This window comes from Paramisgurnus dabryanus, chromosome 5, assembly GCF_030506205.2.
Source record: "Paramisgurnus dabryanus chromosome 5, PD_genome_1.1, whole genome shotgun sequence".
NCBI lineage: Eukaryota > Metazoa > Chordata > Actinopteri > Cypriniformes > Cobitidae > Paramisgurnus > Paramisgurnus dabryanus.
The window spans coordinates 15,772,387-15,916,565 of record NC_133341.1 but is presented as its reverse complement, the minus strand read 5'-3'; the positions used below and the strand labels follow the sequence as shown (position 1 = coordinate 15,916,565).

At 38.1% G+C, this 144,179-nt stretch overlaps 4 protein-coding genes and 1 long non-coding RNA gene across 8 annotated transcripts in view; 3 read left to right on the top strand and 2 right to left on the bottom strand.

The window, feature by feature from the left end:
- The window catches only part of ar (androgen receptor), a 107,666-nt gene extending 103,832 nt beyond the window's left edge, over positions 1-3,834 (top strand). Inside the window, exon 8 of the mRNA XM_065266920.2 lies at positions 1-3,834. This exon is cut by the window's left edge and continues 387 nt beyond it. The gene's annotated coding sequence lies outside the window, so the exon portion shown is untranslated.
- A 2,731-nt stretch (positions 3,835-6,565) lies between these two features.
- On the bottom strand, positions 6,566-43,863 carry ophn1 (oligophrenin 1). Of its 2 annotated transcripts, XM_065267218.2 has the most exons (24): positions 43,288-43,863; positions 37,543-37,638; positions 37,222-37,283; positions 35,318-35,389; positions 33,782-33,883; positions 31,071-31,181; positions 29,729-29,833; positions 29,157-29,289; positions 28,279-28,379; positions 28,115-28,206; positions 27,687-27,765; positions 27,553-27,586; positions 24,710-24,772; positions 23,549-23,623; positions 22,928-23,012; positions 21,449-21,507; positions 17,237-17,342; positions 16,522-16,681; positions 16,262-16,400; positions 13,060-13,359; positions 12,718-12,844; positions 10,476-10,526; positions 8,053-8,104; positions 6,566-7,891 (listed from the first exon to the last, which is right to left on the bottom strand). In XM_065267218.2, the coding sequence occupies exons 1-24, from the start codon at positions 43,439-43,441 to the stop codon at positions 7,880-7,882; spliced, it is 2,370 nt and encodes a 789-aa protein (XP_065123290.1). In that variant the 5' UTR covers positions 43,442-43,863; the 3' UTR covers positions 6,566-7,879. The 2 variants fall into 2 exon arrangements, 1 of the variants encoding a protein (XP_065123290.1); XR_012336704.1 differs by lacking the exons at positions 6,566-7,891; positions 8,053-8,104; positions 10,476-10,526; positions 12,718-12,844; positions 13,060-13,359 and adding an exon at positions 14,557-14,844 and having other exon boundaries at positions 14,907-16,400; positions 43,288-43,834.
- Positions 43,864-44,831: 968 nt separating this feature from the next.
- yipf6 (Yip1 domain family, member 6) lies at positions 44,832-48,827 on the top strand. Its single transcript, XM_065267219.2, has 7 exons — positions 44,832-44,922; positions 45,732-45,860; positions 46,065-46,143; positions 46,309-46,351; positions 46,434-46,559; positions 47,447-47,604; positions 48,027-48,827. The coding sequence occupies exons 1-7, from the start codon at positions 44,890-44,892 to the stop codon at positions 48,146-48,148; spliced, it is 690 nt and encodes a 229-aa protein (XP_065123291.1). The 5' UTR covers positions 44,832-44,889; the 3' UTR covers positions 48,149-48,827.
- A 17,981-nt stretch (positions 48,828-66,808) lies between these two features.
- On the top strand, positions 66,809-139,426 carry stard8 (StAR related lipid transfer domain containing 8). 3 transcript variants are annotated; one of them, XM_065267250.2, is made up of 15 exons: positions 66,809-66,975; positions 69,262-69,295; positions 101,684-101,755; positions 110,215-110,296; positions 120,099-120,162; positions 120,376-121,697; positions 123,805-123,978; positions 127,764-127,923; positions 128,002-128,200; positions 128,340-128,550; positions 132,350-132,461; positions 132,556-132,777; positions 138,154-138,371; positions 138,726-138,902; positions 139,035-139,426. In XM_065267250.2, exons 1-15 carry the CDS (start codon positions 66,931-66,933, stop codon positions 139,150-139,152), a joined length of 3,210 nt encoding a protein of 1,069 aa, XP_065123322.1. In that variant the 5' UTR covers positions 66,809-66,930; the 3' UTR covers positions 139,153-139,426. The 3 variants fall into 3 exon arrangements, with proteins under 3 accessions (XP_065123322.1, XP_065123321.1, XP_065123323.1); XM_065267249.2 differs by lacking the exons at positions 66,809-66,975; positions 69,262-69,295 and adding an exon at positions 70,860-71,186; XM_065267251.2 differs by lacking the exons at positions 66,809-66,975; positions 69,262-69,295 and adding an exon at positions 82,404-82,721.
- LOC135748931 (uncharacterized) lies at positions 116,461-119,417 on the bottom strand. Its single transcript, XR_010532261.2, has 6 exons — positions 119,164-119,417; positions 118,330-118,475; positions 117,900-117,997; positions 117,674-117,759; positions 117,478-117,593; positions 116,461-117,338 (listed from the first exon to the last, which is right to left on the bottom strand). It is a non-coding gene; the product is annotated as an uncharacterized lncRNA (long non-coding RNA).
- Positions 139,427-144,179: the final 4,753 nt, after the last annotated feature.

The following is a 144,179-nucleotide window of genomic DNA, read 5'->3' as shown; positions in this document are numbered from 1 at the left end:
ACCCTCGTTTTTGAAAAATGGCCCTGAAAAGTAGCGGGACCATTACATCATTACAGTTGTCTATCTTCTTCTCAGAGATCATTTGAGCTCATTTTCTCAAACTGACAGCATGGTGTGAAGCAGGTTTTGTTCTTTCTTTCGACCAGCAGTTATCCTTCAAGAGTTACAGCGTGTTGCCTAGTGGACAAGTTGGAAAAAAATATCACACTGCAGATTCATCTGAGCCCTTAATCACAAAAAAAAAAAAGGGAAAAAGGACATTACGCAGATCCCCATCAGGTACAGGAGCCTGTGACCTGCCTCGACTCTCTATGCATCATATCTGCTGGGGATAAAAAAAGGTTTCGTTCATTGTCTGTGATTCGAGCAGACAAAGCAAAACAGCATGCGTACAGAAATGCATCCGAACGTCACGAAAACTGAGACGCACGTGATTTCGTGCCTGTGACACGTTACTTAATACAGTCCTGTACTATAAAAACAGTACAGTGTACGGACAGCAGCGGACTGACAAACCATCTCCTCTTTGTTTTATTCGTTTATTGATCGCAAAGCAAGTGCTTCATTTATTTCTTATGAAATATGGAGGCTCATCGATTTGGGATATATTTTGAAGATTTGTGTTAAAGTGACTTTTGTGTTCGAATCTATCAAAGTGGTGTTAGAAATTTGCATTTGTTACCGTTTTGCTGAGAAGACACAGCAAGTCGAAACGCAGGGATTTGCCTCCTTTAGACAGGGCCCAGTTTTTTTCCCCTTTTATCTCTCCAATGCCCTTTTTTTTTAAACCTGGATATTTAAGTGCGAGGTATAATATTGACAGTTTACCAAACTGTATATACACAACATAAACACAGCAAAGCTTGGATCAGCATAGAACCTGCTGAAATCTAGGCCTATCTATATCTATATATGCATGCCGTCTTCATATCCATTACAACAAAACAACAAACAAATAATTGCATGCTAAAGCCCTAGATATTATAACAAACCAAACTGCATTTCCAGTAAGCTAAGTGGATATTGTTAGGAAACGGGGCTGTTTCCCATAAGGCTCTTATGAAGTTACTCGCTCTCTTTGTCCTTAATGGAAGATTTGGCAAGGTAATGTTCTTGTGTGTGTATATATATATATGTAAAAGTTAAGCGTGGTTCTTTTCAACCTTTCTATGTGCTAATGTATGGATGTAGTCAATAGTTTTACAGTACAGTTTCCTCTCTTTCCTTCATAGTAAGTGCCACCGAGGGATTTGTATTTCTCTGCGCTAGCAATAAGTAATCACATGCTTAACAAACACACACAAGCTGTTCTTAGGATACCAAAGCATGCTTAAATGGTGCACAGCTTTAAACAATAACACAGTTATATTAAAACGCAAAAAAAAAAACACCATTCTTATCTGCTAACACGGGATAGTACTGTTATTTTATCACACTAATAATCGCTTTTACCAAACATAATCACCATCGACTGTCGCAAAACCGCGCCAAGTGGTGCTAAAACTGGGTTTATTCGAAAAAGGCGAAAAATCAAAATGAGACGTCACGTGTATTTTTACTCGCTTTCGCTTCAATTAAAGCGTATTTATCTGTCAGAACAGAACATCTTTACCCGCTTTCCACATACCTGCCGCACGCTCATATTTCGTAGTCGTCGTGTCACCTTCTTTCTCCACGCGCTCGGTTTCTAAATGATTGAATAATGCCTGCAGCGTTATGTATGTAGATTACTCTTTAAAGAGCCCTGAAGTCTCGGCGACGTGTTGTCTTTGTCAGGCCTGGTGTGACCCCGGGTGTACTTTTGGCAGCGCGGCAGCGAGTTTCGCGCCGAGTTAAAACGCAGAGATGCCGTTAGCTCTCGCCGCAGCCGAGCACGTTGACGGTTTAAATGTGCCAGCTAGAGAATAGGCTGTCAGAAACGGCTCCTCTGCTCTGACAGCACCAAGCACCGCGCAATTACACGCAGGTGTTTACCCATTTAGACGGCCCGAAAGCACTCATTAGAATTTGCAGAACTCCAAACTGCACTTTTACCCTGCCAAAAAAGAGCTCATGACTTTCCCAGCAAATATGTAGCGCTTTAGGATAAATACGTTTCATCATAAAGACATTAATTAGACGTCGGACTATAAGAGGGCTCGATCGTAATTAATACAACGCCGCTGTCCAGCTTCAGAGTTGAGATTTGGCTTTGAGAGGGATACGCTCTCGCTGTCTTACAGTCGTCTGTTTACAGTGGAAAGTTACTCAGATGTAACACCTCATTTGGCTCGAGCTGCGCTCATGAACTGACTTGTGCTTGGATGGTCCGTAAGCTGATTTACATTGTGACTTTCTTAACACATCTCTTATGAGCTATGATGTAGAACTATTGTGTGTGTGTGTGCGTGTGTGTGCGTGTGTTGGTTTTCAATTAAAGTCTTAAATGGTTTCAGATCTCCGCTTTAAGATTTACTCTTACTGTGTGCAATGTGGTCAGCCAATAACAAAAGCATATGTGTATGTTTATATGCTCTCTTGTAAATCCGCTCACAGGCTCTGCATCGCCACCCTTGTAGGTACACCCACATCACTTTTTTTGTCTGATTAAAGAAAGCAATAAGGACATTTTTGGAGTCGTTTTACAAAACGTTTTTATATTGAATTTGGCCTGCGCTGGATCTTGTTCGCATCACGTCCTACCAACGTTTCTGCTTTCATATATATGTATATAGAGGAAACAACATAAACAAATGGCTTTTGTGGCCCAAACTTAACTTCCGCAAAGAATCGATAACATCCCTGAGAGTAGTTTATTTCTGATAACAAAAGCAAAGTAAATTACCTTGATTTAAGCTTAACTACTACACTGAGCTAACGTTACTATGTAAAATGAATGTATACGTTAGCTACAGATTTCCCCTCATCCTTCAATTTTTTTCAACAAGGCATTTGTTTCAGAGGTCAGCGTGCGTCCGTCCATCCGACGAAGCCGGATCGCAAAACGTTCTGCATGTCACCAGGATGTTTCTTGCAGTTATAAATTGGTCTTTTATTACACTAGGGACTTTTTAACCAAATGATTTCACCCTGACGTGTGTATTTTTTTCCTGGCAACGAAGAAAGTCATTTGGCTTTTTAAATGCGGATACTTTTGCAAGGAATCTGCTGAGATCTTCTTGACATAAGTTCAACAAGCTGTATATTAATAATCGCCTTACAGAAATGAGAGCACCACACCGGTTCGCTAATAAAAACTCATTCATGTTAACATGGCAGGCAGAGCTGTATCTATTTCCTGTTTTAGCTTTGTAAACCATATAAAAACTCCCATAATAAATGTAACAGCTACGTAAAAACATTTTGCTGGCTGATACTAATTAATCATTAGCGAATGCTTTTTTACAGCTTTTTCTCTGGTGTGAATAATTCCTGTTTTTCCCTGGTATTATGGGATATTTTTCGCCTTTCCATATACAGACGGAAGAGCTGGATGGTTGGGCTTTATATGATTAGAGGAGAAAATTCTGGCTTCTTAAACGATGTTTGTTACTTCAATCTTTGTAACTTTATAGTCTTTTTTTACAGCAGTTGTGTGTGAGGGTGTGAGCGGGTGTGTGTGTGCATGCACGCTTTTTGCAGAATATTTAGTATTGCTATGTAGTGTTGTATTGACACTGTTAACTGACTTTTTTTGAGCAGTTTGCGAACTGATTTCCACTCATGGATAATCGCTTATCAGTCGCTTTCGTGCTCTGACTCTTGTTGTTTAGAGCTTGTGTAAATCGGGTTTGTTTGTGTTTTACCGCTTTCAATTAAATAAAAAAACATTTCAAAATCAAATACTTTTCTGTAGCATTTTTTTGTTACTTTTCATGTGCACTTGATATTTGAGAACGTAAACAGTTTAAATGGTTACTTGAACACTGTCAGGAAAATCTGGGGTGTTACCTTCTTGTACCTTTATGGCAGGGGTAGGGAATCCTGGTCCTGGAGAGCCACTGTCCTGCAGAGTTTAGTTATTAAACACCTTACAAATCTAATCAAAGTCTTCAGAATTACTTAGAAATGAAATGCAGGTGTGTTTTATTAGGGTTGAGACTAAACTCTGCAGGACAGTGGCCTTCAGGACTTGGTTTACACATTAAAATGTTGTATCTTTGGGGGTACAATATTACTCCCTAAGGGCCTAGTGTGTACAATTTTGTACCAGTAAATTTTAGGGGTACAAAACAGTTAACAGTACCTTTAAAGGAAATCACGTTTTTCAATATTTTACTATGTTCTTACCTCAACTTAGAAGAATTAATACATAGCTATCTTTTTCAACGTGTGCACTTAATCTTTGTTCAGCGCATCGTGAATGTATTAGCATTTAGCCTAGCTCCATTCATTCCTTAGCACTTAGTTTGCAGCACTTCGACCTTGGTGCGCAGTAACATCCTTGCTCCTGACTTATCCCCGTCTCTTTTAATCTTCCGTCACTATTACTGCACCGAGTTCTAAGGGCTGAAACTAAGTGCTCTTCAGCCATACAATATAGTTCTCATTTTTATCCCCTTAAAAAATTGCCTCTTTTTATTTTGTGCCACCCTACTTACTCGTGTAACTACTCATGTCTTTAAATAGGAAAAATGTGAAAGTATTTGGTTGCTTCTTAATTAGGGCTGCAACAAACGATTATTTTGATAATCGAATAATCTATCCATTATTAGAACAATTAATCGACTAATCGACAATCATTTCGGCGACTAATCAGTATGTTCTGAAAGATTATTCAGCTTTTTTAATTAGTTTAAACATTAAGCTATACATATTGTAAATAATAATTTATAAAAGAAAGTCACTTCAGCATTTGAAATAGTTGTTTTAATGAACTTTGATGAGGTCGTTCTCTTAAGCTTTTGGGGGGAAAAAAAATCTTAAGCTTTTGGATTTCTGTCCAACTCAAATTACACACAAATGCTTTCTAAGCATTGTTTAAATATCCTGTTCTCTTTTAATAGAAAAAATAATAAACAAAAACTAAGCATTATTAAAGGCAAAAATGTTTTAACACAAACACTCTTGTCAGCAGTAATAAGAGCTTATTTTCTAAAACACACTATAAGACCTAAAGGTGTTACTAAAATAACACTATTTATTATCACTATCCTAAACTCCATCAGGCTTTATTCTATGAAAAATAAATCATCACATTACTGTTATTATATTAGTAAGACTTTATAATAAGGGTCCATGAACCATAATGAACTGATTTAAATGAATTCTTACTTACATATGAAGTAATGCTGAGTTAAGGCATGTACTAATAATAAACTCTAACATGACTCAACACAGGAATTAGTTGTTTATTAACACATTAACTAACAACTAAAAACATGTCATGTTGTACTTAATAATGACTCTTCATTAGTTTATAATTAGTACATGTATTAGCTTTATTATAAAGTGTAACCATTATATTATTACTGTTAGTAGTACTGCATTAATTTATCTAATAGAGATTTACCGCTAACCCCGAATTTCCACCGGCTGCGGATCCGCTGCGGAATGGCGGCGGAGTCAATCGGTTTCGATTCAAGTTAATGTGTGTATTTCCACTGACTGCATTTCGAATCCGTCACAGCTCCGCCCATCCGCAGCCCTCCAGAAACAAATACGCAGAGCTTCAGGGCGGAGCCATGACTATATCGCATGATCATACCTGAATTTGCGAGATCTCATGGGTTCTTGTCACTTCAGCAGGCAGCCGCTCTGCAACAAATACGGAACTAGTGGGTATTGGCGGAGTGCGGAGCCGTAACGCAGCGGAGCCGATCTGCAGCCGCTCCGCAGTTGGTGGAAATCCGGGGTAAGATGGTTAACGTAGCTCCAGCTTGAGAACACTCTCACCGGCTCCTGTTTCGCTGTGATATTTCCTCTAAGTGCTCCAACATGCACAATGTGCTCCCTTGAAAGGCAAGTTATGTCTTTTATGTATTAAACACAACAGCATTCTCGGTTTGATGTTTTGTGAAACTTTCGTCCTGACTCGTTTGCACTTCACCATTCGCGCTGTGTTTTCATCTATCTTCTTCTATTGCAAATTTGTAAGGGCTGCATTACACTCTAACACTACAGTGTCGTAGCAGTCAAATCACGACATTGCAGACCCTTACATTAGGGTAAAATGAAACGTCTACTCGGCAATGTCTACTAATCATTTTAGCCCTATTCTAAATTCATCCGTGTTTGGATCCTAAGCAATGAATGGGGCTAGGCTAAATGCTAACACATTCAAAACGTGCTGTACAAAGATTAAGTGCACGCATTGAATAAAGATAGGTATGTATTAATTTGTCTAAAATGAGGTAAGAACATACTAAAATATTGAAAAACGGTGGTGTTTTCCTTTAAAGGTACATAATAGATCTTTATGGTACAGTAAAATTTTATGTATATCTGTATATACAAAACAGTACCTTTTAAACTTTTTTTTGACAGTGAATATGAGAAGTGGTTCTATAGAGGTCATCTAAGGATCGTTGAATTTTTGCTCTGTCAAGTTTTGCACAGCTGTTTTAATTTACTCGGATTCCAGACGTCTGTTTTGCTGCCAATCATGTACTGATTGTTATCTGTTGGCAATTTTATTCTGTACAGTAAGGCCTTACTACTGTCATAGTTCACATTCACAAGAAATCAAACAAAACAACTTTTTTTTGTTTACAGGTAGTTGCATTTTCTTGCAGTTGCAGTACATTCAAACACAAATACAACACAGGGTTTAGTGACTGTTACGAAAGTTTGAAACAACAAAATATTTACAATAACATTTAATGACAACGTAAACATAACACATTGGTGCTTTACATGCATTACACAGGAATGCACCCCAATCTGCTTCAAATGCGAGCTCCTGCCAAACCTCGGTACAATTCTCTAAAATTTCAACTTTATCGACATATAGAGATATTTAGTCTCTTATTTAAGCCTTCACATTTAAAAATCAAATTGACCAAAGTAAACATCCGGATAAAGGCCCAGAGTGGTTTTAAGGTCAAACACTTTTCGGTCAAAGATAGAGACTTTCATTCTAAAAGGTCCAGTTCAGCTAAATAAAGAAGGAGTTTTCTTATCAGTAAGGTTGACTGATAATTTAAAAAAGGTGAAATAGAGGTATGGCAATGCCTATTGAAAAGAATAAGCACATTTAGCTCTGTGAACTAGTCAGGTAATGAAAGTTCCTCTCTTTCAATTCCTTTCGGTTTGCCTTATAGGAACACCACAGGCGTGTCCCACCAGATGAAAGGAGAAACATTTTGCAATTACTGTAACTACTTTTCTTGTCAAAAATATTTCTGAACCCAGATCCTTCATCTTCTTCCAGTTACTAATAACTACGATAATAATGGATAATTCATAGATCCGTGTTCAGCTTCAGAGTAATTAAACACAGATTAGTGTTGATTCGGAATATTATATAATACATTCGGGTGTAGCCTGCTTCAATCTTTCTTCAAGCGACTTCTGTAGTGCCAACATACGTGTGCGAGACTCTTGTAAACTAGGTCAGAGAAACGGGGAAAACAATAGGGTGGAAGCAATAGGGAGGAAGTTATCGCTACCGTTCACAAGAAGGTCAAAACGTTTTCAATACAACAAGATACAATGCTTTGTTTCTGTCCTTTCATCCGAATCAGAATCAAAGACTTAGTAAGCAAGTGTGGAAGACAAAAACAGTACCCTTTCAGACTCATTCACAAAAACAAAACTGGCACTGATGTCCGTGTCTGCTTGTAACATTAATAATTGATCTCCCAATACCAGGTCTAGACTCGGGCCCGTGCTGCACGCACTCACTCGAACGCAGCTGTGCGCTAATTGGCCCGCAAGTCGATTGACTGGAAGTTATTTCTTATTTAGTGTTCTGCAAACAAAACCAAGTGACAGAAATTAGCATTCAGTACACACGTGCACCTAATTATATGTGACATCTCTTACGATACCGATACTTAAAAGAACAACACTATCAGTTGCGCTAATAATAATGATGATAATAATAATAATAACAAACAGGACTGGTTGTACCTCATCTCTAGAGGTTGCAGGTGAGGCATTACAAGAAGAAATTGGACTGGAGCTGTGGGACACAAAACAATAAGTTGTCATTATCACTCTCTTCTAAAACATAGCGAGATACCTACTGAGGCACCATTTTAAGGTATGTAAACTGTTCCAAAAGGTTGGTCATTTAATTATGCTTTTTATTATTAGATTTTTAGATTTTTTTTTACTGTAAATCAGCATTACATTTTGACACCTGTTTAGCTGCTCTAAGCTTGGTGAAATCAATGGGGCGTGGTGTTTCATTACCGACTTTCATTTTGGTTAACTTTGATGCTTTGCATTGGTCGAACCTTTTATCTCGGTATCCTCTGAGAGTTCCCTCGGGGATCTGTTCTAGCATTGTGCAAGGCCTTGAACTTCAACTGCACAGTGTGTTTGGGGGGGTGGAGGGTGGCTTGGAGAAAAGCCACGAGCAGTGAAGAGAATCATCCTCAAGCTGCCAAACTGCTATCTCAACTATTTTAGAATTTTGTAAAAGTATCAACTCATACTAATGTGAATATATACACACAAACAGGATAGATCATTTACTAGTTTAATTTCTCTGCACTTTCTTATGGAAAGTTTGTCGTGTTGTATTAAAAAGCTAAAAATCATTTTAAAATAGATATTATGTGAATTAGTAGCTCGTCTGGTGACATACAGCACAGTAATGTGCAAAAAAGTATTATAGGCCACCACCACCACCAGACTTAGGGTTAGGGTTAGAAGTTTTAATGTCCATCCATATTTATTTTTCAATCTATTTTATTAAGATACAAACAGAAAAAAAATCAGGACTAAATGTCTTCTTCAGGCATCATCTGTGTTTAGTGTGACCTCTTTTGGCACTAAACACATCTTGAGCATTTTTGAGCAGAATGAAGTAAAAAAAAAGACTTTTTTTTAAATTAGAAATTATGATTTAATTTCCTGCAGTTTCCTGTTATTGCTCAAGTGGAAGGGGAGTTTACCCTAAAAACATTTTTACACAGTTTTTAATACTATATACACATTTTCTGTATTTTCTGGATGTATTCTATTAAAGAAACTGAGAAACAATTATATATGATCAATATAACATTGCAAAAACAACAAATCCAATCCTGGCATGTTGGCTTAAGACTTTTGCACATTACTGTATCTTAAATGACATTATTTTAAGTTTAATCTTATTATATTGGCAATAATATTTTGACATAAATACTTTGCTTTTTTAGCACTTAACTTGGGACATTTACAGAAATGTTCCAGGTTCTGTATAAGGTAAGATCTATCTTTAGCATTTATCACATAAAAATGTATTTTGTTTATATGGATAATAATTATTATTTTTTTATATTTTATTGGATTAATTTATTTTTAACCAATGTTTAGGTTATAATAAAAAGAGAGGACATCTATGATTTTATGGTGGCTAACTGGAATACAATTAAAATTTATAATTAATAAAAGTTTATTGTCTTTGTATTGAACAAATACATTTATTTAGATGTTCTGATTAGTTCATAATTCTCCATATAGATTTAATTCTGACTACATTGACAACAAATTCTACTAGCATTCTGTCCAAAAGTCAAAATAAATGAAAAGTACTGTGGAAAAATAATACATCACAATGCTTTCGTTTCTATCCGGACGGGATTATATTTCTCAGTGGACCCCTGAGTTTGCCAAAGAGCAGTCAGTAATTTGCTCCATAAATTTTTACCAACGAAGAAAAGGAACCACTGACACAATTAAATATGACAGGATTAAAATCACAAAGTGCATAAATTTTCATAACCGCCACTGGAAAAACTATTCCCATTAGACAACTTTACAGTTAGAATCATAAACAGGATTTATTTAATAAATAACGTAAGTCCTTTAAGAAAAATTAAAGTTTAATATTTCTTCACTGAGATCTCGTGTCATTTCATTGTTACGGTAGGCTCATCTTAATTTTAAAACTATTAAATGATCAACATCACACAAATGTTTTAAAAGGGGCACTTGTTTTATAACTCACTTTGTATGAACAAATTTAAGCAAATGAGTTGAAATAATTCTCCCTTAGATGCAAACGTGTGCATGTTAGCATTTCTGGCTCCGTTTACCTGCGCTAAAGTGCCAGTTTAGTTTTAACGGTTTAAACTGAACCCCCACGCAGGACCAAACAACCGATCGGATGTATGTCTAGTCCGGTTTTTATTTGCTCTCGTAAGGACTTTCAGCATGTGGTCCTGTATTAAACACGACTTTATTTGAAAGCACCACATGAAAAGCGCATTGGGTTTTACTGGAGCCGTTGTAATTGAGGTCAGGCAGCTGCTGGAAACAATGAAAGGTTCACGCACACACGCTGACGCGCTCCTGAGCCAGGACATGCGCGCGCGAACACACACACACGCACACTCACGTACCTTCCCGTCTGCCTGGAAGCGTTCTCAAAAAATTTGGTCTTGGTGGCGACACTATGGGAAAAGAGAAAAAAAGACATCAAACCATTTGAATGTCCAATAGAAGCATTGTTTCCAGTTTTTTAACATTCTCTTCATATTTTCACATTTTGTTCATTTCGCTGTTTACATGCTTTGAAGAAAACTACAAGCTTGATCAGATTACACTGACCAGAAAATGCTGCAGATTCTTCTTGGGGTTCCAGTTTGAATCTTAAATTCCAATTTTGGAAATGTTGCTTTTTTGGGACTGACTCATTCTTTGCACTTATTTAATCTTGTGTACATGTACCAACATCTTCATGGAATCTCTGAGTGTAAGCAATGCGTTTTTGCATTCAACACAAACATGCATTTGTTTAAATTAGCTTTCTTTTAATAAAAAAAAAAAACAAATAATATAAGAAGTTCATCCAAAATACAAACACCTGCACATAGGCCTACTGTACGCTTGTGACCTCAACTAAAAATCATTAATCAATTACTGAATTTTACTTAAATTATATGAATAAGTTTATTATCAATTTTATTAAATTAGACGTCGGCCTCTTGCACATGAAGCACACAATTGTGCGCGTGAGTTTATGTGAGTTTCTGAGATCAATTTGATGGAGGAAGGTCTAAGATAAGACACACAAGACCACATGACACCACAGCCAACATACCCACATGTTTTCTCAGACCCATAGTTGGTCTAAGATTACCGCTCCCTGCTCCTGCCCCTAGAATGGTAATTATAAGTATCTGACAAGCAGAAACCTATCCTGGATTCTAGATTAGCAATCTTTAACCGATACATATGTGGTAAATTTACAGTTATCCACCGTTATATTACAGTTTTTCCAAAGTATTCAGACCGTGAACTGTCTCGGATTACTTTGAAAATCGAATGCTGAAATTCAGCCTCTGTGATATTTGTAGTTTTAAAGCAATGAAACTCAATATTATTATAATGTGACTTTATAAAACTTTAATGCATTTCTTTGGTCACTAACATCAGAAATCTTTCGTTGCAAACTTTTAAAGACATGGAAAACAAATGGTGTTAACGAGGACACAAATGCTGTCGAATTGACCTCTACCTGTGAATCATTAAAATAACCCCACAGTTAAGAGATCATTATTCTAGCTGCGAAACTTAAGTACTGCTGTGCAAATGACGATTTAAGAGCATTCCTGAGTGAAACGAATTTCGGAAAAAAGATATAAAACTATGTCAAGTGTTGATGGAGCGACCGAGCCACCCAGACATCATCGTCTAGAGAAGGTGTCGCTGTGTGAGCGAGGAAACCCGCAAGGGATCTGCAGAGAGAGAAAGGCCCGGCGATGGTTTTCAGGAGCCAATGAGCTCAGTCATTGACAACGGAGTAAACACCAAGCAGCCAACAATTTCAAGAGTTATGCATATCGTTGGCCTGTATAAGACGATGACAGCAGGAGCCATGGCTCGGTAGAAAGCTCAATAGAAAGCTTGTGATAAAAAGCGTGGAGTTTGCCAGAAAGTAAGCGATCCTCTCCAGTGTGGGAAAAGATCTTGGTCAAATGAGATCGAGATAGGGCTTTTAAGCCTAAAGCAATATGTGGCGCCAAACTAGCTCGGCCCACACGTCGAAAACCCCATCCCTATGTTGAAGCATCATGTAGTAAGGCTCTCTTTAATCGGCATGGACTCGTGGAATAGAGGGCATAATGGATGTTAAAAAACGCAGGAAAGTACAGAGCATCTGATGTAGTGTGCCAAAAAACTGTGCTCTGGAGAAAGTTCATCCTTCAGCAGGTCAGTGATCCCAGAAACAGGGTGAAATTAGCATCGTAGTGGGACAAGAACAAAAAGGAATATCTCACGATCGCCCAATAAATGTTCTGAATCTGGGACACTACAGTAGTTGAAAATTGCAGTACAGGTGTCGAGCAAATAACCGGAACAATTTGGAGCAAATCTGACTAGATGAATGTGCCAAAATGTGCACACCTGATAGCCATGAAAAGCTGATATTCCCCCAAAATATTTAATACTGTCATTGCTGCACTATAAAATTGTGGAGATGGATTGCTCGCTATACGCCAAGCAACTTATTTCTGATTTATCAGTGTTGTTTGTTTTGAGTACTGGAACACAATTCAAATTGCAATAACGAAAGCCTCATTTCAAACACAAGCATTATAAATCTGATCAAAGTGAGCTGAGGATGAATGTTTTACTCACTATGATATCGTCTCTTCATTTTGAGGTTTAGTGGGGAAACGGGAGGGCGGATCCGGCGGTCGAGTGGGTGGCCGGCAGATGGAACTCTTCTCTGTGAAAGATCGTCCTTTTAGACCCTGAGCCTCTCCTGTTACACACACACACCTGTTAGTACCATTTTAACTGACCCACTCCCACATCGTGACTATTGTGTGTGGCCCACTTCATATGCTGATTATCCATACTTTAAATGCCAAGCAGCGCTATTACATCACAGGAATCAGTCATTTAAATTCAGATTTTGACCTTCACTTATGTCACTCTGAGTGATGGAAAGTTTGACCGTGCCTGTTGCTAGGTTACCGGTTGTCCCTTGAAGCGGTTGCCTCCTTCCCTGGAAAGACTGAGCTCGGTTCACCTTCACTCCCGACTCCCCGCCGGTCGTCACCGTGCCGTCCGACCTCTGGCCGTCTTGTATCCTAATGTCCAACTTGGAAATATCACAATCCAACGGGCGGAGGCCAGGTCTGGGCTTCGGAGAGGAGAGAGGGATCGATGGAGGAGAGACGGAAGGAGGTGCCAGTTTTGTTCTCTGATGAGGAACCGGACCGGTATCTCCATCGGGTTCCCCACCATTATGGGTGGCACCGTTTTGTTCTCGTCCTGTTAAGTACAGAGTCAGTGAATGCCTGCAGTTGAGATAAAACACTACTAAACTACATAACGTCTGGCGGGTCAGAAACACAATTGCAACAGTTCACCCTTGAACATTTCCCCCTGAGGGAAGAAGATTTTATCAAGGGTGTCGTTAAAGTTTTAAATTTCCTGTTCCTGTAGTTTTGGCTTAAAAAGGAAAGCTGTGATAAATAAATAAAGAGAACAGCTCGACGGGCTCGCTGTCCTCTTGTGTTTCCACAAGACGAGAAATACAAGCCAATAAAGATTTTACAAAAATCTGAACTAGTCAAAATCAAATTACAAATTATCCAAAGTGACTCATTTTGTTCTAACAGCTTAAACACAGCCAGAACGCATAATGGGAGCTGTAAACTGAAATAAAAAGTGTCTGTGGTAGCGATGAACTACTTAAGCCAAACACGTTCACTGTTGTTAACTCCACATGGTCGAAGCTCACTTTTGTCAGACTGGATTTTTTCGTGTTATTCCTGTCATATCTATTATCTGTTTATCAAGGCATTTCCTGTAATGAGAATTATTCATTTGAAAACCGTTTTATTTAAAGAAAAACAAACTTTTTAGACAAATTAATACATCCCTATCTTTATTCAATGCGTGCACTTTGTACAGCACGTCGTGAATGTGTTAGCATTTAGCCTAGCCCCATTAATTCCTTAGGATCCAAACAGGAATTAATTTAGAAGACACCAAACACTTCCATGTTTTCCCTATTTAAAGACTGTTACATGAGTAGTTACACGAGAAAGTATGGTGGCACAAAATAAAACGTGGTGTTTTTTTAACTGAATAAAAAATTAGAATTATATCGTATGGCGGAAGAGCACTTAGCTCGCAGTTACATCATCACTCCTGAATACTCCCCCTCTCGCTCAATCTTCCATCAATATTACTGCGCCCCAGGTCGAAGTGCTGCAAACTAAGTGCACTTCCGCCATACAACATAGTGCTCAATTTTGTTCTGATAAATACTCATGTAACAGTCTTTAAATAAGGAAAACATGGAAGTATTTAGTGTCTTCTAAATTCATCCCTGTTTGGATCCTAAGGAATGAATGGGGCTAGGCTAAATGCTAACACATTCATGACGCACTGTACAAAAATTTAGTGTACGCGTTGAAAAAAGATACGTATGTATTAATTTGTCTAAGTTGAGGTAAGAACAGTAAAATATTGAAAAACTGTGGTGTATTCCTTTAAAGATGGGTTGAGTCTGGTTTAGTGTGTGAATGGAAGAAACTGGTCTCATATCAAAAAAATGGTTCTATGGCCATGTGAAAACCAAGGACATGAGTGCAGAACACAGCTGTGTGTGTATGTGTGTGCGCGCATCTACACACAAACAGCATCAGTCAAAACAACCAGCTGTGTGTGAGTGAGCCAAACTGGACAGGGATACATTTGCATGAACACATTTTAACAAAGACATTCACATTTTGGCAGAGAGCTCACCTACACACACACACACACACACACACACACACACACACACACACACACACACACACACACACACACACACAGTTGCATCCAATATTTCACAACTGTTTGTATTTTCTACAAGAATACAGAAATATGCATGCGCACACTCACTTATAATCCGAAATCTATTTAAACTCAACAGGTGACTTACTGCTCTCTCACTCGCACGCACACACATCCCTCCACCATCCAAATCACCAAACAGTAAAAGAGCAGATATGATCTTTCAACATTCATGCTTTGACTAAAAAAACACAACAGAAGGAAAATTGTAGTCCACAAGCAAAATGAGGATCGAGCATGCTTTAATGAGCCAAGTTTCATTAATACTCAATAAACAAGAGAGACAAATGAATGAATTCATGCACACATTCGTTTTTGATCAGGAAAGGAAAAAATAGCTCAGATGTTAATAATGAAAATAGCTTATTACAGGAAAGAAGTCCAAAAGGTGATTGAAAACAGACCGAGAGAGACTCGTAAACACATGCAAGCATTAGCTCTCAAACACATTGGGTAGAAGACACAGGACACACACGATGGCATACCAACACTCATACACACGCATGAAAAATACGAGTATGCGCACACATACGCAAGCGCGCCGGCGCAGACCCATAGGCGCTGATGCGCACACACACTCGGTGCAGAAGGGCAGGTAGTCGTTTAGTTTTCATGCTCTAGTGAGTGTACTATTAGCTTGACTGTTGTTAAACACTACATAACACGACTTACAATGAGGGGAGGACAACATGTCAGAGAACAAACGTTTATCGGGGCAGACACACACACACGTAGACGCATGCACACACTATGATCCTGCAGATTTAATCACACAATACACAATGTGTATAAAGAGCTCCTAAACTGGCATGACTTTGGAATGTGTGCGAGTGTGTGACAGGGAAGTCGGGGAGTGCATTTTCCTCATTTAGAGAAAAAGCACTTAAAGAGAAACAGATCCAGACCGAGGTCCTTTCCAAAACATATGAAACCTGATCAGCTGTTATGTGTGTGCGTACGCGCTTGTGCTAAGAACTCGGTTATTAGGTGTGTGTGTACTGTATTATAGCCTTTGGCACAAAAATAAGCTTTGCATAAAAGCATGTAAAAGCAAAAAATTTAAAAGACTGAAGGAAGAAAATACTGATCAAGATTAAAAAAAAGGAACCAAATATAAATCAGTATACAGTATAGCAGTCTGATTTGGCCTTTACAGATCTTTAAAAAAAATGAAAAATCACAACTGATCACAGTTCAAGCACATAAATGACAAATATAATTAACTTTCACAAAAGATAATACTGATGATTGATATGGCAAAAAAAAGATGATGCTAAAAGCGATGATGATGATAATGATGGCTACGATGATGAAGACTATTTACTCTCAAAATTTGGAGGCTGAAGGGCAGGGAAATTACGAGGTGGGCGTTTCGAAATTGTAATTGGCTGCCGTTTTCGTGGTGTCACCCTTGGAGGCGGGACAGGAGGCGGTGTGGTTTCTTCTGGAGGACCTTTGAAGATCTAAAAACATCACATAGGGCATTATTTCTATTTTAAAATAATAAATTGTAATAATAATAATGCTTTTATCATAAATGCAGATAAACCGTTCCCCGATCAGTTAATGAGAGTAATGTCTGACCTTGCTGTAGTCCTCGATAAGGATCTCCATGATGATGTTGTGAAACTTTATATCCAGCATGGCAGCCACCGTCTCCTCCTCAGCTCTCATGAGCGTGGGGCCAAATATTACACCCATATTCGACACCGTCATCAGATTTTCACTGCTGTGGCTACATGCACTATAAAAACACAAATAGCATACCGGCTAAATCTCATGGCGTCTCTGGTGGGGTCGCTGATTTATACCACAAACTCACGACAAAAAGGTCCCGCTTAGAAATGTACTGTAAGCCACCTTTTATATAAATGTTTGCTAAACAGCCACTCGCGTATTGTTTACCACTGCAATGTGCTGAACTATTCTTACAGCCACACAAACACATCTGAGACTTATTTCACTTAATGCTATTTAATCCTAAAAAAAATTTCATTTTAGTACATGTCTATCAAACTAAGTGACTTTTAAGCTAGTGCACGTGTATGCATCCCTGACTCACACACACAGACACAAATGACACATTGGGCTATACAGTAAAGCAGGTGATTTATTGTCAGGTTTGGCAGAACACAAAACTTTCACAATCGCACTCAACCAGTTATCATTAACCAAAACACAGCTCAAATATATAATTATAGAGGTACGCTCAAGCAAGCTGGGTAACGGTTAGAAAAACAGTCTGAGCGCATTTGTGTGTGTGTGTGTGTGTGTGTACATGCATGCCTACGTGTGTTACCTGACCAGGTGTTTGATTAGCAGTTCCAGCATCTCTCTATTCCGCTCTGGAAGTTTGTAAACAAGAGAGTGGACCGCTCCTAACCGATAGTCCAGATTCTCAGACTCTGAAAAATGAACATGCATACACACACTTTACAAATCACATCATTAGTATATATACCATCATGTTTTAGCATCCAAGTTGAGTTTCGCTCACGTATAGACCAGTTCACCTGCTTGTAAAAGCATGAAGGCAGACAGTACATGTCGGTACACCGCATCCATCTATCCTCAGACTAATAGAGCTGTTACAGCTAATAGATCCATTTGCTTGTGTTAGCAAACTAGCGGTTTCTAGAAGTGTGAATGTGTTTGTTTTTGCGCGGCTGACATATTACGTCTATTATGTGTGCGGACAACGTCTTTCAACTTGTCCAAAGATACCTTGTAAAATCCTAAAAGGATCAGTAGAGACACATTTATTGTGAGATCTGGGATAAACACAGCTTTATCTCAGCATACAGCCCTGGGCTAAGCATAACAGCCTACTTTATACAAGTTCAGTGAAGTGGAAACTGAGCGTGTACTTGGGAACTACCGGTGTGCCAGTGTAGCTTCTTTAAGTTTGAAAGGGGTCAAATGGAGCCACTCGACATCTTTTAGAAATCAAAAAAAAAAGAAACCGAGACCAGCTGCGACTAAACAAGTTCAACAGTGTGATAGACCGAGGTCACTTGTGCCATACGAGTAAAGCACATTAAAGCGAGCCGTTAATCCTTCGGCAGGTGTAGCTCATTCCTCCGTCCGCGCTGCGCTCGTTCGGTTGCGTGTAATCTGAGCGTAGCTGCGCAGACGAGCTATAATAATCAAAGCTGCTTTAATGGCTTCTAATCTTATTATAGGAAGGATTAGAACACGGCACGATTCAAGGGAAACGCTCAAAGCTGGACGCGCACTCACGCACCACCACACCGCAACCACATCACACACAGACTGAGCACACATAGACAAAACAGAAGCATGAGATCAGCCCAGAATGGTTATAACTATTTAAATCAGATAACTCATATCTGATTGGGTTAGGCGGCCTGTTTAAAGTAAAATGGCAATAAAACGCACATGAATTAAAATTTTATATTAACATGCCAACATGCTCTCGTGCTTCCAGAAACAGGCTTTAGACACAATAATAAACTAAGATATGTGACTATTTTAGCTTCTATCGACAAGAATGTACTGATATGAAATCTGCATTACTGTACATTTTTGTAGCTCCAGATGTCCCTGTCTTCCTGAAACGCACTGATTTTGTACAAAACTTATTGATTTGAAAAGCTCAGTGTCCCTGATTGGCCGGCTAATCTGTACGTTGTGATTGGCATGAATAACTCTGACATCAGATGGAAATGTGACGCTCTTTACCATGTTTGAAAGATTTGCTCACAATGCAATGCTAACTTACAGGCCAAAGCGGAGGAATTATGATAATGACTGTCGTGTCCACGTCAACAAGCCCAGGAAGTAAACTGTTGCCTACAATCCGTGTGTTTATTGTAGTAAAAAAAAAGATTTACGTTGAAGATGATAACTCGTGTTTACTTTGGGGTTTGTACATTTTGCATATCGTTAACATGTACTTATACACACTTACACACCAAAGGAAATTGTAAAATTGTAAATCGGACAATAGGTGCTCTTTAAATGTTTGAAATAAATTTTGTTGTTGACAAATATAAAGTTGGATTATTTTAATTTCATTGAAAATGAAAATTTCAGATATTCTCCTGATAATTTACTCACCCGGCTCTAAATGAGGCATTAGGGTCTTATCAAGCAAAACAATCATAATTTTTTAAATGGTCCGTGTGTGTGTGGGTTTCGCAATGTGATTACATAATTTGCGCACGCGCATCCCAGGGCTATTGCAGGACTATAAATTGAGGTTAAAAAAGTACACTTTTTGGTGAAAAGGATAAATAAGACCCTTATGCCCCAGTTGGGATCAGTTAGGGCCCTTTAAAGCTGCATTGAAACTGCAAGTAGGTCTTGTAATTTCCTCAAATTTCCTTAAAAAAGAAAAAACGTAATTTCTTTTTGACGGAAGAAAAAAATATAAACCTCTTGGATGACATGTGGGTGAGTAAATTATTAGGATTTATTTTATGACAGTAGAGAAAGAATTGTCTGCACACTGAAAAATTCAATCAGACCAAAAGAGGTCTATCAAAAATATTTTCTATCATATGCAAAAAGTAAAGAAGTGACAACACTTTTTCAATTTTTGCATTTGATATAAATAATATATATTTTTTGATAGACCTGTTTTTTGGTCTATTCTGTCTGTTTTGAGTGCATTCTACATCTACATGACAGTGGAGTAATCCTTTACCTTTTTTATTGTTTCTGAAACGGATGACTTGAACAAAATAATAAGGATAATCATGCAAAAGTGCCAACACTTTTTAAATTCTGTTTAAAAAATATCCCAGAGTTAGTATATGAAAAAAGCTGGTTCATAAAATACCAAGAGTCCAATTCTGAGTAGTTCTAAGCAAAATGTGACTACTTTTAACCCATCCAGACCTGATTTTTTTCAGTGTTAATCAGTGTGCCTTATTTTGATTGGTTGATCAACATTTTATTAGTTTGAACCACAAAACATGTGTTGTCCATTCCAGTAGACGCAGGGTCTGAAGGGGTTAAGATGCTGAAATATAACAAAGTTCGGTTGCACTTTATTTTACAGTATATGCACTTACAGTGTACTTCCCTGTGTACTTGGTAACTATGTGTACTTTATATGGGTTAGGGTTGGTACCTAGTAATTATACAGTTACAGAGTAAGTACATATTACATAGATGTAAAACAGCACTATAAAATAAAGTGTTTGTTTTGATTTATTTGTATGATATATTGCTTAGTTTTAGTCAGCAACATAATTCCAATAGTAACATTTCCATAGTTTTGACGCATTTACTATTAATCTAATGTGAACTCCATATGTGTGCATGTGCGATCCTCAACTGTTCAGCAGTTCTGTTTCTTATCTTGTTGCAACACACTAATCGTTTTATTCTCTAAAAAACATTTTACACATTCATTTATCAAACTCCAGGTGCTTCATAAGCCAATTTCTGAAATATGGGAAATTAAGTGCTATTACTTTACGCTATTATTTAATATAACAGATTTAAATCAATAAACTACTACAGTTAAATCCAGCAAGTCTCCTTAGAATCAAATTGGCCGAAAAAACGAAAACACTTAAACAAAAAAGCACCATATATTAGGGCTGCACAATATTAAGATTATAGCATCGATTCAGCAGGGTTTTACGTTTCACATCTGCTCAAGGTAGCACATGGAAGTGAGTGCTAAAAACACTATCCGACACCCAAAAAGAAGCTTTAGACCCAAAGCGGAAAGCACAGACGGTAATTAGGAATAATGTTTGATTCGATACATGTTGTGCAATGTAGACGTCTTAACATCCAATATACACCTCAAGACTAGAATCCTCTCATTATAATCAACGAGGCATACAGTAGATAATCTAAATAAGACTTACAGTGATTGTAAAAGAAGGCCCACCGCTCGAGCTTGAGAGATCAAAGAGTCATGTGAAACTATGTAAACCTGCAGTGAGTGACAGCTTCGGTGATTATAATGTGAGTGTTTAATGTTGTCGCATTGCTCGTTTTCCTCCATGTGATTTTGTTGCATTTGAATAACAGTTTTGTTTCATTTTGTAAATTGCAACTCAACTATCATTTTCCTCTATTTTAGGGAGACATTTTCAAAGGAGACATTTTCAACCGTGAGACACCCCCTTTTTGATTGACAAGGTAGACTGTAACTGGCTGTTTTTAAATAACCGCTTGAAATTTTATAGGGCAGATAACTTGCGATTGAGAGCTACGTTAGTGCATCTCTTGTTTTAATGCTTGGTTCAAAAGGACAGATCCTACAATGATACAAAAGTCTGTGTGGGGTAGAGGATTGTGTTTTATGTACAACACCGAAAGAGTAAACAGTGCACTTGTAGTCGTGTTTTTCCTCTTTTACAGCTGCATTTCAGTCTGCTGAACTGAGTGACCCACAACAGATGGAAAACACATATAAACACATAAAATTGTGTGTGTATGTGTGTGTGTGTGTGAGATCGCAATCGCATAAAGATGGGTATGTGGGTGTGAGTGCATCGCTGTGTATATGAGAGTGCTGTCATACTTGCTGCTAAAATCAGTTTGCCGTGCAGACTGTAGGTCATGAGCGGTTCGCTGAGACTCCTGCAAAAAGGTATACAAATATACAACAGTTATTTCCAGTCCTACAATCTGATTGGACAAGCAGCGTTTTAAGAGTGCTGATTTATCTTATAATAGAACTGTATTGTTTGTCCGTATTGAGTCTCTGACTGTATTTACTGGACACATTGCATTTAAATGAAGTCACTCATTATTATTTTTTTATAGAACCATAAAAAGAAATATCACACTCACGACCATGCTGTTTAAATGAGTATCAGCACAGCTCTGGTTATTTTCTGGTTATGGCTTCATTAGAACAGGACTTTTCAACATTGCTCACATAATATTGCTTAGGCGTACAAACATACCTAACAAGCAAAAGCCGTCATTTCATTTGGCTAGGATAACTAGAGACTCTTATCAAAATAAGCCAAAATAAAAACTTAAAGGGACACTCCACTTTTTTTGAAAATATGCTCATTTTCCAGCTGCCCTTGATTTTTACTGTTTTGGAATCCATTCAGTTGATCTCTCTGGGTCTGGCAGGACCACTTTTAGCATAGCTTAGCACAATCCATTGAATCTGATTAGACCATTAGCATCGCGCTAAAAAATTGCCAAAGAGTTTTGATATTTTTCCTATTTAAAACTTAACTCTTCTGTACTTACATCGTGTACTAAGACCGACTGAAAATTAAAAGTTGCGATTTTCTAGGCAGATATGGCTAGGAACTATACTCTCATTACGGCGTAATAATCAAGGACTTTGGTGCCGTAACATGGCTGCAGGAGGCGCAATGATATTACGCAGCAGCCGGAAATAGTCCTCTGCTATTGAAAGATACTAAGGGGACTATTTTTGGCTGCTGCGTAATATCATTGCGCCTCCTGCAGCCATGTTACGGCAGCAAAGTCCTTGATTATTACGCCAGAATGAGAGTATAGTTCCTAGCCATATCAGTCTAGAAAATTGCAACTTTTAATTTTACATCCGTCTTAGTACACGATGCAACTACATAAGTGTCAAGTTTTAAATAGGAAAAATATCGAACCTCTTTGTTTATTTTTGAGGACGATGCTAATGGTCTAATCAGATTCAATGGATTATGCTAAGCTATGCTAAAAGTGGAAGCGCCAGACCCGGAGATCAGCTGAATGGATTTTTCAAAACAGTAAAAATCAAATGTTTAACTCTAGGGGAGCTGTAAAAAAGCACATTTTCCAAAAAAGGGGAGTGTCCGTTTAAATTTGATAGTTTTTGCAAACATACCTTGTGAGATGTATGATATTCCAGTATGTAAGCAAAGTCAACAGTGATTACAAGGTGTTTGAGTTCATTTATTTTTTCATTGTATTACATTTATTTTCCGGCTATGGTTAGACGTCTGTCAGCTCAAAATTCATATATCAGCTCAAATTTTATATATAGTGTATAAAAAAGCATGAATGCTTAACTCACCGTAAATAGAATTTCAAGGCACTAGTGATGGTCTTAATGTCAAAGTCATTCGAATTGAAATCTACATCACCTGGGCACTTTGGATCTACAGCGAGAGAAGGACAGATGAAGACAAAGAGAAAAAGAGAGAAAGAGTGAGAAAGAGAGATAAATGACCTTCCTCAGATGGTTGTTTTTGTTCAGTATGGGGGCTGTGTGTCAGGGAGTTTGTAACAGCTCAAGGTCGGTCTCATGGACGTATATCTCTGCTTTGGTTTCCTTACTGTCCCATTGCTACACTTGTTAAAAAAAAGACATCTAGCTCGCTCTGGATGTTCAACATTCCACAATAAGTTAAGACTAGAAAACTCTAAGCGAATCGCGATTTAAATTTAATGCCCACATAAAATGTGAACTTGCAAACTTGATGGCAGATCAAAAAACGTTTATAAATTTGCTTATAATTGTGTGTATAAATCAGGTTTAATGGCTTTTAACAGTTTTGGGGTTCTGTTTTCTGCGTACCACAACGAATGTATAAAACGTAATGTGTGAATCTGTGCGTAAAAGAGATTGACAAGTGTGTGGGTTGCATGTATTCCAACACACACACAGCAGATGTTCATCGGGCCATTTTCTCACCAAAGAAGGCATTCAGAAGTTTCTGTACTTGAATGTTGCTGCCCACAGTCCTGTAGACCCCTTCCTGAGTCAGCCCTACCAGAAAGAAAGAGAAGAAAGCAAACGAAATGAGAGTGGAAAAGAAACAGAAACAATGATTTATGGACTGAGAAAATGGGAGAACCTGGCATGAGCGAGAAGAAACGGGGGAGTGTCCTGCAGTGGAAAAGTACAGCTCTACCGAAAAACGACAGAGCAGCGGTGGACCTGGCCGGTGTTCAGTTCGAGTCCGGCCGTCATTAGCCGTACAATAACCCTCGAACCGCAGTTTGCCAGAGATTACTGATCGTTAACGTGCACCATGTTGTTCTTGACGACAGCGTTTGTCTTAAACGTCTGGGGGAAATTATTCTGAGTAACGGCATAATCAGAGAACGCCGAACACATACATCAGCACGTCAAACAGAGCTGTTAGCGCTCCCCTTTTGCAGTCAACACCACGGTTTACACACACTTATTAGTGAGAATAAACCAGCTCTTTATTTCACTTAACGGTTTCACGGTGTCAATGTAACGAAATCCAACATCTAACTGCGTTGGAGACCAAACACGGCTGGTGCTTTTGACCTATGGTCTTCACAAAAGAGAAAAAAGCTGTCTGTATACATCTGCTATCAATTCATAGCAGTGCAGAAGTTTTCTCTTTCAATTTGTATGATATATTATTGATAAAAATCTATATGTTGGCATGTTTCAATGTTTGTGTGTGCATTTCAGGTTACTTTGGCCACATCAGCAGCGGTTCTGCAGAACAAACTAATTCTGGAAATGAATGTTTTCTATTTACAGTTGGCTCAAAATGCTCTCGGCCCGAAATGTGACACTTATGAACAGATGGCATACTGCTGACCTCTGCTGGTCGCATTTGGAAGGCAAAACAAAAAAAACTGTGACATTCTGCTCGTCTTTCACACTAAATTAAATTAAATCGTGCAGGTTCAGCATATGGTGGCCATGAAGTGTATAAACAGCACAGAGCTCATATTAAACAGCCCGCAATGGGCTCTGAAGCTTCACGAGGCACCCAAAGTAACTTGTTAGGTGATTGATAACTTCAACAAAAACTACAAAAAGTGAGTGATGTTCCTGATTTTCTGAGGTGTGGAGTAAATGTAATTTCACCTTTTGTTTCAACAAAGTTGATGCATTTTCTGACAAACTTGAAGCCCAGGTCATTCAGCTCCACTGAGGAAACGAAAAAAGAAAAACAAAGAATATTACACTGTTTATCATGGCTGTATAAATTTCTCAGTAGGTTACTGAACGCTATTTATGGTCTAATTACACCTTATATTGTACAAGCTTGCAAGTATTTCACTTAATCTATTAAGCAGTATTTTCTCGCTTCTCTACACGGTTCTTCTATTTTTAGATAGTCTCTCAACAGTTTCCTATTTCTAAATATATAGACTATCTTTCTGTTTTTTTTTTGTGTGTATACATACTAAAATCATCCAAAAATGTATTATATATTGTAGAAATTTTATTAAGATGGTATTTATGTTAAAGTCAAATAAAAGTTTGAATTGCTGTTTATGACTATGTGGTGTCTTTATGAAGTTTATTTAAAGGTGGGATCCATGATCTCTGAAAGCCAATGTTGACTTTTGAAACCACCTAAACAAACACGCCCCTACCCCAATAGACTCTGGACCTTCATTTGATAGACCCGCCCAACACATACGCAACCCAGGCAACGATGTCGGTAAATAGACACGCCCCTTACTGCTCACTGGCTACAAGTGCGTTTTGGTAGTCGGCCCGACTCCCTTTTCCAAAGTGTTTTTCAAATCACGCACCCCGCCTTTAACTAAGTTCGGGAGGAGCATGGTCATGTAATCCAACTAGTCAAGGAGAGGTCTCTATATATGGCCGTCCCTCACCTCCGTCCCGTGACCGTTTTTGCAGCTTCCCTCTTCCACCCCATCACCTAACTCTCTGCTTGTACATCTATCCCAGTTAAAGAGGGGAAGTACTCTGGGTTTGGGCTAATATTTTGCCCTAATATTGTGCTCCCGTTGGACAGCACCCCAAATATGCTTTATCTCATTACCCTATTGATTACATGTTAACTCATTCCCCGCAAGCATTTTTTGTGATTTTCACAAAAGTTTCACAAAATGCCTTTCAGAAATGTTTTCTTCTATAAATATATAAACATACAAATATATCTCTTTTTATAACCTCTTAAAGGAATAGTCTACTCATTTTCAATATTAAAATATGTTATTACCTTAACTAAGAACTGTTGAATCATCCCTCTATCATCTGTGTGTGTGCACGTAAGCGCATAAAACTATATTTTATGGCGTAATAGCACTTTGGGAGTACTTCGACTTGGCGCAGTAACACCCTCCCTCTCCCATTATGAGAGTGAGAAGGGGAGCGGACTTTTCAGGTGAGTCGAAGTACTCCCAAAAGTGCTATTACGCCATAAAATATAGTTCCTCTTTTAAATCCGCTTAGAAAAGCGCTACGTTTTATTTTGTACCACCAAACTTGCTCGTATAACTACTCGTCTTAAATAGGAAAAACGTTGATGTGTTTGGTCACTTCTAACTTTATCTCTAAATGGTACCATTGAATGAATGGGGCTAAGCTAAATGCTATCGTAGCATCGCAGCGCGCTCCAGCGCTTACGTGCACACACACAGATGATAAAGGGATGATTCAACAGTTCTTAGTTAAGGTAATAACATATTTTAATATTGAAAATGAGTAGACTATTCCTTTAACCTTGGAGAACCCATGGGGTCAAATTTGACCGCTGTTAATTGTTGCTACCCAAAATCTTTTTGGGTTCTCTAGGGTTAAATATGGGTAGATTTCTTCAAAAATACAAAATTTTAAGCAAAAAGCTAAGATAATTGCATTTTTGTAAAGGAATTTTTGTAAAGATCAGATTCAGAATTATTATCAAATATACACAGAGTTTAAAATGATGTTAAATTAGTTTTTACTTCAGTTTTTTATAAATTCGGTAATTTATTGGCCATCTAGTGGATAATATCAGAATTACAGATTACCATAAAAACTCGCCAGGAAAGCGTCATTGGCAAGGAATGTTTTCTGTTAATTGACCAGATAACTCGTCAATGGCGGGAAAAGAGTTAATGCAAACTCGTGAAATGTGCTTCAAGACAAACGATGTATACGTCATTGCTGAATAATTCTCAATAAAATTGCCGTCATCTCAATCCCAAAATTTGAAATTGCCTCGGTTCCCTACATCACAAACATGCAACCTATCACGTCAACACAGTTGAACGAGTGGATCATTCGGTCCCACCCATAGAAATTTATGCCGCATGGGCGTGGAAACGATTTCAACACTGCAGCTTCAGCTTTATTTCTGTGACACGAGCACGTGTTGCTCACATGTGCAGTGTGAATGCTCAAACCTGTTAACGTCAGCGCCGATAAAATATGCGCTGTAAAAGCGCAACTCACGAATGCACTGTGAAATCAGCAGCTACGTGTCTAGAACTGGCGAATGCGGCGTCTATATACATATATATATCTATGGTCTGGGGGGGCAAGTAAGTGGAGGCAGGGAATAATTCACATTTTCATAGAGCCGCGTATACTAAATGAGACAAGAACTTGGACTTATAATAAAGCTATTTTAAGACATAAAAAAATTATTATCACAGGAATAACTTTTAATCAGGTATTACCATCCAATACCATCACTCCACATTACTTAAATCTTGAAAATTGTGGATTAAAAAAAGATATTGTCAATTTTTTGCACACTGGGGTTGGCTGACATATGTAGGGTCTTGCACAGAGATTGCCTAAAATGGTTTATTGCACCTTTACATAGCAATGAAATGAGCACAACTAAGCTGTAAATACATAATAAATAATAAAGTATAATTGCTGTTTATTTTATGAAAATAAATACCAGTAGTTTCTAATATGAAACATATTGTCATCAATATCCAAAGGGAAGCTGTACTCACTTTCTGCCTGCTTTTGAATTGGAGAATGATAAATCTGAAACAAACAGAAACATCTCAGTACACGATAAAGCATCAGTATTCTGACAGAAACCAGTAAACAGTATCTTGAATCCTGAGATGTCTGTTAAACTCACTGGTTCCTTTCCATCCATGGCCTCCATCCACTGCTTCCTACTGACCTCAGAAATAGCTTGGATCAGGACGGGGGAGCACCTGTAGAAATGCAGAAATATGAAAATGAACTGCAACTTTGAATAACCAATACCTGCTGTTAGCATACAGACCTGAATATGAGCTAACAAAATTGGCTAGGCTAACAGGCACATCATTTTATATCATATGTAATATTATGGGTTTCCTTTATTCTGTAATTTTGTTAACTACTACATACTGTATACTTTTTTCTGCTATTCTGATCACTCACACCATCTTTTACGCTGCTTTTATTTACTTTAACAATAATAATTGTATTATAATTCATTTTATAATAATATAACATGAACAAATTCAAATTAATAATGAAAAATAATTATGGACAGAAAGGCCTAATGTTGATTTTCACCTTTCGATTGTCTCAATGTCAAAACAGAAGCGTTTATCGATAGAATCTGCTTTGCGGCGTATGCATGACTTCAGTGTTAGCTGACATGTGGTCTGAAAGAGAGGAAATGTAAGTAAAAAGGGGAATTAATAGGTGTCATTTTATACACTTTAATAATGTTGCACCTGTTTCGCTCCTGGTTTTTGCTCCATCGGCACCATTACGAATGTTTTGTTGTCCTTGAAGTATTTACAATAATACTTCACCCAGGTAACACCCAAAGCCCCTATAGAGAAAGAGAGAAATGCCATTTTCACTTTATTCAGTAGATATAACAAGCTTTGATGATTTTAGTCTTTTATTCACTATCATGACACATGATTTGTCTTGTTTGTAGATAAGGTAAAAACACTAACCAATCTTACTTTCTAAGAAGTTATATCTAATATTAAAGGGCCAATATTATGCCAATTATTACAAGATTTCTTTATACAAGTCTCAGGTGTGTCTAGAATATGTCTGTGAAGTTTTACCTCAAAATACCCCACAGATTTGTTATAGCATGTCAAAAAGCCACTATTTGGGTGGGTGCATGTGTACCTTTAAATGCTTTTGGTTAAAAGTAGATCTGATTGCTGTGAATACAATCTGGGACAATAGTATCTTTAGCTAAAATGTGCTATCAAACACATTTAGAAAAGCTTTTGGGTAAAGTTAACCAGTCAGTCAATGGCCATGGGTGGAGCGTTGATTGTGTGACGTCACATTAACAAGAGAATCAAAACAGCATGTCTAATGACACTGCTTTGGTATAACAAAAGAGTGGGGGGATTTTTTTTCATTGCAGGGTGGTTGTGTTCAGACACTGCCAGTGCCAACACACATTTATGTCCATTATGTTTTGCGTAATATGGGTCGTTTAACTCTATAATTTTAACTACAAAAGTTAAACCATTCACTTGGATGTGTTCCTGTTATTTAACACATGAGTCAAATGGGACGAGTCAAAATGATGTCTTTGGAATCAACAAGCATTGGGTTGGAGAAGTGAGAAAGCACTCACATTTCTCATGAACATAGAGGTATCCTTCTATAGTGGACTGCTGGCCGTGTCTAATACACATCTGCGATGATTGTTTCATCCTCTTCATAAGCTCTTCCATTTCCTCTCTGGTGCTCTCAAAGTGGTTACGAGTCTACAACAACAAAACTGATCAATCAAAAAGTACAAATACAAGGGGAACCATCCTGGGGTCATAAAATTGTGGGCAGGGCTTAAATCCTGGCTCAAATCACTTTTCCTATCTAATTTCCATTTGTCCTCTCATCACTTTTCGTCTGTACTACATCGTCCTTCCTAATAATCGCTAAATGGGAAATAACTTTAAAAAGGAAGAATAAAGTAGGAGCCATTACAATAAACCTTTGTTGCATAAAATCATTATGACAGAATTAATTGCTATTGATTTATAGTAACAGAATGTTGTCCATTTTTTGATATTGACGTAATTTAAGTGAATAAAGTTTTAAACTAAAGAGTGCATAACAAAGTAAAAGAGCAAAACCTTGACAGGGTCAGGTTCATGCTGCCTGTGACAGAACTGATGGGTGAATATTGATTGGTTAAGTTCTCACGTTCTGTAGGCTGAGCTGAAGCTCCTGTTTATAAGGTAGGAAGTCCTGTGTCATCTCCACCGTCAGATTGTTCAGAGTTAGGATGCTCTGCAGAAATGCCAATACCTGTCAATCACACAGATGGACACACACCTCTTTAATCAAAACTTGTGCATTTTTCGGTCAACGTTAAAGGGGCTGAATGTAAGTTATTACTTAAAAAAATCTTTAAGATAGAGTTTTCATTTGTATATTTATGAGGCAATCATAATGTAATAGAAAGAATGACACCTTGAGTGTCCTCCACGGTTGTCTCTATCAGCCTGTAGGCTCTTTTCTGTGTGGAGAAGTCGGGTCCGAATTGGCGCGAAATAGAAAATGTGACGTCATGCGCGTGCTCGTCTACCTGGGCGTTCCATATAGACGGGTACGGCCGTCATTAGTAAACAGCGGCAATCACTAGCATGTTTCAAATGGACTCTGTAGACGGAAAGAAGCTACCAACTTCCAGCACAATCCAGACACTCACGGAAACTCCTCGTAAGTTTAAAAAAAATCCTTATCTAGTGCGGCCAAAATAGTGCGTGACCGGCGTCGGGGAAAAGACAAGAGTAAACATCGGATTGGCATTTTATTCTTGGAGGGAGCTCCGGTCAGCGCTGGGTATGAAAACAGACCTTGAGCAGGTTTCCTTTTTACTGCAAACGTAAGACATAGTTACAGGACATCTGTAATATATTATGTTATTGTTTTTGTGGTGTAATGCTAACGACAGCATTTATTTTGTGGTGTAATGCTAACGATAGCATGTAGCACAGGACCATTTCAAAAGTTACTTTCTTATATGAATTATCTTTATTCAGAGAACGAGTGCATTAAGATTGTGAGTGTCGGGAGTGTGTTTTATAGTGTCGTGTTACAAAACTTTTAGAAGTAGACTTCTGTTGAAAATATAAAGTAGCACTGCAACATTTAGCTAAAATATGGTTTGTCAAACAATAACCTTACAGTACTGTAACTTTTCTTACATTTGTAAACATGCTGGTGAATCTCAATGAGCTGTCTGTGGTTGCTACGGCAACTCTGGTTGTTGTGGTCGTGCTCGTACGAGTGTGCCCACCGAGAACGAGCATGAGACTGGCTGCAGTTTCTATAACGGCCACTGGTGTCAGTAACGGTTAGAAATTTCTCAACTTACGGAGAGCACCTTTAATATATGTATGTTTGCTACTGTCGTGGTTTCATCTGTGCACCTTTTCGTGCCTCCTTATATACACACAATAAACCATCTGTTACTACAACACACATACAATATACTGAAACAGAACTGTGCAGAGTGAGGAAAAAGAAAGTTCATACGCACAGGCTCCACAACATCAAACTTCTTCCTGTCTTCAACCTGTTGGATCTGGTAGACATATTCAACAGATGACTCATAAAATGCTTGACGCTCCTTATCCAGCTGTTCATCTGCCTACAAGCACACAAACAAACAAACATACATAAGGATGCATACACATACAGGACTGTGCAAAAGTCTTAGGCCACCATCGCCAGCTTTGTTGTTTTATCAAAGTTTTAATGTCCATCCATATTTATTTTTCACTCTTTTTTTAAGATGCAGAAACTACAGGAAATATGTACACAAAATTTAAAAAAAAAAACTATTTTCAGAACTAAATGATGATTTTACATCATTGAAAGAAGGAAGTCTGTATGTCTCCTGTCTCAGCAGCAACTGAGGAAATGATGCACGACCATTCAAAAACATGACTGGGGTTCTAACGATACAAACCTTAATGCAAATGGGTGAAGTGTCCCTTTAACTAACTTTTTGTAACGCATAAGGTGCACTGTGGGACTTTTAGAAGAATCTCTTGACAGAAATGCAATATAATATACATAACTATATTATCAGTGGTGTATAAGTGGTTACATAATGAACTGTATTATTTTATTACCTTAAAATGAGCTGTTTTTATCTATGTACACCGGGAGGTCTCCTAACATGGAAGTCGCCATCATGTTTTTACAGTAGGTCTAAGTGAACAAACTGTTCTACAGAGCGTGTGTCGTCCCTACGTTGTCTCAGACCATGATACATTTGTCCTGTCGCAGCTACCGTAGCTTTTCTTTGCGTTTCGAAATTGAAGTTGGTTGCAATTCACAATTTCACCCCTAGATGCCGCTAAAAACCCACATCACACATTTAAATGAGTTCCTATGTTTGCTGGCTGGACACTTTTTTCTTCCCAATCCTACAAATTAAATGTAAGTATTGAACTATAAGCTAAGCTAAGCTAAGCTAAGCTAAGATTAAAATTAAATCTTAAAAGTTTTAAAGGAAATAATTTCGCTCAAGTGTGACCCAGACTGACTGTTTCTGTAATGAATTACAGTGCTCGGGTGATTCTCTGAATTGGGTGCCCTTTAAGTCCCCCAAACTTACTTCAAAGATTTTTAATTAAAGGAAATCACAAAATGCATTTTAACGCAATCAATTAATAGAACCAGGTGCCTTTGCATTATAATGCAACAAAAAATGCTTTTATTTTATTTTAATTTATAGATATGGGTTGCCGAAGTAGTAGACAACAAGCATACTTGCATGTCCCCACTAACCATCATTACATTTTCATTGAATATCAAACAAATAAAAACTGCAATTAATGCAAAATAGTTACTGCTAATTTAATCATACGTGGGTTTACTTTAACTAAACTATACATATGTATATAAAAATGCATTAATTATATATGAAATTGCAATATTTATACACGTCCTCCAGTTTGTTTTCAACCCCGTCACGCCATACTATTTACCCCCCTATAAAAATAACGGATCAATCCCTGTGGCATCACACCCAGAAAGTGATATCACACAAGTCTCTTGAAGAACATGCTGCAAAGAAAGGCAAGTGTCAGAATCTTTTCTTACATTTATTTCATGTTTTTCACTGTCAGATTAAGATTGTCAGGCTCAACATTTCAACTCTGTTGTATTACTAAATGATAGTAAAAAACGGTTTAAGAAAAATTAAATAATAGTTTTGCAAAACATTAAACTTGTATGATTTCCTAAATGCCATGTGATGCTACTGTCTTAGTTAAGTACGGAGTTACAGCTACTGTAAGGCAAAAACTTCAACCCCGTCACATTCAACCCCGTCACATTTTTATTATAACAGGGTTGAATCGTTGTGACGGGGTTGAAAATTTGACACTTTTTAGTAGAGTACTCAATTGTAGACTTGTTATATTGTTATGTGACCTGTTAGAAATAATCGATTATTGTATTTTATGTTCAATAAAACCAAATTGAAAGATCGATTGATGTTTTTGATCAATTAATCCTTAATTCTTTTGATTTAATGTTAAATACTTATTAAAATGTTTGTTTGTTTTTGCCAACTTTAATCAAATACAATTTTATTGAATGTGATATCATTAATTTTACAGGTAAGAAATCCATGCTATATTAAATGATGATCATCACTTCAACCCTGTTATCATTTTCAACCCCGTTATGCTGAGTTCAACCCTGTTATTTGATAGTTTTTATTAATATTTTGGTGATAAAACGACAAATTAGGTCAAAGTTTGTTTTGCTGTGTGCAGAATGTACAGGACAGTCTGAAAAAATATGAAAGCCTGATTAAATTCTAATGTTAACGCATATTTTGTGATAAGATATGAAGACCAATGTTAGATACAGTTTTCATGACCTGATTTGGTATTCAAATGGTGAGCATTAAAAAAAATTATACATGCAATAAATGATATCAAACAAGGGACATCTCATTGAAAAGCTTCTACAAGAATTTACTTGAAAATCTTTTTAAATCATATTTAAACAGGGTCCAAGTCCAAGTGGAAAAAAACACTCAGTATTGATTAGAATTTCATGCCTGAGGTGGGAAAATGTATTTTCTTAAAGGTTTGACTAATCCACTATCACATGAAATGATCAAAAATATAACTATTTAAGGTATATATTTTAAAAAAAGTATGACCCAAAAGGCACCCAATTCAGAGAATCACCCGCTCTTGATAATCTGTTTGGCTTTATCTTTACCTCCTGTAGCTGCGTCTCTTTTTTCTTGGAGGACATATTCACATGTTTGTCCAGCTGAGAGTAATACCTCTCACTCTCCTTCTCAAACTTCTTCCTTTTGTCCTGAAACACACACATACAACATTAACTGATTTAAAAGAGCTGTCAGCAATCTGAATAGGGTGAGGTGAACCTAAAAACTTTCTTGTTGGCTGAAAACAATTCTTAATAAAAACAGGCCATATAAATGTTTTTAGAAGTGTAACTGATTCCTTACAACCAACAATCTTTGGCCAAAATAAAAAGCTGCTGAAATGGAACTAAAAGGCCAGTAATGTTAGCTGAAGCATGTTGGCGTGGAGAGAGTCCAACAATATAAAAGTATTTGGAATTTTGAAACTTTCCATGTGTCATTATTTCCTTCAATAACCATGATAACCCTGTACTTCTTCCTTATTCTCTGATAAATTAATAGTTTTTCCAATAATGTAAAATTTAAATCTTAAATTAATGCACATTCACATGACACCACAAATAAAACTATTTGCAATTGCTCACTTTTATAACACTATTATTTCAGTGGGCATGTATTTGTGCTTGTGTGAAAATCCTAAAGTAAGGGCACACTCATAGACTTGTTTTGAATAGAAAAACAATGCTTGCTGACGTGTCTAGAGACAATTAACAATGCCATAAGCAAGATTTTTTTTCTTTACAGCAGGTACTATGGTGTGTTGTCAACTTTGCTCTGAGTCAGACAGGAAGTAGTTAAGGAAATGAGAGTGTTCGCACATGCCACCAAAAAGCAGATCTCTTATATATCTTTACTTCTCAACTGTTTCTAGACTGCAAATAGGTTATGTAAAACAATGGAGAGTGTTGCTAAAGTCTTCTGATAAAAAAACTGTAGTTATTTTACATATTTCATCCAGAGTTTTATATTCGATCTTTACAACATCTCAGACACTTCTCACATTTACTCAGGCAACCGAGTTAGCAATCCAAATCCAGAGATAATTTATGATTTTCAAACATTTCACTTTTTTCCAATACCAAAAATCTGGGCCACATCTGTTATCCACATAAAACTTATAGCTCTATGCTATTGCTCTATGAAAAAGGAATTTTATTAAAAATTGTGATCAGGTCAATAGTGTTTTGAAACATAAGGGAGAAGTTTTTATCTTGTGCCCTCCAGATGTACTCATGTGATGTGTGTGTACTTTACACGTACTAAAACATTGGCTGGTCATACTGTTATAACTCACTTTATTGTGTGTGTGGCATATGTGGTTTATGAGGACATGAATAGTGTATAATGACATGTTTACTATGCTATAAACATGGTTTACGGGGAAACTACACGGCTTTAAAAACATAATTAATGGTAATTTTTCATAGATTAAAGACCTGCCAACAGGTTTTTCTGACATTAGGATTAGGGACTGGGGTAGGTTAGGGGAATAAAATATACAGTTTGTACAGTAGAAAATCCATTGCGTTTATGGATTTGCCCCCTGTAAATCACTTGTAAACGTAGGTGTTTGTGTAACCTACTTTTGTGACTCCAATCTGATCTTTCCGAAACTTTTCCAGAGGTTTGATAAGCAAGTCACATGCATTTTGGACCTGCAAGTAAAACAGAAAAGTGAGACAGAAATTGAGATGCGTGTATCTGCAATAGAAAATATTGCTCCTGCTTTTATTCAACACATGGGGGTAAGAGGTCATGAGCTGTCACGATGAAGCATACGGCAATTTGGCATCCTGCTGGGTGACATAACAGAAGGGGCCAGAATACAAGACTGAGTCAGACACTTTATTAACCGTGTAAATATATGGATTGTGAAGATAGAGATTAATTTGATTGGTTTAAAGCAAATTGCATTATGATAAAGAACTTTACCTATTTTGCACTAATTCTGGTCATGCACTTCACTTGATTAAAATATAGATAGACAGATAGATGATAGTCTAAAATATGTCTTTGGCATCTAACAAAGAAAAACACATACAATTTAACACATACAGTATAACACACAAAACTACACAGGATTAGGTGAATAAACCATTATGGGTAGGTGGTACTTTATTGTATGGATGCACTTACTTTGTCCTCACCCAACAAAAATACTGACAACTAACTACATGCACCTCATGGGTTAGGTTTAGGTTAAGGACTGGTAAGTAGTAAATACATTTGCATCTATGCATTTGGCACACACATTTATCCAAAGCGACTTTCATTAAATCTATCCAAACACAGTATGTGTGTTCCCTGGGAACTCAGTGGTGACCAACCCTGTTCCTGGAGATCTACTGCAGAGTTCAGCTAAACCCCAATCAAACACACCTGAACCTGGCAATCAAGCATTTCAGGGCTACCTAAAAAATTGAGTCAGGTGTGTTTAAGCTGGGTTGGTACTAAAATATGCAGGAGGGTAGATCTCCAGGAACAGGGTTGGTCACCCCTGAGCTACAGGAACACATTTACACAATTACAGTTACAAAGTACATAGTACCTACATGAATATGGGAGTGTACTGTAAAATAAAGTAAGTGCGTAAGTCCTATATAAAACAATATACAAGAAAACCATTGAGTGTGCATGACTATTCATTTCAAAATATCATTACTTTAACATAGTTTGCAATCTAAAGGAAGAAGAATGAATTATTTTCTGAATCTGGAGTTTCCAGTTGTACAGGAATGCTTTGTACATTAGATGATACTACTTAGAAACAATTTCAAGGTAATTTAAGGGTGTTTATCAGGTCTGTGCTTTAAGAATTCTATATTACAAGCTCACACTCAAATTTGTGAGTTAATAAATCCAATAACTGGGTTTTACGACATAAACATCTCAATAAAGTGAACTAAAACATGTTTTACTTGTCCACAGCCTGGGGAGTTTAGACTTGCGGACTGTTAATGATTGATATATTTGAGAAGTTAAAAGGAAATCACCACCATTTTTCAATATTTTACTATGTTCTTACCTCAACTTCGATGAATTTATACATACCTATCTTTTTTCAATGCATGCACTTTTCAATCTTGTACAGCGCTTCGTGAATGTGTTAGCATTTAGCCTAGCCCCATTCATTCCTATAGCTCCAAACAAAAGCTGTATTTTGTGCCACCATACTTACTCGTGTAACTACTCATGTAAGAGTCTTTAAATAGGGAAAATATGGAAGTGTTTGGTGGCTTCTAAATTCATACCTGTTTGGATCCTAAAGGAATGAATGGGGCTAGGCTAAATGATGACACAGTCACCATGCACTGTACAAAGATTAAAAGTGCACACATTGAAAAAAGATAGGGATGAATTAATTTGTCTAAATTGAGGTAATAAAATAGTAAAATACTGAAAAACACTGGTGGTTTTCCGAGTTATCTGCATATTAGATTACGATTGACAGTTGTTTTTTGATAAGGAAGAACTGGATTTCACCAACCAGCATCATTCGTCCCTCTTCCACGTCCTGCAGCAAACCAGCAAACTCACGAAAAGATTCAGCTGTGAAGAGAAAAAAATGGTCACATGAACCACAAATACTAGCCACGAAAAATGCAAATGCATGGACAAATATGCAAAGCTGCAGCCAAAAGACAAAGATTCAAACACTCAAGCACATTCAAACACCAACGCAAGCCTGCACACAGTGAAATAAAGATGGCAATAAAGCAGCAATCGTGTCTTAAACTGTCAAACGTGCAAAACTCCAATCGGGTTAAGACCTGATGATGATGTTTAGATCAATAAGATTCAGACTTACCAATGTTCATCTCATCATCTGTCAGAGTGTCACCGATGAAATCAAACTGGAATGACTGAAGGGTAAAAGAGAACTTCTGCAGAGCTAGTGAGTATTCTGAAAACAACACCAAAAACAAAAATAACAATCAGATGTTAGGCTTTACAACAAGGAAACCAGTAACTCATCCAAGACAAAGGATCTTTAACTGGACCCCATAAAACCCTCTATAGACTCACGGTTTGCAGAAAGGCAACCATAGCCAGGAAATTCAAGCACAAACAAGCTTTGAATCCAACCATTAATTACTGAACCTCAAATACTGAGTTATATCAAATATTTGGAGATCGGTGGGGATGGATTTATGTCTCAGGCCAGGCCACAGCATCTGGCTAATTTAACACACAATTTTCATCCAAAACATTGTACTGCCAGTGTGCTCTCTCTCAGCAGGGCTGGGCAATAATATGGCAAAAAAAAATTATCACGAAAAATGTTTTCCATATCAGTCGATATCGATAATTATCATGACACATGACAAATCTTTATTTTGGTCAAATTTAAAGGCAGATTTTTGCTCCTGAATGAAAGTTAAAGTAAAAACCAGACAGTTAATTATGGTTTTAAACTACTTTTTATTCAGAACATGACAAATACAAATTTTAAAATCTTGTTTTGCTTTTCAGGCATCTTTATTAAATGTAAATATATTTGTTATGAAATGAACACTTCTGACACAGAAAGCAGCAGGCTACTGTCACTTTAAGACCCAAGACAGACTGTTTTAAGTTCTAATATACTGATAAGAAAGAAAACGTAGTGTGTTTTACATATACAAGCTATAGATGGTTTCATCGGACGCACGCGATACACGTCTGGATCCGAACCTTACTTCCGGTTTCGTTTTTTAATGGTCTGACAAGTTGCTAAACTGATCTCTTGAACAAATGCCTCGTCGAAAATTAAAAAAATTTTGGTTTCCTAGGTAATCTATGTGTTGTTTTGTTTGCTTGTTATATAAATAAACTATGTTTAAAGAATTTGTTGTTATTTATTATTAGCGGAGTTTACCGGAAGTTAGGTGCGGACCGCGACAGCGGCTTGTTTATGTTGTTACTGCTGAAACGGTCTATAGACGCTGATTAAATAGATGTCAAGAGTGTTGCGTTGCTGTGGGAACAGACTGTCGCACACTCGTACAGTATATTCACTGCAGTTGTGGATCTGCTATTTTTCCACAGCTTTCCTGAATTTGTGAATGTCCTGTAAATATAATTTTAAAGCTGTGCAGACGTGTGGGCGGAAGGCGGACGTTGAAATAAAAACAGTACTGTCTATTTGGTCTGCTGGTGGTTACATCATTACACAAAAGGAAAATGTTTTCGCGCATTTGTTTCCGCATCGCAGAAATCATAGTGCCCTACTAATAAATTAATAACTTACTTCATCTTATTTCATTCCTTCAAGTCTAACTGACACTGTGATTGTAAACCAAGACCATTGCTGCGTTCGAAACCGCCTACTTCATACTATATAGTACGCAAAAAGCAGTAGGCGAGGCGAGTAGTATGTCAGAATACATAGTATTCGAAAAACAGTATGTGAAAAGTACCCGGATGACCTACTACTTCCGGTTAGATTTTGCAGTGTGCATATGATGGTCACTTCACTATCCCATGATGCCCCGGGAGAGGAGTTATCCAACGAAGGAGAAGAGGCATGCGAGTTGAGTTACCATGTGTACTTGCAATGGCAGTTCCCCAATCTACCAGACAGGCTTGTCATTCATTGTACATAATACTGAACATGTTTTCACATGTTTTGTGTGAATTTTAGGTAAGTTTGTGTAAAACAGGTGTTCATTTAAAGGTGGCAAAGCATGCATTTAAACACTAAGTTAAATTGTTCTTTGACATCTACATAGCAGGGCTCCAGACTGCCTCCAAATGGTGGCATTTTGCCCCTAAAATTTGAGAGTGTGCCACTAAATTTTACATCCAGTCGCACATGTGCAACCAGTAAATTTGACCTTATTTCTAAAAGTGCACAATAAAATGTGACACTGAATTTGAAACAGCACATTGTAATTTCTGCATCTATCACCAAGTATTTATTAGTAATACAGTGGAAATTAGGGCTGGGTATCGATTCAGATGTTCCAGATTGATTCAATTTCGATTCACAAGCTATCAAATCGATTAGATTCGATTCCGATTCTCGATTCAATTTTCGATTCCGGTTCTCGGGATGCTTCCATACCTCTTACTTTTTATGTTAAGGGGGCATCAATGTCGATGAAGCACCTAAAACCACCATTTTAAGCACTGAATGAAAGAATGACAGGCTCCTTGGTAACATCGTGCAAGGCAAAAAAGAGGGTGACATCTAGTGAAGAAGACTAGTAATTTGATTAACGTTAATCTTACGTTCATTGTTTGCAGGAAAAAATATGGGGGGAAAAAAATCGATTCTGCTCTTTGAGAATCGATTCTGAATCGACCACGTATAATAAAACGATTAATCGAAAAATCGATTTTTTTGCCCAGCCCTAGTGGAAATTAGTAGAAATGTGAATATTTGGTTAGCATGTTGATTTACAGTGTGTGCCCCTAATTTTCTGGTTGCGCCCCTAAAATTTTCATTGGGGGCCACTGTGCTCCTAGTGAAAAAAGTTAGTCTGGAGCCCTGCATAGAATTTACTTGATTAAGTGCAAAAATTATCACAAGGTTTACATAAGAACGAGGAAACAATTGTGTTTGAGGCTCACGATATGTGATTACCATACCGAACTCTTATTATTAATTTATGCCTAAGGTGAATACAGTTTTTTACTCTATGGCACCTTTAATGTCTGTAATTTCATTCCTCTTGTTTAAAGGTTCACTCAAAAACTAATACTCCATCATTTACTCACCCTCACGTTGTTGCAAACCTGTAACATTTCTTTGTTCTGCTGAACACTAAGGAAGATATTTTGAGCAATGTTTGTAACCAAACCGTTTTTGCACCATTGACTAGTATTTTGTTTTCCTACTATGAAAGCCAATGGTGCTCCTGTTACCTGCTTGAATACAAATTTCTTTCTATGTGTTTAGTTGAACAAAGAAATTTATACAGGTTTGGAACAACTTAAGGGTGAGTTTTTATTTTTTGGTTAAAATTTGGTTTCAGTCATTTTTGACATGGCCATCTCAATGTTATATTTTTAGAGAATATTAATTACGTTATGTAAAATAATTTTATGTAGAAAGAAATCTATAGGCTTTAAGGTTTTTTACACACTGGGTTACATAAGATAATATAAAAAATTAATAATTTTTATCACTGCATGATTTTAAGAATAAACTGCACAATTAAAAAATAAAGAAAGAAAGAAAAATTGTGGGAAAAAATAAACAAAAGCTTTAAAAATGTACAAGATTAGGTTCATAAAAATACTTTTCATACAAAAAACCTTTCTTTGACACATTATACCCCCAATGATCAATGGCTACTTAATGAAGGTCATTTATCGCTGTACCTCTCTCTGACAGAGATCTGTGCCATAGGCCTGTCTGCTCTCTAAGCGAGTGGTGCTGCTAACAGAAGCAGACATGGCTTAAATAATTCTGCCCCTCTGATGCAAAGGGCACAAAGAGTTGGTTTGTCTAAAGCATGAGGAGCTGGCATGACCGACTACACTCTAAACCAGACACAAAACTCGCCCTGTTCAACCCACTCGCAAACACACACATACACAACTACAATAAGTGGCAACTGAGCAATTTTATTCTGCCGAACATAGGAAGTAACAGGTGTACACAAATGCAAGGTGGTATCCATGATGCTATGTTTGAGTATGAGTCACAGCATTCAGGTTATAACTACTAAACCAAAACTACCACATCCTGGTAGAAAAGAACTGGCCTGAAGAACCAGTTGGTGCACATTAGCAGATTTTCTTTATTAAAATGTGACAGGAGGTGCCAGAAAAACGTGTTGAGATTAGTGGATCTTACACACATGTTTGGAAACTTGATTTATTTATATAATTAACATTTTATATATGTACAACAGCTTTATGTTACTTTAAAAACGTAATATTTCAGCAACAAAATAACGGAATAAAAAGACTTTTATGACCCTGAGAGTCTTATTGAAATCCACTGTTTAGTCACAACAGTAGCAATACATTTTTAAAGAGGTTCCTCATCGTTACAGAAAAGGAAATTCTCAACTTCCTGCGTAAGGTTTCATATCCACACGCACCAACGATATTCCTCACGTGCAAAACAACATAACCACAGGAAGCTGGCATATGAAAACTACTGAGTCAGGTCATGTGACTTTAAACCAGTTCAAATACAGCAGCTTACTGGAGAGAATACATAGGATGAGATCAGACATTGCAGCCTGTCTTCCAGTGACTCCTTAAGGTGACTTTGCCAGACATCCCTGCGTGCATTCCCGGACTGAAGTGTGGCACTAATGGAAGTATCTTATTGCAGACTGCAGTCATCAAATTACAGCCCGTCTCAACACATGCGCCACACCAATCCGTAAGAAAATCTGTCCTAATGGCACTGCATTCTGCTTTTGGGAATGCACTCTGAGGTATGGAGCGTGGCCTGTGGTCTGTGAAATTAGAAGCGGTTATCTTTCCAGTGTTTCTTAGAAAAATTGTCTTGTTATGACTTCCTCTGAAATTAGGGAAGGAAGCACGATGAGCCTTAAAGTAAGAGATAGAATTGAGCTAAATCATCAAATTATTGCTGACTGAGGACCAGCCGTGCCATGCCATATGTTAATGAAAAAACTGACTGACAGTCAGCGGAAACTCTTATTAGCAGTCAGGAAATCATCTGTCAATGATAGTGAGGACAAACCGAGCGCTCTGGGAGATATCCTACTAAAATTACTACCTTTTTTCTAGAATTACTATAATATTGTTCCCTTGAGTTCACCTTCTCAGCATCAAGAAGATGCTTTGGTTCAAAGGTATTTAAAGTACATTGTCCGCAATGACAATGCAGTGCTCTGTGGTTAAGTGGTTAAGATTTGCACGGGGGAGCAATGATGCTCGAGCAGAACTGTCATCTTGGCAACCCTCTATTTCTATTGTGTTTCTTCATAACACTCAAGAGTAAAGCCAAATAGCAAAAGGACGACAAACATAGTCATTATACCTCTGTTTGTTGCTTTATATATATGTGTGACTCATGATTTACTGTGAGCTACCCCCTCTTTCTCTGGCTCCATCTTAAATTGGTTTTATGGGTGTTATAGTGTCTTCACTTCTATAAAATCAATACAACAGTGACAGCCAGACAGCGGAACGTGCATCTCAGCAGACTATAGTGTCTGAAGTGCCGGCCCTCTCTTCACCTTTATCCATCTGCTTGATGCAATCAAGCTATTTTAAACTGTCCAGTTCAATTCCATACTACTAATTTGGAAAATAAAAGATGTATGCTATAAATAAATCAAGGTTTGACAAGTCCGCCCCTGCATTATACAAGAGCTTGCCAGCTTCTCAGAGAGGGGGGTCATACAACAGATACGCACCATCTGTCAGATCTCTCCCGCCCCTTTCAAGCGTATAATCCACTTAAAAGTGAAAGCTTAAGCAAAAATGCTTTAGCAATAGAGTAAGTATCAAGTACTTTATTGGTCAAAACACAGTCATCTACTGAATGTCGTTTCTTTGCTCGTCTTTGCAAAGGCGGGGACCTCCATCCACTTCCCCCAGCGAAGATCTTCACTGGGCTATAAAAGATCAGTTTTACCTTTAATCGTGTTGATGACATTGTTCCCGTCCTTGATGACATCTTTTAGGAACTTGCTGGTTCTTTCCATCTCGATTTCGTAGCATTTTAATCTCTCTCTGAAATCCGGACTATCGGAGTAACAGTCGCTGAACTCCAGCGGAGGATGCCCCATTCTGACCCCCTCGGATCAATGAAGATGACCGGCCTTTTGTTATCGGCGAATTACACAAACCACGGCAGGCTTGTCTTTTGATCCGTCAGTTATATGTATCAAGTCGAATGCGATCAAACAGTTTCGATAAAGTTCCCCATATTTCACACATTGGACGATGTGCAGTTGCAAAAAATAATCCAGCGCCCTAGTGGTGAATGTTTCCGTGTGCGCGCGGCGTTGCTATAGCTACTATTTCAGCAGATTGTGAAAAGTGACAGAGTAAAAGATTTTGAATAGAAGCGATTAAGAAAGAAAAAGTATTTGTGTTTCTATACTTTTCCTTGTTGTGGAAGCGGAGCGATTGGCAAACGTGGGCAGGGTCACATTTTGAGTACTCCCACATTATTGGGCGGCAAACGTTACTAGGTATTGTTGTTATGTATGGGCCACAAGGCTTTCTTCCTCAAGGGGGCGCATTGCGGCTCGAAAAGACAAATCTTCTATTGAGCTGCATTAAAATCTAAGGTTGTTTTCTTCTTATTGCAGTCATTTGTAACCTTAAGAGGGTAATCATTTAAATGTATTAATTGTAAAAATATATTAACCTGACATGCAAATGCAGATATGCCTCACCAACATTTACAAATGATAAATAAAAAGGGCTTATCAAACAATCTCAAGTGACTGTGATTAGACCAATTTGAGCAGCGCGGAGAAAAGTAACAGGTACCACGTGGCAAAGAAATTCATTTGTAATCACGCTTTTTGTTACTTTTTGTTAAAGCCATGTTATGATTGTAAAGCATTTGATAAGAAATCAAATGTAATATATACTGTTAATATTTATAACATGAGCGATAGTATGTAGACCAATAAACTGTCTGACCAAAAGACATCCGGGCCACTAAACCTCGCCTTTGTTTAAACTGTTCAGAGTACTTGCCATTCTATCCACTTTTTCTATTTCTATGATTCACACTTTTTATGTCTTAAACTGACAGTGTTCAAAATTATCTTTACAATCACTGCTAACTTCCTCTTTTAAGATCAGTTTTAAAATGTGTCATTCAAAATTATTATAATTTCGAAGTGCAGTTAAAAATAGTACATAACAGGGTATACATTCATTAACTGTTTAACCTTTAAATCTTTACACTTAGTTAACTTACTGGCTATGAATATGCAAACTTAACAAATTTTAAATTTAAGATCTGATGCTCTCTTAATTTGTAATCTTTTTTGTAATTTTATTTAAATATTTTTATAATAAAACATGTTGCTTATTATTATTTTTACTTTTATTAGTATTCTTATTATTATTATTATTATGCTCTGTTCTTTTAAAATTACGTTAATATTATCTTTTTTTTTTTTTTTTTTTTTTTTTACGTTAATATTATCTGCTTAGTGGCATGTTGGCGTTTTTGACGTCGAACGTCTGATGACGTATCTGTATCCGTGTAAAGATGGCGGAAGTAGACGATTCCAACAAGCCTTTGGTAAGAGCCAAAACACGCTTATAAAACATTTAAACATCTTTTAATCACGCTGTCAGCTTTCTCGTCGTGTTTGTGTTTTTGTCTATATGTGTACAAATCTTGAGTGGTTGGTTAAAGGCTTAAGAATAAACACATATGTCAGTAAACTTTGCTGGTGTAGCTGAAATACATGTAAAGACAGATGGTTGTTCTCACCTCGGCCGAACATTTTCTCAAACATTTAACTTAAAACCTTAAACAAGGTTTTCACCCGAGGTGTTCACATCGCAAGATTGGCATTTTTTAAAACGGGAAACACGTAAGTGTTCCTGACAGTGCAGTGACACTATGTAAACACTGAACATTGGCAATGTTAAAGTTAGCGACGCTCTGTCTCCCTCTGTCTCTCTCGACCTGTCTCGCTCTCATAAAGTTTAGTAAATGCTGTGATTTGCGTTAGTTTTTAAAGTGTATTTTATAGAAGCTATATACGATAGCCCTTCACAATGGATTCTTCTGTAACATATGATGGTTAACTTACTAGAATGAGTAGAAAACTGTTCTCATCTGACCATTTACTGTGTGGTAATATATTTACTTGGATATCAGAATCTTCCTGGATATCAAAAATATAATTTTAGCCCTTAAAGTCTCATGCACATAATCGAAACGAACAGCAGGTCAGTCAGGGAGAACCTCTGGTCAGAAACACGTTCCTGTCATCTGTTGTGTAGGACTCCTATTGATTTAGATGAATGTGAACTTCATCTAATATGTTTAGGGGGCAGATTGGCCATACCTGCTTTAAATAGCCATTTATTATGTCACAGTTTGCAGGTTTGTCTGATATTTCAATCTCAGAGGACATCCCAGTAGAGGGGGACATATCTGTGCCAGTGGGTTCACAGAACTCTAACAATGACTCCTCAACGCTGGATGAGCCTGTCAAAGACACAATTGTAAGTATAAGTGAAAACAGTGCGGATTAATCAGCCAATATTTACACTATAAGATAACTGCCACTGGCCTATAACCATACCTTTGCCTAAACTGAGTAATCACTGTCATTGTGAATGCCCTCAAAGTGTGACCAGCATGAAGAATAAAAGTTTCAAAGTTTGATTAGTTTTTTTTTTACTTTGTCTTTGCTTTGTGGGTTTTAGCTGAGGGATTTGAGAGCCGTTGGACAGAAGTTTGTCCATGTGATGTACCCCAAGAAAAGTTCTGCGCTGCTCAGGGACTGTAAGTTCATCCACAGCTCATCAATCATAAAACACATTACTAATAATCACAATTTACATATAAACTATGACCTATTTATGATTGCATATCAGTTATAAATGCTAATGAATTCACATGTTATGTTTATGCTAATTTAATGAGAGGTATGTGTTTTCTGCTTTTTAGGGGATTTGTGGGGACCTCTCTTACTCTGTGTCACTCTGGCCTTGTGAGTATCAGTGTTTAATTTAATACTGACAGTACTAATGGTAATGATTGTTGTTAATAATGAGATATTGTGTTATTTCTAGAATGCTCCAGGGTGGGTCAGTTGACAGCAAGGAAGATGGCAGGCCGCAGTTTGCAGAAGTCTTTGTCATCATTTGGTTTGGTTCTGTAATAATCACCCTCAATTCTAAACTCCTGGGAGGAACTATGTGAGTAAACGGTCAAATTCAATTCAAATGGTCGTGTGATAAATAAATTATGTTGCAGGCTTTTACATTTTGTTCAACAACATAATTTGCACGCAGTCATACCTCAAACTTGAATTGTAAAACTGTTCAGTTAAAAATAAATGTGCAATATAAGACTAAACTACTTATTCAGTTTATTAAGCACCTAGTCATAAGAGATTTGTTAAATAAATAATTATAATGTTGTAAAATAAGTTGAACTTTTTTTATGTAATCTTTAGTCACAAAACTATATTAATCATAAATTGAAAACGTCTTCTTTAAAGGGGACATATCATGAAAATCAAACTTTTTTCATGTTTAAGTGCTATTATAATTGGGTCCCCAGTGCTTCTATCAACCTAGAAAATGTGTAAAAGATCAACCCATTCTCTGAAAGCATGTGGAAAAAAATAGGTCATTGACATTTGGCTCCCCTTGTGATGTCAGAAGGGGATAATTCTGCCCCTTAATCTGCACTATCCAACCACTGCACTGCCATTTAGTGCAGCGATCAGCTCATTTGCATTTTAAAGGACACACCCAAAATCGCACATTTTTGCTCACACCTACAAAGTGGCAATTTTAACATGCAGTGATAAATTATATGATATTTTGAGCTAAAACTTAACATACATACTCTGGGGACATCAAAGATTTATTTGACATCTTAAAAATTGATTGTGAAATGTCCCATTTAAAAATCCATTAGAAAATTTCAAAGGGAACAGATGACTAAACAAAGTAAATTCTTTTTATTGCTTTAAGGATTACAAACTACACGGCTCTATATCAAATTAATGAATGTTGTCCTGCACTATTAAAACCATACCGTCTTATTATGTCTTATTTATATTTTGGTTGTATAGATCATTTTTCCAGAGTCTGTGTGTGTTGGGGTACTGCATTTTACCTCTCACCGTGGCCATGATTGTTTGCCGCATTGTTCTGCTGGGTGGCTCAGGTGTCGTCAGTTTTGCTGTCCGTCTCATAGTTGTCACTGCTTCATTTGGCTGGTCAACTTTTGGTAAGGACTAATGAAACTCATTCTTATATTTGCAATTAACAATTTAACAAAGGCCATTTTTCCTGGAATGGTAAGTTATTTGGGCAGATGTATATAAAACCTACATTTATTTTTAAATAAATTGTATTTCTCAACCAGCAAGCTCCTTGTGGCACTACATTTGGTCACCATTAGGTGGCAATACAGGCTCTCTCTCTCTCTCTCTCTCTCTCTCTCTCTCTCTCTATCTGCTGTCTCTCTCTCTTTCTCTCACTCTCGCTGTCTTTTAGTTTGTTATCTGTCATCAGTAAATTTTAGACAATTATCAGACAATTTTAATAAGGTTTGACCCCACTCTCTTTATATGCAAACAATAGTATTCTATAGTATATTTCCATTTCTGAAACTAAGTAAACATTTTTGTTTGTATGTTTCATCCACAGCCTCCACAGCATTTCTTGTTGACAGTCAACCGCCCAATAGGAAAGCTCTGGTCGTGTATCCTGTTTTCCTATTTTACTTCGTGATTGGCTGGATGATCTTGACATTTTCACCGTCCAATTAGCATACGTATACCCTACACGGCACAACAGACTTAAACTCATTCCCATTCTTAAAGACAACCAGTGTACTAGACCGCCTGGGAGCTGGCCAAAGATTGGCCTAAACCAAAAAGAGGCGGAGCACTTTGGTGGAGGCTCGCAAAGGGACAAACAGAGGAGAATTTGGGTTTTGACTGTAACTCCACCCATCTCTCATTCAGATGAGTGAGAGATAAGAAGAGAAGTGAAGGACTCTAATTATTCAGCGCTACTAATTTAACAGCAGCCTATGTCAGTCTCATCAGACTACAGAAGCTAACCCCTTGTGTTATTGTATATGTGTGTAAATATTTGAGTCTGGATGTGTGCATCTGTCTACATTATGTGTTTGGATGTGTGAGGATGGACATCAGCGCATCAGTCTGAATGAACAGTGTCTCTGTTGGTTGGGTTGAGAGCTGTAAAATCTTTCTGGGGAATTATTAAGCTCTTGTCTGACTGCACGTTCACGTTTACTAACAGATGATTCCCCACACAGCACTGCACAAATCTGCAGACCTCGAGATGGTTAAAGTTTATTTTTCTTAGGTCTTCTTTCTTCTCATGTTTGGGCTTTATTAATCTTATTTCGGTGTTCTGACTGCTGGTGGATGTTTAAACATTCCAAAATGAAATAAAGCAACTTTCTAAGTGCTACAGAAAGGGGCGTACTGTTGTTTTTACATGGAAAATACATTAAAATGTAGTCTTGGGTTGAACTGGGTTTGCAGAGTAGTTGTCTCTCTCCATATAAATAAAGGCAAATGTCATTTTAAACCATTTTAAATAGAATCCTCTAACATGTCATACATTCAGTGAAACACGGACACTCTCTCTATAGTTTCCATAATTGGTCTAAAAAAGCATTTTAGCACCTGAACCACAAGATGTAATTTAGTTGTGTGTGTGTGTGACAATGATTAAATCATGTGTGTGTGTGTGTGTGTGTGTGTGTGTGTGTGTGTGTGTGTGTGCATGCATGCAAGAGTCCCCGATTTTTTCTTTTGACCTTTGTGTGTAGTTCAGCAGTATTTTGGCTCAGTAATACCTGGAAACACATTTTATTCATTTCCTTCTGTCAGTTCTGTTGACTTGCTTATTGTCACTCCTAGTCAGGTGGTTTCATATACAGAACACAAGTTCAACCCATAAAACATAGGAAATAACGGTTAGATCATAACTAATGATTGTGGGACAATTAAGGGGTGAGCTGATATGGAAAACAACTACACTCTTAGAACGAATGTGTTAAAAACAACACATTAGTGTTGCTTCTGGGACAACACACTAAATGCTCTGTCCCAAAATCCACCCATCACTGTGTTATTATTGAAACAACACATTTTGTGCTACTTTTAACACAACTTTTGTTATATTTTAACACAAAATCAACACAAAAGACACATAATGTGTTAAAAGCTTAACGCACAAAGATGTGTAAAAAATTAACACATCCTTTCTGAGAGTGTATAAACTGTGTGCTATATGTGGGTTAATGATTAAAAACTCATTTTTTTTAAATCAATGCTATAGTCAGTTATTCTGTTTTTGAAATCCACCTTTTCTGTCGGAAAAGTCCCATTAGTCTTTATTTAGGTTAATATTTCAACAGCTTGTTTGCCAGTAACCACAGTTGCTTAAAGTAGTATTAGTATATGAGATTTTTTTTAAGATGTAAAATAAGTATTTGGTGTCCCCAGAGTGCGTATGTGAAGTTTTAGCTCAAAATACTCCACAGATAATTATTTATAGCATGTTTAAATTGCCACTTTGTAGGCCTGAGTAAAACAAGTATAGTATAAGTACGAAAGCCATATAAGACATCATTATTTTTAACACCTATTTTAGCTTGAAGACGCCCCAAAATTGGGAAACGGCTCTTTTAGTTTTGCAAAGAAGTCCTTCTCGAGCAAAATGGCAGTGCTGTGGTTGGATAGTGCAGATTAGGGGCGGTACTGTAATTGGCCTTGCTACCTACTTCACAAAACAGGTGAAATCTGAATGACCTAATTTATCGCATGCTTGCAAAGAATGGCTTACCTAAACAAAGTTACTGGGTTGATCTTTTTCAAGTTTTCTAGGTTGATAGAAGCACTGGGGACCCAATTATAGCACTTAAACATGAAAAAGTCACACTATGACACCTTTAAATGAGACCGCAATGGCCCATAAATGCAACCTCCAGTGGATGCAACCTCCGAAATGAGCCACAGATTGAATTATATAAATCTACAATGGGTTTGTAAATTCCAGACAACAAAAACATTGCAAGCGTAAAAATGAGCAGATGTCATGGCAACTCGAGAAGGGGGCAGGGATAAAAACGTTGCTCATATTTTACATTTAGGCTGCAGTACCAAGTTCAACAGCTAGAAGTCAATGTTACATACAGCTCCTTTAAGTTTCCTTTCAGTCGGTCACTACGACGTCACGTCGTGACCGACGAATTGGGAACTCGCTTAGAGAGACCAATCTGCTTTGAATACTACTAAAACGCCAATGAACTTGGCATTGAGATATTTGCATAATGCTGGCGCCGCCCCGCCAGGTGCGTATATAAGCAGCAGGTGCAAATAGGGAAATTAGCTTTTTATTGCTTCGAAAGCCGGCAGTATCTGCTACTGAGAAGCTACTTTACTCTGTTGGGATTCGATTGCTGAAGTTGGTTGGACTAGCAGTACCACAGCGGACGCTTCGCTTAATTCCACGGCTCTACATCTGTTTATTGTTTTGAGTTTAGTGTGTGCGTTGCCTTCCTGTGCGCTCATCAACTAAGCATCTGAGTGAATTTCCCTAAAAGAGTGATACGAGAGAGCTTTGTGCCTTGTTAAAGGCAGCCACTCTCTCGTATATCCGGACATCAGCGTCCTTTTCAGGATGGCTTTTCGTCCGTGCGATCTTGGGTGCGGCAAATATATGGGTCCGAAGGACGGTCACGAACGTTGTCTTTCGTGTTTGGGCATCGAGCACGCAGAGGCAGCGTTCGCTGGGGGTAAGTGTTTTCACTGCGAGAACATGTCCCTTGTGGATTTGCGGAGACGGTTGTCTTTCCTCCGGGAAAAGCGCAACCCTCGTCATGCGAGTGCTGAACGCCGCCACGGTGCGGCTGTGAAGCTCTCTAGGGACGACCTCCGCATCACTGTGCTGAGCCGGTCGGGGGTTCGTCCTCCAGCTCTCAGCCTCCTCATCCACAGCCGGTTGATGTGCCGATGGAGACTTCAGCATCGTGATCTACGATGACTCTAGAATCCATCGTGCCACCCTCCGGGTCCACCGACACCGCAGCATCCGAGGGTGGGCCTCCTCCCCCTGACGTGGACCCCGACGCCCTTCCTCCCTCTGGTCGGGTTGGGACGCCGGAGTTCGATCCAGAGATGGTGGCCGTGCTCGCTCGAGCGGCGGAGACCGTAGGGTTAGAGTGGGTTCCCCCCCTCAGCCCGAGCCGTCCCGCCTGGATGATTGGTTCTTTGGAGCTGCCCGGGTTTCACAACCCTCTCCACCGGTGCCTTTCTTCCCCGAGGTGCACGAGGAGCTGACTAGAACCTGGAAGTCGCCGTTTTCTACGAGATTACGGCCGTTTCAGCCCTCCCCCCTCACCTCCCTCACCAGCGGAGCCGCTAAGGGTTATACGGGGATCCCTCCTGTGGAGCGCGCGGTCGCGATGCAGCTGTGTCCGGCTAACGCTCCCTCTTGGAAGGACCGCCCAACCCTCCCCTCTCGTGCCTGCAGACAGTCCTCCGGTTTAACGGGCGCTGCCCACCAGGCATGTGGAGAGGCGGCTTCAGCCCTGCACGCTATGGCGTTGCTGCAGGTTCACCAAGCGAAGGCCTTGAGGGATCTGCACGAGGGAGGACACGACTCGCCTGTCCTTTCGGAGCTCTGGGCTGCCACTGATCTGGCTCTTCGCGCTACGAAGGTGACAGCGCAGGCAATTGGTCGTGCCATGTCCACGATGGTGGTCCAGGAACGCCACTTATGGCTATGTCTTGCGGACATGTCGGATGCGGAGAAGAACAAGTTCTTGGACGCTCCAGTGTCCCAGGCTGGCCTCTTCGGTGAGTCGGTGGAGTCCTTCGCCCAGCAGTTCTCCGCCGCCCAGAAGCAGACGGAGGCGATCGCTCAGATCATGCCCCGGCGCAAGCGACCTGCATCTCGCCCTCCAGCGCCGGCGGGCCCGTCTGCTCCTCGCCCGGGGGCGCCCTGCGGCGGCTGCCTCCACCCCCCCCACTAGAACATCTTCCAGGCCACGGAGGGGGAACAGCCATCGACAGCCCGCCCCGCCCGCCCCACCCGCTTCCCGTGGTAAACGGAAATCGAAGCGGCCCTGAGACGGGCGACCTGGACTTGGATGGGATCACTCTACGGGAGACGGTGATGGCATCGCTCCCTCCACCGGTAGAGGGCCGGGTGGAGAATCTTTGGTTTCGTTTTGTTTCTGTTCCGCCGGCTTCTCAGCCGGCACCCACAAAACCACAAAAAGAGTGCATTCCTATTCCTTCTCCAGGTCTCCAGAGGATCGAGAGAGATGTGAGCGGGCATTTACATGCTCTTCCTCCCTCTCCTCTATCGCCAGCGGGTGTTCTGAGGAGTTCCAGCTCTCCGCTGAGGAGACGGGACCACCAGCACCCTCCTCGGAGTCTGTGCTCTCCGCTGAGGAGACCAGACGACCGTCACCCTCAGCGGGCTCAGGTCAGTGTCACACACACACATACTGTAGATACTTATGCTGTCCCAGCAGACGTACCGGCAGTATCACCTGTCCCGCTCAGCCGCCCCACCGCGGGTACCCCGGCAGTGCCGTTAATTCCCCTCGTACGGTCCCTGGGGGCTTGGCTTCAGCTTCCCAGCCCGTCTCGTTGGGTTTTACGCACTGTTCGCCTCGGTTACGAAATTCAATTCATCCGGCACACACCCAAATTCTCGGGCATTCGTTTCACCACGGTGAAAGCGCCCGATGTACACGTACTGCGTGCAGAGGTCGAAGTCCTGCTGGCGAAGGACGCGATCGAGCCGGTCCCTCCAACCGAGATGAGGTCGGGTTTCTACAGCCCGTATTTTATAGTACCCAAAAAAGGCGGTGGGTTGCGACCGATCTTGGATTTGCGCGTTCTGAACAAATCTCTGCAGAGGAGGTCTTTCAGGATGATAACACCGAAGCAAATATTCAATTCAATTCGCCCCCAAGATTGGTTTGCGGCAATAGACCTGAAAGACGCGTACTTTCATGTGTCCATTATCCCTCGTCACAGACCGTTTCTCCGGTTTGCATTCGAGGGACGGGCATACCAGTACAAAGTTTTACCGTTCGGGCTATCCCTCTCTCCCCGTGTGTTCACGAAAGTAGTGGAGGCGGCGTTAAAACCCCTCAGAGAGAGCGGCGTTCGCATATTGGCTTACCTCGACGATTGGCTTATAATAGCGCATTCTCGACGGACGCTTTGCGAGCACAGAGATTTAACGCTTCGGCATCTCGCCCGTTTGGGTCTTCGGGTCAACTGGGAAAAGAGCAAACTCTGCCCCACGCAGAGGATCTCTTTTCTCGGTATGGAACTGGACTCGATCGATTTATCGGCGCGTTTAACAGAAGAGCGCGTCCAGTCAATTCTGACTTGCCTCGGTTCATTCCGAGGGAAGAATGCGGTCCCGCTGAAACAATTTCAGAAGCTCCTGGGGCATATGGCAGCAGCAGCGGCCGTGACACCGCTCGGACTGCTCCATATGAGACCGCTTCAGCATTGGCTTCACGATCGAGTCCCGAGGAGAGCGTGGCGCGCCGGCATCCATCGTGTAGCTATTACACCTGCGTGTCGCCTAACATTCCCCCCGTGGTCGGACCCCGCGTTTCTCAGGTCCGGTGTGTCCATGAGACAAATCGCTCAGCATGCTGTTGTACACACAGATGCGTCCGACACGGGCTGGGGTGCCACGTACGACGAGCTTACAGCTTCAGGGGTGTGGACAGCACCCCAGTTGCACTGGCACATCAATTGCCGAGAGTTGTGGGCAGTATATCTGGGACTTGTACGCTTCGCTACGGAGCTGCGAGGGAAGGATGTACTAGTACGCACCGACAACACTGCGACCGTTGCGTATATCAACCGTCAAGGCGGTTTGCGCTCCCGTCACCTGTCGCATCTCGCTCGTCATCTCCTCCTTTGGAGTCAGAAGCATCTGAGGTCCCTTCGTGCCATTCACATTCCGGGCTCGCTCAATACAGCGGCGGACGCGCTTTCTCGAGCTGCGCGCCCCGGCGAATGGTGACTCCACCCCCAGACGGTCCAGCTAATTTGGAAGAAGTTCGGTCGTGCGCAGATAGACCTGTTTGCGTCGCCGGACGATACCCACTGTCGCCTATTTTATTCACTAACCGAGGGCAGCCTCGGCGTGGACGCTTTGGCACACAGCTGGCCTCGGGGGATGCGCAAATACGCATTCCCCCCAGTGAGCTTAATCGCACAGACATTGTGCAAAGTCAGGCAGGACGAGGAGAGCCTTTTACTGATCGCCCCATATTGGACGAGCAAGAATTGGTTTCCAGAGTTAATGCTCCTCGCGACAGCCCCTCCCTGGCGGATTCCCCTGAGGAAGGACCTTCTTTCTCAAGGAGGGGGCACATTATGGCACCCGCGCCCCGACCTGTGGGATCTCCATGTGTGGTCGTTGAGCGCGCGCAAGGTTTAGGTGATTTACCACAAGCGGTATCTAACACAATCGACGCGGCTCGAGCTCCGTCCACGAGACGGGCTTACGCGTTTAAATGGAACCTTTTCGTCACCTGGTGCTCTTCGCAACGCGAAGACCCCAGAGAATGCCCTATTAACATTGTGCTTTTATAACTTCAACATAGGTTAGACGGTAGGCTGTCACCCTCCACCATTAAAGTTGATATCGCTGCTATTTCTGCTTATCACTCACTTATCAACGGCAGATCAGTTGGCCAGCATGATTTGGTTATTAGATTTTTAAGAGGCGCTCGTAGGCTAAACCCCTCGCGCCCTCCTTCTATTCCTCCCTGGGACCTGTCCATGGTGCTGAAAGCCCTTCAGGCCCCCCCGTTCGAGCCTTTGCAGTCTGCGAGTCTGAAGCTTTTATCAATGAAAGCTCTGACCCTGCTAGCATTGGCTTCAGTGAAGAGAGTAGGGGATTTACATGCATTCTCTGTTGACGATTCGTGCCTTCAGTTTGGTCCTGCTGCCTCGAGCGTAACATTGAGGCCCAGACCAGGCTACGTGCCCAAAGTTCCCACCACTCCTTTCAGAGATCAAGTGGTGAGCTTGCAAGCGCTGCCTCCGGAGGACGCAGACCCAACCATGGCTTTGTTGTGCCCCGTACGCGCACTGCGACTCTACGTGGATCGCACGCAAAGCCTCAGGACCTCAGACCAGCTCTTTGTTTGTTATGGTTGCCAGCAGAAAGGGAAAGCTGTCACTAAGCAGAGGATGTCTCATTGGGTAGTTGATACTATCGCCCTGGCTTATAATCTTCAGGGTATTCCTTGCCCCTTTAATTCGAGAGCGCACTCCACACGGAGTGTTGCCTCATCTTGGGCTTTAGCTCGTGGTTCCTCGCTAACAGACATCTGTAGAGCTGCTGGTTGGGGGACACCTAATACGTTCATTAGATTTTACAGTGTTCGTATCGAGCCTGTATCCTCTCGTGTTCTTTCCTCACCAGGGAGGGCACGGAGAGCAGACTCGCAGGTCGGCTTGCAGCCTCCAACTGATGCTTCATAACTGTGTCAGTATGGAAGGCCTTCAGAACAAAAATGCGTAATGGTTTGAATTGTTCTTCCTCCGCTGCCTTGGCAGCCTTTGTTGCGGAGCATTGGCTGTCAGCCTTCACTAGCTGTATCCTCGCGGACCTACGTGTTGGCTCGGGCTCCACATTGTGTCCCACCGGGTTCCTTTGTGAGTATTTTTCCGTGGGGTTAATCCTACCAGCCCACGTTTCCCTTAGCAGAGCACTGCTTTGCTTACACAGCCACGGCTGTCTTTATTCTTATCGTCCACCATTAGCCCTTAAGAGGGGCGGTGGCTTCCGCAGCGTTCCTATCCCGCTCAGGTAGGGCGCTTCCCAGTCGCTGGCACTTCTGTGGGTTAAAGGAACATCTAGTGCCCGGCCTTTCTGCCCTATCCTATTTCTCCATTTCCCCGAGGGGATTTTGGAGGATTTTCTGCAGACACTGGAAGAGGTCAGCCCCTAGTGGCGTTTTGGTAGGGATTCCCAATTCGTCGGTCACGACGTGACGTCGTAGTGACCGACTGAAAGGGAACGTCTCGGTTACGGATGTAACCCTCGTTCCCTGAAGGAGGGAACGGAGACGTCACGTCCCGTCGCCACAGGTGCTGCCACCTGCTGTTACGGCCGGTCACACTTTCCGGCTTTCTCAGCGAAAAAGAAGCTAATTTCCCTATTTGCACCTGCTGCTTATATACGCACCTGGTGGGGCGGCGCCAGCATTATGCAAATATCTCAATGCCAAGTTCATTGGCGTTTTAGTAGTATTCGAAGCAGATTGGTCTCTCTAAGCGAGTTCCCAATTCGTCGGTCACGACGTGACGTCTCCGTTCCCTCCTTCAGGGAACGAGGGTTACATCCGTAACCGAGACGATCACCTGTATAGCTCAGTAATGGAGCAGTACATTAGCAGCACAAAAGTGGCACATTGGTATGAGCCCAGGGAACACACATACTGATAAAAAAAATATGCATGTAATGTAGAGGAATGCCGAATGTGCAAATGTAAAATCCTATTCCAACTATGGTAGCTATTAAAAAGATGTCCAAAATTTTTGTTCCCTGAAAGGAGTTGCCTATTGCTCTTTCCTTTGGTCAGTACACCTGCAATCTCTAGCTTGGATTATGCTATAGTAAGTGTACATTAAAGACTATAGAAGTAAATTGAAATTGTGATGACATATAGTTATAGGTCTGGACCAGTAAGTTATATATATGTACTGTATAAATTCAAGTAGTGGTGTTACCACTGTGGCACTGAGCCGAAACACTTAACCTAATAGTAGGTCTTATGAAAACGTCTAGCTGTAAGGTTTCTAACTGGACCTGAAGTTTGTATTAACCTTAAGAAAATTAACCATGGTTTTACTACAGTTAAAACAAAAAAAAACATGTTTACTGTAGTAAAACCATGGTTACCACAAAATAACCATGGTTTTGACAACCATGGTTTTGCTAATAGTAATCAATACACCAAAAAACCATGGTTACTACACTTTTACCACAAAAAAAAACATGGTTAATTTTTGTAAGGGCACACCAGACCCTAAAATGTATTTTGTTTTTATAACTCAAATCACCAGCTACTCAACTTTGTAAAATAAATAAATAAATAAAAACATACGCATTGTAGCTTTGATTTAAAGCTTCAGCATAAGGGATGATCGTAAATGTAAAGAATTATATTTGCCACAGGATGTCATAGTTTCACGAAAATGAAAGGCACTTTGCTCAGGGCTGAAGTCAAACTTTTTTTTGGTTGCTCTTTTGGAAGACATTGTTCATTAATTGGCATTCTGTTGAGCCTAAACCATTCACCTTTTAAATAATACACAGCACATATTTCTAGACACTGTAGATATGCTGCAGGCATGCTGAGCTCTGCTGGGACCAGGTTGGCCCTCTTTATAAGCTCGGGAGAATAATTATCAGAGCAGTTGCTGCAGTCTGTCATAATGTATGATTCTTGTCCATAAAGACTCTCTTTTTTAAAGCACTTTGGCCTCTGGGCATCTGAAGCTCATGGCACATCAAAAAGCACACCTTCTTACAGGCCATATCAGGGCATGATGGGATACTGCAGTGCAGGTGCTTTCAATCGAACAAAACTTGATTGCTTTGTTTTTATTTGATATCTAATGTTTGACATATTCATATATTTTTATGTTTATCTAATTAAGTGGGAGATTTCTTACATCACTTATTCACATTTGGTGTTCTGGCAGTGGAATGTGCGTGTGTGCATGTGTACGAGAGAGAGAGAGAGAGAGAGAGAGAGAGAGAGAGAGACTTTTAAGTTAATAACAGTAATAAGAGGGTTCACACAGGGGCAGAGGAGAGAGGTCACCTTAAACTATGAAAGATACCTCAGAGCAGCTGCTCCAGATCTCAAATGTGATCATTGCATTGTTGGACAGTCCTTTCCTTTTTCTTGCCTTTCTTTATTTCTAAAATATCAATAGTTTATATCAGGAGGTCATTGCACTGTGGCCCAAGAGGTGTAATGAGTGTCTATCTTTTGTATTTTCTTATTACTGCTCTGTCACATCAGTCAATCAGCATCCTCTGCTATTTCAGTTTTTTTTTGTTGCTTATTTCTGTGCGTATTCCTCTTATCAACAAGGAGTAAACGTCTTTTATAAGCAATGCTAATTTAGGATTTCATTCAAAGCCGAGGGCTTATTTAAAAAAAATCACATTGTTTTTTAGGATGACATAATTTGAATAGACATTGGCCAAATAATGTCCTTAATTTTCAATCTCTTTCATCATGGGGCATAGGCTACCATCAAGGGTCCTCCAATCTCTATCCCGTGCCAGTCTCTCCAACTGCCCCCAGATGTAGCCTGCCTTCATGCAGTCTGCGTCCAGGTCCTGGCGCCAGGTGTTTCTTTGCTTTGCCTTGCCTTCTTTTCTTTTACCTTGGGGGTTACGTGAGGGCTTGTCTAGTGGTGCTGGAGGGGAGCTTTTCGCAAATTAAATTAGAAATTATGCAAAACCACATTTGTTAAACGTTTTAAGGCAGGTAAAATTTGTTGTTGTTGTGGATGCAGTAATTTATTTAAAAACTCACCGTTTTTGGGGATAACACAGGATAACAAGATAACACCTCTTGAAATTATTTCATTAAATGAGCATCAGGATCTTTAATTGTTTTTTATTTTAGCTGGGTATGAAGATGATTTCTCCCCTTACTGGACCAATATACAGTATAAAGATTTATATTCTAGACTATGGATATATTCATAAGTATTGCAATACATTATACCTTAAATATTCATATAGAATTCAGCTGCTACTGGAAGTTAAACAGACAAACTACTAAGCAGAATAATTAAATTGTTGGATAATTTTTCAGTGAATACGCATCATGTTTTCATGATTTGAAACCTAAAATTAAGTGTAGAGGACTTACAAGATATACACACAGTTTACTTTACTTTAGTAATGCTAATTTTGTTTGCTGTTTAACTTTAAATACAATTTTTATATAACTTGATTATTTTGGTAGTCAGCTCCCCTCGGGATGCTATTATGCACACGCATTCAAAGTGTCTAAACAGAGTCAACAGCGCTCAAATTTGATCTGTCCTGAAACGTTCTTTAGTTTAATTTTACAATGCATTACAATCATTTTAAAATACCTGCATCATGTGCTGCGCTGTCTTTGCATGCCTGTTTTGCTAGGCAGGAAACAAAGACGTGAAAGCCGCTTTCCATCCGCCTGCGGTTCTTGTGGGGCAGTCGAACTCACCTTAAAACTTTATCAATTGCTGTCAGTAGTGATTGTCGGATTAGCGCACATGAATTTAGCAGTTATGGAGGCCCCCCTCTCCAAGCTTGAGGCCCTAGGCATTTGCCTACTCTGCCTATAGGTATGGCCGGCCCTGCTGTGGTCCTCCAGGTTTCAGCTCCGTACAGCAGAAATGACTTCACTTTGGAGTTGAAAAGGCGGATTTTGATTTTGATCTTGATAGATATGTTTCCAGACTTCCAGATGTTCCTTAGCTTGTTAAAGGCTGCTCTTGCTTTGCCAATTCTGACTTCAACATCTGTGCCTCCTTGTTTGTCAATGATACTGCCAAGGTAGATGAAGTTATCCACTTCCTTAGAACTTCTTCTTCAAGGTTAAAGGGTGCTCCGTTCTTGATGTTTACTCGTAAGGTCTTGGTTTCCTCTGTTGATGTTCAAGCCTATCGGTGCAACTGCTGTGGTCATATCTTGCATTTGATGATGTGTGTGGGAAAGTAGCGACAGGTCATCTGCAAAATCCAGGTCCAGCTGTTTCCACAGTTTTCACTGTATCCCGTTCTGCCGCTTTGATGTTGAGGTCTTCATCGGCCATTCAATTGCCAGCAGGAACAGGATTGGGGACAGCAAGCATTCATGTCTCACTCTTTTTCTCCCTTGAAAGACGTTCGTGAGGTGTTGAAAACTTTGCAAGTCATTCCTTTATATGAGTTTCTAATGATGTTGGTGATCTTCTCCGAAACTCTATAGTGTCTCAGCAGCTTCCTCAGTGTTCCTCTGTCAACACTGTCAAACACCGTCTTATAGTTGATAAAGTTGGCGTAGAGGAACGAGTTCCATTCCAAGGACTGCTCCAGGATGATTTTCCGTGTCTCGATTCTGCTGGTGGTCCTGGTGGAAGGGATGGCAATCGACAAAGTAGCTTCCAGGCTCTGCTGGATTTTACCACTCTACGTTATACGTCCTCCTGTTGGAAGCCCTGTTGGAAAACCATCTGTTTTTTACAGGGAGGCATTGCTAGCCCCTCGCCCAACCCTCCTCCTTTTCTACTGGGCTTGGGACTGGCTATGGGAGAGTTTCTTTATATCATTAAGTATGGATAATGTACAGTCAGCTTGGTATTATCTCAAAATGTGTCTTGTGTTTTTTTTTTTGAAGGGGTTTGTTTTTTAGTATTGACTGTCTGGTTGTATATAATCACATTTATTACATGGGTACTGTGCCTATAAATTAATGAAGAAATATGAAATTGATTTGAGTTCATATAACTTTATTATGTGAGAAGAAAGAACTTTTGGGGTGATATGAGAAAGAGTAGGAGTTGCCAAGGACAACCTTCTGTAGAGTGAAGATTTGACAAAAAACTGGACCACAGAATAACTATTGCAGATAGCAGTGCAAAAAAAACTGTTCAATGAAAATATTAAATGAAATGCATCCATCATTTTAATTCATTCTGGAACTGAAACAAGTATTGTTAGTTATACATTTATGGACAATTAGATCATTTTCTTTCAGTGATTTTTAAAATTGAAATTTTCCACTTTACATGTATGCACACATAGACTAACCTGATTTAAAGCCTAATTTAGATTTTTAATACAGAACTAGGACCTGTAAATAAAAGTATCAATGCCAGTGCATGATAAAACATAATTCAGGCAGTATTCAAAATCAAAAATGAGATAATAATATTAAAGGGACACTAGGTAGGATTTTAATGGTGAAATTGTATTTTGCATTCAACATACAGTGCTCAACATACAGGCTATTGTGTTTCGGTTCAGTAATTTCACTTGGCAAAGATAGATTATAGAAATGCCTTATTTTCTATTTAGATTTCCTATTAAGAAAGCTACAAAACACTGTATTTATTCACTTTAATTAACACTTTGGCTGCGTCCAAAAACCAAGGCAGACTTTTTGTCTCATAAAGCGGCAATGTTTTCAGCGGCATGAAGGCAGCTCTGGGAAACGCATTTGGACTGCCTTCATAGGCAGCTTAACGGAATTCTGTTTGAAATACAGTATAAACAGAGAGTGCCTATTTGAAAAACATCAATACCAATTTTTCGCAAGAAATGCAATCAAAAGGTATAAAAAGTGAAATTATAATCTAATTACACCAAATTTGTGCTCCAACAGTTTTCTTGGCCGCCATTTTAATTTTTCAAACTTAATCAGGTTCAACCAGGTATCTCAGGAAATAAACCAAACATTGGATTCGGATGTGCCTTGATAACTTTATGCCTTCAAGATTTCGGACGCAACACTGGTATCAACAAACTATGATATTTTGGGAGCAGAGCAAGAAGGTGGAATTAATATTTGTGCAAAGTCACCAAATTTGGACAATTTAAGATATATATATATATTTTTTTTTTTACTTTTTTCAGGCTTTTAAGAAAATAATTTTAGACATTAAAGTATCTAGAAAGTTTGCATGCAGCTATCAGTACAAATTCAACTTTATGTGTGAGATTTCTCAATTCTTTTCTTTCTTGCTTCCACCTTTTCCAACATTTTGTATTTAAATATCACTTTAAAATCGTCAATAGCATTGATAACATGGCTTGCAAGTTCTGTTATAGGTTTTCACATACATAGACTTCTCATCCAAGATAAGTACATCCCCGCACTTCACATTTGAAACCAAAGCATTCAAAGCAGTAAAAATGCAGGGCAAAGGAATATTGTTACAAAAATCCATCTATATGCAGCTTGATAAAAGAAGCCAATTCTGAACTTTCAGAAAAGTGAGCAGACAAAGCAAAGACATTTTTCAGTTTAAAATCTTTCATCTTGTGAGATAACATCTGGGAACTTCAAGACAGACCCTATACCGTTCCTCTCTGAAGAAAATGGCAATTGTGACCTGACAATAAAAGGAACATTTGATGTCTGCATTCTTGCATTTGATGTAGATATCAATGCCTGGAATCCTTTTCTAACTCTGGCCACGCTTAAGTCATGGAGTTTAAACTGGTCACAGAGTTTAAATGACATTCTGGAGGGATGAGTGAACAGGAAAGCTCTGCCCGTCTGTTTTAAATCTCAAATGTTGCTATTAAAGATCTAAAGCATGACAAATATAGGTCCTGTAAAAGCACCTTTCTAAAATACCTTTGCAACAGCATCTGATTGCAAACAGAAACAGGAAAAAGGTCAGTGCAACTGAGATGGTTTGTGGCTTTAATGTTATTTAAGTTTCCTTCCAGAGAAAAGCTGGTATAGACGTTATGGGAACTGCATCATGGGTAGTGGTTTGTTGTGCGCATAAATAGTTTCATACATGTGCTATTCATGTACAAATGTTTACTATTACACTCATCTCAGTTCATGTTCAAAACATTGGTTATTTGTCTGTGTTATTCCATTGGATGCTTTGAATCTTTGTTTTATCGATTTCCTGGGAGCTTTAAAGGTGCAGTATGGGTTTTTAGTAGCATCTAGATTGTGAATTGCAACCAACCTTAATTTCAAAACAAAATGAGAAGCTACTACAACATAGTAATGAAAGCGCTCTGTAAAGCAATTTGTCCGTTTAGGGCTACTGTAGAAACATGACGGCTATTTCCATGTAAGAAGACCCATGGACTAGATAAAAAAACGTCTCATTCTAAGGTAATAAAAACAATACAGTTAATTATATAAGGTCTTTATACACCACCAAGAATGTAGTTATGTATATTATATTGCATTACTGTTTTAAGATCCTTCTAAAAGTTACACGTTGCACCTTTAATTCTTAGTACAGGGTTTTTATTGTCCAAATGTGTGTCGGTTAGCGGGCAGGTATACCAAGACATTTTGGACCAAGGTTTGGAAATGTAATGATTTTGAGTTTTGTAAATAATAAAGAACCCTATTATATTCTGTTGGCTGAGAATTTGACTTGTCATTTCCCTTCATTGAGCTAGCAAAATCTAATATATTAAAGAAAGTTAAATAATGCTGATTGACAGGTAATTTTCAACATCTTTTCTCTGTTCAGATGTGTATGGAACAGTGTGAACCTTGATGATGCTGATGATATGGTCAGGGTCACATCACAAATGCAATCAATTAAAAATCAAGTATTTGGCTGAGAATGTGGCTGTTGTCACTCGGTTCTTAATCAGCATAAACAGTGCTTTAGTCAGAAAGTGAAGAGCTGAATAAGGACATTCATCATTCTTATTACTGTCAATAGTTCTGAAAATAATAGTATAATCTACTGTGCACACAAATGGAAAATTTATGGGCTGGCGTGCAGTGGTTTAGGCTTTGGACTGCTAATAGGATACTTTCAATCCTCACAAGCAGCAAGCCATGAGCCAATACCATTATACCTTTGAGAAAGGCACTTAACCCCATGTTGCTTCAGAAGGGTTGTCTGTAATACCTGATTAGAAGATTAGTAATGAATTCCTCTAGTCTTGGTTGTGTGGTGAAAAAATGTGGAAAAATAGTCCAAACTTTTTCAAATAAAATGATACAATGAGACTCGGTTTAATGTGGGATATAAAATGAATGAATTTAGGTATACAGCTCTTGTCACGTGACTGTATCTATACAGTCATTGAGCTGTAGGAAAGTCTGCTGACGAAGAAGGTGCTAATGGGATTCAGGGACACATTCCTCAACAGAAATATGTGTATGTGTAGGCATGTGTGAACATTTCCAAAAACAATGAGTGTTTGTGCTTTTGTGATTTGTGGCTTTCAAAAGTGGGAAGTTGAAAACAGTGTTAGTTTTTGTCTTCTGTCTTTGATACATAACCAGAGTGGGTGCGAGTTCTTCAGAGAGCTTCTACAAACAGATGTGCATATGTCTTTTTAGGGATGCATGGTAGGGGTCTGATTTGACAAAAACAGTGAGAAGCAAGTTTATCTCTTTGGGATTTATTAAAACACTGTTTTAGGGTTTTGTGGGAGTTTTTGGTTTACATTTTTCACATCTCAGGTGTTTTGAGTCTTTGCTCAATTTTATTTCTATACTCAACAAATTATGGAACTACATCAATTTAAATAAACATCCTATTTAAATGTAATAAAATTTATTAAAAATTAAATAAATGTAAATGTATTGATCGGTAGCCACACTTCTGTATAAAACAAAACAAAGGCACACAAAGAAATAAAGGCACAAAAGCTGTCACTGAAAGGAACATTTGAAAATTTTTACCTAAACAGTGCATATTAGTACATCAAAGGTACATATTAGTACAGAATGCATATCGATACATGTGGTACATACTGTCTAACTGACAGCTTTTGTACCTTTTTTATGTGTATGACTGTGTATATAAATTTTTAAATAATATGTAAAAAATATTTTTGCAAATTAAAACCCAGCAAGCTTTAAATTGTAAATTGAGGTATGTGAAGTTGTAGGGTAACAACAAGACAACAGACATTTAATACTCAGAAAGTAAGATTACTTTGTTTAAAGGCGGGGGGCATGATCTCTGAAAGCCAATGTTGACATTTGAAATCACCTAAACAAACACGCCCCTACCCCAATAGAATTTGGTCCTTCTTTTGATAGACCCGCCCCACACATATGTAACCCAGTCAACGATGTCGGATAGTCGCGCACCCCGCCTTTAAATGTGTGTGCTTTTACAAAACATATTGTAATATTCATGCTCTCTAAAAAATGCTGAGATATCTTCAGCCCAGTGGTGGGTCAAAATGTTGAAAAAAACCTATTGTTTTTTACTGTGGGTTCACACCAGATGCAAGTTCAATGATTTCCGTGAGAGGATTACATACAAAGTCAATGCAATGACGCAATCAGACGCGTCCTCGCTTAGGGCGATGCAAATGACAATATATGGGTGGCGCATTTGCCACGAAAACACGCGCTATTCGCCTCAAAGCATCCTCGCCTAAGTTGAAAATATTCAACTCGAGCGAAAAATTAGCATGACATGAAGTTAAATCCCGCGAGTAATCTAGAGCGAGTAACGCGATGCCCCGCGTTTGGAGTGTACTTAGCATTAGAGTATGATATGAAATTTATATATAATATTCATACTGTAATATTAATGAAACATTTGTGTTATGAAATTATTTACTTTTTCACTTTTATTACAATAATATTACTTTTTTCTAGATATTTTTAAATTAGATGTATGCTTTTTTTAAATGTGAATAATTTCAATATTTAAAATGATTTTTTAAATATATTTTTATGACAATTCTTGTTATGTTTTGCTTAAAAGGAATCTCATTGCACAGTTGACTACACTGAAAAAAAATATTCATTCAATTTACTCTAATTTTTTAAGGATAAGTGGTTGCAATCAATTAATTTAAGCTACATTTAAACAAAACAAAAAATAAAATAAAAAACTTTTGTTTAAATTAGAGCTGGGCATAGATTAATCTAGATTAATCTCATACAAAATGAAAGTAATTTTTTTGCATAACATATGAGTTTGTGCTGTGTGTAATTATTATGTATATATATTTATTTATATTTTTATATATTCTAAATCATATGTAAATAAAAAACGATATTTAAATAAAAAATTTCTTAAATGTATATATATGAATGTGTGTGTGTTTAAATATACATAATATTTTCACACATCACAAACTCATATGTTATGCAAAAAAATACTTTTATTTTGTATGAGATTAATCTAGATTAATCTATGCACAGCTCTAGTTTAAATGTAGCTTAAATAAATTGATTGCAACCACTTACCTTAAAAAATGAGTAAACTGATTGAAACATTTTTTTCAGTGATAGCCACATCTTGCTCAGTCCAGCAACATAAGAACCAATGGCATTTGAAGTTGATAAAAAAAAAACATTTTTATATAACTACCACATTTTGCCTTAATAGGATAGCACATGGCTTAAAATAGATCTCACAATTCGTATAGACTACTTTTGTTCCACTCTGGTATTTTCCAATAACCTGTGTGTTATGTAAGATATTAGAATGTTGGAATAACGTGGATGAATATTAAAAACTATTTTAGATTGGCTGCCATTGTGCTCTTCTCCCTGTGTCACCTCTTTGGTCTGTTTGCAGATACTGCTGGGCTTCTACGCCTGCTGTGTGTTAGGATTTGGCGCTAGCTAGAGTGGTATGCAGAGAATCTCTGTCCTCTTGGCCAGCTGAAATATGGCCTTGTGGCCCCTCCCTTTCTGCTTCTCAAAGCCACTGACACTCTGGACCGTTACACCGAGAGACATTGATCTGAAAGGCTCACACAGCAACCTTCATGACTTTCCTAACTCGACCTTTTGAACCTGACCCTCAGCTTGGGTACCTGCGAGCATGGCTTTTTTCAACTGTCTAACAGCACTCATCAGCCAAGCTAAGGTAAGAAAGAGAGAGAGAGAGAGAGAGAGAGATGTCAACACAAAAAGCATTGATTTAAAAGCATTATGCGATACAACAAAGCTGTGAGGTGTGTTTTGACTGACAGCTGGGTTCTGTTTATTAGAGAGATGAAACTTATAAACTTTGTGGTTAGAGGATCTGAAATTCTGACATGTTATCCTTCATACAATGTGGGAATATTACGTAAACACTATGAATGTGATAATTCTTAAGTATCCCAATCTTTAAGAAACCATTTAATTCATCACTGTACATTTTTAGAAGAAATACCTGCATATTTTTAACATTTCTGACTGTCAGTTGATAAAAATAGTGAGTAAAAGTTTTCTTTATAGAATTGTACAATCTACTGAATAGTTGTAAAAGGCACACTGTGTGCATTGAATGTTTGAACGTTTGGGTGGTGAAGTGGGAAGAAGTAAGCATTTGAGTACCATGACTGGCTACTCATAGTGGGATGAGCGTCAGCCAAAAGTTTGTTACCAGGGCAACGTATTTTTAAAAGCTCCCTTTCACCAAAGTACCGCATGGCTCAGCCAATAGGCTACAGTGCAGCTCCCATGACATCATAACGTTCCTGAGTGAGAGAGATCCTGATATATTTAGGTTTTTTCCGTTGCAGACTTAGAATACAGAGGAATGTCTGTTCAGCTGAAATGGGTGGAATCAGATTTTGAGTCAAAAAACACACCACGTGTTCTGCCTTTTCAAACATGACCTAAACACAGAAAATGAAAATTGGCATCTTACTTAATTTCTTAGGAAATAAAGAGGTCACCATTTACTCACTATTCTTATCTTATTCCAGCCCTGCAAAATTGTCCTTTCTCTGTGAAACGTGATTTTAAGCAGAATTTCTGTAGTTATACCATAACCTTGTATGAAGAACAGACTGAAGTATATGCCATTATGAATTTAAAAGCAACACCTCTAGAGCACCACTAATCACTAATATGATTTTGGTCTGTTCCGCACACAAAGCTGCTTTATGACTTAGGAAAATATATGAAAGATTTTACATTTGAATGGTTTTGTTATTGCGCTTTTTGTCCTTTTTGAAGCTTGGAGCCCTATCATTTTCATTCCACTTCTTTTTTATTGTACAAAGGAAGAAATAACGCAGGATTGGAATGACGGGGTGTGTAAATGATGGGAAAATGTTCACTATTGGCTGGACTCAAACATACAGTTAAATCATTTGCATATGCTTTGTAGCTGCTAGTTATTTTAATGAAAACCTTATACTTTAGTCTGTAAATACTTCAATGCAAATAAAGAGACATAAAGAGACTTTAAAAAGTAAAGAGGTTTTACAGTCCTTAGAAATAAAATTATTTTTATTACGATTTTAATTACGAGATAATACTCAGATTTATACAGTGAGACTGTCTAAAGAAACCCTTATTACACATATACACTCTCAGAAATAAAGGTACAAAACTGTACCTTTTCTGTCACTGGGACTGTACCTTTCAAAAAGTACAGCTTTGCACCTAAGGATTTTATTTTAGTACCTCAGAAGTGCATACTAGGACCAAAGAGAGCTTATTAGGACCTCAAAAATACATATTAGCATCTCTAAGGTACATATTGGTACTAAATGTTTACATATATGTACCTAATGGTCAATACAATTACCTTTTTAAAGGGTGCTGCCCCACTGACAGCTAGGGTACATATTTTGGCTTTTTTCTAACAATGTAGGTCCTAAAGGCACGGTAATCTACCCAAAATTGTATTCTGTTTTTTATTCATGTAAAGGTACCAAACGGAAACTTAGGGTACAGCCCCAGTGACAGAAAAGGTACAGTTTTGTACCTTTATTTCTGACAGTGTACTGTATGTGACCCTGGACCACAAAACCAGTCATAATGGTCGTCTAGCTAAATAAATAAGCTTTCCATTAATGTAAGGTTTGTCAGGATAGGACAATATATGGCCGAGATACAACTATTTGAAAATCTGGAATCTGAGGGTGCAAAAAAATCTAAATATATTTTTTCTTTAAAGATCAAATAAAGTCCTTGGCACTGCATCCACTTACAAAGATAAAAAGTAAAAGTTTTAATATATTTATAGGAAATTTATAAAATGTCTTTTAGGAACATGATGTTAAAGAAAAAATTAAATTTTGATTCATACAATGCATTTTTGGCTATTTCTACAAATATACCCGTGCTGCTTATGACTGGTTTTGTGGTCCAAGGTCACATATTGTTCTTTTATTACATCAAATATGATTTAAGCTTTTTCCTGATGTTTCAGAAGCTGACCAACTGCTGTCGTGTGCGGAGCACAGGTAAGGATGTATTCTATTAGAGACTAATGGCTTTACTACTAACCATATTTCTAGGACAGCATCAGGAGCACCTTGAAATTGACTGTGATGAAGTGGATACAAATAAAAATCACCTTCAAAAGCTACTTAGGGACCAACCCAAGGACTTTCATTAACTTTTCATCGTAAAAGTTTTTTGTAAAGCTGCTTTGCACTGGATATTGTGAAACTTGTATGCAAATTATTTAGATTTCCACTAAAAATATATATTTTATTATCTTTTCATCTATCTATATATCTGTAGCTTGATCAGTGCTCAGACTCCTTGACCTACTCTCTCTATATGTCGTGGTGTAGATGTCACCCTGTTTTAGGAAAGTGATGGTGTGTCTACTTTTGGATCACGTGACACTGAAAGTAGATCATACTATTTATAACACTTCTCAAATGGCTTGGTAAATCTTATGGGTTATAATTCATCAGAGGTTTTATAGTTCCTGTGATGTGCCCTGTTTAGAGACTATACGTGTGCATGTGTATATAAATTAAAGTTATTACTATGCTTTACAGTATGTGACTATTTCAATTCACCCAACAGAAAGAAGATATGACTTTCCTGCATGTTCTAGTTTTTAAACAATAAAAAATCTGATTCATAAACATGACTCAGTTCCTTGGGGATGATTATTTTTAAGCACAGTGTTACTGTACAGTATGTAAATGCTGAAACCTAAGAGTTTTAATTCTGTATTTTTAACATAGGTTATTATAGTTTGCAACAACAAAAATTCTCTACAAAACCACAAAGTCAGCAAAAACTTAATTTAGGTTTGGTTATTGTAAAGCACACACACACATAAATACAAGCACACGATAGCAACTTTTATACCACATACGCTCAGTTGTTTATGTCGGTTACTGTATGTCATTGTCTTTCCCTCCTAAAGGTCATTTGATTGCTTCATTCTCCTGCTCTTTGTCATGTGAATAACCTTTAGAAATGTGCTTCCCACCAGGCATCACAAGTCTTTATTTGCACATAGTCTGGCAAAGCATTGTCCCATGAATGTGAGATATTTACTTTGTATATTTACACCTTAATTCAGATCAAAGTCAGAGAGATATCAGGCTATCAGTCCAGAGCAGCATCATGTCATCTTGCTTGGATGAGTGATTGGATTCACGCTTTATGATAAGGGTTGCAAAGTTGGGTCAGACTGAATAAAAAAGACAACAATGCAATTTACATTAGCCTATGTTCCTTACGGTAATCTAATTTTAAAGGAATCATTTTATTTAAAAAAAAAAGAAAAAACAGGAACCTCTCTATGTGTGCCCCAAATATTCCTTTAGTAAAAACATAACATTTTTTCTATATTGTGTGTTATGCTTTCCTATACTATTTTAGCATCTAAAATATTTTCACTTTGCCGTGTAGGTCAAAATATACCAGCTATATTAAACTGGCTGGTAATTCGTTAAAACCTTCCTGAGACTGGAAAAATCCTCTAGCCGACAGGAGGGAAACTACAGTCAAAAGACGCACAACCGCATAGACTTCATATCCCGTGATGCTTAGGGTTAGAATGGTTGCAGGGCAGCGTCTACGGAAAGTCTTTTAATTAGAACTTAAAAAGAAATTAAACAGTAGCGCTACCGACTAGTAAGAAGAATGAAAAACGACTGCTATATCTCGAAGCCAGACTTTCCAACATAAAAAGAGTATCAAGGAGTAAAAATCCGGGGTTAAAAGTCGAGTCCAGAAGTCAGAGAGCGCTGGCCAAGACGAGTTTGGGAATGGATAAAAGCGGTAATGGCAAACAGGCGAGATGTTTAACCTCACAATTCAGAGAATCTACATACAAAGCTTTAACTTTACTTCGGAGGAAGACGAAACAGCGTCAGATAGCGGGTAAGTTAAGTCGTATTATTAAACGTCGGTTTGTGCGAAGGTTGTATTTTCTTAGGGCATCTGGTCGGGCAGCAAAGAACAACTGTTAAAACTTTCCAACCAGGGCTGAAAAAGTCGCCCAGTTATGCTTTCTAACGGTATGCTAAATACTAAAATAGACGTGGTTGTTACAATGCTAAATAAATGTAACAAAATATGTGAGGGTTGCTTAAAATAAAAAAGTAATAGAAGAAATAAACAAGTATTAAAAAAATGCTGACCTTACATTTATTATTGCTAAACCCTTAAACTGTACCATGGTTTCGGCATTAATAGCGTATAGTTTAGTTATTGTTTCCTAAAAAACTCAAAACGTATGTGAAATCTCATTCAAACAGTGAATGAAAGCTTTGGCAGTTGGCACTAACGTAAGTGTTGACAAGTTGTAGTTTTAATAAAGGAAAAATTGCAAACTATATTCAGACGGACAAAATAGAGGTCTTATAAGAGTAGAGTATTTTGGCGGAAACATTGGTTACCATGGTAAAATGTTCCGGGGTCAGTTACACACACTCGCGCACACGAGTGTACACGCGCTGCCACGTTTTTACATGCAGTTGAAATAAGAGATCTATTCATCCGTGAGAGACCCTAACCTGTCACCCACACAGACTTACGCGAAAGCTGCTTGTGTGTTTACAGAGCTTTACAATGTTTTCTATTAGTCTGCTGCTCTACTTTTCCCTCACAGTGGGTTAAAATATTGTTAGCTACTAGGCAGCAGCATTGAGCATACTGTACGTAACAGTGACATAGCCACTGTCTTTCTATAATGTGCACTAGTAATGAAGGACTGCTAGTAATCATTTATGCTGTCCTAAAAGCTTTTATAAGAAGAGAGAATCCCAAATTGTTCTCGATTATCGTAACTGGCACATGTCCCCGTCTCTGGTCTTATAACAATCCCTAAAATGTTTGATTTATGAGTCAACTTTCTGCTGATCTCATTATAAACATGATGACAGTGCCAGTATTCCATTTCCACAGACTATGATTATCTTAATTAGTTTGCCAGTTGCTATAATGAAGCCTTTCTGGAAGTGCAATTCATGTCTTTAATTTTTCTTTTTTATTATCTTTAATTGTTTTTCCCAGGGGAGAGACTTGTGTTTGCAATTTTGGACATTTTTACATTACACCGAGGAACAGAGCATAGTTTCAGATTTGGTCTGACACAGTAAATGTTTCCTCTTTCATGTGATTTACTACACATGTGATGAGCATATTACCATCATGTGTTTGATCCTTCACCAGAGGGCACTTTAAATTACAAAATGATTTATTTCTTAGAAAAGTGAAGTGTTGTGTCTTTGTGGGACGAGGCTGTGGCTGCTCTATCTGTCTCTAGGTTTCGGTCAGCATCATTGATTATATGTCACAAGCAAATATGAATATGAAGCCCTTTGAAGATAATACATTTTTGATGGAATGTTGTTGTCAGTTATTGATTAACGGACAGTAACAACCTCTACAGAATACTGGTTCCAAAGAAGCAAGTTATTAACTCTTTCTCCGCCATTGTTTTTATCAAAAGTTTTACCCCTTCCAGAAAAATTTCTTCTTTAAAATGATAAACATATAATATATCAAATGAAAGGACAGGCACTCTGCTTAAAAAAAGTTAACATAATTGCATTTTTGTAAAGGACTTTTGTTAGTGATCACAACCATAATCAACTTGTGTGTGACCCGATGCCTTTTAGTCTGAGGCCGTTTCACCTGACATCTTTTAGTCTGAGGCCATTTTGCCCAATGTCAGATGTGCGAGACTTTAGTCTTGACCATGTTTTTCTGAGAACTGATGCCTTTATGTATGAGGCCCGATGCCATTTTATCTGATGCCTGATACTGACGCTGAGGTCTGAGGATGTGCTAAGATGTACTACAGTTAGTTTCAGCCACGTTTAAGCGCTTTGGTGTGCATGCCCCCTTAGTGTTTTATAAGTTGTGTAAGAGCGCCACCCAGTGGATAATAGCGCCAATGGATTGAAAGTAAAACTTGTCATTGGCAGGGAAGCGTTTTCTCTTAAAGGCAGAGTGCACGATTTCTTAAAAACGCTCTGGAACAAGGAGTCGGGCCGACTACCAAAACACACTTGTAGCCAATCAGCAGTAAGGTGCGTGTCTAAATGACATCGTTTCCTGGGTTGGGTATGTGTGGGGCGGGTCTATCAAAAAAAGGTCTAGATTCTATTGGGGTAGGGGCGTGTTTTAGGGGATTTCAAATATCGACATTGGCTTTAGAGATTATGGACCCTGCCTTTAATTGACGAGATAAATCGTCAATGGCGGGGAAAGAATTAACATTTAAAGGAATAGTTCACCTAAACATGAGCATTCTCTCATGCAGTGCTTTGCCTCCTTCGGGCCGAACCGGTAAGAATGGAAAGGATATGTTACCGTTATGCTTTCACTTGAGCCTGGTTCGGCATGGTACGATTACAAACTGCTTTCGGCCCAGAATTCTCAGCACGGTTGTCTAACTGTCCCCACAGATTGCATGTAGTGACATTATGAGCTTTAATTTTACACAGTATTGTTAGCTCAGTGAAATAGCTGATATGTAGATATAATATATATATACATATATATAAGCAAGTATGCTGTCCAGCATTTTTTAGCAACACTACAAATCATAAAATCTATTTAATAACATCTAACCACCCACAAGCATTTCACATCAGAAGAAAATTGCCTCATTTTGTCCAACTGCAGAAATAAAGAGAGAAGAAGCGAGCAATAAACAGGCTGGGTTTATTGTCCATCTTTAGAGACATTTTTTTGGTTGTTTTTAAGTAGCAAGAGTAAGGTAATATCACTCAAAAAATCTTGATGGGTTAGGATTCCTTTCAGTTTCTTAAAGCTATTAGATGAGATTGATGAGATTGAGACCTCAAGATTGTTATAGGAACTGTAGAAAATAAATCTGTCTGTAGTTTTATTAGACTGATTTTGAGTAATTGTAAACTTTTAAAATAAGAATGCTTTGATATCAAAGTTTTTTATTGTAGTCTTTGCAGTCGTTTGATTCTTGTTCTTTACATGTTATACTAGATTAATGTCTAGTTCATGTCCAGAGAGACAAAAGAGTTGCATCATGATGTTGTCAATGGTTTAGTTCAGATCTGGGGTAAAACGGGTCAAGCGCCGACGTGTGAGATTGTGTGGATCAGATCTTGAACTTTTTGATAGGTGTGTGTTCACACTGGCCTGGTCTCAGTGGTCTGTGTAACCTTAATTTTAAATGTCACTTTCATCTTCTGCGTACCTCGGAGAATAGCAACGTTTAGGATGAAGTCGTTTTTTGCTTCCACAGCTGGTCGCCTTTATCATCATCTGTATCAGAAAGCTGTAAAATGCAACAGATAAAACCTCTTTGTTTACAAAAACATTTGTGAAAGCAGCACAACACAACAGACACTGAGGTACTGACAAAAGGTCCTAAAGGTACAAACCAAACAAACAAGCTGAAGTGTATCACAAGCTCTCATTTTCTGTTTTATTATCTTTCTCTTCTCTGTTTCTGTCTGTCATTACGGTGTGTGTGTGTGTGTGTGTGTGTGTGTGTGTGTGTGTGTGTGTGTTTGTGTGTTTGATTTCTGGAAGGGTCACATCAGAAAGTAAAGCTATTATTAATAGCATTGCAGAAACATTTGTGGTTTTATGTGTGCTTGTGTGTTTTTGTAAAGAGTGCCTGTGTAAGAGAGATATTTAAGTAACAGCTGTTTTTAAAACTCTAGACCAAATAGGCTGCTGTTCGTACAGCCCACATGCTGTGTGATGTTACTTTGTGTTACAGTTTACCAGTTCACAGTATTTGAGAATTTCATTGACAATGTCAGACATTACACACAGCAAAAACTCATTTCTGGAAGTAGCTCACAGTCAGACCCCTCAAGAACTATCATTTTATTATTAAATATGCACCAATATAATTTTTTTCTACCGATAGCTGATTATTCAGTGAGATATCTACAGATGCCGATACCTATAGTTTTGTGGGTATATGAACTTGCATTAACTCAATTCTGAAGATTAAATTTTCTGAATGTTATTCATTCACATAAATTAATATTAATTATTAAACTAGTGATGTTTCTGTATAACTAGTGACATTTTCTTTGAACAAAGTTCAGATTCATTTCCTTTTCTTTTTTGATTGAGAGGATATATCGGCCATGACTATTGACTGATAGTATAAAAACAGCTGAAAGTCATGGCCAATATTAGCCTGGGTGCAAGCCGATCTTAGCCCCGCCCACAACATTTTAAAAGACGGGAAGATCGGTCTGGGGTTTCTCCGTTGAGGAGCTACTATGCGAGACCCAAAGCTGGTCGAACAATCAAATTGTCAGGGCGGGCTTTATACGATGATGGACAGATGATCAACAGTAACGTAATCAACCAGGTCACCAAAGAGCGCGTTTGTTGAATCTATTTACAATGAAATGGCTGCCGCTGTAAAATTCAGATGTGTGGATTCTGACATTGAGTCTGTTCTAAAAGCTATCGACAGAGCATTGTTAATCGGAAAGATGTTTTTACTGTCCTTTCTACGGGATTCGGCAAAAGTTGGTCCAAAGGAGGACCAAGTTAAAGAAGCAACTGAAATGGGTATCATGGCGATGCTGGATATTATTAGTGGTTGTTGCCAGCTTCTTTTCAGAACCCCGGAATCGTGGCTGCTGAAGTGGATGGACATTAAATAAAGTTAATTGGTATCGTCGTGGATGAAGTTCAACTAATGTACAAATGGTAAGAGATAGTCTTACTGTATGACTTAGTAAATACTTAATGTTGTGATATAAATGAAATGTTGTAAACATAGTAGGTGTTAATGTACGTTCGCTAACTCAGACTTAGTATAATCACAATGTTAGTGTCATTGTAGCGAAATAACTAGCAGTTTGGTCAGGCTGCAAAAGACGTCATTTCAACATACGTCACACACTCCATTGCTCTGATTGGTCATAGGTCTATCCAATTGAGTGCAGAGGCATTTTTCGGTTGAGACACGCCTCATAATCATAGCCCAATGGAGCGGTATCAGACTCAAATTCTGACTAGAATTGAGTATGACAACGTCAGGCCCAGTGTTGCCAGATTGGGCGGGTTCCCGCCCTATTGGGCGGTTTTGAATTTGATTGTGCTGGTAAAAATTGGCTTGGGCGGGTGTGCAAAAATTGGGCTGGTTTGGGATCAGTTGGGAGGGTTTGAAACATGCATTTTATAGGCTAATTATTTAACAAAAAACCCCAAGTGTGCATGTATTTCATCTGACGTTACTAGACACACACCCACTGCATGTGTTTGTATGGACGCCACGCCGATGATGAGTCCGCGTTTAGCCAATCACAAGTGATAGCAGCCAGCCAGCTCTCTCAGCGGGAAATCAAGATGTTACAGATAGGAGTGGGAGAGTGACCCGGGCCTGAAGCAAATGGATAATGCCTTTTAAATCGGAATATAGCACTGCAAATTCTGCAACACGGACTCCGGATAGCAACCTATACGTTGCTTGTCACACATCGGCCGTGTCGCAATGCGAATGCTGCAGCCTCCGGAGGTCGCATATCTAGGCTCCATACGTCATCAAGACTGTCTTGTTTCAAAATATTAACAGTTATAAAGTTGACTTTTATTCTTAGTTAATGGTAAATTATTGTAATATGCTTATAACTTGCAAATGTATTTGTCAGTTAACTAAAATAAACCAGACTTGATGACGTATGCACCCTGCATATGCGACCTCCGCAGGCTGCAGCCGGTATGAGAAACGGACATCAATTACACGCGTTTGAGCCGTGGATGAATTATCGGAGCATTTCAGGTGAACAGAACCAAATGTTCGGCTGTCATTAAGTCAATTCTGGAACCATGAACTTCAGCCAGACTGTACATAGTTCTGAAAAGTTCAGATGTTCATAGTGGTCTTCAGCATCCTTGCAAGTTAACGTACAACCAACAACCTATTATTGTTCTGCATTTACTGCTTAAGGTAAGCCTATTTATGATCCCTCTCTCACACACCTATTTATAAAGAGTAAAAATAAATTATTAATAATAATATAAATAGATAAAAAACGTTAACGAATTGGGTATTTGAATAATCATAAAACCAAATCTTAAATATACGCTGTAAAAGTGCATTGTGCGTGTGGGCGAGGGAGCATAATGTAGCCGTTGTGAACAAGTTAAGTCATTTTGCTAGTGTGGTTCTGTTCTGGTGTCGCTAGCTATAGTATGTTGCATTAATTGTGTAAGTTAAAGGGCCCATGTCACAGGACTTTTTTAAGATGTCAAATACATCTTTGGTGTCCCCAGAGCACATGTGTAAAGTTTTAGCTCAAAATACCATATAAATAATTTATTATAGCATGTTAAAATTGCCACTTTGTAGGTGTGTGCAAAAATGTGCCGTTTTGGGTGTGTCCTCTAAAATGCACATGTTTAGATCAAGTGCAAACACTGATCACAATGATGGTGGTTTGTTGAAATTGAAACTCAATTGTTCTGTGAATTATTTTCTCTCTGCACTAAATGGCAGTGCTGTGGTTGGATTAAGGGGTTGGATTATTATAATAAGAGCTCCTTATGACATCATAAGGAGAGCCAAATTTCAACGACCTATTTTTTCATGTGCTTGTAGAGAATGGTTTACCAAAACTAAGTTACTGGGTTGATCTTTTTCAAATTTTCTAGGTTGATAGCATCACTAGGGACCCAATCATAGCACTTAAACATGGAAAAAGTCAGATTTTCATGTCATGGCCCCTTTAAAATAACTAAATGCTATTCAAATAAAACCAAAATGTTGATTTAAATATTTTGGGCGTTTTTTTTGTGCGTTTGGGCGGGTTTTGGAACACTTTTGGGCTGGAAACCATCAACTCTATCTGGCAACACTGGTCAGGCCAGGCCAATATACCAATCAAAAGAGAAAAGTAAATGCAATGAATTTGATTGTTATGTAATATTATGACTAGTCAGCTTGCAATTGAAACAACTGACCACAAATGAATTATTGACACACAAAACTCTTTATTTTTGACCCTTGTAAAAAAAATGCAGCATGAAGTTTAAACAACTTGGTTTTGCAAGTCAGTTCAACCTATTATTTTAAAAAAAGTTGACAGTCTTATAAAATCAAGTTAAAATTCTTTAACTTAATCTTTTAAGTTAAAGTAACATAAAAATATGTGTTGATTTGACAAAAATGCTGCATATTTCTTTACAGTGCAGGGGTACAAGTTTATGTAATTACAATGCAATTACAGGTCACGTTCTTCCTGATCCCATTTTTCAAACTTTAGTTTCAAAACTGGCTGCAAACGGCCGGTTTGGACTATATCCATCTACTTCCCGGGTTGAATGACGTCAAAGTAAGAGTGTTTGACTAAACTTCGCCCACAGGAATACATCAGTCAGCTCAAACGGCTCAGTCTAAGCTAAGCTGCTGTCGAATCAAGTTCAAGTTCAAGTATGCTTTATTGTCAATTTTCCACATATACAGTACATACATGCAGAGAATCGAAATTGCGTTACTCTCAGACCCCGGTGCTTACAGATAACATTTAAATTAAAGCCTAAAAATCTAGAACAATATAAATTGTAGAAACAACTATACAATAAGGGAATATGAAAAAAAAGAAGAAAACAAAGGCATATAATAAAATAAAATAAAAAATATAGTTAAATAAAGCAGTGCACGGCAAATGACAAATATAGTGCAAATCAGTGAAGTGAACAACTGTGCAGGTAAGATAAATTAGTGCAAAACAGATCCGTTAAAAAATATCTTAAGTCTGATTGAAAGTGACAAGGGCTCAGAGCAGTTATTTTATTTAACTGACTGATGAGGTAGTGGAATGACATCTGTTCGATGCTGAAATGATCACAACAAAATCACAACACACTAAACAAACTACACAATCAGAACTCGTTACATATTTCTGAAGGCTTTTATTCTGCAAACAATTAGTCGCAACTAAACGTGCAGTCCTAGAGCGGGACACAAACTAACGGAGGGTTAATTGGAATTGTAACACAGCTACTTTACATATACAGGGCTGGGTAATCTGTGCTTTGGGTCTGTTTCTTTTCTTTTACTGTCAGATGATGATCTCAGTTTTTATGTGTGATCTCAGTTTTTATGTGTTTTCGTTAAGATATTGAACAAACTTGTTTTGCAGGCATGAAAATATATTTCTTCATCTTATTTTTTTTTCTGAGGTGGGTGTGTAAGTCACCAAATCCAATCTTATATGCAGCCCTTTCAAAAAAATCTATTTATTTGCAAGGATGGTTAGATGAAGGATCATGGATGGATGATTGTGGATATCTATCTATTATAGGCAGATATATAAACAATATCCACCTTTATATAGACAGAATTTTATTAAAATAAACAAAATATTCTAGAAGGTGTTATACAAACCCTCTGTTTGTTACAATTAACCCCACCTATGGGATAAGTTGTAACAATTGCACTCCTGTCACTTTTGGTGTAATGGTACAATAAAAGTACAACAGTGTGTTAATTGTGTAAAAAAATAATCTTAACTTTTATTGTATTGAATGAAATTATTTTTTTATGAAACTCACCCTGATATTTTTATTTACATTTAATGTCAACTTAACACTAATATTTCGAATGGTTTAGGAACTAACCATTATAAGCGTGGATATAAATAAATAAATTATGCAATGGGCTGCAGTTTCCTTCCAAACTGCTTTTTAATCTCAACATTTTGAACATCTAGTGTTATGATGTGTTTGCATGTGGAAATGACTATTTTATTGGAAAAATAGATGGTGTGTCTTTTGCAAATTGACTGGATCTAGAAAATTGGGTCAATTTTAATTTCAGGTAGACTTCAAAAGAAACTTTTGATTAATACATACATTACAGATTAAAGGGAATGCCTGTATGTGGAAGATTTGATAGAATGCTATGTTTACTTGGCCGTATTTTTCAAAGTATAATAAATAATCATGACAGCCAGACACACATTTTGCCACAGTGCATATTTTGGGTTTGTAACAGTTTAAACGTACTGCCTTAAAATGCACATGCAATGCTACAGATGGTTTGAAGCTTTTGATTTTGATGTGAATTTCCATCCGTTTGCTAGTTTGTGTGTGTGTTTGTCTGTTAGGTAGTCATGCTGTGTTTGTGTGTTTGAAGTGGAAATGCTGTGTGGAGGTATGTTTGTGCATGAGGTGGTAATGTTTGTGTATTTATAGATGTGCATATGTTTTAAATGTGATAGTGTATGTGTGTGAAGGAGAGAGAGAGAGATGTGAAGGCTGTGTTCTGCTCAGTTTGTCACAGTTAGTAAGCTGATGTTGCCTTTAGCGTTTTTTGATTGGCTTCTGAGTATTTTAGAGGCCATAAGTCTTTGACAACATGAGGTCACTGTCGTTCATTTCCTTTTTTTGATTAGATCATCTGTCTGTCTTGCTCTCTTTATCTGTTTCACTCTCTGCCGTTGTCTTATTGTGTTTATGTGCATTTGCTTGCATTTTGTTTGTTTCACATCTGGTGTCTGATAGACATCAAAGTGACCCGTCAAAAAAGGAAGTGATGCGTATATGACAAAGCCACACCCTTTTCGTGCAGTGACATTTTCCTTTGTGATTTCCTGTCTGATCCCATGTTTCCTGAACCGTCTGTTCTTCACCACTCCTTTCCTCTCACCTCACTCTCATAGGACCCAAGGAATTACAGCGAATCCAGAGGAAGGGGAAATGACTACAGTTTATACATGTAGATTCTCTGAGTTTTGATCCAATCAGACTTGAGCGAGTATTATCCAGCAGGACACACTGCATTTGGGCAAAAAAGACTGACCATCTGTCTGTCTGTCTGTCTGTCTGTCTGTCTGTCAACATGGATGGATGTATAGAAATAGATATAGATAAGATATAGATAAGATACAGATATACAAAGATATACATAGATATTAATTTACATATAGATATAAGTAGATATACATAGCTATACAAAGAACTTAAAGGGGACATATCATAAGACTTTTTTTAAGATGTCAAAAAAATCTTAGGTGTCCTCAGAGCACATATGTGAAGTTTAAGCTTAAAATACCAAATAAATAATTTGTTATAGCTTGTAAAAATTGGCCACTTTGTAGGTGTGTGCAAAAATGTGCCGTCTTGGGCGTGTCCTTTAAAATGCAAATGAGCTAATGAAATTCAAACACTGATCGCAATGATGGTGGTTTGTTGCAATTGAAACTCAATTGTGCTGTGAATTATTTTTTCTCTCTTTCTCTTTCTCTCTGCACTAAATGGCAGTGCTGTGGTTGGATAGTGCAGATTAAGGGGTGATATTATTAAAATAAGACCTCCTTATGACATCATAAGGAGAGCCAAATTTCAACAACCTATTTTTTTCATGTGTTTGTAGAGAATGGTTTACCAAAACCTAAGTTACTCGGTTGATCTTTTTCACATTTTCTAGGTTGATAGAAGCACCTGGACCCAATCATAGCGCTCAAACATGGAAAAAGTCAGATTTTCATGACATGGCCCCTTTAAAAAGAAATAATAATTTATTGTAAATAATGTAATGAAAAAATTAAAACGCAATATTTAAATCACACATTTAAACACATTTATAAGTCCGATATGTTAAAGTAGTTTATACAACTATATTTTCAAAATCTTATAAATCCATGTGAAACAGACCAAAATCTGATTCCTGGCTTCAAAACAGTTAATAAAAATAATAACAATAGAGCTTTCGATTCCTTTAATGTAACCCTTTCTTTTTTTTTGCAAAGAAGTTTGCAGAATTGTTATTTTCAGCATCATGTCAAAACCAATCCATAGTTGAATTGTTCAGCACAATAACACACATACACACCTTGTTTTAGTGGTGCAGGTGGGTTTTTGGCTGGTTGGTATGTTCTTCCTCACCAACTTTAATAACTTTATGATGCACCCAACACTTCCCCAGGGTGTAATCGCACACAACTCTAATAATTCTAATGACAGGCCTTTGTTGATTACTGCGCTGGAGCATGTTTAACATGTCGGGGCACACAAACACGCACAGACTCTGCAGTGTGGTACGTGAAGGAGGGGTTTAGAAGGGTAGAACATTTGGTCTCAGAAAACCAGATGGTGTAGCGGGTGTGTGTGTGTGGGGGGGTGGCAGGAAGGGCCAAACCCCCCACGCCCTCCCCCTCAGGATAACGCCACCGGAGTACATTAGATCCTACTTCACTATTCAGGAATGATTTGGCCAAACATGATTGTTTAGAAAGGCCCTGTTTGGATAAAAAAATGCTTTTCTGGTTGAATCTTTTGGGAACGTATCAACCTGTTTTGGTCTCTTAACAGACTTTAGGTGTGTTAATGGCTCTTGGAGTGATTTTGAGCGTTTCCTGAATGTTGAAACGACGTAATGTTGGAATTCTGGAGTTTAAGTGATTAGAATGGAGAGGTCGTCTCCGAAGCATCGAAAGGGTCGGGGTAAGTTTGAACTTGGCTTTATCCATCATGCGCATGACTGTGATCTACATACTAAATGTCCTGTAGTTGGCAACAGGCTAGAGTTATGTCGCTGGCTGGGTGATAGACGATGTTGACCATAGAGGGTTGACTAGAGAGATGAAGTATGTCAGGTTCTAAGGAGTATTTCTGACTGCACTGCAATCCTCACATATACTAATTCAGCTATATTAGACTGAAGTGTGCGTGTGTGTGTATGGATTAGGGTTGATGTACCAAACTGGTACGGGAAAAACCACACTGTGTATAATGCACAAGTTTAGTGAGAATTTGACCTTTGAACCCTGAAACTGATGGCAGTCAGTGAGGAATGTTAATCATCATACATTTTGTTTGTTTGTTTGTTTGTTTGTTGGGGAGAAGGAGACAAGATGCATAAGACATGGGAAGCAAAAAGAAAGATTGGTAAACGAAGTAAAGGAGAAATGTAATTGAGGTAGAAGGAGGTGGATTGTGGGATTGTGGGAAGAAGCCAAAGAATCACTAAGAACAATGAGTTGTATTCAGCCAAACACACACACACACACACACACACACACACAGAGCACAGAAAACATTTCCTTCCACATACACTACAGTACACTTCTCAGATGCTATTTATTCTTACAGCAGATGCTTCTATCTAAAGTGTTTTCCTTAGTATGACTTCCATCACCCTAATTTCTACATCCAAACACACCCTAAACTTCATGTGAGATGAATGGGGAACGTGTTTACTTCATATCTGTAAATAATTCATGTTTTTGGCTCGCACACAATGTGATGTTTGATCAGAAACATAAGACTCTTGGTATGTTTCTGTTGAGAATAAGCAGACATGTTCTGTGGGTATCTTTAGAGATTCATCCAGTCAACAGCCTGTTCACAAATACACTTTGTTTCTTATGAAACAGTGAAATACTCTGTGAAAGTCTTGAGAAACAGAGAGACCCTTCAGAAAATTTTCTGAAAAATATTGAGGCTCTACTGAAGAACACAGAAACCTTAGAAATGGACAAAGAGAGAGAGACTCTTCGAAAATGCAAAATCGTTAGAAACATAGAGACTTTTGAAATCTTGCACACAGAGTTCTTAGTAATGTGCAGAAACATGCCGTGACCATGACCGAGAAATGTACCATGACCTTTTAGTCTCATCAGAAATACAAAGGCGTTATAGAATTATCAGAAATCTGCTCAAACGCAGAGGCGGAGCAACCATACTAACTAAGGAGCACATAATCCACCTACGTATATAAATTTCTAAGTTCGTGCCTCCCATAATTTGTAAAATTTAGTCAGAAATAGCCCCTCATTCCCTACATTAGTTTGTTAAAATAGTCCTCTTGAATAAGTGAATGAAAAAAAATGAGTGAATTAGAACACTAAGCGGAGAAAGTGTCAAGCCATCTTGTGTCAAGACAAAGGAGTTCATTTGGCACGTCCCACCATGTAGGGGTAGCGGCTAGCCATGGTGTGTACATCGATTGTACGCTCATTATTGCAGTGTATTATGGGATTAAATGAATGCACCCAATAATGTCCACAACAAATGGGTGTTCCCTCAAATAGTGCACTATTTAAGGGTATAGGGAGTTATTTCGGACACAGCATTTTAGGGTGCACTCACATTATCCAAACCAAACCATGCCCCAGCGAGATTGTCACCCCTCCCTACTCCCCCAGGTGCACGCACTCACACTGTACTTTTTATCGATCCGAGTCCGGGCGCGCTTTCGTCATTAAGATGCGATTGTTTTGAAAAAAGCAGGAAGTAAAACGCTCTCTTAACACTGGAACCCACCGTAATTCCAGTGACAACAACACCGCGCGGATTACCCTCAGAAGACCTTTGTTTATCAACCTGGAGCCGTTTGGATTTAATTTGTGAAGGATGGATGCACTTTTTTGTACTTGAAGGTCGTGGACTATGGGTGGACCCTGTAACATTAAATTTAATCATCTGAAAGATCTAAAACTTTTTATAAAATATCCGAAAATGTGTTTGTCTGAAAAACGATGGACATATGCAACCCGGACAGCTTGGGGGTGAGTAAATCATGGGTTTAATATCCTTTTTGGCCGAACTATCCCTTTAATGCGCACGTCTTGGACTGGCATCTGACATAAAACCAGCGGGTCATAAGCAGCTGCGCTTCTCTCTGTCTCACGTGCACGCGCTCTCGCATCCGTCCGAAGTCTAAACATAAACTAAAGTAGTAATCCTTACGTATTTGTTCAGTTTTATGCGTTTCATGGGAGCTGAGGCAAACTATCCCTTTTGTTTAAAATATAATCCGCTGCAGAGAGCTGCGCTCTGTCTAAAGGCAGAGCACTAGGTAGTAATCCTGTTTATTACACGGCTCTCTGGAATGCTTGATTCTGATTGGTCAGTTGAGACATTTGCAGGTTCGTTCTTTTCAAATAATAACCGCTCCAAAATAATAACGCATAGCCGGACTACTTGCACGAGTAACACACGGTAAGCGGCAAAATCGCCGCGCGGCTTAAGCTTTTCTCTTGAATTGGAAACGTTTTGTGCAGCCTTTAGTGCAAATATGTTTATCTTCAACAGCGCCTGTCATGAAGTCCCATGTCCGGAGAAGGAATAGGATTTTGGGTGCACGAGCAAGGCGTGCGGACCAACTCCGCTTCCCCTCTGTAACCGCCCCCGTTTTGCCGCTTTCCGCACGTCTCCTATTGAAAAGAACTAAACACTCGCGGTTGCCGCGTACCATGTGAAACGGCCTTAAAATCGCTCCGCGCCAATAAAGATCAATAAAGATTACTGTCTGTTTGGCGCCATCTTGTGACAAACACTCGACTACCACGACAAGACACAGAGACCTTACTGAGACTGAACTTGACAAAATAGAGCATGACAGCTACGAAGCCAACACACAAAAAAATACAGAATGGGCATTAAAACTTCCCAAAGACTGGCTAAAAGAGAAAAAATAGAGACAAGTATGAAGCAGAGGATCTTAATAAGGTATTACGATCATTTTATGCATCTGTGCAAAGTTTCGCGGAAGGATAAAAATGTTAATTTAAAACAAATATGCCAATAAAATGTTTCAAATTCATATTCATGTCCAGTTTTTTTTCTAATGTGGCAAGTAGCCGTGTAATAAGCGGGATAATGTAGAGGCAGCCGGTAGTTATTGGGAAATAAGCCCCTTCAGTGTGATACAAGACCCTCCGCTTCGCGTGGGGTCCTGATCACACTGTCGGGGCTTATTTCCCAATAACTACCGGCTGCCTCTACATTATCCCTTACTTTTGATATGCATTTCAAGGATTTGTAGCAATACATCCCTCATGTTTAAAATATAAATATCTGAGAGGTTTTTCCCCGCTTGGCAAGCCGACCGGACGTGACATGGCGGCGTATCAGATCGACGATCCCATTTTTTAATTCGAAGTTCGAGGCTGTGACTTAATTTCGATCGATTTCGATTTAAAATCGAAATCGTGACACCCTTATTTGAAGTTGTTGATTTTTGTATTTGGTTTAAATATTTCTCATTCTCACTTAGATCGCTATTCAATGCTCTGTTGTCTGTCTTCTCAGTTTTTTTCTGACACACACACACACACACACACACACACACACACACACACACACACACACACACATTCTGGTTTCCATGTTTTGTGGGGACATTCCATAGACGTAATGCATTTTATACCATACAAACTGTATATTCTATTCCCCTTACCTGCCCCATTCCCTAACCCCAACCATCACAAAAACCTTTCTTGTACCTTAGATTTTCAATAAACATCATCTTGTTAGATTTATAAGCTTGTTTCCTCATGGGGACATCAAAATGTCCCCACAAGGTCACAAAAACACTGGTATTCCTATCTTTGTGGGGACAATTGGTCCCCACAACGTGATAATTACCAGGTACACACACACACACACACACACACACACAAACTCAAATTCGATCATTTAAAACCATCTGCTGCTCATGGGGTAAGAAGTTCAAGCAGCAAGTGGTCACCTTCGAGCAAGAGGCACACACACATACTCACACATATGCAGAGTATGAAGTAAGACTCCTACCAGCAAACAGCAGGTTCACACTAAATTTAATTTACCAAAGGTCACCCCCGAACACAGCTACACACACATGTACTGTACTGTACTGTACTGTACAGATAACACATATTCGTGATGCCCATTTAAGTGAAACTGCACTTGTTAACATTCCATGTTTTTAAAGCGCAATTAAATTGAGCTTTAATACGTTTCCACTGCTCATCAGACATTCTGGTAGACTTTAGGTTTAGGTTTTGAATGCCTTCCCGTCTAATTCTGGTTTGTTTTGTTCATGCGGCACGGATTATCCAGGCTTACTACAAATCGTTCTCACCCGCTCAGCGACGCTCTGTGTTCGGTTTGGGGCTGAGATTGTGTGAGTGGGTGGGTTTCTTATTAATCATGTAGCCTTTATTTCAAATGTTAGTTATTAAAGTTATTTATTTGCACTAATCCAGGTTGTGTACCCATCAGAAGGTTCTTAAATGACTGTATAATTCTGTTATAAGTCTGCAAATGTATAAACATTAAGTTGTTATCTACTAGCCTGTGGCAATAACACTACAACTAATGCCTGCAGAAGGCATGGCGTGCTGGTGCTATGCTATATATAGGCAGGGGGGGATTTAGGGAAAGTGAAAGACATTTGAATGACAACTTTCATAAGGTTATTGTAGGTGTTTAAATATGGATGTTTATTTAATATTTTGTGTATGTGCTCTAAATGCGATCCATTTGCATTCATGCATTTTGGAGATACTTTTTAAGTGACTTAAAATGAGTTCAAGCTACAGTGTACAATAGATTTCTTCAATATGTGTTGTTTACTATACCCTGACCTGAACTTCTAAATTTTTGCATGTACACTAACGTATGAGCACAATTGAATCCACACCCCTGCAAAATATAGTTTATCTGACTCGTACACAGATGTTTAACGCATGTGCATTGCGACAAAATGTAATGCATCTCCTAGGCTACATATTTCATTCTCCTGTAGGCACATACGCAACCTATGCAAACAATGTACGCAGGGTTGGAAAAATCTGGTGGTAAGCATACACTACGTGCGCACTATTTTAATGATGAGAATTGCATGCAAGTGAAAAGTCACTTGCACATTAAGAATACAAATTTTAGTACATATTGGGTACAGGGCTGTTGTCCACGGTGACTGATTTTTTTTAAGCCCAAAGCTGAATGCATAATAAAGCAGAAGCACGTCTCGGGAAGTCTGAACAGTGGGTTTGTTGAATGTAAATCTTTTTGTTTCTAATGCTGACAAACATCTGACAACACTCATGATCATAAGCTTTTTACAGCAATCCCTAAAGAAAAAAATACAAGTCACACACATTTACGAGATGACGCATCCTAATTAAGTTTATTACAGTTGCATACCTTCCCTCCCTATTCATGTTATTATTTTGGCAAGCATTATGTTGATTTGCTTTCAGACTTAATTAATTTTAAAAGCAGAGCATGACAGGGAAGCGGTGAGAGATGACAGATGGACTTGTTTAATTGATTCCTAAAAGCAGAGTCACAAGTAAGAGCTGGTGAGATTTTAGCTGCAGCAATTGACAGGTGTGACATCACCTACCGTTGTCATGCGTTTGCATATTGAAATGCCGTGTTGACACAATCCATAGAATTGGAGTTTATAAACCCATACATATGCAGTGCTTTCTAAGAATTTGCTTGTATAAACAGTAGGACCAAAAAAAGAGAGCAAACAGACAGACCCTCGATATACAGTACAATTTAAGGAAAAAAAATAAAGAGGTTCTATAAATATTTTTTTCTGGTTTCTTTGAAGGTTTTTTATGTACAACACAATGAAAACTTACTAAGTTGTAGCACGTTTCAGTGGTTGTCCAAATTGTCACAAAAGGAATTATTTCAGGGCATTTCATAACAATAACAGTAAAACACACAAAAAATGAAGATTAAACAATATAATTTCAAAAAGTTATTTTCAGGTGAAACCTTAAAAATTGCACGCTTTTCTTTGTAAGTACTAAATGTTCTTCGATTGCTGCTGTATTGACAGATATAGATTTGAAGATCATTGATGTCTCTGTAGTCCAAATTGTGACATGCGTGAAATCAATTGTGACTACTTTTATAAAACCACATGAGTCTGTAAAACATCAATACTAGTAAAAGACTACACGCACAGGGTTGAATGTTTGTGCGTTTGTTTTTATAGATCCCAGTGTGTGCATAGGACATAGCATACATGCTGTCTGAATCCAATTTGAGTATGTGTACTCAATGTTTATACATGAAGGTCACTGACTGCTTTTAGTTTAGAAAACAGAAGATTCTTTCAAGCTTAAATATGTTGTTTTTTGGGGCTTATACTATTTTCTGGATTTTTTTATAAAGCCTATGTCTATAGGGACACTTTACAGAGCTGTATGATCATACATCAACACTCAGAGACGTTTAAAAGTATTTCATCACCCTTATGAGTGCTGTAACACCTCAAAGGGGGCTGTTGAAACAGCTGTGAGAGGAATGTTGATGCAAATTAAATGATACGGTCCCTCTATCAATGTTCCTGGAAGAGCTTTATTTAGCTCATCTGTGGCAAACGTGTCTTTTGGTTGTCAAGATGTTATAAGTGTAGGCTGTGGGTCTGTGTCTTTATTTAAGCCGTGTGTCTCTGGCAAAAGGTTGAACTTCGTGCTCATAAGGCGGAGTCTTTGAGCAATTATGGTTGGGGCGTAATCAATGTGACATCACATTGATAGGGGATCCCCAACAGCCTGTTTTGTGTGACAGTTGCGGTTTAAAGGAGATTACACAAAGAAGAATAGATGGATTTGTATAATAACAGGATGTTTCTGCACACACACAGGCGACTCATTTTCTAATAGAAACACAATTATAAGTGATTTTTTTTAGGATAGGGGAGCTTTAAGTTAGGTTGTTTTATAAAACTTTAGGTAAGCAGCATGAATTCGTTATTAATGTATAGTGGACCGTTAAGGGTGCTCTGATCACAGATCACTGCAAGCAGTACCGATCGATGCCGATCGCAGAGTGTATTTAAAGTGATATATATTTATTATTTGGCATAATGCTTGGTTACTCACGGCTCCAGACTAACTTTTTTCACTAGGAGCAAAGTGGCCCCCAACTGAAAATTTTAGGGGCGCAACCAAAAAATTTAAGAGCACACACCGTAAATCAACATGCTAACCAAATAATCACATTTCTACACATTTCCACTGTATTTCTAATACATACTTTGATGATAGATGCAGAAAGTACAATGTGCTGTTTCAAATTCAATGTCACATCAGAAAAAAGGTCAAATTTACTGGTCGCACATGTGCGACTGGATGTAAAATTCAGTGGCAAACTCTCAAATTTTGGTGGCAAAATGCCACAAACCAAACCCACTGCAAATTCACATCTCCTGGTATGTAAAGAAATGCAGCTGGCACTGCCATAAAAATCTGCACAACAACTGCATAATTCTAGAAGGTCATTTTAATTTATTTAAAATTAAAATACAAATTAATAACATTAATGTCATTACTTAATGCATAACGTATACAAATGATGAAGCAAAGAAAGAAGCATTAGAAGTGTCTTTAAACTGACATGGCTCAGAAGAGAATATGATGTTATAAATATAAGACCAGCACTTAATACCGTAAAATTAAAAGAAATCATTGTGGATTATTGCCCTTTATATTTTAATCATGATTATTTATGTCAAATAACAGAATAATAAAATACATTTACAGGCCATATACTTGAACACAGACAAAACAAGCTAATACGTGTTTATGGATTCTATTTTAAGCATTAACAAGTTAAGTCTAGTAGCATGATATCAAAAGGGGGAACTTAAAATGGGAATAAATTGTATACAGAAAGCGATCAAAGAATGATCACCGAAACTGTCCACGTCAAGTTTAATGTCGCAAAGTGTTTAGCGAACTGCCCCAGCGATTCATTAAAACGCATCTAAAGGGCAAGGCACAGCTTGTGCGTATACAATGGCATTTGGTCAGTAGGAAGTCCTTATCAACCTAAAATCATTATGAGTCGGAGTTGTTTATAACGATGTTAAACAAAATCATTCCAAATATGTTTTATTATCATGAAAATGCCTGAAACAATCTGAAGAACAGCGATATAAATATCCCTTTAGACATTTCCTGGAATAGCGTTTGTAATGCTACTTCTTCTGTGGCACAAAGGAAGTTTCTGCAAGAGAGCGCCCCCTGGTTTTGGGATGTCCTGGGATTTCACAGTAATTCATTCAAATTCATTTATTGAGAAAATGCACATTTGCACGATTAATCGTTACAGCCCTAGTGGCCACTACATTCCTAAGCAAACAACAGACACATCTGTGATTGGTTCATATGCTCAACGCTGCAAAAATGCGTATTAAGAAATGTTTGATGCAGTGTGAGCAAATCAAAATGTGTGATGCTGTAATCGACATGTTTCATTCATTTTCACAATTCATTAAAATCATGACAGTAATAAAAGGTCTGGTTTGGAACTTGGATGGCAATTTTGTTGATCTTTCCGACCCTACTTGCCACTAACTTTGAAAACTGCTCGTATTTTGTTACTATTCCTTGACTAACGTTCAAATACTGTATCTGATGAGGTTGTGAAATGTTTGGGGTCCTTTTCACACCATGGATTCCCTGGCACATTTTTCATTGCAGAACTGTCCTGCAGACCGGTGAATGTTGTCAACTAAGTCAGTAGACATGTTCGACTTCATGCAGAGCTGTGCTGAGGCAGTTTAAGAAGTGTTGGACATCGATCATGAATCCAGAGTAACATGAATGTATTTACTCAGTATGGTTAAAAATCAAGCATTGACTACATGCAATAAGTTAGCTATATATACTAGAAGTATTAAGTACTAGAAGTCAAGTGTCAGGGTAGGTGGTAATGTGGAAATGTATTGGAAATGATTTATTGAATTTAGAGATTGTTGGAATAAAAACCGTTAAGAGTTACAACTGTGGCAGAAAATGATGACAACAATATTTTTGCTGTTCTGGCAAGGAATCCTTCTGACAATCTCTGTGCCCATGCATGAATGAACATCATAAACACTGATCTCTTATCATCCTTTTGGCAAATTTCTTTATAGCGGAAATAATTATAAAAGGTTTAAACTAAAGCTGGGTGGCATGACGGTAAATGCTCTGAGCATACTCGCACTATCCAAACCAAACCCCATAGAGTGCATTTGACCCTCAAAGCTGGTTCTTTGGACTAGTGTGATTGCTCCTTACCGCGCCTGGGTGCAGTTTGGTTAATGGTCCGCTTGCAGAGATGGGCTCGAGCGTGGTTCAAAAGGCGAGACGTCAGTTGCGTGAAACTCATTTATCTTCATCTGCTTTCATAAAAACGTTCTGATGCGCACAGCATTTTTATGCAATATGATAGGCATAGTAAGAGGGCTGTGTGTCATTGTGTGCCAAACGACTTAAAATAGAACCCCAAATTTAACATTATGGTGCGCCCCAGTGTTTAGAGAGCACTCCCTTTGCTCCCCGTTGTCTTTCAAACAATTGCATCCTAATGATGAAGCGTGCTTGAGTTTGGATCAAGAAAGTACGGTGTGAGTGCAAGCTTGTGGGGGAGTGGAGTGGGGGCCACTAAAGTTTAACTACACTTTCTAAGCAGTAGATCTGTAGCCTCAAATACATTTCGATTTTATTTCGACTGAAAAAGAGAAATTCTGAGGTGCTATGAAATCTGATTAAAATCTTTTTTTTGTAAATGTGTCTCAGTCAGAACAGTCGGATCAGATTTAATGGGATTTTTCATATCATTAGCTGGGCAATGGGATGTTGAAAATTGTGACAAGAAAATCTAACTATCCTGCTCTTTTCACGGCTTCATATTCTTATCTAATCGTGGAATATGCAGTTATTGTGCCATCCTTTCCCATGTGTAGGCTGTTGTCTTATGCGTTGAAATTAAAATTTTTCCAGCAGGTTCCAGCAAAAATAATTATATTGTAAATGTTACTGTGTTAGAAAAGGACTTATACTTTCATATTGTTCATACATCCCACCGCTAGATCCAACATAACTGGCAATCGTTATGGTGTCTAAATCCATGCCCCACATCAGGACCGTCTCCCGCAGCATCACCTCATATTTCCATTTTAATACCAGAACCCTTTAAACTTCCTGTTTATTGACCAAAGAAGAAGTAGAGGTTGGGAAAAGGAAAAGAGGGGGAGGGGTATTGAAGAAAGAGAGGAAAAAAGAAACATTTTAAGTTGGGGGATTTCCACCTTTTCTGAGATGAGAAACAGCTACAGGAAACTCTTCATGTTCTATCCCGGTTTGAACCCTCTTTTTTAAACGATAATGTTAAGTTCCCTCTGTTAACTAGTGCTAATAATAGTAGCAGAAGCATTGATTACAAATGTGAGACAGTGATGGTGTAAAATTCATACTCTCACTTTGTAATCTAGTTGTTGACAGTAAGCAGTATTTCAATCTTTTTGATGGTTTGAAGTGTGTGATATAGGCTGTAGAAATGTGGGCGTCTGGGCGGGAAATCCCGCAGCACTGCTGGGAGTTCTGGAATGTTGAAGGGGCCGAGCATGGAGACAGGAAGCCGAGGAAGCTGATCTGATCATAAGAAAGAAAAGTGTGTGTACGTGACCATTTATGTTCATATCTGCATGAATATGTGCCTGATGTACAGATCTATGGATTTTAAATCTCAGATTTGAGGTTTTTGAGTTCTTCTGGACATTCATTAAAGACTTCTGTCTGTAATGAAAAGTATGGGCTTGTCCTGATCCTTTTAAAATGAAAACGTTCATCTGATATTCAGCACTATACATATACAAATTCATTTTTAATAGATTTTTTCATAATTTGATTGCCAAATATTTACTTCTACCTTTATCGTTATGCCGTGATTGTAAAAAGCACACCCACATCTTTACAGTGCTTATGAAGTCATAATATATTTTTATTTTCTTTAAGGAAATAAACAATTTTTTAATCATATTTAGACAGAAAAGTGAGAGTGGTCTGAAAACTTGCTGAATGCATTTTACAATTCTTGAATCAGTCACATTTGTCAGTTTTGTTCTTTACACATTGTTCAGATAACTTACATTTGGCACCTTAGTTGAAGAATAAGGTTGTTTACACCAGTGCTTATTGGTTTTAACACTGTTTTAAAATTAAAGTTATCCTGGTCTGTACTGGCATTTCAGAAAAGATGAGTATTGAAAGATGAATAACTCATGTTATTGTTTACACTGTCATTGTGGCTGGTCATTGTCATCTGCCGGTAGCATAATGGTCATATGAAAGGGGCTTGACAAATCGGAAGATACACAGTTGTCTGCAGCATTTCCAAAAGTCTCAATTTTCAAGGGTTGAAAATTCTTATAGTGTGGACACAAGGCATACCCGTAGCAGTAGTTATCTGTTTTAAGATGAAGAGTCAGTGTGCTGTGTCTTTAAAATTCTAACAACATCTATAAATAGTTAACCCTGGGTTATTCTAAACCCCAGGTTAACGAAATCCTGGGTTATCTGTTTCACGTTTCACACTGTTCATACTTAAAGGAACAGTATGTAGGATTGTGGCCAAAACTGGTATTGCAATAACAAAACTTGTGGCTAAAACTGGTACTGCAATCACCCAATTAGTGGCCAATACACAAAATGACAACATAAACATCAGTTGAGGGCTGCAACTCCACTTTTTAAATGACAATATCCTGGCCAGACCACTGTTGTCAGTGATATAAATATTTGAAATGAAAATGATTTCTTAATGTCTAGTGACATATCAGGGCCATTTTATGATTAATTAATATACATTTCTTACATACTGCTCCTTTAACCAGGTTTAAGACATAACCCTGGGTATTTATATATGAATTAAAATCGTGCATTGCTTTAAATAACCGCTTGTCTCGCGATCTCTCTTTGCTGATTTAAGTCTTCTGGGTTGTTTTTTTCCTCATATTCAGATGTTTTCAGTACACAGATTGTGAAATGAGGTATATGCTCTTCAGCTTATGATTGGCTGTCTGTTGCTAAGCATCGAGTCATAACATTATAACCTCGCTTTGTTAATTTCAGAGATAACCCCACCACTTCTACATTACAAGTTTGAAACGCTCCTTAATGTTTAAAAGCGGGTTTAGAATGAAAATAACCCGGGGTTTGACGTAGTGTGTGTGCAGGGTGACCCGCTGAGACTCTTGAAACTGCTCAAAATCCTACTGTCATGCTTGCATAGGTTAACAATAAATTGCATGATATATTTGTCCAAATCAATGTTTATGTATAACCAATGTTGTCTGAAACTGAAAACGCGGTCCAGGCTCCTGACACTTTATTGAGATCTTATGAAGTTAAACGGTCAATTTGTGCAAGAAACTAAACATTTTACCACCTATAACCTATGATCCATAGCCTCAGGCAAATAATCATTTTCTTATACCACGGGCTTGTTGAAAGCCGTATTTTGATTGGCCGAGAAATGTTCCATGGGTGTTGATTATTTTTCTTTAAGCCGCCAACCTAACCTGTCAAATGTCTTAAAAATAGGCCCCAGATCAATGTTTGTGGAAACCGTGGTATGAGAGGAATAATTGACTCCGATCCTTTGAATTATTTGAAAATAATGCACACCCAAGGTGTAACAACACTCGTGCCGCATTACCACCTTGGGTGTGCATTCTTTTTTTTTATTCAACGACCCACCCCGTCATTAACTATTACCTTACTATTACCTAACTATTCCTTACACTTTTATAGGTGAATCATCCCTTTAAATAAATCAGCCCTGAAGTCTGTTGTTCCAACATGAGATGTGTGAGAATGACATTTGTGTATTTGAGGTGCATCCTGTGCATTTGAAAACACTCCTTTGATTCAGCGTGTCGTGTCAAGAGTTTGTCTTGAAATGCTTTCAGCTTACAGTGCATGGCTGTCAAATAGGGCAGAGAATCACAGTCCAGCTGACTTTGACAGCCATACAAATTCAGTCTACTTATAAATACAACGACTTGATGTTCCTAACAAAGCTTGCAAGCTGTCTGAGTGTTTTTTGATTTGGCTCCAAGACATACAGACATCTAAATTTAAGTCATTGTTTTTTTTTTTCAAATTTGTGATCCTGCCTTCAAAACCCATTCTAAAGTTGTGTAATCTACTTTTGAGATTTAGAGCGTCAAAGTAGTCAAAATAATAAAAATATATCATTTTTATATTTAAGATAATTGCTGTAAATAACTGATTTAAAACTAAACCTTTAATATACATTTCTGAAACTTTTATTTAGAACATGAAAAATACTGAAGTTAATGGTTTTTTGACACGGCACTTTATTTTTCGCTGCAAAAATAGACTTTGACCATCTCTGTGTTCACTTTAGGCACAGAAACACCTAACAATTCTTATTTCATTCGTTTCAGGAACCTCTTTTCTATGAAATCAGACCATAATAATAAATCGCAACATCAATCAGGTCAGTGCCAGGAAAGGCATAAATATTGCAACTTTAGCCCAATTGTTTTTTCGGTGCAGATATTTTTTGTGTCATCTCCAAAATTTCTGAAACTGCTTATCTGTTTTGTAGCTCAGCTTTTGACAAGATAACAAAAATAATTTCCTAATGTTTCATATATCAGTGAAATGGGAGAATTGTTGGTATATGACACATAGACAGGCAAATTATAGTTCAATTGTGCTGCAGCGTGAAATATAAGCTTGCTTTTAAATTAGAGTTTCTCAAAAACATGATATCCTGAGCAGGGTTTTTTAGCCTGCTTACAGATCTAATTGTCTAGTTCAGGGGTCTTTAACTACTCCTCTTCGAGGGCCAGATTTGTTACCCTTTTTTTACCTCTTATACATTTTTTCCATATACCTATATGTGTGTGTGTGTGTGTGTGTGTGTGTGTGTGTGTGTGTGTGTGTGTGTGTGTGTGTGTGTGTGTGTGTGTGTGTGCTATATATATAATTTAATATAATATAATATAATATAATATAATATATAAATATTATATTTAAAAAAGAATCACACTTTTTGTATCCAGTATTTTGCCTTTTAATTACTGAAAACTCCTATTTTTTATACTTTTTTAATATTTTATATTTGCAGTTTCACATTGCAAGAACCAAATTTTAATAGTTCAACTATGAACATTGCACAAAAAGTGCAAGTGTAAATAATTAACACATGTATTTTTGTATAGCACTAACTGTAATTTAGAGCTCTTAAACTCTTTCACTTTTATAAATTGTTACATTTCAACATATAGTCAGTCTTCTTCTAATGGCTAAAATTGCACTTCATGTTTTCTTTATTAATATTTTTTAGACTAAACGGCCTTTCCATTGTACACTATATCGGGACACGAATGTTGGAGTTCGCCCTCTAGTGGCAGTCGTAAGGAAATTTCAGTTTAATTGTAAATCCAACGTCAAGGCAAAAGCCTTTAATCTACATATTTATACTTTTCAGTAATCATAATTTTTAAAGGATTGAAGTGTTACTGATAAAGTTAAACAAAAAATCATTAATAATTTTCATTTTGCACACAGTGTTTTGATTGGAACACACTGAAATACATCACATCTGGTCAGTGAGTCACGCGGTTTAATCGCACAAGTAAATTTTTTATGCTTCCAATTCAAATTGGATCCGATAATTAAGCTCCCGCAGTTGGCATCTACGCATTACGCCCATTTCGGACTCTCTTTCCAGTTTTTCAGCAGTCGTTTGTCATGTACAGTGGAAAGGTTGAAGTAACCATGCTGATTTTATATCAGACAAAGATGACCGGCGGGCCAGATAAAGATGATTGGTGGGCCGCCAGTTGACTAGCCCTGGTCTAGTTGTTCAGATGGTCGATGATCATGTTCAGAATGTTTATGCTAATGTAACCTGCTTGTGTTATTTTCATATTGTCATTCATACTTTACAAAGATGGTTTTGCCATTCAAAGCACCCCTTCACAGTTTAAATCATTGTAGTCTCATCAAATAAATATTTAAATCTTCTATTTGCATATTTTAAATTTCAATGAGATTTTTTTTCCAAAATGGCTCCAGCTTAATTTTATGCCATCCAATTCTAAATCCTATTTAATTCTAACAGTGTTGCACTCTTTCATCAAATGAGAATTACTGATCATTGCAGTTCCTTAAACTTGTTAGTAAAAACCTGTGACTGAATACTTCCTCACTAATTGTTGACATAAAAAGAATATTTAATTTGTTTACTGTTGCTGTCTAGATATTAATCAACAATTCGTTCAGATAATCTGATATCAACAATATAAAAGAGGTGGCAGTGCCTTCTATTAAATATGATGTGTGGTGTTTCTTTTGTGTTCCCAGAGATCTAATGTTAGAGATCTCTATTGGAATAATAATGAAGTGGATGAATGAAGTACAAAGTGATGAGAATCTCTCTCAGTATATATCTCATCTATTTCAATTCCAACACACAAGGCATCATCTGACAGCTTTAAATAGTATTTATAATAAGATGGCCTGTAAGATAATGGAATCTGTTGTATTACTCCTCAGATTGGTTGAAATGAAGGATGCCAATGAGATGCTATGACAAGATGCATTTTCTTAGGACTGATGATTTTTAGTTTGTTTTTGAGTATCTTGCATGTTAACAGTCAACATTAAAATGGTCGCACACAGGGTGAGAAATTGAACAGATTATTTTCGCACCCTAGACGAAACGTGATGTGACACAATGCTACGCTTCTCATCCGGTGTGTGACAGCCTAACACTCATGTTCAGATCATGTCCCGCACTACAGTATTCTGATGAAAATGTTTTGATGTAATTTGTAATTGTTAGTCATCACAAGACATCTATTTGAATTGCAGTATCTCATATAAACATTACACCAAGGGATCTAAAACTCAAATTACCTGGATACCCCAGTGTTCCCTGTTAGAGACCAATTGTTTTCATCGCCATGGTTTTTACTTACAAGTTGTTAATGCAGTTACATGGTAATTATAAGCATAATGAGACCTGAGATTGTGCTGTAGTCAACTACACTTTTCCCGTGGTTGAAAGCAACTACGAACATTTAATATGCAAAATATAACCTTGTAGGCTGAGTGTGGCTCAATCCTTAAGACACCTGTTGTACTATCCAACCCTGTATCCTGAATCACATGATCAAAGTGCTGGAAAGGTTGTGTTTATTTTGCTGCTCGCATCTGTAAATCTTTAATCTCAGGCTCAGGTAGAATTTAGCTTATTTTGTGCTGTTTCTGTTTAAAAAATGGTGCTAAATAGCACAAAAAGTGGTTTACTGGCTCGTAATCATAGGGGAACTATTTTTAGTGCTAAACTTCACCTGTGTAGAACCTGTGAAGAACCATATTCTGCTATGTTAAATAGGGGTGGAAACTAGGGATGCACCGAATCCAGATTTTTTGGCCGAATCCGAATACCGAAATCTACTCCCATCCTTATTCCATTACAGGGCTTGCAAAATTTCAAAATCCAATACAAAGCCAATAGGACCTCTAAACACAATTTTTAATCTGCTATTCTTGTTGTTGTTTTGATGCTGTTGGTTTTTTAACAAACAAAAAACTGTATTTCCATGTAAACCAACTGTTCCTGCTCATCCCCGCACCAGATATACCCACCATTTAAAATTGGTTCAGTGGGTCACAAAACTCACAGTTTGGATCATCCAGTTAGAGATTGGATCATTTTTTCGATCAGAAAAACAGGGGCTACCGTCGCTTTAAGAGCAATTCTGCGCAGAGTCACTCTCTTCACTGCCCATACAATCTATATCACTTTAAAGCTTGCTGCGAGAGATTTAATTTTCTAACGTGAGGATAGTAATGACTGACAGGACGAAGTTGGAGGATTTGCACAAAAATCCATGACAAATCAGTACGGATTGCTTCCTGTACTGCGGCTTCGCCCGATCGCGAAGTGAAAGTAAAACTCGAGCGCGCGCTCAAACGCAATTTAAATACCCAATGCCTGAATTTCATGCACCACAATTACCCATCCACAAATCTGTGAGTGGATACATAAGCATTTAAATATATTTTTCCTCCCAATAAGTCAAGATAGCCCGACGGGCAGGGCGGGGATGCATTTTGATAGCCCGACTGCAAAGCACAATGAAGCGATGCGTTAGTTTTTCCAGGTGCATCCACGAAATGTGAAACGCCCCTAAGGCTCACCGAAAAAAAAACACTTATCTCCACGTCAGCACCTGATGTGTGTAATCAACGGCCGCGTGACGTCGACCAGTGTAGCGCAAGCTTAGGGTTCCATTCGGTGGGAAAAAAAATCTAAGATTCGGCCGAACCCGAACCCAGTCAAAAAGCCCAGTATTCGGCCGAATCGGAATTCTGGATTCGGTGCATCCCTAGTGGAAACTATCATGGTTTTCATGGTTTTACGGTATATGGGACTAAATCATCATTATAATCATCAGCTAAAATGACCCTTAAATGAATGCAAACAGATATGGTTTTTGGTTGACATTTGGTTTATTTTATAAAACTTTTTGTGAAAAAAAGAAACTTTTGAAAAAAAATAGACAAAATTAAGCTGCATCTCCCATTTGAACAAAATAAAGAATAAGTTACTTCTCTTTAGATATGGCCTACGTATAATCAACTTAAAATTGACTTGTTATATAAATCACTTAAATAGGCTTTAGTGTTTTTTGAGAGAACGAGAGCGCGTGCGCGAGAGAGAAAAGATTACCAGCAATTCCATGTAAACAAAGCTGACATGTGCGCATTGTACTGAGATTAGACGGAAAGAAAATGCCATAAAGACTTTTCTCAAAAAGTTCTCTTTAGAGGCGCATTTATATAACAGCTTTGTGTCCGAAAACAGATCGGCCGAAAATTAAACACAAATCCGGTTCCGATTTATGTCCAATTTTCCATTTCAAAGAAATGTATACATGTTTGTAACAACATAAGGGTGAGTAAATGATGACACAATTTTCATGTTTGGGTGAACTATCCCTTTAAGGTATCACAGGCATGCTCCTGAGCTAAAAGGCTATTCTAAAAGCTATGCATCTTAATTATGCTGCCTATTTGCAGGCCGTGCATTGGCCCGAGAAAGTGATCCAATCCCAGATTGCACTGTCATGTTAGAAGCATCTATTCAATTTGATTGTGAAATGTGAATCTCCCGTGTACTACACATGCGATGTGCTATTGGTATTTCTATGTGGAACATTGCAAATGGGTCATTGGGCTCAATGATACCACATTTAAAGGCAGCTGCGTACACTTTCTTCTTTTTTGGTGATTTAGATTTCTTTAAATCACCAAAGTGGTTTTACTGTGGAAGAACCTTTTTCGGTTTAAGGATGGGGTGAAACTTTTCAAGCAACCAGTGTAGAACTTACTGTACAGCCTCTGCAATATTGTAACACATTTCTGTTTTAGCATTAGTTCATATAAATAGGTGTATCTTTTACAAAGTGTTAGCCGTAATCTAGTATTTCTGTCTTGCGTAGTGCAAAAGACAAGCTAAATATTCCACTTCCGACATTTTGTAATAAGCAGTGACCACAGACAAGCTGATTATGTAACCAGAGATTGCAGCCTATCTAAATAACTTTGAGCAGTGCTTATTCATGGCGATATGAATAATTGAGTTTAATTGATTTATTCTTAATTTTTCTTTTTTTAATCAACTGATATAAATCTTTAGTAATCATTAGCTATATAGTTAATTTCTTTGTAGAAAAAAAGAGCTTAACACTCATTGGGTAATCAAAATGTGCCTTTTTTTTTTAAATTAAAAGAAATGAAAGAGTTGAATGTATTTTCATATGAATTTCATTGAATCCCTCTCTCTTTTCACAGAGCTGGAGGCCAAAGAGGCTTGTGATTGGCTCAGAGCAGCGGGGTTTCCTCAGTATGCTCAGTTCTATGAAGGTAATCATACTCCTACACAAAAGTCAGATCCCTCCATTTCTTCACTTTTTTCTTTCTTTTTTTCACTGAAGATTTTGTGCCTGTTTTTGTTGTCTTTTGGGGGGTCCATCACATCTTTTTTTTAAGTATTGGGATGTTACATCTCCCTTTCTATCTCTGTTGCTGTTCAGGACTGAATGGATGAAAGCACTCCACTGCAGACAGCTTAAATGTTATTGTTATGTTTCAGGCTTAGTGATGGGGGAAATAGACTTGAAACCAGATGGATTTTGGTTCAAATCCCTTTTGGTTTTTGAGTGTAAAGCCATGCTGCACCAGTGAGTTTTCCACAGCACAGGTGTTGAAGATAATATTTGAAGCTTGTTTTCGTCCTGCTGGTTTTCATTTTCGCACAATTTTACACACACTAAAAATAAACATATCTGGAGAGCTTATGCAGACTCAAGGGGGTCGCACACTGAACAAGAAGCGCTGCGTTGCGTCTTGTCTAGGACAACTCGGGGGTATTGTACACCAGAAGTGCACATTAAATAGCGCAAGCTTAGACAGAAAGCATCTACTTCAAAATGCAAAATATACGTTAGCAACCAATGTTAATCACTAATGATTTGGGACAAATAGGATGTCATTTAATGTTAAACTATGTGAGTGGCGCTCTGTGGCATGACAGGGATTTGATCAGCGTACTGAGTCACAGTGGACAGCCGTTGCCAGGCACCGCCAGTGTGCGTACATTCATAGAAAATAATATTTTTTATTTGTGGCGCGCCTGCTGCGATTTTTGTCCGGTGTGCGACCCCCTTTAGTTTATAGGTTGCAGGAACTGGCATTTTTCTAATATCTTGCATGAAATTGGTCTGATAATATTGACAGTCTGTTTTGGGACTAGAAATAAGTGGCTTTGGATAAAAGTGTTTGCCAAATCATGACTTTCTTTTGTGAGACAAAAGAGGTGAATTATTTTTCCATGTAATTAATGTGAATGGGGGTGGCTGATGCCATATTGGAAAGTGGCATAACTTATCATTAAAAGGACTGCTTTTTGTGCTTTATTTCATATAGTCTGAAGCTATACAGTAGCTGCTTATTTTCTGGTAATAACTGAAGTACCAAACTGAAGATTTGACATCAGTGACATCAAGTTTCTATTAGGCTTGCATGTCCCACAGCCAACTGCTATTAACATTACACCTAATAGAGCGTAGCCATTTTGTCCCTTTCGAGCTTGACAGCAACTGTCTTCATTCATTTTCATTGTAGAGAGCCAACAAGACGAGACGAGACATTAAAGGGGACATTTCATAAAAAAAATTCTGTCTTTTTCCATGTTTAAGTGCTATAATTTGATCCCCGATTCTTCTATCATCCTAGCAACTGTGAAAAAGAATAACCCAGTAAGTTAGTTTTGTTAAACCATTCTCTGCAAGCATGTAGAAAAATAGGTCATTGAAATTTGCCTCCCGTTGTGATGTCAGAAGGGGATAATACCCCCCTTTAATCTGCCCTATCCAACCACAGCCCTGCAATTTAGTTCTTGTAAAAGAACACCCAAAAATGGCAGATTTTGCTCATACCTACAAAGTGGCAATTTTATCATGCTATAATAAATTTTCCATCAGTTCCTCCAGAAAAACATGATTATGCGATCTGATGATTTAATGCATAATCAGCCAAATTCTGCATATTTATACGGGGGGCCGCATTTTTTAATATGCTGCACTTTCGCCACATAAATTGCCGATTTCTGCTTGCAAAATATGTGGGGCTTGCATGATTTCATAATCCTTGCATTTTCGTAGCAAAAAGTCATATATATTTTTGCAAACATTTTGCATTTACTTCACACATGCGCAGCCATGTCCCCTGTTGTCATGGAAATGTTAGGAAGTGACATAATTATGTGATGTGAACATCAATGAAAATCTGCTAAAGCTGCAAACAGTTTTTGCAAATTCCTGCAGTTTTTGCAAGTTTCTGCAATTTTGGCAAGTTCCCACAATTTCATCGCATAAAATTACATAAATATCCCAGATATTCCATTGCATTTTTTAAGAAAAAGTGCTGCAAGATCAATGATTTTTGCCCGCAACAATCACAAAAAACTGTGTGTTTTTCTGGAAGGACTGATCTGTGGGGTATTTTTAAGCTAAAACTTCACATATGTAATCTGGTGACACCAAAGATTTATTTTACATCTTACAAAAGTCTTGTGAAATGTCCCCTTTAAAAGTGTGAAATGACACACGGGTGGAAATTTCATTTTGGGATGAAATATTCCTTTTATCAGGAAACAGTATCTTCAGAAACTACATCCGGGTACTTTTAAATCTGGCTTTAGGAAAGAAGCCTTTCTTTGCTGATGCATGGTCCTAAAAAGTTTTATTTTTATGAAATGCACAGGGGGCTTATATAGTTTCAGGAGCTTCAGGGTTCTGTCACTGAAGCCGTTTTTTATTAAGCAGATGTACCTACATCCCAGATGATAACAAATCCAATGACATGTTTTAATATTAGCCTGCTCAAATTTCACAGGCTAAACTAAACTGGCACCTGAATGCATATGGAGCTGTTTATCTTTTTAAATGAGGCTTCACGATAGGGCTGTGTATTGTCACAGATCTTGCTATACGATATGTACATGGGTTGCGATGCAATATGTCGCGATACATTTTCAATACCATAAACGAGGTTTATTTTAGGAATATAATAAGATATAATTTTAGATAAGCTGTCTTTCAGAACAAACCTCCCCATACGCAGACCCTAGCAAAAAAAATAAAAAATGGTGGCGTCCTCTATGCTAGTAATTCCTGTCACCTTTTAAGTGAATGATATCTCGGTATATAAACTCCAACCAGAACAGCTGCCATGGATCTTGTAGGATTTTTATTTAAAAAATATCAATATTGCATTTTTTGAGAATCAATGCAGTATTGGCAAACTAAATATCACGATACTCACATGAAAGAAATAATCTACTGTCTATGTTTTGTTGCTTTTCAAATCCTGCCAACTGATGAAAATCGCAAAGCTGAGTGCAACAGCACTTCTGTTCACTCATTCAAGCAACCTGACAAACACCTGCCATCTGCTCGGCTTTCTCTGACAGAGCTGTGTGTTTTTCTACTAAACAGACAGTGCCCTCTTTTCATTGGTTCTTGACCTGGGTCAGCTGTGACAGAAACATGGACATGATGAATAAATAATTCTGGAACATCGTTATGCTAGTGAGGTTGTAGGGCACTTTGTTGGAGATATACTGGTATATATTAAAGCAAATATGAATTCATTCATCCCTGTTGCGTTCGCATAAAAAGAACTATAAAGGAACAGTAGACAGGATACAATGTTAAAAAAGACTTTGATCTAATGACTGATAACTAAATGACTGCTTTGAATCAGCATAGGCCATTACTGAGAAATTCTCTGATCTCTCTTTTATCTATTGATGTCCAGCTTCAGTGCAACTGCCACAGGTTTCCCACTTTATTCTCAGCGTCATCCCTGATGCTCTATTATAAACCCGGTTCTTGGGGTTGATAAACAGCAGGGTTCCTGGGGTGTATGGCTGAAACGTTTGCAGCTGCTCTGTGTCAAGTATCTTTTATGAAACCTGAAACCGTGTCCCAATTCGAAGGATGCAACCTCAGAAGGCGAGCACTCGGTCTTTGAAGGTTCCAGCATCTGAAGTCCACAAAGACAACTGAAATGAGACGGTCTAGCTTACGGAGGACCCATAAGTTGCGTCACCTAATGCACGTGCGCACCGCGACTCTCAGCGGGACACAGCGGAGATGTTTCTGACTTATTAGAATAAATATGGAATCAAAAAATATACATTTTATTTGAGAAAATATGACACATTGATGTAAATTAAACTCACCAAGAGTAGCCTATATCAAATTAATCAACCATAGAAACATATGCAGCATACACAGAATATTATTAATACAAAACATAACTTATAATACTAAAACAGTGACAAGAAACTTTACACAAAAATACACACTTTTATTTAATAAAGTTTTTATTGTTTATTTTTAAAGGGGCCATGGCACAAGACTTTAAGATGTCAAATAAATCTTTGTTGTCCCCAGAGTACATATGTGAAGTTTTAGCTCAGAATACCATATAAATAATTTATTATAACATGTTAAAATTGCCACTACTTTGTACTTGTGCAAAAATGTGCCGTTTTGGGTGTGTCCTTTAAAATGCAAATGAGCGGATGAATTGCAAACACTGATCACAATGATGGTGGTTTGTTGCAATTGAAACTCAATTGTGCTGTGAATTATTTTTTATCTCTCTCTTTTTCTCTGCACTTAATGGCAGTGCTGTGATTGGATAGAGCAGATTAAGGGGTGGTATACTTATAATTAGAGCTCCTTATGACATCATAAGGAGAGCAAAATTTCAATGACCTATTTTTTCATGTGCTTGTAGAGAATGGTTTACCAAAACTAAGTAACTGGGTTGATCTTTATCACAAGTTGATAGAAGCACTGGGGACCCAATCACAGTACTTAAACATGGAAAAAGTCAGATTTTCATGCCATGGCCCCTTTAAATATCCAGCCATAAATGATCATTCTGAGAATTGATTCAAAAGTACTTGACAAATACGTACACACATACTTTGTACTGCAGATGTTTTTTTTTTCTTTATAAAAGAGATGTACTTTTTATTTGCAGTGAAGTGGTCTATAAGTGCAGCATTTGAGGTAAATATTTGTTCTTGCATGACTCAAACTATATAGCAGTGAGTAGGACATTAAATGTTTCTTTCATGCGTAGATTAAAATAGTAAGTGTTAGGGTGTCTCTTCAAACACACGGATAAAGGCACTTCATGTATAAAGGCACTTACATCATAACTTCAACATTTTGAAAGGAAGATATTGGATCAGGAACTGCGCGGTTCAATTTGAACTTATCATTCTCTACTAAAGAAATGTGCAGTTCTCTATTAGATTCTGTAAAAATGGTTGGCTGGACTTAATGTTGACTTTGTTTGGCATCAGGTTGACTTAGTTTTACTTTGTTCTTGCTGTGGTGTGTTAGCTGTTGAACCCGAATGCTCCTGGGGAGTGTTCTTACACTGCTGTCATTTGTTGGACGTGTGTTTTCTCAGAAGGGAAGGAGGTTAAAACAAAACCTGGAAATGGGACACCTCAGCAGCTCTGAAGTGCACTCACACACACACACACACACACACACACATGCACGCACACAAACAATACACAGGTATACACACTATGCTCTCTTCCCAGTCTTTGTTCTGTCTAAAACACTGCTGTCCAGGGTTTAATGTTATTTGACGCTACTTTTTTAATAGAACGTCATCTACAGTATATTAAAATAGAAGACATGACTGTCATTACAGTTTCTTTTATACGTAGCTTCTGTTTTTTGCTTTATTTATTGTTTTATTTCTATGAATCACTTACAACTGTCCATTTCAATGAATCATAATATAGCAATTCTTTTGTGTCATCATCACTTAAAAAAATTCTCAGACACCCCACTTGGGATGTTTTAAATTTAGATTATTTGTAAATACACTAGTCGACATTGGGGGTGGATCAAAAAAGTTAATCAAAGTTGTCCTAAGACAAGAACGGTTATTGTTCAAAATTTTAAGACTTTTAAATCTTTTAAACTTTTTTGAAAGGTTTTGATCCACTTCAAATGTTGACTAGTGTATATAAGCTATATTGTGCTGTTTATAAGTGTATTGGTGCATGTAAATGAAGAAGATAATATAATTCTATAATTAAAGTTTCTGGTTATTCTTTACTATTATTTATTATATTTTACATCTTTTATTTTAAAAGTCCATTTTGCCTTTCCAGAGCAAATACATGAATGTCAGTATATGTAAGTTTAATACTTCCAAAGACTTCACAGGTCCATTTAAATCCAAAAACCCGAGGTCTGTCCCTAGACCCGAGCAGGTTTAGGGCTAAAAGTTTCATGTGTACCTCGGACACGGGTCAGGTATAATATTAGCGGCCTCGGGTCATTTAAAATAAATGTGTTTTTGCTGAACAGACCTGAGAAAACCCAAACTATCTCACCTGTGTACATCAAGTCCTTTTGCAAGCCCTCATCCATTTGGCAAGAGCGCTTGCAACATTCGCTATGTTTACATGCACAAAATTTTATCAATCCGACTGAATTTAATCCGATTGAAGGTTAAGATAATACAGTTTACGTGCACCCTAAATGTTGCAATCTGACTAAAATGTTTGTTTACATGTACATTCTATATAAACCGAACCGAATGTCTGTGCAAACGCCCAGCTAGGGTTACCAGCTTCATGTATCAAAACCATACCATTGGACATTCAATAATTAATGAACAGTGGAGAAAGTTTAAACAGTAGCCAAATCTGAACTGGAAAAAGCAGAGTTCTTGGCAACGCCACCCAGGGCACAGCATCTAGTCAAGTTCACGCTTTATCTCTTGATAAATGTACAAAGCGAAGTTGGAGAAAGTTGTTCTTAAGAGGTTTTTAGATATAGGCAAAGAAAACACAATTTTCCAAAGACACAACACTATTTTATTGCTTTATGTAGCCTAATGTTATAAAAAAGTACACATGAACGCTATAGAATGTACAGCACGTGATTCCATTACCTTAAAGGAAAATTCTATTTTTTTAAGAGAAAAATCCAGATAATTTACTCACCACCATGTCATCCAAAATGTTGATGTCTTTCTTTGTTCAGTCCAGAAGAAGTTTTTTGAGGAAAACATTGCAGGATTTTTCTCATTTTAATGGACTTTAATAGAGCCCAACATTTAATACTTAACTCAACACTTAACAGTTTTTTTCAACGGAGTTTCAAAGGTCTATAAACGATCCCAAACGAGCCATAAGGGTCTTATCTAGCAATACGATTGTCATTTTTGACAAGAAAAATAAAAAATATGTACTTTTAAACCACAACTTTTCGTCTAGGTCCGGTCCAGCGCGACCTAACGTAAATGCGTAGTGACGTAGGGAGGTCACGTGTTACGTACATAAAACGCACATTTGCGGACCATTTTAAACAATAAACTGCCACAAAGACATTAATTAGTATCAGTTGACATACAACAACGTAGGAAAGGTCCTCTTTCAAGACGCTTGTAAACACTGGGGTGGAGTTTCGCGTTCGTCCTCTGTGACCTCTTGACGTCATGACGTATTGCGTGGGGTCAGCTGGCGCACACGACCGGATCTACATGACGAGAAGTTGTGGAATAAAAGTGTATATTTGTTATTTTTACTGTCAAAAATGACAATCGTATTGCTAGATAAGACCCTTATGCCTCGTTTGGGATCGTTTATAGTCCTTTGAAACTCCGTTGAAAAAAAAACGTTAAGTGTTGAGTTAAGTATTAAATGTTGGGCTCTATTAAAGTCCATTAAAATGAGAAAAATCTTGCAATGTTTTCCTCAAAAAACATAATTTCTTCTCGACTGAACAAAGAAAGACATCAACATTTTGGATGACAAATTATCTGGATTTTTCTTTTAAGAAAATGGACTAATCCTTTAATAAATGTGTGTTGCCATTGCCTTGCTATTGCATGTTTCTGAACGAGAATTATGCGAGACGTAAATATGATGTGAATATAAGACGTGAACTTAAGCGCAAATGTTCTGCGCATGACATGTGCACTAGATATTTTTGTATCCGATTGAGAAAAAACTACGATTCAAGTGTTTACATGCATACTTTTCTCCTGATGATCGGCTCACAGATCGGACTACACCACCCTCTCAATACGATCCGAATTTGCATCCGACGACCTCAGTCATATTGATTAAGGTGTTTACATGAAGGCTTTTCAATAAGATTGAACCATCAATACGATTACAAACGGATTATTTGGTTGGATGTAAACGTACCTACTGTGTGACTGGTGGTAGGTTTTAATTTGTTGAGCCAGACCTGTCATTCAATTTTGAATGCACATTTTAGCCATAACTTTGGTGTCATTGTCAGATAACAAATGAAAACAAACAAAGCAGTGGGCCAAATTGGTTGCAAGGCCACCGGGTTTATTTCTGTCTTACTATGTTCAGGTACAGGTGGGTTAAAAAAAAATGCCGGGTCAGGTGGGACTCGGGGATAATTTTCTCAGGTTTGTCTCGGGTCGGGTCTTTGTTTAAAAAAATATTTATGCACGTCAGATTTGGGTCAGGTGTATTTCTTTGGATGCAAGAAGACCTCTAGCTGGAATGCTTTGAGGTTTTTCATCCAGCCCTAAATGCGTCATTTACTTTTTGTTGGATAAGATTGATCTCCCTTGTGATGACGTGTTTGTATGACTAATCTTACTTCCTCCGTTTCTTTCTTTCTTTACTGACCATTGTCTTAAATATTAATTTAGGTGTCAGTAGGTTTTAATGAGCCTCATTATGTACTATATAAATTAATTCTGTTTTACTTCTCTGTGCACAGCCTCTCTGTTCCCCATCGAGATCTCCGCTGTGAGGAGAGACCATGAGTTTCTGGATCATGATTCTCTCAAGGCATTATGCAGGTGAGAAACCGTTACGTATTTACTTCAATATAAATACCCTTTAACATTTCACACTCCAGCAACCTCTTCCTGTGTGGGTTTATAAGATCACTCACCTTGTTACTTTGTACCCACGGCATTCATCATTGGAAATACCAAGTGAAAAAAATCTGAATTACAGTACGGTATATTCAGATCAGGTGATGGTTATGTTTATTGACGTACATTTACCATTGTAAGACCTGTGCCATGGGATAGCATCTCATTTGTTACAGACTTTCAGTGTTCATCTCCTCATCACCATGGAGACGGAATGGACCGTTGTGTCGGAAGGCCTTGCTGTGCTTTGTTCTATCATTTTCCTTTTTTATTCTGAACTTTTCTTTTTTCTTTTCATCCATCCATGTGGAATAAGTGATTAAGTGACCGGTCACACCTGCAGAAATTGTGGAGTGAATGGCCTTTTCTACAAGATAGTGAATAAACAGAAAGGAGGAAATTACATTTCCCAGGGTGCAACTGGTTCCACTGGTCCTTGAGAAATTGAGATAATAAGCAATCTATCCCAAAGCAGCTAGTGACGCACAGTATAAAGAAAACAGATGGAGAAAAAACATCAGGACAGCTCCATTTAAGAAAAATAAAACACGCTTACAAACCTGAACCTCACCTGAAATACTGAAACTCAGCATCATATGCATGGAAGCCCATATTTGCCTTCATACATTATAGTAACAAAACGTTAACTACATTTGAACTAATAAAAAATATCAGCCGATATAATTTCTAATTTCAATAACATTGCAACTTCTACCTATTAAAAGTAAGTGTGTAACCTGCAGTTAAATTTTTTAAACAGAAATGGTGATAGAGAGGAAAATGTTACAGAGCTGGGAAATGTGGGTGCTAGCTTTTGATAACAACATTTTGGCTTCAGTATGAACCTGGGTCTAACAGTTTTAAATAAAACTATAGCTGTCAGTAAATTCAAAATGTCAATATTTTGCTAATTTTATCATTTTCATTCTCTATCAAAGCACACCAAAAATTCTAACGATGTTTTTCTGCCATTGTCTGATCATCTTTAATAATAATATTAAATATTGCATGCTTCACATCTTGCCATCTGAACTGAGTTGAATCACGGTTTGTGGTCTGGGACAGTTAAAGAAATGTCTTAAACATTATAATATTGTAACGCTGTACTCGTGCAACTTGGACTCTAATGTGAAGTCCAAGTTGACTTTTACTGCAGTAGTATGAAAGTCTTCCTCAGAATTGCTGCAGATACTTTGGGCCCCAGTGTCCCTCTGAGCTGATGAGCTCATCTCTTCATCTCTCTACCTCAGCAGGTTACTATTGCTCTTAAAGATCCTTGACTGTCTCTCAGTGAAGTGGCTTCATGCAGTGTCTGTCTTGCCTCCTGAGCAGATATGTCAATCTGTGGCCGTGTTGACAAATAGCTTTAGATGTAATGTACTACCAAGTTTATCTCAGCAAAAACGCTGAGATGAAATTTCATGCTGTCAGTCAGCTGTTTATTGGAATCTGGTATGAGTTTCAGTCATTCTGTACTCAATGTTTTCAAGGATATTTGCTTTGAAATAATAACTAGATATCTATATTAGGGGTGTCCTCGACTAATGATTTACATATTCGAATCAGAATTGTCGAATCTTTCCATAGTCGACCGATAGTCGAATCATCTATGTTTGTGTGCATGGGTTGGGAGGGGGCCAGACCAGGTACAAATTGGTAACTTTTATTTTCTTTCACAAGCAGCACACATAAACAACTTTCTGATAAAGTGACCAAAACTGTCTTTCAAGTAATAAACGAATACAAAACTGACTATGCATATATATATATATATATATATTTATTTATTTAAGGTCAAATGTAAGGCAACATTTAATTATTCCTCATAACATTTTAAAGCCACGATCTACAGAACATCACACAAAAATACATTTTGATAACTAAACCTAAAAAAATAACAAAGGTGATCCTGCCTTGGAAACTCCGGCTACAATTCAGTGTTTTTATTTAATTTAGAGATAGCGCGTCAAAGCAGTCATGACCAAAAAAACCGACAAATGAGAAATGACAAATAATTTGTGATTGTGACTGTAAATGATAAAAACTAATATTTATATACAATTCATTAAATGTTAATTTATAACAAGAAAAACACTGAAATTAATGATTTTATAGACACTACGCGTTATTATTTAGCACAGAAATACCTGCTTGCTTGCTTTGACTTTGATCATCTCTATATTAACTTTAGATACAGAAAGACCGGATGATATTATTTATTTCAGGAATCTCTTTGCTATCATTTGAAAGTGAACACCGACCCACCATAATATTAAATCACAAGAAAGACATTCGTGTCAGGCAGAAATAGGTTCGGTGCAGATACTTCCGTTTCATCACCGAAATAAAAAAAACGTCTTACCTGTTTTGACAAGATAACACCTCTGTTTTAAATACATTTTAAAAACTTATACTCTGCGAAAAACATCCGTTTTTTAATGTTTAGTTTGATGAACTCCTAAATATGAGACGCAGAGCACCTAGCCTGTTCGGCTAAATTACATGCGCAAGCATGGCCAGCACGCAATAGCGCAACATCGATACAACGAAAAGCTATCCAAAATGTACATACTTAAATTAGATCAGAATTTACGTTTATAATAAATACAATTTTTTAAATAAAATAAGGTCAGAAGTAACAAAGTGCAGAACAAATACAGTATGCAAAATGCCTCAAGTGCACGGAAACAAAACACAAGCCAAATAGTTAAATCAGATAACCCAAAGTGATTTATAAATAAAATAAAATATAGAAATTATTAAAAGAACGAAAGGCATAATATAATTTGCCAGCTTTGTCTTTTAAATGTAGAAACAAAGAGGCAATGGTTTATTAACATAAAACCTCTTATGGACGTGTAGCCCGGTCACAGGGGTTGTTGGATTTATTAACGCATTTTAAAAATATTTATTGAAAGCTGCTACTTCACATATTATTTGCAGCATTATCATAATATGCAGTATATTAATATATTGTGAGAAAGCTGTTATATGTGAAATCAGATAATGTGTGCACATATACGGCCAAAATTGAATGATCCTCATTTCATAACACATCTGCGACGATTCAACTGTGAGATTGGTAGTCGAATCAGGCTTCTCCTATCGATGCATCGAATCTTCGACTATTCGGGGTCACCCCTAATCTATATTATTGTAGCTGTTTGCTGTATTGCAAGTAAATGTTGTTGACCTAGCATTTGCATATAGTTAAGCTCAATTAGCAGATAAGGTTTGAATCCTGATCACAACTGTCATACTGTTTCCTGTCTACTATGCAGGAATCTATACACTGTAAAAAGTAAAAGCTGTTCTTATTAAAAAAAACTTACTTCAGTTGGTAAAACTTAAAAAGTTTTATCAACTTAAATGATCTCACTTTAAGTGAAAAATCTAAGGTAAAAAAAAAACTTCAATTGGAAACACCTAAAATATATAAACATTTTTAATGTACCTTAAAATTCTCACCTTGGATGTATTAACAGTGCCCACCCTGGTGCTCAATAAGATGCCAACTGTTATTTTACAAAGGAAAAGCTAAAGGAGGCAACTTCGATAATTCTGTTAAAGGGATAGTTCGGCCAAAAATGATATTAAACCCATGATTTACTCACCCCCAAGCTGTCCGAGATGCATATGTCCATCGTTTTTCAGACGAACACATTTTCAGATATTTTAGAAAATGATTTAGATCTTTCAGTTGATTAAATGTGAAGTTACGGGGTCCGCGTCCTTTAAGTCCAAAAAATTTGCATCTATCCTTCAGAAAATAAATCCAAACGGCTCCAGGATGATAAACAAAGGCCTTCTGAGGGTAATCCGCGGGGTGTTGTTGTAGAAATATCCATATTTAAAACTTTATAAACGAAAATAACTACCTTCCAGTAGCGCCGCCATCTTAGACTCCTCAGGAGAGAGTATTAGCGTAGTGTACGCACTTTTCTTAGTGACGTATGACAAATTCGGAGGGCGGGGGCACAGAGCAGCAGCAGAGTAGCCTCCATAAGCTGCGTAAAGCTCTGATCCCGAATGCGGATGCAACTAAGATGGCGTGCTACCGGAAGGTAGTTATTTTCGTTTATAAAGTTTTAAATATGGATATTTCTGTATTTAAACTGCATTTGTTAGTGAGTGTCTTGCTAGCCTATTGTTAACGCCTTTTGTTCTTATTGTCTTCCTACTGATTATTATTCGCCAAGGTTAATTAGTATAATATATTCATATGCCGAAACTGACAAGCAAACACACGCACACACATTTTTTTATCAGTGTTCTGCATACCATATCAAACACCTCTGCTACTGTTTTTTTTTTAGTTTTTTAGTTTTTTGGGATTAGTTTTGGTCTGTCATGCATTATAAAATCCAAATACACTGCCAAACAATGTGTTTGCCTATTTATGTTCAACTGCAATGCTATGGCCATTGGCGCGCAACTAATAAACACAGACTTATAGACTCCATCAAACAGAGTAGATAGATAGAGGGCGTGAATGTGCTCTTGGAAAATTTGCATGCGTCGACTTATGTAGAAGCCTGTACAAATGGCAGGGGTTTGCAAACTTTCACAGAAAAAGAAATTGTACATCTTTTTTGCATGTATATGCGCTAGCAGTGAAATTATACACATTGAGTGGATGAATGAACCACAGAATTCTCTCTCTCTCACTCTTGCTCTCTCTCTCTCTCTCTCTCTCTCTCTCTCTCTCTCGCTCTCTCGTTTTCTCAGTCTTATGAGGCTACCCGCATCAATCGTAAAAAGGTCCATAATCAAACAATGACATGGTGATGAATGCTTTCCTACCTTTAACAAAAGTGCTGTCATGTCAGAGCTGATAGGGCACAGATGGTGAGATTGGTAGACTCAAAATTAAGCCAAACATGCTCTTGATAGATCCATCACCCTGTCGAGTTTGGCATTAATGCAATTCATTTGGGGGTGTCACCAGGACTCGATCAACATCACTCATTGCACCTTTTTAACAAAACTCAGAAGGATTGCTGCTTTTAGCTTTGACAACTGCTATTAACGGTCACTATGTCCATATTTGTACTGCATTTCTGCTGGCACTTTATAGTCTTGCCCTAATCACAAAAACAGAGTATATTTACTTTAAAGGGATACTCCACTTTTTTGAAACAAAATTCTAATTTTACAGCTCCCCTAGAGTTAAACATTTGATTCTTACTGTTTTGGAATCTGATAGGGATGCACCGATACTGGTATCTGGTATCGGCCTCGATACCACATTTTCTAAAGTACTCGTACTCGTTAAATGTCCCCAGATACCAGGGATCGATACCACGGTCTGAGAAATGTCTATGTTTGAGCGGTGTGGAAGGGGTTAATGCCTCTTGTGTTGTCCAAAGAGGCAGAGTTTAAAACAAACTGGAAAACTAGTCCCTTGTTTTTTTGTTAAATTATATGACTAAAGCTGTTACCTGTAAATTTAAATCATGTTTTTTATTAAGTACTCGGTATCGGTATCAGCAAGTACTGAAATGCAAGTACTCGTATTCCAAAAAAGTGGTATCGGTGCATCCCTAGAATCTATTAGAAAATAGGAAAAATATCGAAACTCTTTGGTTATTTTTTAAAGCACAATGCTAATGGACTAATCAGGTTCTATGGTTTGTGCTAAGCTATGCTGAAAGTGCTAGCGCCAGCTCGGAGATCAGCTGAATTGATTCCAATACGGTAAGAATAAAATGTTTAACTCTATTGGAGCTGGAAATTAAGCATATTTTCAAAAAAAGTGAAGTGTCCCTTTAAGCTCCACAGCAGTGACACAGAATGCAGTAATTACAGAGACAGTCTGCTTGGAATAACCTGGGGCTAAGTGTGTTGCTCAGGGACATATTGGCCCTGGTAACACCAGGTATGAACATCTGCTTTGGGTGGTCAAGAATAGTCGTCAAAGAGACATTTACATCATTTACACCAGATATTAACATAGGTCTTTTGAGGCCACCTGCAAATGGGTTTCATCTAAAAAGGATCTCTGACAAAATCACAAAATGTCAACATGCTGTTGCAAATGTACACAGCAAAATCACTGGTGTTAAAATAACACCCAGGGTGTCAAATTTAACACTGGAAAAGTGTGTATATGTGTCCACACTACACTGTGTTAATTTAGTCAAAAGTGTAGTGTTAATTTAACAACACTCATTATATGTTAATTTAACACTCAATATTGTTAAATTTTACACTTTGTTCAACACTATTCATTGTTGTTTCCACACTACACTGGTGTTGGCACAGAAATACAGTGTCAAAAATTAACACTCCTAATTTAAGGTCAACACCAGTGTAATGTGAATTCAACAATGTTAAGTGTTAAAATACTGATTAATAGCCACTTTTGTTGCTAATGGGTTGTTTCTATAAAAGACAAATGACAAGAAATATTGCAAAACCTCTTTTTATTAAAGTACATCACATTTAATATTTACATTGATACACACAACACTTTGCATTTAATACTGCTTATTTAAATACCTCAGCTACAATTAGAATACAGTATGGAATAATGAAAGTTATCTTATACCACAGCGCAGTGACATGAAAACCACTTATTATAAGGTCTTTAATAAATCAAATGAGAGTTAAAAAAATTAGCCACCCTACTCAAAACTTGAACATTAAAATACACTGCAATTACCTTACTGGCAGGCAGAAATGCTTATCCTTCACAATACTAAAGATTTTTCCATAACAAAACAGACATTTCAATTCAAAAGCCGTTTCATTTTTCTTAAATACGTTCCAACCTGGTATTTAGTTCTGTAGTTGTTTTACTCATGATGTAGTGGAAGGCTGCATCAGTGGTCTTCATCATGGAGGGAATGGCTTTTTGGTCCAGAATGATGCAAAAATTCTGGATGCAACTTCTGTTCCCAACGCAGAGCAGGCAGGGGTGTGCTGATCCATCCCCCTCAAAGCATGGATTGATGCTCATCACCTAAGTGTTTTAAAAGAGTGTATTTGATGAATGTATTTGATGTGTATTTATGAACTTGTATGCATTTACATGGGGTGAACAATGCAAGCAAACTAACTGCTGAATAAATAACTAGAACAAAATACTAAAAAAAACTTACATAGCACAATCAGTAGCTTCAGTTGCACATTGACCCTCTCCAGTCTTTCTTCCTTTCACAAATGAAAGGCAAGAGGTGAATGAGCCAGGGAAGAGCTGCCACATCACTGTCCCGTCCTAGCAAAACAGAATTTAAACACCATGAGTATACAGTTAAACTTTAAAAGCGTAAAAGTAGCAAACCCATGTACACTTACCATATTTAAACTCCTGTTGACCAGACAGAGGGTCATCCATATTGTTGTATATTGGCTATTTTGCAATACATCACCTCAGCATATTTCTGCAGATTTTCAAAGACAAAAAGAGTCAAGAAAATACCAAAAAGGGTGCAGTTTTAACCGTTATTTGAATCAAAATCATCTCAGTATAATAAATCATGTTAGAGACAGTGTACAGTACAAATGTACTGTGTGTACTCACATAACTAGTTGGTAAGCTCTTATCCTCCAAACTGGGTTAAGGAATAACAGTTCCAGAATTCATGGGTATGCCGTATTCAAATATAGTCTGGTAGGGTCCTATCACAAAAAATGACAATAAAGACTCTGAAAACTCAACATTCTTTTTATATTAAAAACAGCACTCAAGACAATATGAATCTTCATTTATACATTTTCAAAATAGTAATCAATTTGATTGCTATTTAATATGACATCAATAGCAAAACGATGTATGAGAAGATAATATATTTTTATTAAAGTTGGCAGCAGGTCATGTGAGTTTCTTTCCAGATTAATAATAATAATAATAATAATAATAATATGTACAAAACTACATATACTAAAAAGATTGGTTAACTGTTCAGTTATGTCAAATAAAATGATTTATATGTATAAATATATAAACTTACCTTCTGTAATGAATTTATATAAGTATTAGCAGTCGTTTCTCATTGGAAGTCATCCATGTCAGGTCTTCTTTAACAAACTGCCCTAAAAACAGCATCTCTTCTGAATGATTTGAAGCACTCAGTGTGAACTTTCACCAAACTAGCATCTAATGACAGAAAAACAAATGTTCGCCATACACGTTTTACACTATCGTATGTATTTGCCATTTGCATCTGTCTGACATCTAGCACCACGAAAAGCTTACAACACACAATGCATCCAATCTGTGCATACAAATGATGATATATTGTGAGGTCAAATTAATTGTTGGTTTGGAGATATTTCCCCTGTTTGCATACATCTTAGAAAAACACATGACGATGCGGTTGCGGTTTTCTCCGTGTTTTTCAGTAATTTGAATAATTAACCGATATCCGTGCACTCACGTGCATGTAAACGACCTCGTTAACTCACGGTATCTAGCCTATATGATTACCTTATAACGAGCATCATATGGTGAATAAACGAGCTTTCATTTAACTTAATTTCATACCTTCAATTTGTAGTGCATGTCGCGTTTTATCATGGTTCAATTCTTTCGTTCGTATCTCCTGTTAATATTATCCTTCTTGGTTTAAAACTTTTAGCTAGCAGTTTAACTTTATACTAAACTAACAAGGGAACAACGTAACACAAGGTAGCTCTGATTAAACTGAACCAAATAACGAACAAAGGGGAAATAAAATGGGACAAATATCTTATTTAGGTTTTTTGGCATATGGCTGCGTAGAGTCAGACAGAGAAATAACAGTTTAATTTAGCTAAACCATGTGAATATTATGAGACTGATTTACCTGATCTCTTCAGTCCTCCTGTGAAAGAAAATGGCGGTAAAATCCCTGACAGGATATGTTTAGTGGAGGCGTGGCTTGATTTACACCGCTCAGAGTGAAATCTGATAACACCCTTGTTTAACACTGACACTGTCGTGAATATAACACTGGCCTAGCAATGGCAGTGTTATTTTATTACCAGATAATGTTAAAACAGCATCAACACTGTGTATTTAACACCATCCCTGAAAATTTAACACTGGTGATTTTGCTGTGTACTTGAATTTTAATTTTACCATATGACAGCATTTTTTCCACCTGTATTAACTGAACTTTATGGGGTGGTTTCCAGGACATGGCTTATTTTAGTCCCAGACTAAAATGCATTTTTCAGCTGCCTTAATTTAAAAACACATATACTGACATATCTTAACATATATCAGTGCCATTGTTTTGTCTCAAGATGCACACCAGTATTGTTTTTTGTAAGGTTTTGTTTGTAAAAACTACTCAAGTGTCCCAATATAACCGAGGTATAGTCCTGGATTAATCTAATCCCTGTCTAGGAAACCACCCCATATGCGTGTCACATCTACATGTATGCATTTTAAAGTAAATGTTGATATTGTAGGGTTTGCCCATGTAAGTGTTCCTGTAGCTCAAATGGTAGAGCATTTTGTGGATTCGATCCCTGAACACTGTATACTGATTAAATGTATATCTTGTTTGCTTTGAATAAAAGCATCAGCCATATGTCTAAATGTACATGTTTGGTCCATTATTTATGCATTTTGTGCAGTCCACTTGTAATGTTACTGTTAAGGTCACTGATGATTCTTTCAGTTACCAGCCCATATTATTATCTGCTATGCCACATACTCATTTAAAAAAGAAATCTATTTAAATCCTAAAAAAAAAAAATTAATATGTCATTCCCTGTGTCTGTGTGTGTTTAGGAGACTAATGACCCTGAACAAATGTGCTGCGATGAGCTTGGCGGTTCATTTCCAATGTAAACAGGTAAACAAACATGCTGTCCATCTCTAATATCAAATGTGATGATCTGGTGTACTGCCAGCTGCTGTTCTCGTGCCCATCATCTTTAGTACTCGCTTACATTGGTTATCTGCTTGCATGAACTATAGCCAACTACAGGTCCTCTTTATTCTTCTTTCTCTCTAATAATTAATGTTTGATGTTATCTAAATGTGTATGTTTGTGTATTTCTCTCAGCAAAGTGAGGATTCTGAAGAGGATGATGCGTGTGCTCTGAGTTCCCGCTGGGCATTTCAGCGTGAGAGTAAAACATGGTCTCGTCTCCGCACCCTTTCACCCAACCCTGTCGTTCCTGGCAGCAGGACCACAACCTTACGACCCTCAGGAAGTAGTGATAGTGTGCTGAGTGACAATAGTCTCCTAGACGTCACCTCGCTGACCTCTGACCTTAGCGCTAGCAGCTTGAGTCTGGACAGTACCCGGGAAACAACTTCTCCAGATGTCCCAACCTTCAGTGAGGTCAGAGTAAGAGAAGACTCATCGCCAGTTTGTGTCTCAACCAGTCAAGATGAAAATGACGAAGCTGGATCCTCATCTTCCTTGCTGTCCATAACAGAAAAGCCCAAGCGTCCATCTAGAACGTTCTTAAGGAGGAGAGAGTCCGTAAAGAAAAGGGATCGTGAGAAAACGACCGCACCTAAAAGCAGTTCAACGGCAGCTCGACATCAACCCCCCGCAGATCTGCGCTGCACATCTGATGCAAGTTTGCCCGGAAAAACCACAAGCATGTGCAGAACCACCAAAGACGTTGCATGGAAGTCACATACGATATGCCGCAGTAATGTTAGTCAGCAAGCTTCTCTGCCTCTTATCAAGCCTCGCAGAGGATGCCTTTACCTGGAGGACTACCAGTTAACTTGGGAGAAGCCCAAGTTAACCAATCAAAAAAGTCAGCCGAGGAAAGAGGATCGTGTGGTCCACCTCCCATTTGACCACAAGCCTGGAACGTTTCCAAAGTCTCTGTCAATAGAGAGTATCTATCCAGTCTCCAACTCCCAAAGTCCTGATCATATTGACTGGGCAGAAGATGGAGATCTGTCATTGGATGGGAGCGTTAGTCACAGTGGGTCACAGGACTTTCTATCCTCTGGTTTTGCGAAAAGAAGGAATTCCGTGAGCTCCATCGGAAGCATATACGACAACGTTCCGGAGGCAAACGGCAGACGGTGTAACACGTTCGACCCTGGAAAAGACAAAACCTTTGAGCATCTAGACGACATTTTAAAGCATGTGCATGGGCTGCAGCACAACATTGATGAATGGTCTCGCTCGCTCGGTATTCAACCACCAGACCGATCCAACGAGACTGAGTCCACGGCAGACACAACACTACCCAGCAGTTTGATCAACTCGCTTAACTTTGATGAGCGTTCCATGTCAGATGTTGGAACGACAGCAAGCGATTACGATAGTGCGGGAAACTCTATGAATGAGGGAGAAGGAGAAATGAGAGAGAGGCGGGACTCTGGAGTGGGAGCATCGCTCACTAGGCCAAGCAGGTGAGTAAAAGTGGGAGCAAGATACTATGTATGTGAGGGCCTTGCAAGAATGAGAAAATTCTCACCTGTTCACTCTTGTGAGGACAGTCAGCACTTATCCAGACAAAATGTTTCTGCCGCTGTGAAAGTACATGATGGAGGGAGAGGTACAGGACAGTCAGTTTGTCTCTTGGTTAACTTAACAGGACTTAGAGACTGGTGACACTAAAGCCTCCCTGTAGTCAAGAATTTCATCAGTTAAACTATATTTTATTGCATCATCATATCAAGTCTAACCTGTCACAGTAATTTCTTCATGCTTTAAAGGTCCCGTTCTTTCTGTGTTTTTGAAGCTTTGATTGTGTTTACACCGAGTCTTTGCGGCATCCATACATTATGGGGTGGTTTCCTATTCCTGGCTTAAAGAGTAACTTAACCCTAAACCAACTTTTTTAGTTAATGATCTGTAAGAATTGGGCTTCATTAGTGCTGTTCATTGATTTGAGTAACTTTTTTGACATTTGGGTATAAAGTGTTTCGATGCTACAATATATGGTGTAAAAACCGAGGGGCAACCTTCCGATCGCTCTAATGAAGCCAATACGGAGGTGACTTAAACTGCAATTCATCGACTGGCCGCTTGAGGCTGGCTCCAAAAGGAAGTCAATTCCCATAGACTCCCATGTTAAAAATGCCCAACTTTACAGTACAAATAATATGTTTACAGCCTGGTACAAAAAGTGTTTTTGGTCTGTATAGCTAATTTTGCCCTTCATGACAATGTGAGGGGGGTGATTTTTTTAATTACTCATCCGTTTAAATGATATTAAGCCTGCATAATTAAGGGCGTGGCCGCTTGAGTGACGGTTGAACAGCCACTGCTGTCACTAGACTCGCGCTAGGCGGGCGTGGTTTCACCTCAGCTTCACCCATGTCCCGCCTCTTTACCTATTTTCGGTTTTCCGCGAGTGATTCGCGGTGACGTGCGGCCAAGATGGCGACGGTAGGCAACGCCTACTTTAAGCTTCAAAAACAATCTTCACAAGCCAATGGGTGACGTCACGTACACTACGTCCATATTTTTTTACGGTCTATGGCAGGGGTAGGCAACGTCGGTCCTGGAGTGCCGATGTCCTGCAGAGTTTAGCTCCAGCTCTAATCAAGCACACCTGAACAAGCTAATCAAGGTCTAAAACGTCACCTGAAACATACATGTAGCCAAGGTTTTATCAGGGTTGGAGCTGAAATCTGCAGGACATCGGCACTCCAGGACGGACGTTGCCTACCCCTGGTCTATGGTAAAAACGTCTGAGTGCTGCCCTCTTCAGGTTGAACGGTGTCTACTGCAGTTGAATTTCCCTATTGGATGTTGCGGTACGATCCTACGTAAGCAGGTTCAAGCTCACCAAGCCCCTTGTTACGATCTCACCACACCCATGGTACGAGCTCAGTTTGTCCCCTCTATCTCCGTTGGGATCTGCCCACTTTTCTTGCATTTTTCAAATATTGCCAGTGGGTGGAGTTACCTCTGACCACGGGTTTAGTTACTCTTTAAGATAATTCCTGGCCGTGAAACCACCCCTATATACTCCAAACTATTGATCCACACATTCAACTGTGTTGATGTGGTTGGTAACATGTTTGTGATGTTGGAAACCAAGGCGATTTTTAAACTGCGGGAATGAGACCGTTTATAATTTTATAGAGAAAATACTCTGCAATGGTGTTAAATGATGAATTTGCAGGCTGGTCCTAAAACATTTTAAAAATGCCACATAGACATATAAACAACAACAAATGTTCTTTAAAGCCTCCAAGATGTTGACCCCAAGACCTTTTATGTGTTTGATATGTATTAGTTTCTATTATATTATAATATTTATAATCTTATGTCATGCAAACACGTAATCCAGCTCATTGAAAATTAAGTACTTTAGACCCTTCCTCTTATTGCATCCCCCATTGTCCCTTAATGTTTTTATGATGCTATTATGACATAAATGCCATTCTTCTCTAACAAATACCATCCTGATTAATGCACTGTTTGTTATGAGAGTGTGAACTAGATTTTTATGGTTAAACCCATCTCTTCACCCTTTGATTTTTCTTCCGCTTCATCTACGGTCAGAAAGTTGCGTTGGCACAGTTTCCAGAACTCTCATCGTCCCAGCGTGACCTCCGCATCTTTAGAGATCAACCGACAGTCGGCTGCTCAACTCAACCTGCTGCAGAAGTTCAGTCTCTTACGGCTGACCGCCATTCTGGAGAAACACACGGACACCGGCAAACATGGCTGGAACTGGTAAGACAATACTGTCATTTCTCTATTCTGTCAGTAAGTGCACACCTTCACATCCTCAAAATTTATGCAGACAATAATCATTAATAAGCAGTAGTTATTTTCTTATTTCTTTGGAAGACTTTCCACTACATTAGCTTCCATTCAGTCACACGAGCATCTGTGATGTGAGGTGCTGATGTTGGGCGATGAGGCCTGACTCACAGTTTCAATTCATCCCGAAGGTGTTAATGGGGTTCAGGTCTGGGCTTTTTGTGCAGGCCAGTCTTTCACGCCGGAATAAAAATCACTAAGCCATATCTTGTTGGATCTTGCTCTATGCACAGGGATATCCATTTTCACAAGTTTCCTAAGAACTGATGATTGATTTCGAACACCTGTTAGTGATGCCTCTAACTGTAATACCCCAGTGCGATAATTATATTGGTATGTCTGCATACTTTGGCAGTGTAATGAACTAAAATTTGTACGGCTGCAGGGCCGGGTCTACAGGGGGGCTGGGGGGGGCATTGCCCCCCCAGATTTTCCTTGTGCCCCCCCAAAAATGTCCAGCCAACCTTAAAATAACGGAGTCTCTTTACACAAAAAACGTCTTCTTTAGACAAGCGCTAGCGTTTACAGCTCCCGCCCACTTACGTCTGATTAGCTTATTCAAACCTTTGAGGTCTTTTCAGCAGTATTTAAGTCACAGGAAAAGTACTACTGTTCTCTATGACGGTAACTAAAAAAAAACGCATCTTTAAAATATATATCAAAAACAATGCAATTTAGTATTACATAGACGTAATAACCCAACACATATTAAATTAAAACTTTTTTATAGTAAAACATGCCCAAAATAGCCCCTTATCCTTTCTTAGACTCACCTCATTATTTATTCATGCAAATACAACAGCCAATGGCAAGTCTCCAGCAGCATTTAATGTGTTTGTTTTAGACGTAGTTATGTTTATTAAAATTAGAATATGCAGTTTGGTTGTGGCATACTATATAGTAGATAGAAATGATATAAGATGGTTATACAGTAAATATACAGTATTGTAACAGCTGAGCATCGCATGCAGTGCAGTTTTAAAATCAAATTTTAGCGGTTTTGTCATCGTCATTCATCAGCTCATTCAGCTCGCGTTTGAGAAAAACTTCACACGCAAAAATCTACAGACTTTTAAGTTCAAGAGGAGCTTTCACTCCGCAAGGTCATCGTAAGGTAAAACGTTGTATTTTATAATGTTGCGTTCTATTATAATATCTAATTTGCTGTGTTATAAACAAAGCAGTGTGATTTTATCTTTGGTCTCGTCGCAAATCCCACTTACAGTATTTTAGGGCTTGTGCTTTTGTCTGGTGCTGTTATAGGCAAACAGGATAACCTTTGACGAATTTGTCATGCATGTCAAATTGCTTACATGATGCAACAATATATTATTTAAAGCATTGTGCTTTGTTGTGATATTTGAGGTTGCTGCAGCAGCAATGATAGGGTCAGGAATTAATGACAATACAGCTTATCACATTGAAAATACATTATTTTACATGAAGAAAATGTTTGAGAAGTGGAAATAAAGTTCCTAACAAGTGTTTATTTAGAATAAAGGCATATGTTGGGTAGGGTAGGTATAAGAATGGCTTTAATTTATCTATAAGTAAAATAATAGATTAAATGCAGTGTAAACATTAATAAATTATAGCTATATGTACAGCTTTATATTTATATCACCTGCTTGCCTGATTTCATTAACTGTGACTAAATGTGTCAAACTAGTGTAATCATTATAACATTATAAATCATTAATCTAATTGCATCTACTTTTAAAATGTGAACGTGCAAAATGACATATAAATTGCCTTTTATTATAAGACATGCAAAGTAATATTGGATTGAAACATCCATAATTTTAGTGTATGAATCATTTTAGTCGAGAAATGGCTGCCCACCCAAAAATCCTGACTGCCCCCCCAGTCCAGCAAGCCTAGTACCGGGCCTGTACGGCTGTGGATGCCTAGACTGATACAGTCTTATTAAGTAGTCATGGTGTTAATACTCTTTAAGGTCAAATGTGGGAAATCTCATTTTGGCTAAAATTGTTTTTTAATGGCCCAGTCTGTTTGGAAAAATCATAATAACAGATGCAGCTAATGGCAACATCTTTCTGACTCTTTGTATCTGTGCCTCACTGACATTTTATTGCTTGGGAAAATTACATTTCATATCTACCTCTGCCGACAGGGCTAAAATTATAGTTATATTTACGTTCACGCATGCAGACACGTACACACACTTATCTTGTATTCTAGCAGCAATATATTTGGCATCGTAGTACAGACTGTAAATTGGTTTATAATTTTTGCACTTGTCCATTTCAATCTCCAGCTGCTGAAAAGGGCTTCAGATGAGGAGCTTATAAGTCTGTCAGAGACGTGGCCCTCCAATTTAATAGATGATTCATTTGATTCTGAACCAGTCAGTGAGGATGCATTATCAGTTCTCAGGCTGACACACACACACACACACACACACACACACACACACACACACAAAAGTCAATAGCCTGCATCCGTGTCATTGTCAGTTTTCCCACAGATTATTTGTCTCTCCCTCTCTTGCTCTTTCCCTATGACTGACAAGCGGAGTAAAGTAAAAAGTAACAGTGCTGTTAAATGCAACATTGAATCAGTTTGGTTGTGTTCCAGTTTGGTTGGGTTTGTATCCAAGAGAAGCACTTTCATAAAAAATACATCACGATAATTTACTCACCCCTATGTTCTCCAAGTTGTTTATGTCTTTATTTGTTCAGTCACGGAGAAATAAGGTTTTTTTAGGAAAACATTCCAGGATTTTTCTCATTTTGATAGACTTTAATGGACCTCAACAGTTTATAGTTTCAAAGCAGTTTAAAATTGCAGTTTCAACACAGCTTCAATGGGCTCTAAACGATCCCAAACTAATACAAATGTAGCACTTTTAAACCACAACTTCTCATCTTGCACTAGCCATGTGATGCGCCAGCGCAACCTTACATAATGCATAAGCATGTCGAAAGGTCACGCACGTATGCGAAACTAACGCCCCAGTGTGTACAAGTGTGGAGAAACAGGGCCGTTATGACTTTGTTGTATGTGGAATGATACAAATGAATGTATTTGTGTCAGTTTATTGTTTAAAATGGTCCGCAAATGTGCGTTTCACATTTGTGACGCGTGACCTTTCGACGTGCTTACACAATTACGTAAGGTCGCGCTGGCATGTCACACGGCTAGTGCAAGACGAGAAGTTGTGTTTTAAAAGTGCTTATTTTTAACTTTTCTTGTCAAAAATGACAATCGTTTTGTTAGATAACACCTTTATGCCTCGGTTGTGAGTCCTTTAGAGCTGCGTTGAAACTGCAATTTTAAACTGAACTGAAACTGTAAACTGTTGAGGTCCAATAAAGTCTATTAAATTAAGAAAAATCCTGGAATGTTTTCCTCAAAAAACTTAAATGACATAAACAACTTGGATGACATGGGGGTGAGTAAATTATCGAGATTTATTTTTATGAAAGTGGACTAATCCTTTAAAGTAACCACCAGAGCAATGTCTGTGGTAACAGTGATATAAGCTGAATAGTTTACTCCGGTCTTTTGAATTATTTGCGTCATGCTGCATTACCACCTTGGGTGTGCATTTATGTGCGAATAATTCAACGGCCCGTCATCAGTTATTCCTTACATAAATGCCAGTTGTACCATCCTTGGTCAGTTGTTTAACTGGACACCTGTATCCTCTATTTTTCTCTCCATTTGGTCAGGGTGGTTCCGAAGTTTATGAAGCGTTCCAAAGTTCCAGCTTACAGAGACAAACATGTATTTGGTGTTCCACCCATCGTAAATGTCCAGCGAACCGGTCAGCCCCTCCCACAGAGCATACAGCAGGCTATGAGATACCTACGCAGCCAGTGTCTGGAGAAGGTCCGTACGTAAACACACACAGACACACAAACACACACTTCTTTTCTTCTGTGTCTTACCTCTGCTTCTCTTCTTCAGGTGGGGATATTCCGGAAATCCGGCGTTAAATCCCGCATCCAGGCCCTCAGGCAGCTCAACGAGAATTCCCCCGATCATGTGACCTACCAGGGCCAATCAGCTTATGACGTGGCTGACCTGATTAAACAGTACTTTAGGGATCTGCCTGAACCTGTGCTCACCTCCAAACTTACAGATACCTTTTTGCATATATACCAATGTAAGTTACACACACACACACACACACACACACACACACACACACACATGTGCAGTATTGGAAAACTTTTAAATGTGCCAGACACACCATTGCTTCAGTCTCCTCTAAAGCTCGGTCCCCTGTGTTTATGTTTGTGTAGTCGTTCCAGCTGAACAGCGTTTACAGGCCGCCCAGGCAGCTGTAATCTTGTTGCCTGATGAGAACAGAGAGGTTCTACAGACGCTGCTCTATTTCCTCAGTGACATCGCATCCGCGCAGGACAACCAGATGACTGCAGACAGTCTGGCCGTCTGTCTCGCTCCATCCATACTTCACCTGAACTCCTCCAAGAAAGATGGAACTTCACCAAGGTGTGTGTTTGTGTACATGTAAGGGATAATGTAGAGGCAGCCGGTAGTTATTGGGAAATAAGTAGTAGTTATCTTATAGTTATCGGTAGTTATCGGGAAATATTTCACGATAACTACAGGCTGCCTCTACATTATCCCGCTTATTACACGGCTACTTGCCACATAAGAAAAAAAACTGGACATGAATATGAATTTAAAACCTTTTATGGCATATTTGTTTTAAATTAACATTTTTATCCTTCCGCGAAACTTTGCACAGATGCATAAAATGATCGTAATACCTTATTAAGATCCTCTGCTTCATACTTCTGTCTCCATTTTTTTTCTGTTTTAGCCAGTCTTTGAGAAGTTTTAATGCCCATTCTGTATTTTTTTGTGTGTTGGCTTCGTAGCTGTCATGCTCTATTTTGTCAAGTTCAGTCTCAGTAAGCTCTCTGTGTCTTGTCGTTGTTCGTTCCTCTATCCACTGTTTAAATGTTTTGTTTTTTTCCGTACATGTTAAAATCAATGTCAAAATTTTCCATTCTTAATTGTGGTTGTCCAGTGTTTGTCACAAGATGGAGCCAAACAGTAATCTTTGTTGGCGCGGAGGGATTTTAAACATACAAGTAGTACCGGCTATGCTTTATTACTTTGGAGCGGTTATTATTTGAAAAGAACGAACCTGCAAATGTCTCAACTGACCCATCAGAATCAAGCATTCCAGAGAGCCGTGTAATAAATTGCGGTAAGGTGTGGTTTTCCGGTGCCACGTTGAAAAAGTGTGAAATCTGTAGTAAGTCGTCTTTCGAGTTTTAACAAGCAGTTCTTCTGAATCTACAATGTTTCTTCTTTTAAGCTTGAATAAAAAAAATCACAAAATCAGATGTTTTATTGAAGTAAAGTGAGGGGGGAAATTAAACTTATGAAATAAATGTTTTTCTCTAATGCACACTGGACACAATTATGGGCACCCCTTTATTTAATGCTCTTTGCTACTTTCATTTGCAAGGATAACAGCTCTGAGTCTTGTATTATAATGTCTGATGAGGTTGAAGAATTAATTGTAGAAGAAACATTGTAGATATTTACCAAGGGTGCCAATATTTTTGTCCACCTCTAGGGAGGGGTGTGACGGATCACAAAACTCAGGGTTTGGATCACATTAATGGTTTTTGAGGAACAAATCCGATCATTTTTCAAATCATCAAAAAAGGGAAAATCGTAAAACAAATAAAGAAATTGCAAACATTTATAAAAAAAGAACAAAGTTGCACATTAAGTTAGGTCTAAAATTAGCATTAGGTACTCGAATCAAATGAATAATAACACTGTCTTTAGTAATGAATTAAATATAATTATTATTTTTTAGAGCTACAGAAGTGATTTTCTCTGTCTTGGGTTGTTTGTTTAACATTAAGGACACAGACTTATAGGGATAGTTCACTTTAAAATGAAAATTCTGTCATCATTTACTGATCCTCATGTTGTTCTAAACCTGTATGAATTTCTTTTTTCTGATGAACACAAAAGAAGATATTTTGAGAAATGATGGTAAACACACAGCAGTAAGTGACCATTGACTTCCATAGTAGGAAAAAAATATTTTGAAAGTTTTGTGATAAATGACTTAGAAAATATTTTGATAAATGATTGTTAACACAGTTGACGGTACCCATTTAATTCCATCTAATTTTTTTATTCCTACTATGGAAGTCTATGGTCACTTACTGCTGTGTGTTTACCATCATTTCTCAAAATATCTTCTTTTGTGTTCATCAGAAAAAAGAAATTCATACAGGTTTAGAACAACATGAGGATCAGTAAATGATGACAGAATTTTCATTTTAAAGTGAACTATCCCTATAAGTCTGTGTCCTTAATGTTAAACAAACAACCCAAGACAGAGAAAATCACTTCTGTAGCTCTAAAAAATAATAATTATATTTAATTCATTACTAAAGACAGTGTTATTATTCATTTGATTCGAGTACCTAATGCTAATTTTAGTAAAGGATGACAGAATTTTCATTTTAAAGTGAACTATCCCTTTAAGTAGGTTAATTGAGGTTACTGTCTCTTTAAGATAAGCAAGGACCTAGTTTCTGCCCTATAATCTTTACACATAAACTTTAGCATGTTTTTATTAGAAAAAGAATACCGTGGAGATTATTTTCTTTGTATGTGTCCTGTTAAGAACAGAAAGATTTTATGTTCGCTTGCTTTTTGAAATGCGTCTCTCCGTGTATGCACTTTTGAGTGCACTTAAACACACACGCAAGCGCACACACACAGAGATAGAAGATACTGTAGAATTCCAAACAGCGCAGCATAAACAGTCGCTCCACATAAAAACATTACGTTGTTTTTCAGTTTTAATCGACTTTAGTATGAGACACAGAAGCGCAACTCTCTCTAAAGTTTACACATCAAGAGTTGTCACAACATGTATGTAGCCTTTCATGTGTGTGGTTCCTTATTTCAAAATATGTGTTCTGCGCATCGAGAGATCCTGTGTGCATCACGTGTCTTGTCAAAATAAGTGCCTGCTGCAGACGCGTCTAAAGGGTTTATGATAAATGAAACGCTCACGTTTGCCAGATACTGGCATAATCTCATGCGTAATCAGAGTTTACTGTTAAGGGAGTGTCTTGTGTGTATTTTGTCAACGTGAGCGTCTCTTTTATCAGTAACTGTTTAGACGCATGTGCAGCAGGCACTTACTTTGACAAAACACGTGATGCACATGGTTCACATGACGCAACAAACAATTTTTTTGAAAACGCAAGCAACACACATGACACTCCGAACACTTATTTTGAATTTGCGCCCCTCGGATTAGCAGTCACGAGCCACCACTGCACACCACTAGCCACCACTTTAAAATATTTTTCATTTTTGGGTAAACTATCCTTTTAACTCTTTCACCGCCAGCGTTTTTAAAAAAAGTTGCCAGCCAGCGCCAGCGTTTTTCATGATTTTCACCAAAGTTTAATGCCTTCCAGAAAATTTTCTTCTTTAAATAAATAAACATACAATATACCAAATGAAAGAACAGACCCTCTGCTTTCAAACAAAAAAAAACGTTTCATCCTACCTTTAGTGGTTCTTTTGCAATCAGCTTTTGAATATGGGTAGGTTTCTGCAAAAACACCATATTTTGAGCAAAAAGCAAAAATAATTCCATATTTGTGACGGACTTTTCATAGAGATCCCATTCAGAGCGATCTTTAAAACAGACACGGACATGCAGCAGCTTGCCATAGGGCAATACTTCCGGTTTTAAAAAGTTTCGGAAGGGCGCCACCTGGTGGATAATAGCGGTATTGCGGAAAGACGGAAAATCTCGTCATTGGCGGGGAAGCATTTTCTCTTAATTGACGAGATATCTCGTCAATGGCGGGGAAAGAGTTAAATTGTGGGTTATAATAATCTAAGAGTAGCCATCATATTTTGGGGGTGAGAGTAGACCAGTTTTAATAATGTTTTTGTTACAGTCGTTTTTTGAGCATCCCAAATATCCAAACCATCTAATTTTTCAAAGAACGGGACCTCACACAGAAGGTTCAGGCAATAAGAATTTCTGTGTTTGCCTGCTTTATTTGCTTAGAAATTTTAATGATTTTTGGGTCTATTATCTTTTAAATACATTTCAGCTTTATTATTATACACTGCCTGGCTCAAGAAAGTGCAGTTTCGATTTAAAAAAGGAAAACTTGCCAGAAAGCAGTGCAATTTTACGATATATTATCAAATTTTGGATCTGACTTTTACTGCTTTGGTCATTTTTGTTGTTTATTTTTGTTCATTTTGGATACAGGCTTATGAGCAGAAAGGGAGTAGCCAAGCCAGACCACAAGGACCTGAGTGAAAACATGGCAGCCACACAGTGCCTTAGTCACATGATCACAGAATGCAAAAAGCTATTTCAGGTAAAATCACAACTTCTTTTCTGTTCTATCTTCTTAAATGTAATATATTTCTGTGCCCAAAGTCAATCAGTGTGTCATTTTTTTTCTTGTAAAGATCCCTCATGAAATGATGCTGCAGTCCAGGAATTCGTATGTGGCTGCTGACGCCCAGCCGCTGCCTCTGCATGGGCTTGGAGTCAATGCCCTGGGTGAGCCCGTGGATTACAGGGGGTATCTGGAAGACAACATTCAGTGTCTTCTCAGAGAGACATCCGAGCGGAGTAAGGGCTGGCATCACGCTCACGGACCTGATAACACTGAACTGGCTTATAAAAAGGTAGAGATACTGTACACACATAATCACAAGCAGTAATGTAGGTTACAGAAGCTATGACATTTCTTTACAAGTCTTCATGTTTTATGACAGATTAGGAGAAAATGGGTCTGTTTCCTCTGATAGCTTTGATTGTCGTCATTGTTCTAAGAATAATTCATTAATTGAAACTGAAACACTGGCACCAAGCCAAACACAATGGTAGAAACGGCACACTATAATAATCTCTCTCTAGGGAATCTACAGGCCATTGATGAATAGCAAAATGCCTTCAATTAACTCCTAAAAGATCTTAAATTATATTTAAAACATTAAGCATAATTTGTTAATGTTTTACATTTACGTTAACAGTGGCAAAGGATTTAATATTCAAGGGTAAAATACATTGTGTATTTTTCTCTGTAAATTTATTAAGGGCACTTCTGTGTGTTTTTTCAGAAATCTTTGTCATTTTATTTGGTAGAAAATATGACAAACTATCATTCTTCTGTGTTCTCATATTTTTCCCGATTCATTTACATTTTAATCTACTTTGCTGTAATGCTGTTCGGTCCAAAATATGATTCCTTTGGCCAAAAAACCTTGGTGTGTTGTTTGTGAGCCTTATATTATTTACTTTAATGAACCAAAGTCTGACTGAAAGAAAGTAGTGGTTTAAATCTCATTTAATAGATTTGTGTTCTTCCTATGGGAATGCCATGAGATCTGGCTAAATAATCAGGATCATTCATCAGAGATATCAAATGAATGCATATGGGAGGTATTTTAATATCCTTTTATAAGTCTGAGCCCTGGTAATTTTTTTTTTTTAGAGCAGATTATAGTAGCAGTTTTTGAAAGGAAAAGTTTGCAAAAGAGAAAACCTTGCGGCTTTGTTGCTGCTGTTATAGACCCCGTTTAATAGTTTTTAAAGTGTGTTTCTTTGAAATGTTTTCCATTCCTGCCTTGTAAATCCAGACTGTAAAATTATACGATTACCAACCTCAATTTCAAAACACCATGAGAAGCTATGATAAGGGCCAGCACCAGAAAATTCAGAATGAGGGTGCCTCCATGTTTCACTTGGGGGGCATACCTCATTTACTTTACTTTATTATTTTATTTTTATTATTAATAGAAGTATATTAGTATTATTATTACATGGCATTCTAAAATGCTTGGTTCTGATTGGCCGGTCGCGACTTTCCAAGATAATTATTTCAAGGTAACAACTGCCTGAAACCAGTAGCAAAAGCCTCACCTGGGTACTGCAAGCGAGTCATCTTAATGGGCCATTTTATCGATAGGAATATTCATCTTTATGGAAAGTGGGTCATATTTGTAGTTGAAATGTAACATAAATTTAGAATTTTGTGCCTATTTGACCGAGAAAAGACAGAACGTGACTTTAGAGCACATTTGTATGAAAAACTACAACTTCCACTATGCACCACAATGCACAGCTCTGCAAGCCACTCCCATTAATCGGAACACTGCTCAGATATGCTATTGTGTACAAAAATGCCACGTTAGTAAAACAAAGAAAATAGCCACCACCACTGTGTCTGAAAGACACCAATCATGACTTACTTTTAAACGTGATGTTACATTGTGTTACACACAATAACACTCTGGTCTGGTGTGTAGCAAAGTCTTATTCAAACAGTAACTTGAGGTGTCAGATCTGCAGTACGAATGTCTTTTCAAGTACTTAAAAAAGGGTATGCATTTTAAATGTTTATTTAGTTTTACCAATTTTCTTTTTGTCTCTTGTTTACTGTAATTACGTTTGTGTTATATCGGCCTCATTGTTTTCACAATATAGACATAAAAAACACCGCTTAGATATGCTATTGTGTACATAAATCATGTCACCTTAGTATAACAAAGAAAATAGAAACACTCACTTTAGTCAGACGTCCGTTTATCCCTGCATCCTCCACACAAACGTGTCCCCTGCACAATATCTCCACAGACGTACTGCCTCAGCTCTTGGAGCTTGTGCTCGTAAGCCGAAACACGTCTTTGAAATAAGCATGCGCCCGGAAACATTCACAAAACAAACGTTCATATCCTTATCTGATCCAGAAATGTTAAACCGAAAGCAAACAGCGCGAGTCCGTCCAAGCTTATATAGTGCGCAGCGCGTTTGCTCGTAAGCCGAAACACGTCTGTGAAATGAACACGTCCAAACACGCGCAAAGTTGCTCTCTTGCCTGGAAACATTCACCAAACAAACGTCCATATCCTTATCTGATGCAGAAATGTTATAAAGCAAGCACACAGCGAGAGTACAGGCAGTGGTCTGTCCAAGGTTCTCTACGCAGCAGAGGCTGATGGTTGCGGCGTCTTCCACGGGCTCCTCTACTCAGCCGAAGCCCAGGCTCCGGCCTACTCCTCGGGCTTCTGTTCCTCCATCTGCCTCAACTCTTTGCTGTATTGTGGCTCATAAAGGTGCAATGAACAGCAGATTAGAGCATCATGCTTGCAAAATCACCTTCTTTCATATCATATTAATTAACTTCTGCTGTTATTGTAACGTGAAGTCTGGCTCGCTCCACAACTTCTGTTTAGCTTAGCTTAGCTTAGCATAAAGATGGCGGCTGATACTTTTTTCCGTCTGTGTTCGTATATTTTCGTAAGTCCCACCCACTGATCTGTAATAGGTCTGTAGCGTGAGTGGATCCCACCCATAGCCTCCACCTTGGAAAAATGAGGAATGAGTGTCTGTAGTCTTTTACACTCAACAAAGATACAGCAGTTCCTTCTTTCAATGACGCAAAATGACGATTTTTACATCATTGAGTGCATTTACATGCACAGAATAAGCGGATAACTATTAAAAATCTGCTTATTATAGAAAACTGTTTTCATGCGTTTACATGCAAATCAATAAACCGGCTATGCAGACAACTGCGTTTACATGGGACTTGAAGAATTATCAGTTTTCTCGCAGGCAGTGACGTCACCACCTATAGTACACAATAGTCGATCAAAAAGTCAACGGCATATCTGTCTTAAGCTGTACTGTTGTATCTCTCCTCGTGTCTGCAGAACCTGTAAATGTAACATGAGCTTTTATTTTCACAGTTTCTCTGCCAACTGCTTTAGTCGAGCGGAGACTTTTATGCGTTACCTTGTGCTTACTTCCGCGTGTGACGTTTATCTTTCATACGCGGAGACATGCGCACATGGACAAAACCGTGAGAAAGCGGGTTAAGGTGTTTAAATGCCACGCGAAATCGGCGTAATGAGCAAAAAACTACCTGTGCCGATCGGTTTTTGCTTACGCTGTTTATGGGCTTTCCCCGATTAAAGAAAACCGCTTTACGCGTTTACATGACCCCACGTGTTATCAGTTTTTTAAGCATAATCGGCGTAAGACTGTGCATGTAAACGCACTCACTGAAAGAAGGAAGTGCCTCACTGAAATCTGTATTTCTCCCGTCTCAGGGGAAACTGAGGGAATGATGCACGACCATTCAAAAACATTACTGGGGTTCTAACGATACAAAGCTTAATGCAAATGGGTGAAGTTTCCCTTTAACAGGCACCTACTAGGTCTGTCCCGATAATGACTATATCGACCTTGGTATTTTTTTTATATATTTTTTTGAGGAGCGATATAGTGCCATAGTGTTTATATGTGTATTTGTTTTCATAAAAATGAATATAATTCGCATTTTAGCCCAACACGATTGCCTCTTATGTCTTATGTGGTACGCGCAGTTATTATAAACTAACCTGCACGTAATGGTGCATACTCACAGATGCGATCAGCATAACACTCAACCAAATCAATTAGCCCTGTAAAACTGGGATTTACACTGAACAATGTCTATTAGCTGTTTAAAATTGAAATGCATAGTTTATACTATTTATGTTTTAAATATTTAGAATATAATTTTTTTCGTACATTCCATGTTCATATTAATATATTTTATATGTTTCATCTTAATATTCCTAAACATCATGGGATGTACTTGCATTATTATGCTGATATATAATCAGTGTCCTAAAATGGTCTTACTATCGACTATCACCATTTATTACACGGCTCTCTGCAATGCTTGATTCTGATTGGTCAGTTGAGACATTTGCAGGTTCGTTCTTTTCAAATAATAACCGCTCCAAAATAATAACGCATAGCCGGACTTCTTGCACGAGTAAAATCGCTCCGCGCACATAAAGATCAATAAAGATTACTGTCTGTTTGGCGCCATCTTGTGACAAACACTCGAAAACCACGACAAGACACAGAGAGCTTACTGAGACTGAACTTGACAAAATAGAGCATGACAGCTACGAAGCCAACACACAAAAAAATACAGAATGGGCATTAAAACTTCTCAAAGACTGGCTAAAAGAGAAAAAAATGGAGACAGACAAGTATGAAGCAGAGGATCTTAATAAGGTATTACGATCATTTTATGCATCTGTGCAAAGTTTCGCGGAAGGATAAAAATGTTAATTTAAAACAAATATGCCAATAAAATGTTTCAAATTCATATTCATGTCCAGTTTTTTTTCTTATGTGGCAAGTAGCCGTGTAATAAGCGGGCGTCGGGTCCTGATCACACTGTCGGGGCTTATTTCCCAATAACTACCAGCTGCCTCTACATTATCCCTTACTTATTTTGATATTATTAATATCAAAATAATTTATGGTATATCGTATATCAAAAGCATTGTCACTGCTAATCATTAATTGGACTAAACAGTTTTCATTCACCACGACAGAAAAGCGACTTTTACATGACGCACCTTATTCAACTGTGCGACCCACAAGTGGGTCACGACCCACAGTTTTAAAACCCCTCCGTAAGACATAAATACGTTCTTTTCAGTTTGATTTGTAAATGACAGAATGTGGCTTTTGAAAAGCACTTCAAAATAAAAAGTACATTTCCTTTACACTATATTCCATTCTTCACTTTCTCAGACTTTTTAGATGTTCCCAAGTGCTAGTAAATCCCACATCAATCTTGAAGTTAAAGCTACATTTCCACCATAGAAAGATGTCCTTTTTTCCTCTTGTCACTTATACTCAGAGTTTTAATGCATGTGGTAGTCCACTATATTTCCCTTTAGGTTTTCTGCAAACAGCAGGTGCCTCATGGGAACTAACTTTGCACAATCGACCCTCTGCCATTAGCACACCCACACAGAGCTGGCCCTCAGCTTTGTATCACTTGGGTTCAATCTCAGAATGGCATTAATGGGTTCGACTCTGCTCCTCTTGAGATCTGCACACAAATATGAGCACTCTGGCTGTTAACTCTTTAGCTTCTGACGCACCCTGAGATCTTTCAAAACAGTTCAAGCTGTGAAGACTATTGCAAGTTATTTTCATCATCATGGTTTCTGGCCTAACCTTTACCGCGCAATAATTATTTGCAGGTAGGAGATGGGCATCCGATGCGTCTCTGGCGTGTTTCGGTGGAGATGGAGGCTCCACCTGCCGTGGTGCTGCAGCGCGTTCTGCGAGAGCGCCACTTATGGGATGAAGATCTTCTGCATAGTCGCGTCATAGAGACTTTGGAAAACAACACAGAGGTCTTCCATTACATCACAGACAGCATGGCCCCTCATCCTCGCAGGAACTTTATAGTGCTCAGGTACACAGATGCTAAAACCTCACACCAAACCTACCAGGATTAATGCTCGTTTTTGCGACATCCTTAAAGGTATAGTTCACCCAAAAATGAAAATGTTGTCAGCATTTACTCTGCCTCAAGTTGTTACCACCCTGTATAAATGTCTTTGTTCTGCTGAAAACAAAAGGAAGATTTTTATATTATTTTATATAACAAAGACATTTATTCAGGTTTGGGAAAACTTGAGGGTGAGTAAATAATGACAGATTTTTCATATTTTAGGTGTACTTTAGCTTTTTGAGTCATGGGTGTTTGTGATTTTCACATAAAGTGTATATGTTGCGTTGTCTAAGCTAAGGATGTATTGGATTTCAGACGTTGGTGTAGTGATCTTCCGAAGGGGGTGTGCATTCTTGTGTCCTCCTCTGTTGACCATGATAACGTGCAGCTGGAGGCGGGGTTACGGGCCGTTCTTCTGACATCACGCATCCTTATTGAGCCATGCGGAATGGGGCGGTCCCGACTTACACATTACTGCAGGGCCGATATCCGGTAAGATTATTTTTGGCCAAAATCCAATTTAATTCTCTAAAATTCACTGCACTGCATATTTTTGTATTTTATGTAAACTAACCTTCTGTCATTACTATGAACTGTAACATTTTTTTTATTTCTCTCCTGCAGGGGACGCTCACCTGATTGGTATAACAAAGTATTCGGTCACCTTTGTGCAATGGAGGTCGCCAGAATACGAAGCTCGTTCCCTGTTTTGTTAGCACGCGGACCAGAGACAAAACTTTGAATGGGGACTCACCAGGAATCTAAGACCCATCGGTCTTATTCTTGAATTGGGTATGAAAGTGAGAGAAATAAAAGTGAGAGAATTATGAAAGGTATTCAGTTATGATGAAAGTGTAAGTGTGAGAAACTCAAAGGGTGGACAAGAATGTTTTAAACTGCTTATTAAATGAATGAAAAGTATGTTATATTGATTAGTATAGTTGGACGATGTAGTTAAAGGAATATTCCATTTTCTTAAAAAAAAATCCAGATAATTTACTCACCACCATGTCATCCAAAATGTTGATGTCTTTCTTTGTTCAGTCGAGAAGAAATTATGTTTTTGAGGAAAACATTGCAGGATTTTTCTCATTTTAATGGACTTTAATAGAGCCCAACATATAATTTTTTAATCAACACTTAACAGTTTTTTTTTCAACGGAGTTTCAAAGGACTATAAACGATCCCAAACGAGCCATAAGGTTAAACGATTGTAATTTTTGACAAAAAAAATAACAAATATACACTTTTAAAGCACAACTTCTCGTCTAGATCCGATCCAGCGCGACCTAACGTAAATGCGTAGTGACGTAGGGAGGTCACGTGTTACATATATAAAACGCACATTTGCGAACCATTGTAAACAATAAACTGACACAAAGACATTAATTAGTATCAGTTGACATACAACAACGTAGGAACGGTCCTCGTTCTCAACACTTGTAAACACTGGGGCGGAGTTTCGCGTTCGTCCTCTGTGACCTCTTGACGTCATGACGTATTGCGTGGGGTCAGCTGGCGCATCACGACCGGATCTAAACGAGAAGTTGTGGTGTAAAAGTGTATATTTGTTATTTTTATTGTCAAAAATGACAATCGTTTTGCTAGATAAGACCCTTATGCCTTGTTTTAGATTGTTTATAGTCCTTTGAAACTCTTGAAAAACTGTTAAGTGTTGAGTTAAGTATTAAATGTTGGACTCTATTAAAGTCCATTAAAATGAGAAAAATCCTGCAATGTTTTCCTCAAAAAACATAATTTCTTCTCGACTGAACAAAGAAAGACATCAACATTTTGGATGACATGGTGGTGAGTAAATTATCTGGATTTTTCTTTTAAGAAAATTGAATATTCCTTTAACAACCCCATTGTGATTTAAAAGCCATGGACGATCAATGTGAAAAAGCTCAAACTCGTGATTGTGTTATTTGTGTGTCGAATCTTATATATGTGAGTTTTGTGTATGTGTCTGTTTATTGTCTGTATGTGGTAAAACTGTTACACCTTCAATTTTTTGGGGTTTAAAATACTCTGGTGGGATCTGTCGGACACCCCATTTGTTCTCAGGGTCAACGTAAACCGAGTTGTTTGTTTTTGACTGGTACAGGAATTGTCACGTGACATTCAGTTGGCGCTAACAGAGGCAGCCAATCAGCAACCACCATCATTTTTCCACCATATTCTGTTGATGCAGTTGTGCTGCTGGCCAAATCTGACATTTTCTCCGCTGAACTGAGAGATATGCGATAATGTGATAATCATTAGATTTTTGTATGCAAGCCAAATTGAATCATTGATGATTTTTGTATTTGTGACCTCAGACCATCTTTTCTACTACTCTATTTATTTGTGTCACGGTGAACTTCATTTGTGAAGTTTTTGTATCTTAACATCTGCATGGAATCCATGGGAATGAGCTTTTCATTCGCTTTGTAAATATGATTAAAGAATAACATTTTTAGATATAATTAGATGCATCGCTTTCTAATTGTTCTTCTGTTATTATAGGAAATGGTTTGCGTCCTAAGTGCCTTAAAGCAACTAAAAAGAAAGTTTATGTGTGTGTGTGTGTGTGTATGTCTTAAATTACAACTCTCATTGAATTAGTGCGGTCTCATAAGGGCATTATGTAATATCAGTGTTTTATTTATTTAAAAGTATAACTGCATGGACAGTATCCTGATTTTTTTAAGCATCCTGCCTCGTTTTGTAAAGCGGGAAAGATCCGTCCTTTATTCAATACTGCACAGGACTCTTTCTAATGTACAGGACCCTTGTACATTTATCCCTGATCTTTATTTTGTTAAATATCAAATCTGATCTTTTGTTAAAGAAACTTCTGTGTAAAACACAGGTATTTGAGACAGATTCATCTGAAACTATCAAATAAATGGTCTGTAACATTGTTGATCTTATATTTATATACTATCATGTGTATTGTGCCAACTTAGCCTTCCGTGCAATGACAATAAAATTGCTTTTCAGAAACAAGTTTTTCTGTCTTGGACTATAATACAGAGTAAGGTTTTCCTAAAAGAAAATGCAAATGAACTAACAGGGTCTCTTGTAGTGTGCTGTATGTAAAGGGCAATATAATTATCCAAAAATAATGCACACCTAAGGTTGCAATCCGGCCAGGTCCTGAAGCGGGTTGTGGTTTTCGACTTCAACTGACTGTCAATTAATCTGCTTGTATCACAGTTACCAACACCATAAGACATTGGGTCTCATTTACTAAAAATTGCATACGTTTATACACACACTTGAACTTCTCACGAAAACTTTCTGCCTTATTCACAAAACTTAAGTACGCACATGAATTTGTTCTTATACCTGTTCATACATTAGTGAATTTTGCAGTGCTCGAATTGAATCAAGTCTTATGGGGGGTCTTCTGGGGCCCACCATGACAACAGCTAACCCAAAACAGCACCACATTACTACCTTTAAACACAAATGTGTGACTTATGTAATAATTTTTAAAATTACCAAGCAGCCTGCTTGGTCAGTTTTGCTTTTGGTTCATTTATAATAAAGCAGGCAATCAGTGTTTATTTACAGTATTAATGTTCTTCTCTTTTTATTTTTTCATGATAATGAACTATAAAGCGTTCGACAGACCTGGAACTTCTTCATAGGTGTGCAAATGCACACCCTTAGAACGTTTGTCAACCAATCAGAATAAAGCAGTCAACATCCCCATGGTGCTGTATAAAATCTGCTTAAACAACATTGCTGTCCTGATAGGACAAGCAGTTGGGTGACAGCTATGGTTGCGTTCAATTGTCAAATATAAATTTAGCATTTTAAAGAGGAGAACTCCTATTTACTCAAGTTGCTTCTCTATTCAGTTCAAATTTTTGTGATTGATACAGAATAATTACTGCTTGTGAGTCTCAGTGGACTGACAGACTGAGCTGTCATATCATAGGGAGAAATAAAGTGATCTTGCTCTTTGGCTAAATAATTATTAAAGTGTCTAAAATGTACCAATGTACAATGACTTTAAGGCAAACATTTTTCAGTCATTTTTTAATATTAATACTTGGGTGTAAAATGCTTTTTAATAAGTCAAACAAACAGCTAAAATATCTCAGAGCCCTGGTTACTGGGTTAAAGACCAGCCCAGTCTTTCTCCCATATACTGTGCTTAATATGCAGATAATTCAATGGGGTGTGGTATTATGAATAAGTTACTTGGAGGCGCCTTCTTGAGCAAGGCACTCAACCAAAATTGACCCAAATGAGGAGCTCCCTGTAGCTCATGTTACATTGCATAAGGAAACACCTGCTAAATGAAGAAAAATTTAATGCAATGTCCTATCTGTCACTTTTATAGAAACAAAAGAAAATGTCCTGTTCTTTGAAACCGCTTGGTTCACATGTTTCTTTTGTGGTCTAAGTAGGGCAAACTAGTGATGTTAAATTTGAAGCGAGGCTTCGGAGCTTGTGTCGAGCAAAAGTGGGCGTGCCAGATGAAGCATCGATTCGAAGCTTGTGTTGTTAACGAAGAAATCACGTGACCAGTGACAAACGAAGCTTCACTTTCTGCTCAGTCACGTGGGCGCTTCGTTTTGCGTGTCAGAACGTTCAAACCCCAGAGGGTTTTTTGCAGTTATTTGCATTATTCACATTTTCGTCGCACATAATACTGAATAGATAGTATTGAATGTACATATACTTGTGCGTGTGAACATTATTCAATAAAATACAGTATTGAATCATATGAATATTAACTCTTATTAATTAATTCTGAAATATTTGCCAGACTTGAATGAGTAAATAAATTTATTATATTGACCATTCACACACATGTTGTCTAAGCTTTATTTGTACACATAATATTAATATTCATCTGAATTTTATCAGCTTGTTGCTTCACTGACAGAGCTTCTTCCAGAAGCGACTGCTATATGTTTTATTGACCAAAAGATGGCGCTGTTTTCGACACCCACGTTGAGGCATCATGGTTCAAAACAGTAAGGGAAGTATCGATGCTTGATTCGATGCTTCATTTCCCCATCACTAGGGCAAACAATTTCCTAGTTCTTTTGTGCTTTCAGATTTCTCAGTTATCTCCTGCCACACATTACATTGTAACACAAGAGACAAAGAAAATAGATTCATTTATCTCACTTTAAACCTGTCTGTAGCACTTGATTTGGCAGATTGCATAAACCAAAATGATCTCACGGAAAGTCATGTTATAGTCACGCAAAATTTCATTAATTTATTTCTGTTCATGGCACGAAAATCAGCTTTTTTATGCCCTGAGCACAAATGTCTTTTTCGTGTGACTCGTGTGCACTAATTTCTAAAAATAGTTTTTTGTGTCCATGGCACGACTTTCTTTTTTGTTTCATTTTATGTTTTGTTTTCTAATTTTTTATCCTATTTTTAAATCATTGTCCCTATGGGTTGAGGTTAGAATTGGGGTTTGGGTTAGGATGTAATTTTATGTATTGGTTTCCCAACTTCAACTTGCAGGAAACGCGCAAGTTGAAAAATCTGAACTTTTACTCGCGCCAAGTTAACCAATCAGGAGCTTGCTCTAGTAGTGATGTTATTACCGGGAGCGAGCAGAGTCGCAGAAGCCCCTCCTAAAAAAATTAAAACAAAAAAGAAGCCCCTCCTATAACGTGAGTTTCCGTGTAAATGTCCCGAATGGCTAGAATTTCATGCGCAAATGAAGCGAGTAAACTCAAAATGTTCAGGCATCCATCTATGCGTAAATAGTGTGTTTTTGCCGCCTCCACCGCGTCCGCGCCT

What these genes read in the sequence shown, in the direction of transcription:
- ophn1 (XM_065267218.2), bottom strand. Translation starts at nt 43,441, where the DNA reads ATGGGGCATCCTCCGCTGGAGTTCAGCGACTGTTACTCCGATAGTCCG. An exon ending in CAACTTTGTTGAAACAAAAG is followed by an intron (nt 23,624 to 24,709) that starts GTGAAATTACAT and finishes TCTTTCTGGTAG; the next exon opens with GGCTGACTCAGGAAGGGGTC. An exon ending in ACCGCTTCAAGGGACAACCG is followed by an intron (nt 12,845 to 13,059) that starts GTAACCTAGCAA and finishes TGTGTGTAACAG; the next exon opens with GAGAGGCTCAGGGTCTAAAA.
- yipf6 (XM_065267219.2), top strand. Translation starts at nt 44,890, where the DNA reads ATGGCGGAAGTAGACGATTCCAACAAGCCTTTG. An exon ending in CTCTGTGTCACTCTGGCCTT is followed by an intron (nt 46,352 to 46,433) that starts GTGAGTATCAGT and finishes TGTTATTTCTAG; the next exon opens with AATGCTCCAGGGTGGGTCAG. An exon ending in ATTTGGCTGGTCAACTTTTG is followed by an intron (nt 47,605 to 48,026) that starts GTAAGGACTAAT and finishes TTTCATCCACAG; the next exon opens with CCTCCACAGCATTTCTTGTT.
- stard8 (XM_065267249.2), top strand. Translation starts at nt 71,072, where the DNA reads ATGGATAAAAGCGGTAATGGCAAACAGGCGAGATGTTTAACCTCACAA. An exon ending in AAAGATGGAACTTCACCAAG is followed by an intron (nt 128,551 to 132,349) that starts GTGTGTGTTTGT and finishes TTTTGGATACAG; the next exon opens with GCTTATGAGCAGAAAGGGAG. An exon ending in TACTGCAGGGCCGATATCCG is followed by an intron (nt 138,903 to 139,034) that starts GTAAGATTATTT and finishes TCTCTCCTGCAG; the next exon opens with GGGACGCTCACCTGATTGGT.